General features: G+C 37.9%; 7 protein-coding genes and 3 long non-coding RNA genes across 22 annotated transcripts in view; 4 read left to right on the top strand and 6 right to left on the bottom strand.

Moving 5' to 3' along the window:
* The window catches only part of LOC127650363 (major histocompatibility complex class I-related gene protein-like), a 78,244-nt gene extending 30,968 nt beyond the window's left edge, over positions 1-47,276 (bottom strand). Inside the window, exons 1-8 of one of the 4 annotated variants that reach the window (XM_052135732.1) lie at positions 47,109-47,276; positions 34,263-34,523; positions 29,258-29,536; positions 28,169-28,450; positions 27,817-27,916; positions 27,656-27,675; positions 27,014-27,055; positions 26,287-26,931 (exon numbers count right to left, since the gene is read on the bottom strand). In XM_052135732.1, the coding sequence (XP_051991692.1) occupies positions 27,018-27,055; positions 27,656-27,675; positions 27,817-27,916; positions 28,169-28,450; positions 29,258-29,536; positions 34,263-34,523; positions 47,109-47,187 (1,059 nt within the window). In that variant the 5' untranslated portion in view covers positions 47,188-47,276 and the 3' untranslated portion in view covers positions 26,287-26,931; positions 27,014-27,017. Of the gene's footprint in view, positions 1-26,286; positions 26,932-27,013; positions 27,056-27,655; positions 27,676-27,811; positions 27,917-28,168; positions 28,451-29,257; positions 29,537-34,262; positions 34,524-47,108 lie in introns of those variants that run through there. The other 3 variants (XM_052135729.1, XM_052135733.1, XM_052135731.1) reach the window with 3 other exon arrangements.
* LOC127650366 (uncharacterized) lies at positions 15,457-16,174 on the bottom strand. Its single transcript, XR_007971435.1, has 3 exons — positions 16,151-16,174; positions 15,979-16,046; positions 15,457-15,823 (listed from the first exon to the last, which is right to left on the bottom strand). It is a non-coding gene; the product is annotated as an uncharacterized LOC127650366 (long non-coding RNA).
* LOC127650365 (uncharacterized) lies at positions 16,210-17,357 on the bottom strand. Its single transcript, XR_007971434.1, has 3 exons — positions 17,167-17,357; positions 16,412-16,583; positions 16,210-16,298 (listed from the first exon to the last, which is right to left on the bottom strand). It is a non-coding gene; the product is annotated as an uncharacterized LOC127650365 (long non-coding RNA).
* LOC127650367 (uncharacterized) lies at positions 21,627-24,469 on the top strand. Its single transcript, XR_007971436.1, has 3 exons — positions 21,627-22,225; positions 23,271-23,363; positions 23,946-24,469. It is a non-coding gene; the product is annotated as an uncharacterized LOC127650367 (long non-coding RNA).
* A 9,677-nt stretch (positions 47,277-56,953) lies between the features above and the next one.
* daxx (death-domain associated protein) lies at positions 56,954-76,491 on the top strand. Of its 4 annotated transcripts, none has more exons than XM_052135719.1 (12): positions 56,954-56,988; positions 59,355-59,450; positions 60,838-61,143; positions 61,494-61,856; positions 62,487-62,618; positions 62,889-63,005; positions 66,598-66,829; positions 67,130-67,299; positions 67,693-67,891; positions 68,251-68,749; positions 74,801-74,903; positions 75,372-76,491. In XM_052135719.1, exons 3-12 carry the CDS (start codon positions 60,916-60,918, stop codon positions 75,429-75,431), a joined length of 2,103 nt encoding a protein of 700 aa, XP_051991679.1. In that variant the 5' UTR covers positions 56,954-56,988; positions 59,355-59,450; positions 60,838-60,915; the 3' UTR covers positions 75,432-76,491. The 4 variants fall into 4 exon arrangements, with proteins under 4 accessions (XP_051991679.1, XP_051991680.1, XP_051991678.1 ...); XM_052135720.1 differs by having other exon boundaries at positions 56,971-56,988; positions 59,355-59,427; XM_052135718.1 differs by lacking the exon at positions 56,954-56,988 and having other exon boundaries at positions 59,355-59,427; positions 60,892-61,143.
* Positions 76,492-79,757: 3,266 nt separating this feature from the next.
* On the bottom strand, positions 79,758-90,939 carry zbtb22b (zinc finger and BTB domain containing 22b). Its single transcript, XM_052135722.1, has 4 exons — positions 90,790-90,939; positions 87,519-87,748; positions 85,016-85,891; positions 79,758-84,087 (listed from the first exon to the last, which is right to left on the bottom strand). The coding sequence occupies exons 2-4, from the start codon at positions 87,744-87,746 to the stop codon at positions 83,146-83,148; spliced, it is 2,046 nt and encodes a 681-aa protein (XP_051991682.1). The 5' UTR covers positions 87,747-87,748; positions 90,790-90,939; the 3' UTR covers positions 79,758-83,145.
* A 1,465-nt stretch (positions 90,940-92,404) lies between these two features.
* On the bottom strand, positions 92,405-100,309 carry kifc1 (kinesin family member C1). Of its 3 annotated transcripts, none has more exons than XM_052135723.1 (17): positions 100,185-100,309; positions 99,818-99,847; positions 99,394-99,477; positions 99,211-99,304; positions 99,026-99,091; positions 98,887-98,922; positions 98,557-98,761; positions 98,257-98,422; positions 97,918-98,085; positions 96,164-96,283; positions 95,797-96,081; positions 94,166-94,330; positions 93,870-94,008; positions 93,469-93,608; positions 93,280-93,353; positions 93,087-93,162; positions 92,405-92,988 (listed from the first exon to the last, which is right to left on the bottom strand). In XM_052135723.1, exons 2-17 carry the CDS (start codon positions 99,827-99,829, stop codon positions 92,944-92,946), a joined length of 1,875 nt encoding a protein of 624 aa, XP_051991683.1. In that variant the 5' UTR covers positions 99,830-99,847; positions 100,185-100,309; the 3' UTR covers positions 92,405-92,943. The 3 variants fall into 3 exon arrangements, with proteins under 3 accessions (XP_051991683.1, XP_051991685.1, XP_051991684.1); XM_052135725.1 differs by having other exon boundaries at positions 99,038-99,091; positions 100,185-100,307; XM_052135724.1 differs by having other exon boundaries at positions 100,139-100,254.
* A 358-nt stretch (positions 100,310-100,667) lies between these two features.
* Positions 100,668-119,693, top strand: znf384a (zinc finger protein 384 a). Of its 3 annotated transcripts, XM_052135726.1 has the most exons (12): positions 100,668-101,068; positions 102,367-102,434; positions 102,766-103,066; positions 103,675-103,797; positions 107,923-107,961; positions 108,316-108,482; positions 108,738-108,814; positions 109,197-109,421; positions 111,994-112,161; positions 112,413-112,491; positions 112,780-112,938; positions 113,245-119,693. In XM_052135726.1, exons 2-12 carry the CDS (start codon positions 102,372-102,374, stop codon positions 113,638-113,640), a joined length of 1,797 nt encoding a protein of 598 aa, XP_051991686.1. In that variant the 5' UTR covers positions 100,668-101,068; positions 102,367-102,371; the 3' UTR covers positions 113,641-119,693. The 3 variants fall into 3 exon arrangements, with proteins under 3 accessions (XP_051991686.1, XP_051991688.1, XP_051991687.1); XM_052135728.1 differs by lacking the exon at positions 102,367-102,434; XM_052135727.1 differs by lacking the exon at positions 107,923-107,961 and having other exon boundaries at positions 100,737-101,068.
* Positions 119,694-120,051: 358 nt separating this feature from the next.
* On the bottom strand, positions 120,052-130,894 carry flot1a (flotillin 1a). Its single transcript, XM_052136068.1, has 13 exons — positions 130,781-130,894; positions 128,732-128,781; positions 128,566-128,641; positions 128,388-128,478; positions 127,796-127,939; positions 124,506-124,625; positions 124,015-124,110; positions 123,732-123,884; positions 123,142-123,323; positions 122,954-122,999; positions 122,624-122,761; positions 122,362-122,526; positions 120,052-121,632 (listed from the first exon to the last, which is right to left on the bottom strand). The coding sequence occupies exons 2-13, from the start codon at positions 128,772-128,774 to the stop codon at positions 121,615-121,617; spliced, it is 1,272 nt and encodes a 423-aa protein (XP_051992028.1). The 5' UTR covers positions 128,775-128,781; positions 130,781-130,894; the 3' UTR covers positions 120,052-121,614.
* Positions 130,895-136,717: 5,823 nt separating this feature from the next.
* The window catches only part of LOC127650956 (uncharacterized), a 21,130-nt gene continuing 13,668 nt past the window's right edge, over positions 136,718-144,179 (top strand). For 2 of the 3 annotated variants that reach the window (XM_052136637.1, XM_052136635.1), the window contains exons 1-3: positions 136,718-136,862; positions 140,511-140,648; positions 142,716-142,774. In XM_052136637.1, the coding sequence (XP_051992597.1) occupies positions 142,729-142,774 (46 nt within the window). In that variant the 5' untranslated portion in view covers positions 136,718-136,862; positions 140,511-140,648; positions 142,716-142,728. The remainder of the gene's footprint in view (positions 136,863-140,510; positions 140,649-142,715; positions 142,775-144,179) is intronic. The other variant, XM_052136636.1, reaches the window with a different exon arrangement.

Genomic DNA, 144,179 nt, shown 5'->3' with positions numbered 1-144,179 from the left:
AACAAAACAAACACATTATTTGTATAGGGCACAGGGGAAGGCCTTACTTATCTGATTAGACATCATTCATTGCAAATAAAACATATTAATCATATTCCTCTCATTTCAGATTTTATTTCTTCCTTTTTTCTTGTTTGTCTCATTAAGATATTAAGTATTGAAGACCACACAATTAAAACAGTAACATTATTATTCAAATGTAGGACACTATAGCATTTTTGGCATGTTTACTAATAAAATAGGAAAAATGCAATCAGATTGATATTTTTGAATTCTGAAAGCAGACCATGTTTCGTTTAAGGCTAAATTAAATGTACTGTACATGCTAAATATTCAATGAGAAATTATGTAACTGTTTCCTGATGGGCGGTCTTTTCAAACTGCAGGTACTTCAGCCACTTATTGCAATAAAAATACGTTGTGTCAATTTGCACCCCTGTGTAAATAGCATCTGCCACACAGTGCAGCTATTTGCACCCCAATAATTTGGTGGAAGCACAGAAATATATAACAAACTAGACAGTAGGTTTCGCTGCAGTGGTGTGGGGTGTAAGGACGGTGTGGAGGTAGTCTTGTCATAGCAACCCCAGTTCGAATCCGCCTTTTGTCCCAGTCTTTCCCCCATCCGATTTCCTGTTTATGCTATTAATATTTCCTTCAAAACCACTTAAAATAATTGTTTAAAATTAATATAAAGGTTGATTCTGCATCGATTGGGTATAGATTGCATCACTGTATTACTAACATTTTAGTAACCATGTTTTTGGCAGAAGCCGTAGTTTTAATGCAATTAACTATGGTGTTAGTAGTATGGTAGTAACCATGGTTTATTATGTGGTTACTGCAAATTTACAACAAGATACCATAGTGAAACTAGGGTTACTGTAGTAAAAACAAGGTTATTTATTTTCTAAGGTTAGGTTTAGAGGTATATGTTGATGTAGTGTGTCTGTGGGACACTAAATAAACACAATATACACACTGCACTGATGCCTATTCTGCATGTTAGTATTTAAATAAGGATGCAAATAGTATCTGACACAATGTGCACCAGGGTGCAATTAGTATCACCATTATTTGCATCAGGGTTAGGGTGCACTTAATATCTGCCTCTATTTGCACTGGGGGTGCAAAAGGCATATGCCATAAAAATATTTTGACAGATACATTTGAAAAAGCAGGAAGTGGATTCAAGGCCATATTGTACTGCAATATTACAGTATTTTTTGTATTATGAGTTGCCCTTCAAAAAAAGTATGTAACAAACTTGATAATAACCTACGAAGGGTTGCGGGGAGAGCAGGAGCCTATCACAGCTGTCTCTGGCTGAAGGTAGGTACAAGCAAACAGAGTGCATTTAGGTGTAGAAATGAAAGAAATCAGCAAAAGTCAGATAAACTTGAGGCAATAAAAACATTAACGTGTTTTGACAGAAATTTCTACAACAGAAAAAATGCACGTCTATGTATGTGACACATTTAAAGCTTTGGTCTTGTCTAACGTTGAATAGAACAGAAATATTAGGAAATACCAAGTTAACAAGAAGATGTGAGTAACTAATTCACTACCAGTCACACCCAATGAAATTGCAGAAATAATTACCCAGGCTTCTTTAACAAACTCCTCATTGGTTTCTGCATCAGGCTGGGTGGGACACTAAAACAACCAGAGCAATGTTTTGATATCACAGTAGAGCCACAGTGTTTAAACTTGTCATGGAAATGTACAAATTACTTTAATTAGAGTTGACTCTGCACATTAAGATTTGATAGGTAAAAGTATTTTAACATAAATAAATACACACATAACTTTTAAAATCAGTTTGTAAATATAATACATCACTACTGCATTGTGAACAACTGATAATATAGACAATAACACAAGACACACAGTACTTCAATACAGAGCTCCAAAGTTTAAAGTGAATTATGCATTACAGACATTTCAGCATTAAAAATGGGTTGACTGTATTTATGCAGAATAAAAGTATTTTATTACAAATACTAAAATAGCCTAAAAAACCTTCATTTTATACTAGCCAGGATTTGTTAATTACTAAGAAACAGATCAGGTAAGTAAACACTTTTCAGTTTAACACCAGCTAATTTGCATTTTGTCTGACTTTTTTGGGCAAATCCTTCAGCTTTTGTTTTAAGCTCAGCTGTTCAAACTTCACTTGCATCCTAGAACGTAAAACAACAACAAGAAACACATCATGGACATTGAAAAGCATAATGCGGAAGCTACAATGGTCAAACAGTTTTGGGCATCTATTGTTACCACATTAGCAGAGCAAATATTTCCCTGTCCTTAGTTGCACTCTGTTCCGAGAAATCACGTGACATCGTGACAAGGATATAAGTTGAGGCGGGAACAGTCTGACCCCTTCTGGCAGCATTTCCATAGTTTAAAGAGTTTGGAATAATATAATTTAAACTCAGAGCGCCACCTAGTGGAGAGACTAATACTAAAGAAGCAAAAATACATTTATCACAGATATGCATTAGTCTAGTGCTATAGTGTGTATTCTGAGAGGTAACTGGACCTTACGATGTCATAGTAGTCATTTTCAACTGAGTATTACGTTTTCAAAAGGCACAAAGATGGTCCTGAACCATCTGAAATTTGTACACAATTAGCGTGTGCGCCGTAAACAATGAAAATGAAATGCTGCAGCTGCATTCATGTTTTGGGTATTGATGGGAAGTCCAATTATTTTCCGCAAATCGGTTCTTTTGGACGGTTCGTTTCAATGAACCATCTGATTCATCCGTTAATTTACGTCATCGCGTAATGACGTCACTGCTAATACGCCGGCGTTGTAGAAAACACGCACAAACACATTCAATAAAGCCATAGGTAAGGCTATATTGCTGATTATATTTAATTAGTTATAATAATAAGGGTGTTTATTATTATCATCAGTGTTTCATTCAGTGAACTTACAATACAATCCTACATTAAAGATTTGCACCTAAAGCACCCAATACTGACACTGATATACAAACGTACGTTCTACACATGTTTAAAGCATACAAAGTGATTAAACTATTCTTAATTAAATCACCCTTTATTTTACAGAAACCATGATCCAGCTCATCTCAATTCAGATATAATCTGCATGCACAATAGTAACATTTGTTTACATGTCTAGACCGAAACTGCTGTCCTCGGATCAGTGTACAGTGTGCACTTTAATTATTGTCACTTTATACCTGTCTGCTACCTCAATAACTGCTATGTGCATAGAACTATCTCATAGTATGTTGTGTTTACGTTTGGCATTTTTAGAAACTGTCATCTTTTGCACTACTGTGTACTGGTCAGTGCTGCACTGTCTCTCACTGTGTCTATTGTCCTGTTCATTGTTATTATACTGTCCCATACTTTTTGCACACGTTTGCACGTGCACTTTATATAGGTATAGTATATATAGGTATATATATATATATATATAGGTATTTTATTTAGTTGTGTAGTCTCATGTGGTTCTGTGTTTGTCCTATGTTGTTTTTATGTAGCACCATGGTCCTGGAGGAACGTTGTCTTGTTGTCCTCCTGTACTAACTGTATATGGTTGAAACGACAATAAATAAACCACTTGACATGACTACTGTAGGTAGATTTCAGTACATACAGTAATGTATTTAAGCACTTCATGGCCTAAAAATACTGTTCAAATTAGTTTAAAGGAATGGTTCATCCATAAAAATAAGAATACCTACATAATTTACTCTCATGACGTTTCAAACGCATATGCTGTTCATTTTTGTGTGGAACATAAAATAAGTCGCTGATTTTCATACAATGGCAGTTCATTATGACAACATCTTTTAATCTTGATAAAGGATATAGAAGCAGTCCATACGACTCATCTGAAACTGATCCAATTCTCGTGGTCAACTCACTGATTCAGTTTGATCTCAAGTGGTTCTCAAGTTAACAGCTCACTGAAGGGGAAGATTATCAGTGAATAACGATTTAAATGTAGGTCTGTTCCCCACACAAAGTTATCATGTTACTTCAGAAGACCTGGAAATATAGCACATAAGTCAAATTGACTACTTTTATGGTGCTTTGATGGTGCTGTATTTATGGAGATATATGACAATATTTCATATGAATTGTAATTTTTTTGAAGAGTGGTGTGAAGAAGAATCTTCCAAATTTGTATCTTCTTTTCCAAACATAACAGTATACAGGTTTGGAACAACATGAGGGTGTGTACATAATGACAACATTTTCATTTTGCGGCTAACTATACCTTTAAACCCTTGTCTACACCAACCATTTCCAACACTGCATCCACATGTTTCAATAGTGTTTTGCACACAGCAAGCTAATTGATGATAACTCAATTTTAATTTCAATTTTGTTAACCAGATCCAACTGGAACGTTCTGTAGTTCTTCCCTGAACCCATCTAAAGGCTGTGAACAAACCTAAATGTGTCCATGATCCCAGGACTGGACTGGGTGGAGAAATTGTCCCAGGATTTTACATGGCAACTGGCCCAACTGTTGAAAATGACGTTGGTACCGTTTTGTGGTCCGTTCTGCATCAGCGGCGGCTCATTGTTGCTTAACCAATGTGAGCTGCTCTCACTGACTCCGCCCAAAGTTCCATCTACCTGAAAGCTGATTGGTCCAAAGTGTCCGCACAAGGAATTCATGAAAACACTCGCGCGTAACTGTGAAACACTGGGCCTACGTAACATTATATTTTGTGAGTGTCAGATTCCAAAACGTATGATCACAGTAGTTTGCAGTTACAACATTTGCATTGTTTGTGAGAGTACGGATCAAATAATTACCAACCGGTAGGTCTGCAGACACGATTGTTTTTACAAATGTTCATTTACGAGCAAGAACTGTTCCATATGAGCACGAATCACCACATTTTCGACTGGTTTATTCAACAGACATGACGTCTATTTCTACAGCTGCTCAGTTACGAGCACAAATTCTTGCGTACAAGTACGAATCAAGACAGAGTTTTGCCTGAAGCCGACTCCCCTTAGCGTGCACGCGCACAGTACCGCCGAGCTTCCACTAGATGGCAGTAAAATGTGGGAAATTCGTCTTCATTCAAGCCATCCGAAATTTCAGATGATATGTTATACATTTTCCAGTAGATGTCAGCACAGACTCTCAAATGTAATTCATAGAATTTCAAACGTCATTGACCTACATCCTTATGGAAACAGTTATCTGTGTTTCTACACAGCTCGTGAAACAAGTCGATTCTAGTCTCTTTTGTCTGCTATTTGAACGTTAAATCACTAGCCTACTGTAGATTTAACACTAAGGATTTTGGGCATTGGATGCCCAAAAAGTCATAAAAATAGGTATGGTCCATTGACACAAGCAGCACTGTATGTCCCATAACACATTTTATTTTATTGACTTAAACACTTATATTATTCAGGGGGGTGTTATCTAGGTAGGACACGTTTTACACCTCTGCCTGGATTCTACCTCCCTCATTATTCTGCATGGTTGGCCAAAAAGTCACAAAAATAGGATTGTTGCACTGTCACAAGAAGCACTCTATGTCTCATAACACTTTTGGTTCTACTGACTTAAACACTTATATTATTCAGGGGGGTATTATCTAGGCAGGGCAATTTTTACACCTCTACATGGATTCTACCTCATTTTTCTGCAGGGATGCTCAAAAAGTCATAAAAATATGCAACATTTTCACAAGAAGCACTCTAACTAAGTCCTTTATTGTTTTTTCTTTTCATTTTCTTTGTTCTATAGTTATTCATTATCTTCAGCAATGTTCAACTGTTCAGTCTCTTCTGCTTTTGCCAAGTAAAAACCAGAACATTTATCAAAACAAAACAAACATTTATAAATGACTTATCAGTACATAAAATACAAATCTACTGTCAAAACAAAAGGTGTATAAAATACAAATCAGTAAAAAAAGCTTCAGTAACACTCCAGCCCACCATGTTAGGTGTAAAACATTATTAGTGGGGAGTGTCAGCTACATTTTAAATGAAGTCCCACTCAAAGTCCATCCGTCTTTTTAAAAGATTTGATACCTTTGGACTGACAGTTACAGTTTTCTTCTGCACAATTTTTCCAGTTTTTTTAGACACCACTTTTCCCCATGCAGCCTTGGTCCCCTTTTCCGGATTTATTTCAATAAAGCGTCTGAAAAATAAGAGGGGAAGATTTTCAGTGAACAATGATTTAAAACTTTTATGATTTTGATGTTCAAAAATGTCCTCACCAATATTGTATAATTTCTGAAGACTTGGAATACACCACACAGGTCAAACGGGACATTTATGGTGCCTTTTTGTTCTTTATGGAGCTTGTCAGTGAATGCCCCCTTGTGTAAATTATCTATAAAAAGTCTGATGTTGTGTTCATGGAAGAAAGCAGTACAGGGTCTGAGCAACATGAGGGTGAGTACATTTTAAAGTACGTTTTTTTTTGGGTGGAACACAACGATATTTTAATATGATGATGATGAATTGTGATGTCTGGTTGTCAATACAATGCAATGAATGAAAACCAAAATATTAATCTCCAAAAAGGATTTAAAAGCATCTTAAAGATAGTCCTTTTTCACCAATCTTGACATCAGCATTTTCCCTGATGATCATGGTTTCACTACCTAGCACTCTGAGCGTGTGTCATATACGTGTAATCAGGACTGAAATCATCATTGTGCCTAGAGACTGCAATGGCAAGTTGTACAGTGTGTTACATTTTGGTCTGTTCTCAACTTTTACCTTTGAAGGAATTCCAGTGTGGATGCTGCTTCCTCTTGGTACTCCAAATTAAATATGTAATACAATGAAAACAATGCAGCAAGTCCAGTTAAAAAAGTCGGCTGCACACCCTCGCAGATTATTCGGCCTTCCAGGCTGATCATCCATCGTTTCATCCATTGTCCCAGAATATCACCTGGACCTTAAAGGAATGGATAGATAGATGAATGTGTACACTATGTTCTCATGACAGCCGGGTGTATAAAAACAGTGAGAAAATTATGCCAGCCCTAACAATGTCACACAATGTCATGTCTTCCAAGATAACAGAACCCACAATATTTCTGCAAAGAAAATAACTGAACACACCCCCAGTGAAGGGCTAGCCCTTTGAGTGTCAGATCACATGGTGTTTTCACCCAAAATGAAAATTGTCATCATTTGCTCACCCTTGTGTTGCTCCAAATCTGCTTTACTTTATTTCTTCAGTGGACCAGAAATGGAAATGTAGGCAGAATATTAGGGACTGACAGCATCAGTTACCATTCACTTTCCTTGAATCTTTTTTCAAAATAATATTGAATGATAACTGACAGAGCCAGTCCCTAGAAAGAAGGTTATATGTGTTTGTAACAACATGCCTGTGAGTACATGATGACAATTGAACACAGACAATTCAAAAGACTGAGAGCTTTCTTATAGTGAAACTAAATGCAGACATATCTAATGTGATATACTTGCCAAGCAGGATAAAACGAGCAGTCACAGGCAGGTTACCCGTCTTCTCAAAGTCAGCAAGAGTGGCAGACATCTATTTGTAAAGATAACAATTTTTGAAAAAAGAAAAAAAATTGCTGCTGCTAATATTGTACCGAGGCAATAGGCCTGTTATATATAAATTATAATTGTCTCATCATTTACTCACCTTTATGTTCATTTAAACACATATACCACAAAATATGACATTTTGATGGAGATGTAATGTCTGTTTGTCCATACAGTGCACAAGAAGAGAATGAGGACCAAAATCTCAAACACCAAAATGGACATAAATTGAGGATAAAAGTAATTCATACGAGTCAAGTGGTTTAACCAGCCTTCTGAAGTGATTCAACTGGTTTTGGGTGAGAACAGACCAAACACTTTCGACTGTACATCTTGCCATTGCAGTCTCAAGGCACACTAATGAATTCAAGCTCAAGTACACTTCCTAGCACTTGCTGCATATGCAGAGCACTAGGAATTGTGAACAAGCTTGAATTCATGTTTGCCAAGGAGACTGACGATTTCTAGCTGTACAATGAAAATAAGTTACATTGGTCTGTTCTCACCCAAAACCATTTGGATTGCTTTAGAAGACATTAATTAAATTACTGGAGTCTTATGCATTACCTTAATGGTGCCTTTATGTCCTTTTTGCAGCTTGAATGTTGGTTCCCATTCACTTGCATTGTATGGACAAACAGACATAATTTCTAAATTAAAATATCATCTTTTGTGTTCCACAGAAGAAAGTCAAATGATTTTGAGAGCATAAGGGTGAGTAAATGATGAGAGAACTATCATTTTTAGGTGAACCATTTTATACAGATATTCATACTAAGAACAAACACAATGAATATGAAGACAAACTTACATTTTCTTGAAGAATTAGTCCTTCTTGCTTCTCTACGAAGTGAGCCATTAGGAGTTGAACTACGTGGTGTGATGAAATCAATAGCTTCATCTTTGGAAAGGATGGATTTAACTTCTGAGTTTAATTTCAACAGAGGCATCCGTCTCCTCTGAAGGAAGATCAGGCTGGAACCATGTGCAACCATACGTGTCAGTAGGTCCTCTTTTAACACCATTACCTGATGACTGGTGTTGTCGGAAGCTGGTGGTCCGACTAAGATTCTCTATTCTCGTCTTTATCTGGGCCAAAAGTGAGCTGTAACCCTCCCCTACAATTCGGCCAACATGAAGCTAATCCGCAAAGCTCTGGGGATACTGATGGACAATCACTTTACAATTGACAAGAATTGAGCACGTGTTGGGGCTGGCTGACCATTTGCCATGTTGCTGGTGGTGAAGGTCTCTTCCCAGAGGAGATAGCAGACTGAATTTCTGCAGGCATGTGCTGCCATGGTACCTGGAAAGCATCTGTCCATGATTTCTTACTTTGGGATATAGATGGCCGATTGTCTTCAAGACTGCTTGATTATCTGTCAGTAGAGACCGACAACATATTAGAAGAGCATGTCAGTGGTGAGGAGCTCCCTGGTAAGGAAGGAGTGTGCTGCTGCATGATGGTGAGATCCAAAGTAACAGTTTCTGTCTCTAAGTCACACAAAAATTATTGAAAAGGCAGCTAAAATCCACTTATGATAGATCTGTAGACACACAACTTGATATATACAGAATGTATACAATTCCATGCATTGCTACAATGGCCAGTTTTGCACAAATTCAGACATCAAAAATGTCACATAACAGTCCAATATTTAAAAAATATGTAAGTGAATTATATCTAAAACTATTCACACTGTTCATGTTACTACTTGAATGAGTGAGCATGCAAACAAACAAATTCTGTTGAATGAAATTGAGTGAAAAATACTAAGCCATGATGAATTGGAAATTATTAGGAATCATCTCGACATCCCAAACATGCACTTATACCTCTTTAGTCATTCAGAAATGTATGAAATGTATATTCTTGCTTTTGAGAGTAAAACTAGAGGAAATGTGAGATTATAATTACCCATTTTAAAAGCATTGAGAAGTTTCCAGAGTTTTATAGTTGCTAGTATGTCACTGATGTCGTGTTGTTGTCATCAGTATGTCACTGATGTCGTGTTGTTGTCGTGTTGTTGTCATCAGTATGTCACTGATGTCGTGTTGTTGTCGTGTTGTTGTCATCAGTATGTCACTGATGTCGTGTTGTTGTCATCAGTATGTCACTGATGTCGTGTTGTTGTCGTGTTGTTGTCATCAGTATGTCACTGATGTCGTGTTGTTGTCATCAGTATGTCACTGATGTCGTGTTGTTGTCGTGTTGTTGTCATCAGTATGTCACTGATGTCGTGTTGTTGTCGTGTTGTTGTCATCAGTATGTCACTGATGTCGTGTTGTTGTCGTGTTGTTGTCATCAGTATGTCACTGATGTCGTGTTGTTGTCATCAGTATGTCACTGATGTCGTGTTGTTGAACAAACTGAAGATCTTCTTTGGATTCCAATCCAGAGTTTATAAGTCTGTCAATCAAAAGCTGTGTTGTGTTTTCATCATTTGCCGGCAAAGCCCTGATGATGATTTCCCTCAATTCTCCAGCTAAGGAGGACATTGCTCTAAATTGAGACCAAAGAATGATGAAGAACTATTACAGATATATCAAACACTGTGTACTTTGACAAGGGATAATAAAGGTCATTCTGATTAACACAACAGTATCCATTAATGGTGTCAAGCAGTGAATACCCATGTCATGGATACTGCTAGTTTGGAAAAGTTGTGTGATGAAATACACTGCAGTATTGTGTATGACTGTCATCACAATCCTCCCCACAATGAGCCCCTCATCAGTTTTGCAAATGACAACAAACACATTTTTTTTGTATTTTGTGCCTTTTACAGTTGCCTCATGAGCAATCAAAGTATTTTCAGGTTGAAAATCATATCCTGATACAGATTCACTTATGGCATCATTGTAGTCACTCACCACAAACTCTGTTGCCTTTTCTGCTACAACAGCAGGAGCGAAAAGCTCACCAGCACGAAGAAATGCCTGCAGAAGCTGATGTCTTTCTGCGAGAGTTGAGCACAGATTTTTAAAGTTATGCAATTTTCTTACACTCTGTTTGAAAAACATGTGCTTGCTTTCTAATCTTAAAGTCCACAGACGGATGAGTGGTCCAAAACGAATAACGAGCTCTGGGTAGTGGCTAAGGTGTTTAGGCCTGAGACAGCGAGTAGGAAAAATGTGTTTCCTGAAATGTAGGTATTCATCAATCAAAATTCTCAAAAACCCTACCTGACCACTGGAAATGATTGATGTTCAAACAAGTTCAATAATTTCCCTTAATAGTAAAATTAGTTGCCAAACTTCATTCTCACCAGCCGATTCAATTTTGTCACCAATCAACATTGGTTAGCATACTCAAAAATCACCAGTTCTGGACAGCTTGCCCACTAGGGCTGTAACGATACACAAAATCCACGGTTCGGTTCACACCTTGATTTTTGAGCCACGGTTCGGTTCATACCTCGATATGTTTTTTATGTTTGGTGTTGAATAAGAAAAAACAAATATGAAAAAAACAAATATTTATTAAATCGCCTATAGGTTCAACAATTTGGAACACTGGAAAGAACAGATATGAATAACATAATTACCTAGATTGACTTGAACACTAAATAACAAGATTAACTGTTCACATAAACTAACAATGTAAGGAAAATAAATAAATAGTGATAAATAACAAATAACTAATAACTAATAAATTGTCTTCCACACTCTGAGGAAACAGGCTGTGCTGTAACCCATGAACTAAGTAAATAACTTTTCTCTTTGTGAACAGTATTCTTCAGAATTTAACTAAATTAAATAATAAAACATTTCTGTGTAAACATATTTCAAGTAAGTTTAAAGTTTTTCTTTAGGAACACCATCATGTCCACAATGTCTGGTGACAGGCTTGCTCTCTGTGCTGTGATGATGTCCCCTGCAGTGGAGAAAACCCTCTCACTTGGGACAGATGTGGCTGGGACTCCAAGGTAACGTTTAGCCAACTTGGCTAAATGGGGAAACTGACTCTCATTGTCCTTCCACCACATAAGTGGATTTGACTCCACTGGGAGGTTCTGCACTGTCTTGTAATGTTGCACCTCCTCCTCCACCACTTGAGACAAGGCTTGGATGGTGGTGGTGACTTTTCCGCTGGAAAGATGTTTCCAAACAGTTCAGTGATTGCTGCTCTTTTTGCCGGAGGACAGTCACTGCTGCTGGATGCCACCTCTGATTGCTCCTCTTTCTCTCCGGAGGCCTGGGCCTATCAAAGCAAACACAATTGCAATATGATGTCAGATATTATTACAGTGAATTATCCAAATATGGAAATCCAGAAAAAATACATAAATAAAACGACCTAAAATAGACAAACATTTCTGAAGGTTAAAACTTTTATAATCTGGCTATATTTAATTGCTGAAATGTAATTAAAATAAAACTGATTTACACTGTGCTTTTCACAGCGTTTTATTTAAATAAATTCTGTTCAGATTAAAACTATTTAACAAATACCTGTGGTGGACAGTCTTCCAGAATACTGTCAATCACGCTTATGAAGATCATGCCACAGGTGGCCTCATCCAGAAAAGGCAGAGATTTGAAAACGTGGGTCAAGTGCAGTGCTCACATAAAGAACATTTGTTAGTGTTGTGTAAGTATCAGGGGTAACTCTCTTTTAAGTCAGATGCAATGGCAGTTTTGACATCTTTCACAACTGTTGAATCTGAGTCATTGTGCCTGATGGATGGATGCCAAGATTGTGTGTTTCAGTGGCATTATCATTGAAACTGTTGGCAGCTGGTCTGTGCTCATGATAGTTGCCACTGTTTTGAGTGGTTTGAGAGCCCGAACCACATCCTCAGCTACTTTCAGGTCATCATCGGACAAAGTAACAATGTCCTTGATGTTCCTCTGAACACTCTGTTCTAGGTAGAGCTCAAGCATGTCGTGGCTTGAGTTCCACCTGGTCGGTATATCTTGTATTAGCTTATGTGAATGAAGCTGGAGCATTTCTTGTTTTGTCTTTAACACTGCTGCAGCTGTAGTGCTTCGATGGAAAAAGTGACCACTTTTCTCACTCTGCCTAAAAGCTGGGACAGTTGGTTAACACTCATTCCCTTCTGTGAAGCCAGATTTAGAGTATGCGCAAAGCATCGAATGTGGGGTGAAAATCTTTTTGTAGGATCTCTGACAATTGTTCACTAGTGTGACTTTCGTAGACAGCGCAAGTCTGGAGAACAGGGTTTGAAATTAGGCTACCCCATTATCCGTAATATAGTGCGCGGTAATGGTCATGTAGCTTTCTGTTGCACGGACGTCCACCCATCTGTAAATGCAATGAATTTGGGATTATCCAACTCCTCCTGTAGTTTAACCTTCACTTCCTCATAAAATGTAGGCAACACCTTTTGTGTGAAATGCGTTCGGCTTGGCACTACATATCTGGATTCCAGACGCGGAGCAAATTTTTGAATCCGGTGTTTTCAACCACTGAAAAGGGGGACATATTCAGGGCCATGAAAGCGCCGATTGCATTGGTAATATTTTGAGCACGGTCGGAGTTGGCTGGTAACTTCATTTGAAAGGCATCAGGAAGAGTAACCTGCTGATGTTGAGTGTGAAGTCATACTTGCCTTAACTTACTAACTAAATAGAATAAACATTTCAAGTGCATGTAATATTTACTGTAAAACGAGAAAATGAAATTTGTTGTACACTGTAAAAAATGATTTTATGGCAAAGTAAATAAAACAGGAAAAATCATGTATCTTTTGCTAAGAATCATTTTGTAAAAATGAAAACTTTAGAATATTAAGTAAATCCTAATTATATACTCAATTTTTACTTGTAAATATTAGACATCCAACAGACAAGTAAATTTGACTTCTGACTCTCTGCCATATTTACACGCATTAATCAAGTACTTGAAGCAAATATTATAAAAATCAAGTAAAATTTACGTCCTTGAAGAAAGGAATCTGCGCGTGCGCGGAAAGAAGAAAACCCGCGATCACTGAGGGATTTCCAATCTCCACTCCATCTGCTCTCGACGGGTAAGTAACAGTAAAAAACTGCATTATTTCGGATTTGTTTTTGTAATTTATTCAGTAAATGTCTTAATCACTTAATTCTATACATTTGAAAAGTTTAGTGTTCTTAATGACGAGTTAGCTTCGTAAGACGCGTTAACCATATTTTTTTCCTCAGTTTTAAACTTTACGTTTTACACACAAGTAAGTTACGCCTAAAAACCATGAATACTTAAATCATGATCTTTTTGTTTAAGTAAGGGTTAATGCCCGACGAGGTGTCCATTGTCAGGTAACGTTATTAAAGCCCATGGTGCAGGTTAAACACCACTGTCGATTAATGGGTAGATAAAGCAGTCAAGATATGTATATAAAGTTAGAAATGTCTCCAAAATGGTGTTAAAGTCCAGTTTTTGGTTTTAGTAAAGCGGTTATTTTTTACGCGATTCGGCGATGGCGTCACATGAGGTAGACGCGGTGGAATGTAGCCTCAGCCGTTCTCAGCTACTTGAACTAATTCTAGCAGACTAGCACTGACTACTATGGCGTCTAACTGGGATGAGGAAGAGGTGGCAAGACCCACAGTTAACATTTATGATGGCCCACAGCCATACCATTTCGAACCGTTTAGACGTGAGAGGGCGAATGAGGAAATACCGAGAGCAGATGGCCGTCAAAGACAAATAAATGCATGGTCAGAGGAGAATGAATGGAGAGTTGGTGTAGTGTCCTGGTGAGTTGCTATCATTTAGAAATGCAGCAATGACCGCTGGAGCTAGTAGTCTATGAACAGCAGTGCATACAATAACTTTTATGCTTTATTTCTAAGCTTTTACCTCTTTCTCCGGTGAAAATGTTGTTTCGCCGTAGCCACACTGTGATTATTGTTGATAGTGCCAACTAGTTTTCCTCGTGATTGATTGTCCTTGACACCGTCAGGCTTACCGGGAGAGGGAGTGAGTAGTTTGCGTCTGTGTCGCTGTGTTTGGCAGGTGTCTGTGTGGGCGGTGTCGTCCCATGGAAACTGTGGTGGAGAGCTTGTGTTGTAGGGAGGTGAGCGCGTTTTGGTCGAGGATCTCACCCCGCGGCCAGCAGATGTAACGTGCCTAACGCAGCATCCTGGATTTGAGGCATGCTGCCTGAATCCGTTTGTGCTACAAATAGCATATTCACACTTCAGACAGGATCATGGTCCCCTTCAAGCCAGCACGCACGAGTATGTTCATGGTTTATGTTTACTTTACCGATGTTTTTACACTGAGTCCTTTGAACAACAGCAATAGGTGACAGGAGATGTGTTGCATGCACAAACATGCATAAGAGACAGGCTTCAAATGACGTTTCCAACCTACTTACAGAGTTTAAAACTTAAGAATCTTTCCTACTTATTCCTAGGCAATACCGGTACACTGCGTACAGGCAGGCTATACAGCTGGGCTTATGGAGTTTTAGGGAGCAGTATAAGGAAGCCTCTACCCTCTTGTGTGGTTTCAACCATCAGACAAAACTTCCAAAGTGGTGACCAAACCTATCAGGGCTTTCAATGGCCTCGTTTGGATGAGAATGAATAAAAATAATTGTTTATTCTGTTGTGATCGCCTAATTGCCCTTAAAATGTTATAAAGTACACAGAACACATGAATTTTAATAAGAAAAAACAGTTTATTGGCATTGCTTGTAAGGGTTACTAAACATTTACTGAACAAGGACAAGGATTACTGAACAAAGACACAGGTTGCAAGTAAACAAATCTATATAAAAAAGCCCACTGATGAAGGGCTAGACCTGAAACCTTTGCACATTGTTTCTTTTGCCTGCAAAAGTGTGGTCTTACCTGAGGGTCAACTGATGGTTCTCGCACTCACTCACACTCACTTACTCACACACAGTCACTCACACACTCACACTCTTTCATGAATGCATATGCAGTGATACATGCAAAAGCATATCAAGCTGACACACAGTGAACCCAGACAACACCGCACACAGAGGTTGACAAGGCACAGGTAAAATGATTGGTAAATTATTTTGAATTACATAAAACAAATTTCATGCAAATAACAGACAGAGGAGCAGACATGCAGCATGCAGGACCCTTGAATGGGGTACAGCGACAATTAATGCCACTTACAAAGACAAAAAAAGTAATGATTTAGTGCAAAGTAAAACCAAAGCAACAACACACAAAACATGCAGAATACAGGAAACCACCACCAAATGAGATGACAGGGACAGAAGGAAAGAAGATAAATAACAACTAAAATAAATACTTACAACTAAATCATTGGACTTGTCTGTGGAAAAAAATAATAATAATAATAATGTGAATTTAGGTTCTCTTGTAAGCGTGACTGCCGGGCTAGGAAGAGGCTGGCGGCCTCCTCCTTAGGAACCTGTTCGAAGGATTTAGCGATGAGGGCGGGTGCATTGGAGGACAAATTAGGCTAACCTCTCGAAGAGCTGCAGGTGAATGGGTGTAGCTTTCCTGAAGGGCCTTCATCAATGATGTTGCATAACCTGCAGATATAATAATAATAATACTGAATAAAGATCATTGCCACTGATCACAGATGTCTCGTGAGCCATCTCAAAATATGATAGAACTGCATGACACTGCTTACCGTATGAGGCTGCCTCTTTGATGGGGCGCACCACATGGGCACCTTTTCTGAAGCCGGATACCGCACACAGTACTTCTCCGTCCCATCACTTTTCCGTGCTGTCTCGCGGTTGGCATTGTGATTGTAATGCAGCGCCGCTAAGAGAAGCCTACAAAATAACACATTTGAGATTTTTTTTACTACAATAGGCATGATAATAGGTACTATTATTACTATAAAAGGCATAATAATTGGCTGTATTATTCCTTGGATAGCACTGACCTGCTATACATCCCAACGTATGAAAACCCTGTGTGCTTGGGTGCGAAGTGCAAGATGAGGGAGTGGTAAGCCTCAAGGGAGAATGTCTGATGCTGTGGAGACAGCTGTCGAACATCTTTCAGTAAGGCAGTCCTCGTGATTATGTTCTCCAACTTTACTGCTGCCAATGAGCCTGCAAAGACCAAGACAGGGAGGCAGACAGACACACAGATGGAAAGCGTATAAATAGACAAGATAGATTCAGACAAAATTCTTTTTAATGGAAACACATGAAATGGTCCTGCATATGAATTATAGCAACATAAACAGTAAACAGAATGTTGAGATTGCCAGGAATGAAAAATAATTTAATCATCATAGGTCACATGTCAAGCACTCAGACAGCAAATACAACAAAACTGTAGGCGTACATAATACCACATGCTGTGTACTGTACCTGGGTCAGCCACTCTTTGTGCTGATCCCGTCTAGGGCCATGGGCACAACTGGAGAAAGCAGGGTGTCATGGTCATGGATGTCCTGGATGTGGTTGACTAAACTTTTCCATTTAGCCTCCATGACTGCTGGGTTGCCGTCTGGGGTTGAGGCTGCAGTCCAATAGAGGTGATTCACTATAGCAGGCCTCCACAGCTGTAGTTGGTCACACTCTTTTGAAGCTGCATCCAATGCCTTCCCCAGACCTGTTTTAGAACAAATGGTATTAATTGATATGCACTAACAAAAACTGCTTCAAGGTTCCAACAATGGATACATACTTTTGGCAATGTGCCACACATCAAAATAATGCCGTGTCCCTTCAGGGCTCAGCTCCTCTCTCACCCATTTGGCAACCTAAGGAGAAATAAACAAACTTTTGTGGATGATTGACCTGTGTGGCCCTCCGTGTATCAGCAAACCACAAACATCCAGCTTCAGTGCAATTCAGATGTTTACATTCTATACTGCATTTTTATTGTAAATACCTGGCGATGACGGTCCGTGATCAGCGTTGCTAAATGCAGGTCCTTTCCCTCAGCAGGCCAACACTGCGCTTGAGCCCTTCAAGCTCACACCATGAGCTGTTGGGGACCTCTGAGCTCTGCAACATGACATAACAGTGTAAGTGTAAAATGCTGGTGTTGTTGAAGGAGGCGTGAATGAACCGGCGCGTTGCTGGTCCAAGCATTACGATACACTGTACTCTAGTTAGGCAATACACAAAGCTCTAAGCATCGTTGTACTAGTGGAAAGATGTTATATTAATATACAATCAGTTTACTAAATTGCAGAGTTCATTTCTTTGTCTAATAACATCAGGTTTACCTGAACAAGCTGAACATCCACCACCTTGTTCACTCTGTCCTCGATCAGAGAGTAGGATCCATACTTCACGCAGTGCCCAGGAGAATCTGACCTGGAATTAATTACAAATTTGAATTAGGTTTCAAGTTTTTAATAACCAAGGTCTGTAAAGACAATCCACCATGTCATCTGCAAATGCCAACTAAAGCCACCCTACATGATAACAAATAAAAAAATCAAAATGTGCAACTGGTCTATGAGCTCTCACACTGGTTTACCTGCAGTCACCAGCAAGAACTAGCCCGCCATCCATTGCCCGTAGGTCACTAAAATTCTTAAGCTTGATCGTTTTGCCAGGCCTGAGCGATTACAGGGATGGTGTAGCGGCGCTGATGGCAAAGTAACTGCTCGCACTGATGCACTGCAGGCCAAACAGAGTCAACATTCTTAATGTCTGGGTGGCCAAACATCCAGTGAAATGAATGGCCCCGCTTAACAGGAGGTCGCAGGTCGGCATGTTCCTGTGGAGCATTGGCTGGTTTTGCCAGAAACGGTGGTAGCCACATGATGCACAGACCTAGATAATGTAAAAAAAAAAAAAAAAAAAGAAGTGTAATCAACAGTATATCAGGATTCAATATAGATTAGGTACTGTACATTACTGGTCAAAGGTTTCATGTTTTCAATGAAACACACATGACCAATACAGTATAACACTCAAATATGATGCCATCACAAACCAATAGACTAAAGCCAGCCTGGTACATACATTGTAAATTAAATTAACTGGCAAGACAGTCAGAGCTATCAGATTGTAATTAGATATTCTGATTTTCTAATCAGATGGCCTGCTGCGTAAACAAAACCGTACCTGCTTGATCTTAAGAAAAGTTCCTTCCTGCTGCACGATGCTACTATCTGACCTCTCACAACAGGCTGGACAGATGACAAAAGGCCCATCAGCTCCTCTTGGCAAACAATGAATTTGTCAATGCCACTACAAGAACAAAAAAAATTGTTGTTGGGGGGCATTCAAACTACCAAAGCTACAGTACACAAAAATGAGCATTCAAAATGGTCTATGTTGGTTTTAAACTATCTCACTTGTGATGGGGGTCACTGCGTGTAAGGTGGCTCCTCATCAAACAAGTCTTCCTCATGCATCGGCTCTTGGGCACCCACGATAAGTCACTGATGACAGAGGCATTATCATCATCTTCATCTGTCTGTTCAGGACTAGCAAGAGTGGAGGTTTGTGTGCGAATGATGTCTGTGTGCCCACGCTGACCATCTTGGGCTTCAGGTTAACCTGCACAGCTGTGGAGAGGCAGTAAACATACCCAAACATGAGACAATCATGGCAAATCTAAACTGGTATGTTTTTTGGTGTAGGCTATGTATTAATTTAATCAATGTGTATGGAAATGTTCTGATTGCATAGATACTGGCAATGTTTTAGAGACTATATCTAATAACTACCCCTTAAAATACCCAAGTTTTACCGTGAGACCATCGGGGCTTCAAAGAACACTGTGTCCCAGCGTCAGAAGTGGAGGAGGGCAAGGGCTGATCCCCAGTATCGACACTCTCCACAGTGTCTACACTGTCCACAGTCTCCTGCTGTGAGGCGTCTGTCAACATCTTGCGAAAACAAATATGAAAAAGGGTCAGCAAAATGCAAATGAGTGTAGTGGTGAAATAAGAGGTGGGTATACTATGAATACTTAGAACAGTGATTCACTAAGCACATTGGGTGTACAAGCACATTGCAGGAGTACATGGAAACATTTAATCATTTATTTTCAACTTGGAAGTACTGAGAATTATTTACTTATCATCTTTGAAATTCCAAGAAGATAAGTAAATATTCCCAGTCATTTCATAAGTCCATCAATAAAATGGGGCGTGTGTGCTACAACTAGCGTTAGTTTCCCAGTGGAAACAATAACCTATGGCACAGCCATAAAGCTTTCATGATGATATGGACTTTTACTTCAGGGCAATTTTGTTATTATTCTAATTTTTATTAGTGAATCACGAAATATGCTCTTCTAATGTCAGAGTGATCGGTGCTTGTAAGTTAGTGGAGGCTGTGTCAAAGGGAACACGGTATACAAAATACACACAGAGCTAGCTAACACGCAGCTTGTAAACATTAGCGTTAGCATGATGCTTACCGTGGCAATTTCTCAGCTTGCGACAGGCGGTGTCTCTCGACCTCGGGGCGGGGCAAGCAGAGAGGTTTGCGTTCACAGGCGACGGCGGTAGGAAGTAATTTAGCACTCCTCTCACTCTTTAATCCAAGTGAGACCATTTTAGCATCCCTGAGTGGTAATCCTCCTCTTTGAAATCGCGCTGCATATTCTCGAGTAGGCGGTGACAGAGCTAGCTGAAAAATCTGCCCGCCTAATCTTCACAAACTGCACCCAGCTCGGAAGATCCCTTTGTCCTTGGGGAAGGAATGGACCCTATGTCCAGTTTTGCTGGAGTTCTTGCACCACTACAAACACAGTAATAAACCATTTTGACTAGCGTTATTTATGATCTACTCTTTATCTATCTCTAAGCTATCTGTTATGCTATGCTATCTCTCACTATCTATGCTATTCTATCTATGCTATGCTATTCTATCTATCTATCTATCTACTTACTATAATCTGTCACTGTCACTCTTTCACTAGTTAGCTACTCCTCGTCTCACTCTCCCTCAATTGTAAGAGTGGGCAGCGGGCTTTCTTCTGTCGATCTAACAGTCAGCGAGTACCTCATGTGGCGTCATGGAATGCATTGTGGGAGAAATAAGAATAATCGCTAAGCTGTAGCTAAAAGCTAACATATCACCTACTTTTCCGTATTATATTTCTTTTTTGTAGTACCCTACAACATCAAATACAATGGATAACTGTTTAAATGTTTATTACCAACTAGAAAATTGCCAAAAAAAAAAAACCTGCACCATGGGCTTTAGCGTTAATGGACGGCTGGCGTCGTGCGGAGGACAGTTGCCTCCGCCGAAGTCCATCAAGTTAATACCTAACTTTAGACTATGGACACCTCGAAGGGCATTGACCCGCTTATACCATGGTCACTTGCCAAATAACACATTTTTAAAACATCAGTTTATATTTTAATTAGTTTTACAATCGAAATCTAAAGTTTTTACAAACAATAACTTGGATTCCTGGTTACGCTCTGACGGTTTATTTAGCAACCAAAGATATAGTCCGCTCAGCTCGTAGAACAGTTTTTTAAATTGTTAACGGATACTTTGACTGCCTGTTGCTATGGTTACTCACAGCTGATGTAGCCAGCGCATTTATTTATTAATTTCGAACGGTAAACAGTCAGTTTCACCAGAACTCCTTTACTAGGTGTAACATCATTTAGATAGACGCCCCGTGGGGCCGCCATTTTAGACCGTCACCCGCTCCACTCAGTGTAATCTGTTTAGCAGGTGCAATGAGCTGTCAGCGCATTTAATTAATCATACCGAACTGATTTTCACGCGGGGGTTTTTTTCTGCAAATGTCATACAGGTAGCTATGATAGAGGACACATGGTTCGGCGTATTTTATTATTCATAGTGGGCTTAACAGTAATAGAATATTCTGATATATGATATAAAGTGGCCATTATCCCATAAAAGGGGGAAACACTGGGACATTTTGACTATCAATCTGATTGAAAAACCTAATGTTGTGTCTTCAAAAACAAAACGGGGACAGAGGTAAGTTAGTTTTTTCTGTATTTAGACAGGGACAGGCAACCAAAAACAGGGACTGTTCCCTGAAACCGGGATGTCTGGTCACCCTGTGATATGTGATGTAGGCTATGATAACGTTATGTATTTTGCAAATCACACACTATACAACTATGATAGGAAAGGAGAAAGAGATAGTGGCAGTAAAGTCAAATATTTTAATAAGTTGAATAAACAATATAATTATGATTATATTATATTAGAGTCTACTTAAAGCTTTTTATATTTGTCTCTCTCTGTCACACACACACACACACACACACACACACACTGTACTACCGCGTTGTTCTGCATCCATCTCTTCCATCTCTTCCCAGCCCTTGACATTTAGCAGCCCGCCTCCCGAGTCCCAACACACACACACACACACACACACACACGAAATAGTGAAGCTACCACCATAATTCGTTGCCTTATTTAAATCAAGACGAGTAAAAAATTAGTACTCTCAAATTCCTAATTCGTTGCCATGATATATTTATCTGCATGCTGTGTGCATTAATGTGAGGAAATGGCTATGAGAGTAAGGTCATGCAGGATGTTTTAATGTTTTTGATATGATTTGGTATGTGTGAAATTAATAATGTGAATGCAAATTAATCAACTTTTAATTTAACAGTATTTGCTGTTTACTGATTGTTTGTTTTCTCTTTTCTTAATTTCAGAATATTTCTCAAATGCAAACTGCATACTCCTTTGTGGCCTCATTGCTGTAAACCGGACAAAGAGAGAGACCGAACACACTGAATTGTTCTCCTTAAGTCCACACAGGGGTACAATGTTTTTTTTTTATATTGATTCAAGCATTACAGAATGAACTTTCTTCAATCAAATCTTCATTAATTTTCACATGAGGTGGTTGTGCAAAACATGTAACTATACTACATTGAAAAGATCTGACCTTTTAAAACATTACAGACTGAAGCACGGGCACAGCACACAAAACCACTCAATTCCTTGCCCTTACTCAGATTGTCCTTGTTGCTTAAGGACCTGGAGTGCCCTTCACTCTCATTTGTCCAAAACCACAGAGAGTCATTGGACTTTACACAGGCCCTATCATTTAGGCATGAAGTTGTCAATCTCAGCCCACCAATTAAAGATTGCCAGGAGAGATGGCCTGCTTTATTCACAGAAGCACAGGTAAGTTACATTATTGTAGGTGTTATATTTTGATTGTTTGATGTCCATATAAGGATTTTTTGTGTATGAATTATTTAACTCTTTACAGATTAAGGAGGAATTCGAAGAATTACTGCTGTGCCCCTGAGCAAACCTTTATGTACAAACTAGATGGCTACACACCAAGAATCTTGGAGCTTTTGAAAGCTAAGGGAGGTGTTGCAGGAGTGAAGATACAGTCACGGCTCAGTGCATTGCTTCAGGTATGCAAAAAAGTAGCTGTATGAACAGAGGTTTAAAGTCCAGGTTCAGAAAGTAAAAGTCCTCCTCAGTATTTTGTTCCAATCACCTGGATTTGCTAATTAGCACAGTTTTCCAGCCATGGGTGGAATAAACATATGGCAGGGCTTTCCCTTTCTGACCCCTGGACTTTACACCTCTGTTGATATTCTGTTATGTTGATTTGTGTATTGGCTGCTAAAATGTGGTGGATCATCATTTACAAATGCCGCTCGATAACACCCATTCCGCCACACTCTTCTATCTGTCCCTCCATCTGTTTTTCTGACTATTTTACTTACTGAAACCCTTCAAAACTTTTTTAAAATGTTAACTTTTATAAATCTTAAAAATTGAAAAAAGTTTGTCAAATGACAATTATTTAGTATTGATTATTAGAAATAAATCTCTTCCCAGGGTCACACCATTGAGAAAAGACGAGATGCCGTGATCCGCAGTCTCATTGAATATCTTAGTGAGGTGGAGGAGAATCTTTTCAAAGACGGCAGTGTAAGTCCCAGACATGTCATGCTAATAATTTCTATCCAATCTGCCACATAAGATATTCAAAGTGTTAGAAATGAAAGATTCATATTTATAGAGATGGTACACCCAAAAATGAAAAGAGTAAATATTTACAGCTAAAATGTTAGTTCAGATTGTTAGCTCGGTTTTCATCAAAAATATGAGGTTGAGTAAATAATGAAAGAATTTTTTATTTTTGGGTGAACTAACCCTTTTAAACCATTCTCCTCAAGTGCGTGTTACATGGGGTCAGTGGATATTGGATGTTTATTTGATTGGATGTTGAAACAATACAAGGGTGGGTGAATAAGTTCCAAATTTCTATTTTTGGATGAAATTGGTGATGGCTTCTTAAGTAAAAATTACTAATTTCCCAATCACCGAAGCCCAGTCATTCTCATATTGGTAACACAAGACCGCAAAGCCTGGTAGGCTGCTCCAACTTGTCATGTGGAAAGATGTAAAATTGTCCTAAACCTTTTTTTTTATGTTTATACAACATTAAAGCTTATGAGGGTATTAACCTTTTAAATTTGTTTTTTCCCTCATCCTCCTGGATTGCATAAGGATGACGATCAAGAAAACTTCACGGAAGATGTCCTGATGATTCTTGTCCATGGAAACGGAGACGGAGAGCCAGTGGTGTCCATTGTGCTTGAAGGAAGCAAGGTCCTAACTAAATGCGGAAATACTGCAAAAGCTTGTGCTCTCCTGATGGGACTGGTATATGCCTTAAATCTTCAGTATCCCTCCAAGCTGAAGTACACTTTTGAGGTTTTCCAGAAACTGTTTCTGGATCTTGATGGTCTGAAGCTCTCTCCTAAAGTACGATCTTTGAAAAATAAGCTGCTTGCTTGAAATATTTCCATGGATGTTCATAGGCATTGATCTGCCTTGTTGACTCTTGCTCCAAAATGTTCATTGTGTGCAACCTTTACATTTATATTTTTATTTGTTGTTAACATAACAGATGTGCATTCAACTGAGTTGATAATGGTTGCCTCATTTGATAACTGTTTTGTACAAATGTTTTTATATTTACAATTTGCAGGATTTGTATTTCAGATTTTTTATTAGCTTAAAAAGGCTTTCTAAATGCACTTGGGCAAGGACTTTATGAGTTTCCTTTTTAAGGGTAGGGGGTGGGGGCTTGGTTAGCAAGTTTTATTTGTGACAGCAGTTTGTTAAAGGATTAGTTCACCTCAAAATGAAAATCTCCTAATAATTTACTCACCCCAATGCCATCCAAGATATCCATGTCTTTCTTTCCTCAGTGGAAGAGAAATTAAGTTTTTTGAGGAAAACATTTCTGGATTTTTCTTTGAATAATGGACTTCAATGGCAACCACGGTTTTGAAGTCCAAATCAATGCAGTATTCAATGGATATAAGACATGGATATCTTGGATGGCATTGGGGTGAGTAAATTATTAGGAAATTTTCATTTTGAGGTGAACTAATCCTTTAATGTCATGTTTTGATACTGAGATTTAGAATTAACTTGACTTAAGTTACATGTTTTTGTATCGTAGATCTTCATAGGGATTTATCTGCTTTGTTGACTCACTCATTTTGTGACTGCAGAACTGTACCCTTGAGGAAAAACCTGTTTGATGCAACTGCTAATTTTAGCGTTCTATATTATGCATTTAATGTATCATTGAAAGTAAAGGTTTAATCAGCTTGAGCGAAGATAAACTCCAGAGTGATCTTAAGCATTATAGGTTTCTGTAGATGATGCTTATTTCATAATAAATTACTCTTAACTGCACATTGTCACAGTATTATTGTCACATTATAAGAGTAACATTTAATTTAGAATAATTACCAGCACTGCATAAAACAAGTAAAATGCATTTAAAATAGCAAATGGTTTTACTTAATTATATTAATTACATCAGATTTGTAAGTAAAAATTACTCAATATAATTGAACAGGCCAAGTTATATGTACTTTTTCACTTTGTTAATTTTACTCGGCTTAGTTAAGTAGATAATTTACATAAATGTGAAATTTACTTGAAAAATATCAGTGCAAAAACTTGCCTTATTAAAATTGAGTAAATTCTACTTATTGTTTTTCTCAGTGTAGTGTGTGTAAAGAGCTCAAGGGGCTGCATTTGTAAGTGATGGCAGGCTGCTGGGGTTATAGAGGGGCGTGTGTTGCGGTTCAGTCTTTTCGAAACTTTCAATAATGTGCCGTTTATGACCCGAAAAACTCAGTAAAACTTACAAAGCACTAATAATATATATTTTATGTCCCACATCTGAGCAGCTGAACAGTGACTCTTCCATCATGTCACTTTATTATACTAATTGTCATATTTCATATAAACTGCACAACTTTCACAGTTACATTTCATAGTGCTGTAATGCTCAAACATTCAACTGCATGAGGAGCAACCGTTGATTAGTGGATTTAATTAAATGTAAATGATTTCATGTAACTCAAGAATTCATAGATTTATCCTGCATTATAGTATCGGCTAGTGAGGTGGTGATCTAGTGTGACAACATTAATTTATACATATAGACAGCAGGTTTAAACGTCCCGTATTCTTGTAATTCTGTATGAAGTTGCAGTTGTTTCTAAAATGCTCTGATCAGATGTTTAGTATACAGTGAAAATCCGTTGTAAAGTGAAAATGTATTTTGCACAATATAAAGTTAAAATATGCAATTCAAATATTTATGTTATGTGTCATATTTTCATAGTAGATTATAAAACCGGTTTCATGAACTCTAGATTTGTGTTTGGAAATAAAAACGACTTTATTACAGAAAGACATTCAACAATTTCTCCTTTCTGAGGTCGTTTATTTTCAAAGAATCAAAATTACATTTAAACTTTCAGACAATCAATAAAACATTCATGTTCACTGAATTTAGACTTTGTAACCTCAAATAAAGGAAATATTTATTTTACTGTTATTAATAGGAACAGATAGTCATGTAATGTTTTAACAGAGTAACATTGTTAAAATTAAAATTATTAATTATTATTCTGTAGAACAGTTTATCAACTAATTTATTTAAAACAAAAAGAAGGAAATTTACAGACAGAAAAAGACGATGAATCCCATAAAACATGAAGATTACATGATGGCACATAATCCATAAATAATTCAATCCAGATTAACTTGTATTAAATCAACAATTAAATCTTCTTAGATTAAAAAACAGAATATTTCAATGGGGTGTTTCTAATTTAATAAACTAGTTTCTAATTATTTATTTTTTCAGGGTCAGAACTGACCTGACATCTAATCAAACCTGCGGATTAATCATTTTTATTATTTTTAATGTGAATGAAGTCAAATATTTACAAGTCCAAGATCAATGTGCCATATTTCTACATCTCAAAAGTTCAGATGAATAATTTTTTTTATGAAATATTAACTTATGATAAATCATAAACAGATCAATCCCACCACAAACTAATAAAAACATTTAATTGTATTTAATTGATCCATAAATCTGATCCTGTGCGTGAGACATTTTATAGATAAGACTGACAGCAGGTTAACTTCATCCCTCTCACGCATCTGATGTCTCCTAAAATGACAGTAAAATATCAATTAAATTCAGTTAATTTCACATGACTGAGACATTTGCACTTATGAACAATTACACTTACATCTTTATGCAGGAGCTGAACTGTTTGAACCATCATCAGATCCTAGAACAGAAAATATACAAGAGACCGTTTAGATGATCACATCACATATTTATACATGCATAATTCATATATTCAAGTCATCAGATGAATAGGAGCAATCTGGAAAGTGTTTGACACATTATAAAAAGTATCAGTTTGGTTCATGAATATTAAGTAGGTGATGTAATATCCACTGTCATGTAAATATATATTGTCTTATTGAGTTCAATTAGTTCTTTTTGTCATATGCGTGAATGTCTGTTAAATGTTGTCCTGTAGCACTGCCTTATAGCGGCCGGTTATTAGAGGCTGCTGAGGCTTAAAGTCATTGTATTATGCAGCCGACTACAATATTATACAAAATAAACAACACAATATAATGTATATTTTACTAAAAAAGTGTGTGTCTGTGTGAGTGTGTGAGGTGAATGTTGTCGGGTTGATTTAGTGATATTAAATGTTTTAGACTGGAAACAAACCATTAAATCTACAAATATTACAACATTAATATTTAGTTTAAATGTTTCAGTGTAGATATATGAACATATTAATATCCTGTAAATCACATCAGTGCCATCTTTATATATTTACATCTAATAGAGGTTATGATGAGAAACTTACCGCTGACAGGTTTGAAGTCTGAAAACAAACAGAGGAGCTCATTAATTTCACACATCAACAAAATATGAACTATCAAAACTAAAACTGCCATCAGAACAACAAATATGTGAAACATACTGAAGTCAGTGAAATACAATCATACGTGTCTGTCCTCACCTTTCTTCTTCTTCTGATAGATCTTATAACCAATGCCAGCCATGCCAACCAACAGAACCACAGCAACAATAACGCCAACAATGATGCCAATGGGAAGAGAATTTCCTGTTTGTTCACAAGAAAACATCAAATTATTCAAAGATCTTGACATTGTTAGTAACTCTATGGAAATATCATTTCAACAGACACAAAAACAAGTTTGTGATTGTGATGTTTGTGTACGGTGTGTTCAGAAAGTGTATTTTATATGTGCAACCTCAATTATAATAAATCTAAACATATACAGTTTATATGAGCAAAGCAATAATGTTTATAATAATTCATAGTTTTATAGTCCACACATGTAATAACTCTTACCATTATTTGTCCTGATCTCATTCTCTTCCCTGTTGATGCCCTTGTGCTCCACCAAACAGCTGAACTTGTTGTTCTTCCACTCATCAGGTGTAACTGTGAGCGTGCTCGTCTTCTGGAAGGTTCCGTCCTCATTGGGAAGAAGTTCACCCAGTTCAACATCCTCATGATGCTCCTCTCCGTTTTTCATCCAGGTGATTGTTACTCCACTGGGGTAAAAACCTGTAGCATGACACGTGACTGAAGAAGAGGAATCCTTCTGCAACAGAGACACCTGAGGAGAGACTGAAGAGAGAGAGAGAGAGAGAGAGAGAGAGAGAGACATGGGGGAAAGAGGATTAATTTGAATATTGCCCAAACAGCAGCTCTGAAAATCACAATTACACTGATATCCGTCCTTCCTGAAGCTAGAAATGAGAGAAAAAAAGAGAATGAGAGGCAGAAATATATACACAGTATACATATATATGAGAGAGAGAGACATGAAGAATAATACAGACGAAGGGAAAGAGACTGTATGTAAACTGAAATACAGAGAAAGAAAGCAAAGATCGCAGAGTTTCTGTTTTCTAATAAAGGAAAACAAAAACGTCAAAAAAAATTATCTTAAAAAATATAAAGTACACTTCAGCACAGAATTGAATTTAAACACTTTTATTTGTTAAGCCGCTGCTGCTCAATTCAAGTCACACTTCAATGTCGTGCTCTTTAAGAGTCACTGATGCTTTATTTTCTTGGCTTCTTTTTGCTTAAATTGACAATTCAAATGAGAGATATCTTAATTTTACAGAATCAATCAGGAGGTTTAATCTATTCAACTGTATTTTCTGATTCAGTCTCAGTCATTAGTACATCCAAGGAGGAGGAATTATTGCATACATAAAACTCATCTAATATAACGTACATTTCTCCATAAACACACAAAACTGCAGAATTTCTGGGGCAAAAAGTCTGATTGAACTGTGTTCTGGATAAAAGAGTGATTTATTCTAGATACCGATATAAAATATTCTACAAGGTCATGTAGCTTATAAAATGTTTAGGTTTAAAGGAAATATGTACATGATCAATGAGGGATAAGAAATTATGCACCTGTTTTCTCCAGGCTGCTCTTCCCATACTGCAGATATTTCTTCAGCGACTCAATGCACACAGTGTTGAGGTACTGTTTCCGATAATCAAGATCGGCTTTGTTCTTGTTCCACTTCTGTGTGGTGATGACTCCTTGCGGCACTGGTGAAATCCATGTCTGATGCTTCAAATCCAGATTCAGAAAGTCTTCTCCATCATATCCATCCTGATTAAACCCATTTGTTGCTCCAGTCTCATCATCCCATTCACAGCCGTACATGTTCTGGAATGTGTGCACACCTGTGGAGAGTCACACAGAGAGATTAATGTACTGTGTCTGTATCAGTAATCCGTTTTTTATATTTGTCAAACATGATTTTGAACAAATGTTCATTTGAATCTTAATCTCTATCATTAAATTTACTCTCATCTGTGTCAGCACAGGTCACAGATCTTATATCAAACACACGATGAGCCAGAAAATGAAACACGCAGAATCTGATGTGCATGAACATATACAGAGTCTATACGTCCAGTTATCTACTGATTTATGAATGTATACGTCCAGTTATCTACTGATTTATGAATGTATACGTCCAGTTATCTACTGATTTATGAATGTATACGTCCAGTTATCTACTGATTTATGAATGTATACGTCCAGTTATGTACTGATGTATGAATGTATACGTCCAGTTATCTACTGATTTATGAATGTATACGTCCAGTTATCTACTGATGTATGAATGTATACGTCCAGTTATCTACTGATTTATGAATGTATACGTCCAGTTATCTACTGATGTATGAATGTATACGTCCAGTTATGTACTGATTTATGAATGTATACGTCCAGTTATGTACTGATGTATGAATGTATACGTCCAGTTATCTACTGATTTATGAATGTATACGTCCAGTTATCTACTGATGTATGAATGTATACGTCCAGTTATCTACTGATGTATGAATGTATACGTCCAGTTATCTACTGATGTATGAATGTATACGTCCAGTTATGTACTGATTTATGAATGTATACGTCCAGTTATGTACTGATGTATGAATGTATACGTCCAGTTATCTACTGATTTATGAATGTATACGTCCAGTTATCTACTGATGTATGAATGTATACGTCCAGTTATCTACTGATGTATGAATGTATACGTCCAGTTATGTACTGATGTATGAATGTATACGTCCAGTTATCTACTGATGTATGAATGTATACGTCCAGTTATCTACTGATTTATGAATGTATACGTCCAGTTATCTACTGATTTATGAATGTATACGTCCAGTTATCTACTGATGTATGAATGTATACGTCCAGTTATCTACTGATGTATGAATGTATACGTCCAGTTATCTACTGATGTATGAATGTATACGTCCAGTTATCTACTGATGTATGAATGTATACGTCCAGTTATCTACTGATTTATGAATGTATACGTCCAGTTATCTACTGATGTATGAATGTATACGTCCAGTTATCTACTGATTTATGAATGTATACGTCCAGTTATCTACTGATGTATGAATGTATACGTCCAGTTATCTACTGATGTATGAATGTATACGTCCAGTTATCTACTGATGTATGAATGTATACGTCCAGTTATCTACTGATTTATGAATGTATACGTCCAGTTATCTACTGATGTATGAATGTATACGTCCAGTTATCTACTGATGTATGAATGTATACGTCCAGTTATCTACTGATTTATGAATGTATACGTCCAGTTATCTACTGATGTATGAATGTATACGTCCAGTTATCTACTGATGTATGAATGTATACGTCCAGTTATCTACTGATGTATGAATGTATACGTCCAGTTATCTACTGATGTATGAATGTATACGTCCAGTTATCTACTGATGTATGAATGTATACGTCCAGTTATCTACTGATGTATGAATGTATACGTCCAGTTATCTACTGATTTATGAATGTATACGTCCAGTTATCTACTGATGTATGAATGTATACGTCCAGTTATCTACTGATGTATGAATGTATACGTCCAGTTATCTACTGATGTATGAATGTATACGTCCAGTTATCTACTGATTTATGAATGTATACGTCCAGTTATCTACTGATTTATGAATGTATACGTCCAGTTATCTACTGATGTATGAATGTATACGTCCAGTTATCTACTGATGTATGAATGTATACGTCCAGTTATCTACTGATGTATGAATGTATACGTCCAGTTATCTACTGATTTATGAATGTATACGTCCAGTTATCTACTGATGTATGAATGTATACGTCCAGTTATCTACTGATGTATGAATGTATACGTCCAGTTATCTACTGATGTATGAATGTATACGTCCAGTTATCTACTGATTTATGAATGTATACGTCCAGTTATCTACTGATGTATGAATGTATACGTCCAGTTATCTACTGATGTATGAATGTATACGTCCAGTTATCTACTGATTTATGAATGTATACGTCCAGTTATCTACTGATGTATGAATGTATACGTCCAGTTATCTACTGATGTATGAATGTATACGTCCAGTTATCTACTGATTTATGAATGTATACGTCCAGTTATCTACTGATTTATGAATGTATACGTCCAGTTATCTACTGATTTATGAATGTACACGTCCAGTTATCTACTGATTTATGAATGTACACGTCCAGTTATCTACTGATTTATGAATGTACACGTCCAGTTATCTACTGATGTATGAATGTACACGTCCAGTTATCTACTGATGTATGAATGTATACGTCCAGTTATCTACTGATTTATGAATGTACACGTCCAGTTATGTACTGATGTATGAATGTATACGTCCAGTTATGTACTGATGTATGAATGTATACGTCCAGTTATCTACTGATGTATGAATGTATACGTCCAGTTATCTACTGATTTATGAATGTATACGTCCAGTTATCTACTGATGTATGAATGTATACGTCCAGTTATCTACTGATTTATGAATGTATACGTCCAGTTATCTACTGATTTATGAATGTATACGTCCAGTTATCTACTGATGTATGAATGTATACGTCCAGTTATCTACTGATGTATGAATGTATACGTCCAGTTATCTACTGATTTATGAATGTATACGTCCAGTTATCTACTGATGTATGAATGTATACGTCCAGTTATCTACTGATGTATGAATGTACACGTCCAGTTATCTACTGATGTATGAATGTATACGTCCAGTTATCTACTGATGTATGAATGTATACGTCCAGTTATCTACTGATGTATGAATGTATACGTCCAGTTATCTACTGATGTATGAATGTATACGTCCAGTTATCTACTGATGTATGAATGTATACGTCCAGTTATCTACTGATGTATGAATGTATACGTCCAGTTATCTACTGATGTATGAATGTACACGTCCAGTTATCTACTGATTTATGAATGTACACGTCCAGTTATCTACTGATTTATGAATGTACACGTCCAGTTATCTACTGATTTATGAATGTACACGTCCAGTTATCTACTGATTTATGAATGTACACGTCCAGTTATCTACTGATTTAAGAATGTACACGTCCAGTTATCTACTGATTTATGAATGTACACGTCCAGTTATCTACTGATGTATGAATGTACACGTCCAGTTATCTACTGATGTATGAATGTACACGTCCAGTTATCTACTGATTTATGAACGTACACGTCCAGTTATCTACTGATTTATGAATGTATACGTCCAGTTATCTACTGATGTATGAATGTACACGTCCAGTTATCTACTGATGTATGAATGTACACGCCCAGTTATCTACTGATTTATGAATGTACACGCCCAGTTATCTACTGATTTATGAATGTACACGCCCAGTTATCTACTGATTTATGAACGTACACGCCCAGTTATCTACTGATGTATGAATGTACACGCCCAGTTATCTACTGATTTATGAATGTACACGCCCAGTTATCTACTGATTTATGAATGTATACGCCCAGTTATCTACTGATTTATGAAAGTACACGTCCAGTTATCTACTGATGTATGAATGTACACGCCCAGTTATCTACTGATTTATGAACGTATACGTCCAGTTATCTACTGATTTATGAATGTACACGCCCAGTTATCTACTGATTTATGAATGTACACGCCCAGTTATCTACTGATGTATGAATGTACACGTCCAGTTATCTACTGATTTATGAATGTACACGCCCAGTTATCTACTGATTTATGAATGTATACGCCCAGTTATCTACTGATTTATGAATGTACACGCCCAGTTATCTACTGATTTATGAATGTATACGCCCAGTTATCTACTGATTTATGAATGTACACGTCCAGTTATCTACTGATTTATGAATGTATACGCCCAGTTATCTACTGATGTATGAATGTATACGCCCAGTTATCTACTGATTTATGAAAGTACACGTCCAGTTATCTACTGATTTATGAATGTATACGTCCAGTTATCTACTGATGTATGAATGTATACGTCCAGTTATCTACTGATTTATGAAAGTACACGTCCAGTTATCTACTGATGTATGAATGTATACGTCCAGTTATCTACTGATGTATGAATGTATACGTCCAGTTATCTACTGATTTATGAATGTATACGTCCAGTTATCTACTGATGTATGAATGTATACGTCCAGTTATCTACTGATTTATGAAAGTACACGTCCAGTTATCTACTGATTTATGAATGTATACGTCCAGTTATCTACTGATTTATGAATGTACACGTCCAGTTATCTACTGATTTATGAAAGTACACGTCCAGTTATCTACTGATTTATGAATGTGTACGTCCAGTTATCTACTGATTTATGAATGTACACGTTCAGTTATCTACTGATTTATGAATGTATAAAGCTCAAGCACTTAAGAATAAATAAATAAAAGATTAATTGATGTTCTTGTTCAGGTTTATGTGTACATAACTCAATGAATAAACATAGATTTGTATAAAGGGAACTGTGTGTTGTTCTCAATGGCTGTAATGTTACCAACGTACCTGTTGACTGGTTGAACCTTTCTTTTGCAACTTGAATGTTGTTTTTGTAGACCTGGTGTGCGCCAATCAGGCCCTGAGTCTGCCTGTCCCAGTAATCTGCTCCCTCATTCTGTCCTATCCACTCTGTCTTTGGCACGGCTTTCATGGTGTTGCTGTCAAAGTACATGAACTGCCCATTATCAACCAGACCAACCGCAGTGAACTCTGGGAAGTTAATGTCTCTAGTCACAGCAGTGTAGAAATACTGCAGAGAGTGTGTTGCTGTGGAGAGAGATGGTACAAACATGAAGCATCAACTCATGATTTGCCTATATTGTGCACCGCATGTTTTAATAGGTAAAAAACACAAAGTCTAGATTTTCAAAAGTCAAATTTAATAGAAATAAAGTTAATTACAAAATGAAATATCCTGATGACATAAAAAAAACCACATACATGAGGAAGCTTTGTTAAATGCACCAGTCTTGTGTGTACCAGCATTTATGACAAAAGTGACACTCAGACTTTCATGTAGAAATCTTTTGCAATGGCTTTTGGTTTCACCTTCTGAAATGTATTTGTTTAGAGTTTCCTGAGTTGCAGACAACAACATTTAAATGGGACAATTGACATTGTTTGAATGATTTTTTGCAAGATTATCTGTGTTTTAAATGAGAAAGATCTTTATTCAAAAAGAGTTTCACTGACCATGAGCAAGTATGCGAACACAAATGATGAAATAAAATGTAAACAAATTTGATTTGATTTATTAGCTCTAAACAGAATTGACGATTTAAAAAAAGACAGATAGATATTATTATTATTATTATTATTATAGATGGTACTATTCCTATTAATATTCCTTTTATTATTATTAATAATATTTTAATTAGGGCAGTTGCAAGGATAAGGTTGGCGTCGTTATCTTGTGTTGCCACCTATTGGCCATAAAGACTGCAGACAAATATCCAAATTAGTTTTTTTGAATAGCTCTATTTCTTTCTAAACAGCTAGAATTAGTGAATGTTTTTCTATGCTGTTATGTTGCTTTTTTCCCCATACATTGAAATGGGTAGTTTTTGTATACATATTATTCTTAATTAATAGTACAGCCGTGGCCAAAAGTATTGGCGGTGACATAAATTTTGTGTTTCGCAAAGTTTTCTGGTTGAGTTGTTGTGGTGTTGATTCACATTGTTTCTAGATTATTGTGCAGAGTGATCAGATGCATTTAAAATAAGTGCAAAAAATTTGACTATCACAAAAATCCAAATTTCACTGTTTTGTTGGCCCTGGCACAAAATGACCAGCTAACATAATTTCACTAATCATATCAGCAACACTTGAGAAAGTGTAAACGATACTAGTCAGGTGAAATCACTCTAATCATTCTGATTGGATTATAAGAGCAAACTGTTTGCTATAAAAGGAGGGAAGAAGTGCTTCCAATCATTGTAATAATAATAATAATACATTTTATTTGTAGGGCTGGGGCGGTATGGATTTTTTCTAACCGCGGTTGAAAAGCAAGATATTACCGCGGTATAGCGGTAAACCGCATTAAATACATTACATTGGATCAGAGAAGTCCCCCGACAGACTTTGGCACACACATCAGAAGTCGCTTTTGATAGACAGACTTTAAATATTGTCACCTACATCCGAAGAAAAAAACGAGCACAATTTTAAATAGTCACATTTTCATCAAGCAGTAATTTGGCATGAACTAATCACTGTATAGATTTCCTTATTTAAGATTATTCTCAGATACATTCGCATTGAAGATGGGTCAGACATGATTTTGACCACTTTATTAAGTTTTGTTTTGTAGAAAGCCTTTCTTTAACTTAAAATTTCGTTTTGTATAAATTGTATCTTAATTTTAATCACTGTTTCATTAACTAATTGCCTGGAATTAATAAATAAGAAGCAAATATAGCAGACATATAATCAGCAGCAGGACGTGGAAGCGCCGATGCGATCTCTTGCGCGTGAGCTCTCTCATAAATGAACCGAAACTCGGCGGCTAGGCCTACTGCCTCACAGACATGAGAAATAAATAGAAATCTTAAAATGCATTTTAAACAAAATTAAAAACAAAATGATAACATTTTAGGCTACAGTAGCCTAGTAGTCAGGTTTGCCGATGTGCGTTACTATTTATTTATTTATTTTTATCCCTGTGCGCCAATCGGAAACGGACTTCACTGCTGATATTCTGGGGATACAACATAGCCAATAGGCTATAGCCTACTAGTAGGGTGACCACCTGTCCCGCTTTACGTTGTACTGTACCGCAATTTTACCCTTTGTCCCGCCTCACGCAAATTGAGCATCTGTCCCGCTTTTTCATTGGACCCTGCCTAAATACACGGGTGCGTCCATAGGCGTACTGTTAACTTATGTCCAATACTGCAGAGGAGAGCAATAAATGCGGCAGTCGATAGGCTATCGTCGTGTGTCAATCAAACTGTTGACTGGTGCACGAACGCCTCCTCAACATTGTCAACAATCTCAAATTGGAGGGCGCGCTGTTCGGTCGGTTAAGCAGCCATGGCCAGTGCTGCGGCCACGAAAAAGAGAAGATGCACTTTTAATAGCGAATGGACCACAAGATACTCTTGGTTAAGACCCGTAGATGGTGAAGCAGAGAGAGCTTTTTGTATTTTATGCAAAAGCAGTTTTTCTGTGGGACATGGTGCAAGTGAGTACCACAGAAAAAAAGCACATCATCAAGAAACATGCAAATCAGTGCAATCGTTTTTCAACAAACCAAATGACCCACAGGCTGACAAAGTTTCGGCAGCAGAAGTGACGAGCATTTATCATGCCGTACATCACACACATTCATATCGCTCTACTGACTGCAGCAATAAGTTAGCCCCAGTAATTTCAGTTGACATATGTGTCTGCTTGATGGAAGAATTTTTTCTTTTTTTTAATCCCATATAGCCATTCTTATCAAAAAAGATTTTGGTTTACCTTATTTGCACAGAAATAGTTAAACTTTATATAGGCAAGCCCTAAATATTTTGCACTGTATTGACTAGGCCTTATATTTTGTTGAACTTAAATAGGCTAGGCCTAATATTTTTTGTCTTGTATTTTAAGGTGAATTTTATTCACTGAGAGCATTTTTTTTAGTTCCGTAATGCCTGGTCCTTTTGAAACAGTTGATTAATTTGATAGTCCCAATAAAGAGAGATGGATGGAAATTAGTGTTTTGTCTTTTATAGGCCTATGCCTTAAGCTGTAGAAACTTTGGGTGATATTTTGGGTCAGGTAGTGTCTTAATCTTTTAGTTTAAAGTGGGTTTAAAAAAAATTTCTGGGTAAATTAGATAGACAATATATCTTAAGTTTAAAGTTATTACGTCTGTCCCACATTGTCCCACTTTACCATGCTACTTGTCCCACATTTTGTCTGACTGGAGGTGGTCACCCTACCTACTAGGGACTTTAGCCTTTAAAATATCTTTGCTGCATTGGATCAGTCTCCTTTCTAGAACAGCCAAGAGCTTTCTAGCCTCGCGGCAGCAGCGCCTTGCATCGCTCAGACCTTAAAACAGTCAGCGCCCATGGATGCGGTTTTGAAAATTTATCAAAAAGCGTTGGTGCGGACAGATGAGTTTTGTGATGCGGTTGCGGATTAAATAATAATAGCCCATCCGCGCATCTCTAATACAAATGGAATGTTATTATGTGTCATGGAACATTACGCTCCCCAACTTCATGAAAGGTCGGATTTGCTCCATATTTTGATAAGTTTTGTTTAGAAAACCTTGAATCCATGTAGGCTAATATCATTAGACATAATCCATATCATTAGAATCAATGAATCCATGTCATTAGACACAACGTGCACACATGTGCAGGCCAATGTTTTTTTGTTTTTGTTTTTTGCGGTGGCGGCGGTGACAAGCTCAGACCAGCGGTTGGAGTCACGTGACCGCGGTATTGCGGTAATGCGGTAACCGTCCCAGCCCTATTTATTTGTAATGCGCCTTTCTCAGACTCAAAGCGCTACAGCATTTACATAACAAAATAAACAAACATGTGAATAAAATATATATAGAAGCATCAAAAAATTAAAAAAAAAAAAAATACATAAAAAAATAATACAATTATAGATTGAAAACTTGACTAAAAAGATGTGTTTTAAGAAGTTTCTTAAAACAATCCACAGAAGCAGCATCCCTAATAGATGAGGGTAGTGTGTTCCATAACTTAGGCGCGTTATAGGAAAAGGCCTTTCCCCCCCATGGTTTTTAATTTACAACGAGGCTGACACAGAGAGAGAGAGCCAGCAGAGCGGAGAGAGCGAGCGGGAATGGATGGAGTAACCAAATCACAGATGTAATCTGGAGCCAACCCATGTACTGCTTTATAGGTTAAAATCAGAATTGTGTAATCAATACGTGGCTGAACTGGAAGCCAATGCAGTTGCTGGAGCACGGGTGTAATGTGATGGCGTGAGGATGTATGAGTCAAAACAAGTGCGGCAGAGTTCTGTATATATTGCAACGTCCTAATAGAATTTGCTGGTAAACCTGCAAAAAGAGAGTTACAATAATCAAGCCTTGATGTAATGAAGGCATGGATTAGCTTCTCTGCATCAGGCCTAGAGAGAAATGGTCTAATACGTGCAATGTTCCTCAGATGGAAAAAAGCAACCTTTGTTATGTTTTTAAAATGTGAATTAAAAGTTAGCTGGGCATCAAAAATCACGCCCAAATTACGCACCTGGCCAAATTTTAAAATCCTTACATTTACTGACATTAATTGGAGTACCAACTAATAAGATTTCAGTTTTGGAGCAGTTTAGTTTTAGAAAGTTGAGTTTCATCCACGCTTTAATTTCCAACAAACAGTCAGAAAGTTTTGAAGAGGAAGAATTAAGATCAGGCTGAGAACTGATATAAATTTGGGTGTCATCTGCGTAACAGTGAAAGCTCAGGCCATACTTCCGAATGATCTGCCCAAGAGGCAGCATATAAACACTAAATAAAACAGGTCCCAAAACTGACCCCTGAGGGACACCCTGACACAGAGGCACAGTTGGAGATCTGTTAGAACCCAGGTAGACAAATTGGGAACGATCTGATAGGTAAGATCTAAACCAATTTAACACAGTTCCAGACAGACCACATATGCAATCTATCCAATAATATGCTGTGACATATGGTATCGAATGCAGCCTTAAGGTCTAACAAAACCAAAATGCCACAAGCCCCAGAGTCAGCTATAACGAGGAGGTCATTCAGGATCCTGACCAGAGCAGTCTCTGTACTATGTCCAGATCTAAACCCGGATTGAAAATTTTCTAGTAGGCTATTCATACTGAGATGAGTATGAATTTGGCCAACAACCACACGCTCAAGCACTTTTGCCAGGAAAGGTAAATTAGAGATGGGTCGATAATTTGACACATCGGTGATATCACTCCCAGGCTTTTTAAGAACTGGGGTAACTGCAGCCATTTTTAGAACAGAAGAGACATTCCCTGAATTGAGTGAAGCATTTACAATAGCAGTGATGTGGGGCACAATGACAGACAGACAGTTTTTCAAAACAGTCGTAGGTAGTGGATCAAGTATGCAAGTAGTAGAATTCATTGACAAAACAAGTTTAGAAATAAAATCAAAATCAACAGTACTGAAACTTGAAAAAGCAAGACCAGAGAGATTAGGAGAATGCACCTCAACAAACTCAGAAGCATCCTCACAGGCAATGGCGTTATAAATATTCTCAATCTTAGATGAAAAATAATTGAGAAATGCATTACACTGCTCAATGGTAGGACAGTTCAAGTTACTGGGAGATTTAATTAGATTATTAACTGTTCTAAACAGAACTCTGGGATTTGAGATGTTACTACTAATAACAGTAGAATAATATGCCGCTTTTGCAGCTTTGAGAGCTTTATGATACTCAATCTGATGCTGATCAAACATTGATCTATGAACTGTTAGGCCAGATTTTTTATATTTCCGTTCCAACTGCCTGCCTATCGCCTTCAATTTGCGCAACTCAGATGTATACCAAGGAGATGATCTCTTAAAAGAAACAACACGTTTTTTCAAAGGGGCAAACTCATCCAGAATAGGTGTAAGAGCAGCATTATACTGGTCAATAGAGGCCGCAACTGGTAAATCACCCATAGTATGACTAAGAAGTTCAAGATCAATATCACTGATTTTCCTAAAACAGATAACACGTTCTTTCACTGTCTGCAAAGAAGGAGGAGTTAGATTGAACTGAGGAGCTTATGATCACTTCTACATACATCAGTACACTCAAGTTGTGCAATAAGTAGCCTACTCCTGAGGTGCAAACCAGATCTAATATATGTCCGTGTTTGTGTGTCGGAACATTAACATGCTGAGTGAAGTTAAAACATTCTAGTGTATCCATGAAACACACATCATTATTGCAAGCCATATTGTCAACATGAATATTAAAATCACCAGTTAAAAGAATAACTGGACAGAGTGCACTGGCAAGTGTCAAACACTCAGTAAATTCAGAAAAAAATGCAGAGTTAAGTTTGGGAGGACGATAAATATTTAACACAATAACTGATGAGAGACCGTTCAGCTTAAAGGCCAAACATTCAAATGATGAAAAGCACGGCAATGAAACCTCAGTTACTACAACATCAGATCTGTAAATGACAGCAAGACCGCCACCTCTACCGGTGGAGCGCGGCCGGTCAAGACAAGTGTAGCCATGCTCACATATTTAGATTGAAATAGTCATTTGGCTGATGCCACGTTTCACAAAGGCAGAAAAAGTCCAGTTTTTTGTCCAAGACAATGTCACAAAGAAAAGCCGCTTTGTTGTTTATAGAGCGAGTGTTCAAATGCGCAAACCTGATTGTGTGAAGACGGACAACCCAGCTAGATGGAGTAGACTTCTGAAGGTAGGAGAAGTTAGCAGGGCAGACACGACGCAAAGGTAAATGGCGGCGATCCAAACGCCTTTGCGACCAAACCGAGTTTGAATCTTATTTTGGCTCCACTTGAATGCAGACTCCGGCGGGAGCCACGTTGAACGTATTTTGGCCGGCGGAGAAGTTGTAGCGATCGCAGTTTTCCCCAAACACCAGTCGCAGGGGGCGCAAGATGACAAAGCTGTAAAAGTTCCATGGCAGAGTATTTCAGCATAGTGCAATCCGGGAGGTCGAAATAAATCTTGCCGTAAACTCCAAACAATGCCAGTATAAAAACAAATAAAATCCAGCAAGGGCGCATATTAGCAGCAGGTAACATCAGCCGACATAAAACCAGTCAACCGCACCATAAAATAAACAATTTAACGCGCTGATGGAGAAGCGGCAGCCACAATTGCGCCAGCGTCCTCTCCCCAAAACAATGTGTTCTTGTTCTTGTTCGCAATAGTTACCTCTAAAGAAGACGTAGAGCCATCGTCGCTTTGCATCAAAATGGCCTCACATGCAAGGAAATATTGCACCTGAAATGTCCAGCAAGCACCAGGACCATCTCCTAGGCGTCAACTACGGAATCGTGTCACCACCAATGCAGAGCTTGCTCAATATTGGCAGCGGATGGCTGTGAGTGCACGTCACTAGACCCCTTTTACTGGGGCATGTGCCCCAGTATAAATCTGAATTGCAAATCTGATGCATGCGCACAGAAATCTATGCCCGTGCGGCGCGCGCCTGTGTGCTTGCTATAATAGCCAGTTAGCCACTGCAGCGGGCACGCAGAAGTACAGGTGTGGGCACGCAGAAGTACAGGTGTGGGCACGCAAGTCAGAATTGAGGTAGGCTATGAAAACATGTCGAAACTAAAGTAAGTTTCTAAATAATACAGATGATCTTATTTTAACTCAAAAATGACTGGCTCCTGTAGATGGACATCAGAAAATTCTTTGGATGAAGCAGGGACAGGAAAGCAGAAAGGAGAGATGAGTTTGAGGGAGATAAGACTTGATAAACAAACTACATCCTCAGCCGTCAGTCAGGTCTCAGACATCATATGAAAAAGCCTCAGAAAAAAAAACCCACTATCAAGTCTATGGAATTGCAGAGAAAATAAACACATTTTTGTGTTCTGTAGTACTGTCTTTGATTGTGTATGATAACAATTATCAATCTTTCTGATATGAAATTAATTTAATTTGCTAGCGCTAGTCAAGAACACTACATAAATAATTGGCGGGAACTATGGCTGGTGTGTGCTAATTACCTAGTGACTAAAAATGACTATAGTTTGGCTTGTTTTGAGTTGTTGTTGCAAGTTAACTTAAGTGTGGTTAAGTTAGTTTTATATTTGACATTCGCGACAATACGCATTAAATTCTCCGTGCAAATCACATTTTCAAGCCAAACCAACTTGGAAATGCATGAATAGGTTTTCTTTGCCTAGCTGAATTTTTAAGAAGAGATTTATTTTTCATATCAAATATTTTACCCCTATAAATCAATTAAACAATTTAACCATTTGATAGTATGACATCACAGCAAATATGAAATGTTAAAAGTATGCCTTTCATGACACAAGGCTCTGTTTGTGGAATTTACATTCTTTATTTTTTCAAATAAATAGTGTGTAAATGTTTGTAATATTCTAATTCCATTAAACTCAAAGACCATTTGATCTAGAGACATGAAACCAACTGCAAAACACTCAGAATATTATTCTTCATTTAGCACAAGACTTGTTTTTGCGAGAAAATATTCAGTACTTTTTATCTTTAATTATCTCTATAAATCTATTAAACTCAATGACCGTCTGACCAAGATACATAAATCTGCACTGTAAACTTAATGAGATTCAAACATCAGTTTAAACTTAGACCAGTTATGTTAGCTAGCTAGTTATTAATTTATAGAAACCTCACTTCTGCATTTATAATATTAGAGCTCAGCCAGTTTAGCTAACGCTTACCTAGCAACCAACTCTCTGCTCATGCTGAGACCTTTTGTTGTAAAGCCGTTTCGTCTGAGGCCGTTTTGCCTGACGTTGGATAATGCAATTGCATAGACTTATTTGACAGAGGTTTTCCTGAGACCTGATGGCTTTTCATCTGATGTCTGAGACCCTACAGGTGGAAGAGGAGAGAAGGAGCTGGATGAACAGTCGGAGGCAGAGGGAAGCGAGAGAGAGTGGAGAAGGACAGGCGAGAGACAGGCGAAAGACAGAGAGCCATGGAGAGGAAACTGAGGTTGATATGAACACAGTAGCAGCAGAGAACATTAGACAGGGGGCAAGACCAAGGGCAAAAACCACTGGTCACAATGTAGAGGGAAACATTAGTGACCTGTGGGAAAAGCATTGTGGCCCAAAACAGGTTAAGTTGTCGGTGTCCTAATATCCCCAGCAAAACTTTGGGTTAAAAAAAGCGATCTTTTAATTCAAACTGGTTTGGGAGCTTTCCCTGGTTGGAATATTCTATAGCTAGAGATGCAGTATTTTGTTTTTCATGTAGGATGTTTGGTAAAAACATTAAACATAAAACCTGTGTTAGCATTGGCCTAACAAATTGGAAAAATTTCTGGATCTCTTTAGAGAGCATGAGAAAACACCTGCCCATAAAGCAAGCATGCTTTCCTGGCACAGCTTTAAAGCCAGTGCTGCTCATGGCAGTGTAATTGAACAATTGCACTAAGCAAATGAGGCTGAAATAAAAGGCAGACGGGAGTACCTCACCCGTATTGTGATTGTGACACAATTCCTGGCCAAGCAAAATATTCCTTTCCGTGGCCATGATGAGGGAATCTCCAGCCACAACATTTTCTGGAGTGTTTGAAACTCCTAAAACAGTTTGGCCCTTTTTTGCAATCCTATTCAGCCGCTTCACACAGCACTTATCACCTGCATCTCAAAATTAGATAATTGAGTGCTGTGCTGAAGAGGTTAAAGCAAATATTGTCTGGGAGGTAAAAGAGGCAGGGATGTTTTCAGTTATGGCAGATGAAGCCAGAGATGGCAATACTGAACAGCTGGCCATATGTGTCCGCTATGTTACGGAAGATACAGTGAAGGAGTGCTTGCTTGCAGTGACAACACTAAAATGCAGAATGCATTACTGCTGCAATAGAAGAGCAGCTAGTGCATCATGTCATCGATGAGCTTAAGTGTGTAGCCCAATCATATGATGGCACGGCAGTTAGGAGTGGGGGTGTAGGTGGTGTACAAGCCAGATTTAAAACAAACCATCCAGAGGCCATTTATGTGCTCTGCTATGCACATAAGCTCAACCTAGTCCTATGTCACACCTGTCAGGCCATACCAGAGGCCAGGGATCTCTTTCACCTGCTACAGAGCGTGTACTAATTTTTTAGTGTTTCACGTGTAAATCATCACAAATTCAGAGATGTTCAAAATCAGCTGGGGTTACAGCCATCCAAACTTGTGCAGCTTTCAAAGACCTGCTGGACAAGCCAGTTGCGGTCTGTAAATGCCATCTTAGAGAATCTCCATGTTATTCAGTGTCTCTCCAGCATAAACAACTCCATGGCAGTAGGACTCCATACTGATGATGTTTAAGACTTTTCTTTCTGTAACTGAGAACCTGCACAAATATCTGCAAAGTGAAACAGTAGACCTTGCTAAGGCTTCCGAGTACAAAGGAGCTGTGTGACAATCTACAACAGATATGCACAGATGAGAAGGCTACTATGCTGTATGATACTGTCAGGACCATTTGTGCAGCAAATCAGATCCCAGAGCCATGTGCTGCTACTAGACAAAGGCAGAAACAGAAACGCATTGAGTTTTATGTAGTGGTTGTGGAGCAGTGAGTGACCTCAGTGATGCAGAGAAGCTGAAAATAAACCTGTTTCCACCTTGCCTTGACAGAATGGTGGCTGAGACGAATCAACGTTTTTCATCTCTTAATGGCCACATTTTGAGAGGTGTTCAGGTATGTAATCCTGGATCAGATAGCTTTCTTTGTGAGGAGCACCTCCAAGGTCTGGCAGATCATTAAATTGTTGAGAGGTTAAAATTGGAGGAGGTTTTAGTGGCCAAAAACTGGCTCTGGCTCATAAAAAGGAAATCCTTCCAATTAAGGATATAATGTATTTTCAACTTGCTCAACTTGTTCCCAACCTTGACACAAGTTATGCAGATCTCTCTGACAATCCCAGTCAATAGCTGTAGTTGTGAGCAGTCATTCAGTGTGCTGAAACGGCTCCACACTTGGCTGAGGTGCACAATGGAACAAGACAGGCTTCACCATCTTGCTGTCTTATTGGTTGAGAGGGAAGAACTTTGTAAAGAATAGGAGAATAGGCAGTACAGTTTAATGCTCAAAAAATTAACCAACTCAGTTTGGACTTTGTGATGGACAAGACTTTTAAACTACTGGGGAATACTTTGTTTACTTGAGTTTAGTTTGTTGAACTGTTGTAATTGTAAAGAATCTGTAATTATTCATTATTATCATTGTGTCATTTAAAAGAATGCAAATGTGCAAGAAAGTTTTCTATCCGGGTTTGTTATTTGCATACACAGCTGTAAAACATGTTGAGAATTTTCATGTACAATATGTTGAAGATACTTAAAAATATTTTCCATAGAGCTTTATTTCTAGCAATGCCCCTGATCTGCATGCACATTGAAGCGAAATACTTTTGGACAATGGCCTGGGGTCAAGAAGGGCAGCAAAGAAGCCACTTCTCTCCAAGAAAAACATCAAGGACAGACTGAAATTCTGCAGGAAGTACAAGGATTGGACAGCAGAAGACAGGTGCAAAGATATTTTCTCTGATGAAGCCCCCCTTCCGACCATTTGGGACATCTGGAAAATTGATAGTCCGGAGATGAAAAGGTGAACGCTACCATGAGTCCAGTGTCGTTCCAAAAGTGAAGCATCCTGAGACCATCCATGAGTGGGCTCTCTCATAATTCTACCCAAAAACACGGCCATGAATAAAGAATGGTATCAAAACATCCTGCAAGAGCAAATTCCCAACGATCCAGGAGCAATTTGGTGATGATCCGTGCATTTTCCAGCACGATGGTGCACAATGTTTCAAGACAAGAGTAATAATGAAGTGGCTCAGAGATCATTACATAGAAATTTTGTATCCGTGGACAGGCAACTCCCCAGATCTTAATCCCATAGAGAACCTGTGGTCAATCCTCAAAAGGCGTGTGGACAAGCAGAAGCCCACAAATTGTGATCTGAGCACTAATAAGGCAAGAATGGATCACCATCAGTCAGGATTTGGCCCAGAAGCTGATATCCAGCATGCCAGAGCGAATTGCAGAAGTTATGAAGAACAAGGGTCAACACTGTAAATATTGACTCTTTGCATAAATTGAATGTTTTTGGCAATAAAAGCCTTTACAATTTATAAAATGCTTATCATTGTTTTCCAGTATACCATAGAAACGTGTGAAAAAATAATCTACAAATACTGAAGCAGAACACTTTGCAAAACACAAAATGTATGTCACTGCCAATACTTTTGGCCTCTGCTGTAAACTGTAGTGGGTTCATAAAGCACTTCGTCATCAGTCTCTATGTAGAAAAACTTTAAGCAGGACAGTAATTAAACTTATCTGGATAAAATACAGCACATAAGCTTGCTAGAGTATGTTTAAAATATATTTTGGAATAAAAAAAAGATCAAACCAACAACAATCTAAGAAGCAACACACATATAATAAATATATATATATATATATATCTAAATATATATTACGCAATTCCAAAACATTTGTAGGGCCTAATGATCCGCGAATGTGCTTTAAAGAAATAATTGTTATACGTTTTAATAAAACATTACATTTAATCACAATGGACACTTCATGTATTTCTGTTTCAGTGTAACAGAATACATTTCTAAGACTAACATAAAGACAAAACTGTCATATTAAAATAATCTACTCACCCGCGTAAGAAAGATGAATCCCACAGAGCAAAATTACAGCGGTCTGCATGTTTGCGTTTGTCTGGGAGTTATTCTTCATTAACAGGAACTTTAAGACAATTAGTTCTTGAGAAATTACTTCTTCACCCTAAACGGATCAATAGTCGCAAGTGTTCAGGTGAAATATTTCTGTGTGAACGCCTGTTCAACCAATAGAAAAAGGTTCTCACAATTCAAACCAATAGACAATCTGGACATGTTCATCATCACAAGTTACTAGGTGTAATTTCCTGTACTGGGTTGATAACAGAAAGTGAAGACAAAATAGCCAATAACCAATAGATTTCTGTCTGACAGATGCTGTCGAATACAATCTTGTCTTTTATTTAATTAAATTAAAATTCAAATAGTTTCACATCAACAAGTTCAAAAATCAACTTATACCTTGTTCCATTTGATTGAATGCAGCAATTTACATAAGAATGATATTATGTCTGATTTAAACAGAAATGTGTCTGTTCTAAGCCCCATTCAATGTTTGTGTTTCTGCAGTGAAAAAAGAAAAACTAAAATCACTTAACTTTTGAGTACCCAATAAAGGAACTAAATAAGGTTTAGAGGAAGGGTATATAAAATAGTGTTCGCTCTAGAGTAGAATAGCACAGCAGCCTTTGTATTTGCTCAGTTTACTGTAGAATAGCCTGAGATTAATATTACTATACTAATTATAATTATTAATCTCATTTCCTTATATGTCCTTCTACTTCTGTGGTCATTGGGATCAATGTCACATCTACCCCCTTAGCAGCGTCCAGCCTACATCATGGATCAGCAGCTGTAATATTACAGTATTTTTTGTATAATGAGTTGCCCTTCAAAAAAGTATGTAACAAACTCGAACAAATGACTGGTCCTATGTAGGGTTGCAGGGAGTGCTGGAGCCTATTTCAGCTGTCTCTGGCTGAAGGTACAAGCAGAAGGATTCATTTAGGCACATTGACACAGCTTTGCTTTTTTCACAGGTCAGTTTTAAAAATGAAAGAAATCAGTAAAATAAACTTGAGGCAATAAAAACATTAACATGTGTTTCGACAGAAAAGTGAGACTGATGTTTTATTTCTAAAGAAAATCTGATTTGACTGATACTGATAAGAAAGTGTTGTGTGATGTCTTTATTTCTTTCTGTTTGTTTATAAAATCATCAAAATCCCAGATTGACCAAAACATTTATCCAGCAGTTGTTCCAGTCCACAAAATAATGTAATTTCTTGCATACCTTTAAAAATGTAAACACATTTAAAGCTTTGGTCTTGCACATTGAATAGAACAGAAATATTAGGAAATACCAAGTTAACAAGAGTAACTAATTCACTACCAGTCACACCCAATAAAATTGCAGAAATAATTACTCAGGCTTCTTTAACAAACTCCTCATTGGTTTCTGCATCAGGTTGGGTGGGACACTAAAACAACCAGAGCAATGTTTTGATATCACAGTAGAGCCACAGTGTTTAAACTTGTCATGCAAATGTACAAATTACATAATTAGAGCTGACTCTGCACATTAAGATTTGATATGTAAAAGTATTTTAACATAAATAAATACACACCTAACTTTTAAAATCAGTTTGTAAATATAATACATCACTACTGCATTGTAAACAACTGATAATATAGACCATAACACCAGACATACAGTACTTCAACACAGAGCTCCAAAGTTTAAAGTGAATTATGCATTACAGACATTTGAGAGTTAAAGATGCCTGTATTTATGCAGAATAAAAGTATTTTATTAAATAGCCTAAAAAATACTAAATAGCCTAAAAAACCTTCATTTTATACTAGCCAGGATTTGTTAATTACTAAGAAACAGATCAGGTAAGTAAACACTTTTCAGTGTAACACCAGCTAATTTGCATTTTGTCTGACTTTTTCGGCTGTTCAAACTTCACTTTCATCCTAGAAGTAAAAAAAAACGAAACAAAAAACAAACACAATCATGGACATTGAAAAGCATAATGCGGAAGCTACAATGGTCAAACAGGTTTGGGCATCTATTGTTACCACATTAGCAGAGCAAAGATTTCCCTGTCCTTAGTTGCACTCTGTTCCGAGAAATCACGTGACATCGTGACAAGGATATAAGTTGTGGCGGGACCAGTCTGACCCCTTCTGGCAGCATTTCCATAGTTTAAAGAGTTTGGAATAATATAATTTAAACTCAGAGCGCCACCTAGTGGAGAGAATAATACTAAAGAAGCAAAAATACATTTATCACAGATATGCATTAGTCTAGTGCTATAGTGTGTATTCTGAGAGGTAACTGGACCTTATGCTGTCATAGTAGTCATTTTCAACTGAGTATTACATTTTCAAAAGGCACAAAATGAACCATCTGAAATTTGTACACAATTAGCGTGTGCGCCGTAAACAATGAAAATGAAATGCTGCAGCTGCGTTCATGTTTTGGGTATTGATGGGAAGTCCGATTATTTTCCGCAAACCAGTTCTTTTGGACAGTTCGTTTCAATGAACCATCTGATTCATCCGTTAATTTACGTCATCGCGTAATGACGTCACTACATATAATGCTAATACGCCGGCGTTGTAGAAAACACCCACAAACACATTCAATAAAGTCATAAGTAAGGCCATATTGCTGATTATATTTAATTAAGTTATAATAATAAGGGTGTTTATTGTCATCAGTGTTTCATTCAGTGATCTTACAATACAATCTACATTAAAGTTTTGCACCTAAAGCACCCAATACTGACACTGATATACAAACGTACGGTTTACACATGTTTAAAGCATACAAAGTGATTAAACTAGTCTTAATCAAATCCCTTTTTTTTTTTTTTTTTTTTACAGAAACCATGATCCAGCTCATCTCAATTCAGATATAATCTGCATGCACAATACTCAATAGTAAAATTAGTTTACATCTCTCAACCGAAACTGTTGTCCTCGGATCAGTGTACTGTTGACTCGAGAGCTGCTGTCCTTGGATCAGTGTACTGTTGACTCGAGAGCTGTTGTCCTCGGATCAGTGTACTGTTGTTGCAAGAACTGCTGTCCTCGAATCAGTGTACTGTGGACTCGAGAGCTGCTGTCCTCGGATCAATGTACAGTTGACTCGAGAACTGCTGTCCTCGGATCAGTGTACTGTTGACTCGAGAACTGCTGTCCTCGGATCAGTGTACTGTTGACTCAAGAGCTGCTGTCCTCGGATCAGTGTACTGTTGACTCAAGAGCTGCTGTCCTCGGATCAGTGTACTGTTGACTCAAGAGCTGCTGTCCTCGGATCAGTGTACAGTTGACTCGAGAACTGCTGTCCTCGGATCAGTGTACTGTTGACTCGAGAACTGCTGTCCTCGGATCAGTGTACTGTTGACTCGAGAGCTGCTGTCCTCGGATCAGTGTACTGTTGACTCGAGAGCTGCTGTCCTTGAATCAGTGTACTGTTGATTCGAGAGCTGCTGTCCTCTGATCAGTGTACTGTTGACTCGAGAGCTGCTGTCCTCGGATCAGTGTAATGTTGACTCGAGAGCTGCTGTCGTCGAATCAGTGTACTGTTGACTAGAGAGCTGCGGTCCTCGGATCAGTGTACTGTTGACTCGAGAGCTGCTGTCCTTGGATCAGTGTACTGTTGACTCGAGAGCTGCTGTCCTTGGATCAGTGTACTGTTTACTCGAGAGCTGCTATCCTCAAATCAGTGTACTGTTGACTCAAGAGCTGCTGTCCTCGGATCAGTGTACTGTTGACTCGAGAGCTGCTGTCGTCGAATCAGTGTACTGTTGACTCGAGAACTGCTGTCCTCGGATCAGTGTACTGTTGACTCAAGAGCTGCTGTCCTCGAATCAGTGTACTGTTGACTCGAGAACTGCTGTCCTCTGATCAGTGTACTGTTGACTCAAGAGCTGCTGTCCTCTGATCAGTGTACTGTTGACTCGAGAGCTGCTGTCGTCGAATCAGTGTACTGTTGACTCGAGAACTGCTGTCCTCGGATCAGTGTACTGTTGACTCAAGAGCTGCTGTCCTCGAATCAGTGTACTGTTGACTCGAGAACTGCTGTCCTCTGATCAGTGTACTGTTGACTCAAGAGCTGCTGTCCTCTGATCAGTGTACTGTTGACTCGAGAGCTGCTGTCGTCGAATCAGTGTACTGTTGACTAGAGAGCTGCGGTCCTCAGATCAGTGTACTGTTGACTCGAGAGCTGCTGTCCTCTGATCAGTGTACTGTTGACTCGAGAGCTGCTGTCGTCGAATCAGTGTACTGTTGACTAGAGAGCTGTGGTCCTCAGATCAGTGTACTGTTGACTCGAGAGCTGCTGTCCTCAAATCAGTGTACTGTTGACTCGAGAGCTGCTGTCCTGAAATCAGTGTACTGTTGACTCAAGAGCTGCTGTCCTCAGATCAGTGTACTGTTGACTCAAGAGCTGCTGTCCTCGGATCAGTGTACTGTTGACTCAAGAGCTGCTGTCCTCGGATCAGTGTACTGTTGACTCAAGAGCTGCTGTCCTCGGATCAGTGTACTGTTGACTCAAGAGCTGCAGAAGACTGACCCGTCATTTAATTCACTTTCACACATTCAACAAAAATTCTGAGGTACACATAAGAACCGATGTGCGCAATTTCTTTTCCTCTGCCGTTTCTCCTGCCTTGTTTAAACTTATGCCAGGCAGCTCTTGACAGCCCAAAGCATTGATGTCAGGTCAGGTAAACAAGGTCATTCTCCCGTTCGCGCCAGTTTCAAATGAGTGACGAAGTGAATTAACACTTAAATTTCGGTCTGTTCCTCACACAACACTATCAAATGCTTTAGAAGTCTTTAAATCTAAGGCACGAGTGTTATGGATGACTTTAATGGTGCTTATTTGGCACAAAAGTTTTTCTAGTTTCAAAAGGGGCATGACCCGAAACAAATTGAGAACCACTGGCCTAATGGAACCCCAGTGATTAGTCCACTAACCCAAGCTGTATCACCTACTTGTTTGCAACTTATACTCACTTGCTTACACACGCCCTTCATTTTCATCACTTTATTTTTCTGCTCCTCACTGTTACATAGCACAATCAATGCCCCATCTTGAAGTACTTTAGCACACCTGATCACACCTTCTTGTATCCTCAATTCATTTGTTAATGCAATTGAGTTTACACCTTTTAATCTGTATCCCTCTTTAAATCGCACTATGATTTTGAATTTCTCCCTTTCTCCATTTCCCCTCCACTATCATCTCTACCATCCTAACTTCATTTCAGCTTCTTCCTCTGACTCATACTATAATAGTGTAACGTAGTTCAATGGAATGGAGGAGGCGAGAGCCACCGACTTGGCAATGTAAATAATATTTTAATGATAAACTTAAACAAAAGACAAAACACACACATGACGGACATGTCCTTAAACGAACTCTCTCTCTCTCGCACCATCCTCCGAAGTCGGCCTTTATCCCTCTGGGAGGCTTGATTAGCCTAATAAGGGACCGGGTGTGTAGAATCATGACCCGGCCCGCCCTCCGCCCTGCCACATTTATATATGACTATTTTGTCCAGCTTCAGCAGCTTTTATTCAAGACTTCCTCATCAGGAGCTGAGCCAGGAGTTTTTCAAAGGCGCGGCCAGGCAGGGGCAAACAATCAGTCTGTGGTGGCACAGAAATATTCTGGCAGCATTTTTATATCATTGGACTGAGGGGGCAGGGGTTTAAGTGGATACAATGACACCAAGGACAGAGAGGTTTGGCGACCTAAGTGTGCGTTAAGTTTGTACATTTGTACAGAGATGATTTCACCTCTAAAGAACAAAATTGTGCCAATGGCCATCCCATAGCTCCGCCACTGTTCCTCTTCTCGATTCTTCCAGTTCACGCTCCTCAACGTAGGGTTCGCGTGATATGAGAGCGAAGCGATCGTCTGTGTTCCGCAACTGCTTTCGGGTCCTTGAATAACTTAAAACGTGCGAGTAAGGGCAGCCGGTGGAATTTCTGGTGCCCTCCTAGGGTAAGATGGTGCCCCCCTATGGAGTTGGTGCCCTGCGCAGACTGCGTAGTCTGCTTATAGGAAGTGGCGGTACTGGGCACAACAAACAGCCAAGCACCGACAACAACTCCAAAGCCCAGAGGCAGCATCCAATCATAAGCATGTGTTTGAACAGAAGTATATTCCTTCTCCAAAATAAAACTCCTCTAATATAATTAGAAGCTACATTCATGTAAACCTTAAATACATGCAAACCGATTTTGTGACATATGGTTCATTAAATAAATAGATGTAGATTTATGTCCAAATTAATATGCACGACAATAAAGGTGTCTGTTCCAGCTCAATATTTTAAAGTTTTAAATGTATTTTCTTTGCTTTGCACATCACATCAAAATGTTAATTGGTTCTTTCAATACACAGTAAGTTCATTTTGTTCATTCAGGCCAAATCCTTTTTAACTGGTGTTATATGTTGTATTTTGGAGTGATAGTGATAGAAGAATGTACTGATGGATAATTTATGCTTGATAAACAAAGTTATTAACATTTTAATTTAACTCTATGGTTTTACACAGGCTTTTATGACATGAAACGCACTTATTTAAAAAAAAAAAATATTACCATTAATACAAATTTAGTGCTAAAGTGAAAGTCAAAGTCTGATCAAATTTAGTTTTGAACTGTCTCATATAGGATAGTCAATACCTGTTTTTTTCAGTGGTTAAGTTATGCAAAATTACAAAATATTAATTTCTTTAGTCGTATATTTTCTTGCAGTTATACATTTTTAAATGTATTATTAACAGTATTTTTTATGTATTTGACAGTGATATATCGCCATAACAAAAGCAATTTTTTGTAAAATTTTAGAAAGTTATGCTACTTTAATACAAAATTCTTTATTTTTATGGTTAGTTTTGTTAAAATTGAACAACTTTAATTTTGGTTTGAGCTTGTATAGCTGTATTTCACCCCTAAAACCCAGTAGAATAAAATGCATGTTAGCATATTATGAACAACATGAAAGTGATGTGCAAACAGACAGTGCATAAAACCACACTGGTCTAACAGGTTTATAAGAGATAATAAGAGCTATTATTTCCCTGCGTGTGTCCTCTACTGTCGAACCGTGTTACCTGTAACCAAAATGAATTGAAAAATACAAGGGAAAAATAAATGTCATAAATAAAAATGTTCATTAAGTAGCAGTATGTGCCCCCTATAAAACAAACAGCATGCTATCCATTTATGTCCATCCTTCAATTGAGTCAAATAATAAAAAAAAAAAAAATCTTTTTTGAATATGAATATGGTTAATTATACAATTAAATCAACATGAAATACATTTTTTTATTATTTTATTACATTTGAGTATAGGTTAAATTGCATTTCCAAATGAGTATTTACTGTATATCACTGAGAATGTTCTGCAAGAGATTTTATATTTTGCTCATTTCAGGTGTCAGTGCTCCTCTGTCTTTGGCAATGGACACTGTTGTACTAAACAGTTTGGTTAAGGTTTTTTCCTCACTCAGCTCTGCTGGTAAGTTAGTTCAGTATGACTGATCACTATAATACCTGATTATTGAGCATCACTGCATCAAAATATTTATCTTTACAAGTGTGCTGACATTAGAATGATCTCTCTAAATAAATAAAAATAAAAAAGTAAAATCTTTAATCAATGTAGGAGTAGACCTATCCTTGCTGACAGTGTTGCAGTATATTTACACTACGAACCTTTCACACACACAGGTGCAGAGGACACAATTACTATACTGAAAAACAAAATAATTTATTAGATCAACGTTTCGATCAGAGAGCATGACCAATGACGTTTCAAATTGAAAATTAGTTGATTTTGCTGTTCACTTTCGAGATAACTCTGCATGAGTAAAAAACAACAACACATTTTTCCTGAACACACACATAACCCTATATAGTATATACTTACTTTATTACAAGAACAATATACATTCAACAATATACAATCCTATCTCATAATTTACTCACCCTCATGATATCCCAGGTGTGTAGGACTTTCTTTCTTCAGCAGAACACATTTGAAGGAAATTAGAAAAATATCTTTGCTCAGAAGGTCCTTAAAATGCAAGTGGATTGTGATCCAACTTTTGAAGGTCTAAAAATCACAGACAGTCAGGATAAATTCCATCAATACAACTCCAGAGGTCAAATTAATGGAGGGGAGCTATACAATAATAGTTGGCATTGTGTAATACAAGTCATGTATTAATTGGGTAAACTGAGTCAATATTTTGGTAGGCAATCTTTGTAAACTAAAGGATATTGATTTAATTGTGAGATGTTAATGATTACCTGTTTTTAAAGTCCATCCCGAATCGACTGCTGAGGTGCACGTTGATGCAGTGCCCTTTTCTGTTTTAGTGGTAAAGTCTTGGCAGCAATTTATTGTCTTTTTATTCCATTTTAAAGGTGCACTCAGTAACTTTTTGCTCATGTCATCTTACAGTGACACCTTGCAGCATAATTCAAAATCAATAGTTTTCAGTTACAGATGCAATTGTAGAAATTCACTATTCACAAAACGTGTCCAATAACAAGATGGTTACTGAGATTAAGAAAGTAGTATTCAGTTGGCCGTGTGATTCTAAAATGGCAGCCCCCATGAGGTTACCCCTGCCCCATGTAGTATAAAACAGCCTTTATATGAACTTTATATGACTAGAGTACTCATCTCATGTGAGTGATCATGATTTTATGCATATTTTTCAATATTAAAATTCAGTTCTTTAGGAGTAAAACTTTTTAATGTGGAAAAAAATAACTGAGAGTACCTTTATGGATGAAGTGATGTAAGCAGCAGTCAGTGAATTTTCTGTTCAAATGGGCAAATGCTGCAGTTGATAGCAGTTTATTATCTGTGGAGACCAAGATGATGGAGGCAGTGGTCAGTGAGGTGTGCTTAGCAGTCTAGCTGGACATGTTGTTTACTCAGTGGCATAATGTCGCTCAAACCAGCAACCTCTTACCTACCAGCCTTGAGCTTCAGCCATGCCACCCCACAACTGGCTGGAGCTAGCTAACTGTAGAAGAAGAGCATACTGCCACCATGTTAAACAGAGCAAACTTTTTTTTTTTTTTTTTTTTGTGGCACACAATATATATATATATACTGGTGGCCAAAAGTTTCATGAAGTATAGTCAGGACATTACTGATGTAAAAACACAACAGCACCATCACTTTATGAAAAAGGTCATTTTTGAAAAACATCTAGACAGGCCACATTTCTAGCAGACATCACTCGAACACCTTATCCTTGAGTAATCATGCTAAATTGCTAATTCGGTTCTAGAAAATCACTCGCCATAATATCAAACAGTTGAAAGCTATGAGTTTTCACCTGACTATGTCACCTGAGTATCTGGACAAACGGACAGCTAGAATGTCAAGGATCTGCAAAGCTGTCATTGCTGCACGTAGAGGATTGTTTTGATGAAAGTATTTTTATTTTTTTATTTAATAGTAATTTTTCACATTATAATGTCCTGACTATACATTGTGATCAGTTGAATTCCACTTTAGTGAAAAAAGTACCATTTCTTTTCATAAGAGCAAAATCTGTTCATTATTCCAAACTTTTGGCCACCAGTGTATATATGTAAAAATTGTGGTTCTACGTTTTTGTTTTCAATGTTCCATCACATTACTTATTATTTTTTGTTTTATTTTATTAGCTTGAGAAATGTATCATCCTGATCTCTGAGCGGCGCTGCTGATAAACGTCCAGATAAATTGCGTAATAACAGACCACAGAAGAAACACGACGAACTCAACCAATCAGCGATCAGATTACTGTCCACCAGCCAATCAGCGCGCATCATGTTGAGCTGTACAAACATCCAGCGCCGAGTTTCAGGATCCGAGCGCGTAAGTTCATGTCTTTTTTGTCTGAACATATTGATCAAGAACGAGTTTTTAAGACCAGCGTTATTATGAAGTGTTTATGAAGATTGTAAGGAGCTGGGCATATTATGTAGACACGTTTTTAAAAAGCATTTCAAAGATAAACGGAAGAACAGAACTGTATTACCGAATCACTGAGTTTCCAGGCCAACAGACAATCTAACCAATATGATTATATTTATATTCATATATAATATGAATATAATTCTAGTATCAGCCTCACTTTGTCTCTGTCTTTCAGTAAATGTAGTTGATTGGCTGCTAGAGTCACACAGTCCCCTTTAAAAAATGTACCATTGTAAAATATAGTGTCCGCCCAAAACACGGTCCCTACAGTTATTGTTACTAACGTTAAATGGTAAATCCGTGTAAGAATCTTTCAGAGTCCTTCTGTCATGTTGTTACATTTCTTTTTTGGTGGGTAAAACAGGTGGCTAATTCTGACTGTTTTAATGTGGTTATATTACTGGTAGTACCATGTTATTGTCCAGAAACTATGATTAATCGAGGGAAATAAAGAAAGATAAGTTAGCCTTCTAGTAAAGCAGTCTTTGGCTTGTTGACATGTCCTGTGGTGTGACTTACCATGTAAAATTATATTCTAATAGGTTTGGCATTTTACTCATTCTTTTTTTACTATAATTATGCATGTACTTTCATGACATCATTTTAATTGTGAGACTAGCTACATTGAATATTTACCCTTATTACATTGATGCCAGAGCTATTTAAAGGATCCAGTGAAGGCAGAAAGGTGATTTAAATGTTGAATCATGTAGATTTTCACTTGAAATCTTGATGTTAGTAATAAAAAAAGGCAATTGTCCTTGATATTTGTCAAAAATACCAATACAGTTTTCATCTTAGATATCCACAGAAAGATGGCAGAAGTCAAAATAGCAGCACTTCCCTGTAGTACTACTGTCTCAGACTTTTTTTCAGAATACAAATTTAAAATATATTGTTGGTCTGTTTATAATATCCATCTATCCACCCACCCACCCTGGCAGCCAAATGTTTGGAATAATATACAGATTTTGCTGTTTCGGAAGGAAATTGGTACTTTAAATCAACAAAATGGTATTCAGCTGATCACAAAGTATAGTCAGGACATTACTGATGTAAAAAACTGCAACATCACTATTTGAAAAAAGTCATTTTTGATCAAATCTAGACAGTCCCCATTACCAGCATTCATCACTCCAACACTTATCCTTGAGTAATCGTGCTAAATTGCTAATTCGGTACTAGAAAATCTCTTGCCATTATATCAAACATAGTTGAAAGCTAAAAAAATAAACAGTTTTATCTAGAAACTCGTCAGTCAATCATTGTTTTGAGGAATGAAGGTTATACAGAAATTGCCAAAAAACTGAAGATTTCACACAAAGGTGTACACTACAGTCTTCAAAGACAAAGGTCAACTGGCTCTAACAAGGACAGAAAGAGATGTGGAAGACCAGAGTACAACTAAACAAGAGGATAAGTGCATCAGGGTCTCTAGTTTGAGAAATAGATGCCTCACATGTCCTCAGCTGACAGCTTCATTGAATTCTACCTGCTCAACACCAGTTTCATGTACAACAGTAAAGAGAAGACTCAGGGGTGCAGGACTTATGGGAAGAAAAAGCCACTTTTGAAACCGAAAACATAAAGAAAAGGTTCGAGTAGGTAAAGAAACAGACATTGAACAACAGATAATTGGAAAAGAGTGTTATGGATCTTAACCCCATTGAGCATTTGTGGGATCAGTTAGACTGTAAGGTGTGTGAGAAGTGCCCGACAAGACAGTCACATCTATGACAAGTGCAACAGGAAGTGTGGGGTGAAAGGTCACCTGAGCATCTGGACAAACTGACAGCTAGAATAACAAGAATCTGCAAAGCTGTCATTGCTGCACATGGAGGATTTTTTTTGAGAAATCTTTGAAGTAGTTTAAGAAGTTCTGAACATTTTTATCAAATTGTAATAGTAATTTTTCACATTATTAATGTCCTGACTATACATTGTGATCTGTTGAATGCCATTTTGATGAAAAAAGTACCAATTACTTTCCATAAGAGCAAACTCTGTACATTATTCCAAACTTTTGGCTGCCGGTGTATGTATGTATATGTGTGTGTGTGTATATATATATATATATTTAGTATATTTAAGTTTGATAAGTCCTGTGCCCACTGCCCAGAATTTATTCTTTGTGTTCACATGTCCATAAATTAACTAATTTTGGTTAAGACATCACATTTATTTACACTCTGTACCAAAAACAGTGCTTGGATTTTGTCTCATACACTCAGAAACATTAACATGATAATTATGTTGTTCTCTAGGTGGTCAGAGACAGATTTCAGCTTCACAATTTGGATTTTGACAGTCTTGGAGGATTAAATGCTGAATGGTCAAGTATGTGCAGTAAAGTTGAACAAGTAAATATGAAATTCCATTGTTGTTTAATGTGCACATGTTAATTTGATCATATCTGACATAAAATCACATTTTATTTAGAAACTTGCATAGAAATAGTGTTTACTACATTACATATTGTTCCAAATCTGTAAAGAAAATGTCAAATTTAACCCCAAAACATTATATTTTTATACTATTACCATTGTTTTCCATTATGATTTTCATTACATTAACACAGTTATTTAATCTATTACATTATACAATTCATTTTTAAAGGGATATTTCACCCCTAATTGAAATTCTCTCATCATTTACTCACTTTGATGCCATCCCAGATGTGAATGACTTTCTTTCTTCTGCAGAACACAAATTAAGATTTTTAGAAGAATATCTACACTCTTTAGGTCCATACAATGCAAGTAAATAGTGACCAAAACCATAAAGCTCAAAATTCACATAAAGGAAGCATAAAAGTAATCCATACGACTTTAGTCATTAAATTTATGTTGTCTACAATAGTGGTTCTAAACCAGGGGGTCGGGACCCACTAGGGGGCCTCAAAATCTCTTAATATTATTTAAAATATGATAGGTTAATATAATGGTTATATAATTATTATAATTAAACTTACTGAAATTGCTAAAAAAAATTAATAACTCCCTTCAACCGCTTGCTTTTTATGATGAATATTCAGTTCTAGACATCTCTGGAATCACAAGTTTTAAGGAAATATTTTATGATATAAATATGTAATCGCCTACGTGGGGGGCCTTGGAGTCAAAAAGTTTGAGAACCATTGGTCTAAAGTGCAAACAGATCAATATTGCACCATTTATTTGCATTGTATGGACCTACAAAGCTGAGATATTCTTCTAAAAATCACCATTTGTGTTCAGCAGAAGAAATAAAGTAATATACATCAGGGATGGCATCAAAGTGAGAGAATTTCCATTTTTGGTCGAACTATCCCTTTAAATAAAGTAATCAAACTGAAAGTCAGTACCAAAAGAGTACTGTTATGGTGTACAAACACTTGACAATTTAAATAATATATAATATTTATATATAAACCAATAAACCACATTGTAGTAATGAGAATATCATAATCACCAGCTTTTCTCGCATTGTGGCAATGAGAATTGGGAGTTAAAATATGAAAATGTGTGTTACAATAATCTCTAAATGTAAAACAAATCTTTATTGTCCTAATAGAGGGTTTATTTTCTATATGCAATACAATAAATGACTAAAATATCAAAAATGCATTTGGCAGTTAATGGGAATGTTAAGCACAGACTTGCCTAGCCAGTTGCCATAACACTAGAATAATAATAACTGGTCTGTTTACTTGTGACATCAGCATTGCATAATAAGTGAAATTATAAGGAGTAACTGGTGTGTTCACAGGTATTGGTGTAGTTGAAATGTTGGCCTGACACCTCCACATTCATTACTCCTCAGCAAATCCCTCCTTCTCCCTTCCGGATGGCCACAGCAGTGATGGACAGTATTGTGATTCTCGATGATGATGATGAAGAAGAAGCAGCTTCCTCATCTACATCTACGTCTTGTTCTAAACCAATGACCTGCCAGTCAAGAACGGCTCTGAAGAAACAACAACCACAGCCAACACACATCACACAATCTCCATTTGCCACGGCAAAGAAAGACGCTCATGTCCTACAAGCGGAGAACGAGAAACTGTTTGCCGAGGTGCGTTTGTTAATACATTTGTTTGCCTTTTTTACTTTTAAATACTGCTGCCGCACAGTACATGTATACGGTTTCAAACAGCATTCACTGGGTTATCTAAAAATAGGCTGAAATGACTGTTTGTCAAACAGATTTTTTTCATACCATGTAATTTTATGTAAGAAAGGGTTTATAAATATCCTGTGAGTCACAGTCTTCTTTTTTTGGAACAAGGGTTCAGAAATCTTCAGATGCAAGTAAAGAATTAGAATGTCCTTGTAATAAATGTTTTTTCTTTTTCCTTTTTGGACATCCTATCCCCAATGCCATCCCTTCACCGATTGGTCATTGCTAAACTCAACCTGGCCCAGTTTGTGGAACATTGCTCCAAACACTCACAAGATCATCCAGAGGTCATGACCTATCTTCAGTCCAGACACTCCAAGGCTCTGCCGACCTTCCTGTCTTCGGTGGAGTTCCGCAACACTCTGGGCCGCTGCCTCACACGAGCTCAGGCAAACGCTGGCAAAACCTTCGTCTACATTAACGAACTATGCACAGTTCTTAAACAGCACACAGCCAGGAAGAGAAGCTCCATTCAGTCCATCCCTCCCAAAGGAATAACTGAGCACAAGAGCAATGGAAATGATTTAAAGGAGGAGGAACAGGATAAAAAAGAGGAACAGCAAGAGGTGGCAGAATCACAGAAAACTAAAAGGGCTTCCAGGAGACAGGTATTAAAGGCGATCAATCTTAACTTGAAAGGTATAGCTCACCCAAAATTGAAAGTTCTGTCATAATTTCCTCACCCTCAGGTTGTTTCAAAACTTTATGACTTTTAAAGGGATAGTTCACCTACAAATGAAAAATCACTCATCATTAACTCACCCTCATGCCATGTTAGATGTATGACTTTTTCTTCTGCAGATCACAAACAAAGATTTTTAGAAGAAAATCTCAACTCTGTTGGTCCATACAATGCAAGTGAATGGTGACCAGAAATTGGAATCTCCAAAACTCACATAAAGGCATCATAAAAGTAATCCATAAGACTCCAGTGGTTAAATCCATATCTTCAGAAGTGATATGATAGGTGTGGGCAGGGCTGCAGTTAGAAATTCTTGGGCCCGGTACAAAATGTTTTAAGTTAGTTTTATGGATTACTTTTATTCTGCCTATTTGTACTTTTTGATTATTCCAAGTTCTGTCATTAACATCAGGGATGACATGGGAGTGAGTAAATGTTGAGAACATTTTCAATTTTGGGTGAACTATTCCTTTAAGTTCAGTTCTCTTACTTTTGTGGAAATAAGTTGAAAGAAAATAAACAATTTACCGTCATACTTTCCTTCACTCTCTTTCAGATCGCATACCTGGAAAACCTGTTGAGGGTATATAATGAGGAGATCAAGCGGCTTCAAGAGCGAGAGTTGAGCGTTGAAGAGCTAGAGAAGGAAGACTCCAGTTATATTCAAGAACACAAACTCAAACGCAAAGTGAGTCTGTCAGTTCCTGCTTTATATTCCTTTCCCCGTCTCCCACTTTTCTACATGATCTGGTTCAATGAAATCCATTGTCCTTTATCTGTGTTGTCTTTCACTCGATTACAGGCATCCAATTAGATTAATTTAGGATTATAATATTCCATCCAAAGGTTTTATTTAGTCCTTAATTCATTTAAGTTTCATTCAATTAATGATTTCTGAGTGCTTAATAAAGATTTTTTGGATTTGATTGTGATCTTCTTTTTTTCCTTTTGATCTCAGATGATGAAGATTTATGAAAAACTGTGTGAGTTGAAGTGCTGCAACACACTGACGGGTCGAGTGATCGAGCAGAAGATCACCTTCTCTGGGACACGCTACCCAGAGATCAACAAAAAGGTTTTATTTTGTTTGTGAAGTTACTTCCCTCAAGATCTGTTCTGCAAACAATGATTCAGTCTTGGGTTTAAAGGAATAGTTCACCTTTCTTTATTCCTTTATTTATTTAGTTATTATATTTTAATGGAGATTTTTCTGTTCGTCCATTCAGTGCAAGTGAATGGTGATACAATTTTCAAGATCCAAAAAACACAAAGGCTGCATAAAAGTAGTCCACATGACTCCAATATTTTAATCCATGTCTTCTGAAGCGGTGCAGTAGGTTTTGGGTGAAAACAGACTAAAATGTCAGACCTTTTTCACTGTACTTCTTGCCATTGCAGTTTCTAGACACAACCATGACTTCCTAGCGCTCTGTGAATGCATCAAGCTCTAGGAAACTGTTGATGTAAAGATTTGAGTTAAAAAAAATATTTTGAGTTATTTTGGTCTGTTTTCACCAAATATCGATATGATTAATTCAGAAGACATGGATTAAACCACTGGAGTCTTATGAATTACTTTTATGCTGCCTTTATGTTCTTTTTGGAGCTTGTAGATTTGGTCACCATTCACTTGCATTGTATGGCCAAACAAACATATCTCCATTAAAATATCTTCTTTTTTTATCCTTTGAGTTTGTGTTACATCATTAGTGTTCAGTGATCACATTGAAACACACAGATTACAAATGTTTTGGAACCAATCTGTGCAGCATTGTTCTGAATTGTATTGATACATTTGTGGAATGAGAATCAGGGGCCAGTTGTTCAAAAGTAATCTGATTGGATCACGGCTGTCGGATTGGATCAAATCTTGAAAATGGGTTGTTCAAAATAAAAAAGTATTCTGAAATCTTATTCGATCCCAAAATCCAATCTTGGTTTTGATCTGGATCAAATCGTCAGTTTGTGTTGTTCAAAACTTTTTAGGAAGATTGGGATACTTTTGATCCAAAAAAATCAGGATTGTACTGATCCTAGTAGAATTTCCTAGGGTGGATTTCAACAACAAAAATGTAATAAAACTTTAAAATTGGTCGAAAATACACAATTTGTGTCATGTAATATATACTACCGTTTGTTTAAACGTTATAGTGATAAAGTATACAAGTAAAGTATAAACTACACACTGGACTACCAATTAAGCCTTTCAGTAAAGTGAAAAATAAAAATAATCCCCCAAACAGATGTCAATAGCAAAGAAACATATATTTAATTTTAACTGACATTTGTCACAATATATTATTAACAATCAATCATTAGAGATGAACCAGTCAAAAGTAGTTTTGCATCCATTATTGCATGTCCAGTCAGTTCCTCACTCTGAGAGAATGCTGGAGGTTGTTCTGGGTATTTTGGGATAGTGTCCTGGCCTTCTAGCAATGTTGTGCAGGACAATACAAGCAACTATTATGTTGCATTCTCCCTGTGGTGCCACTCGCAAGTAGTTAAGGCATGCAAAGTACCTCTTGAGGACTCCATTTAAGCACTCAATTGTACATCTTGCAATGAGCAGAGTTGAAGCATGCCTGCTCAGTTGTGTTTGCTGCAAGAAAAGGGGTCATCAGCCATGGTAGGAGTGGATAGGCACTGTCTCCTAATATTATGCCATCCGGTCTGCTGTTTTGGAGCTCTCTGTATAGAACACTCTCCCTAGAGTTTCTCCCCATCATGGACAGACCCAGGCCACCTCAAGACGCAGTTTGTGATGATGAGGTCAGCATTGCCCACAAGTTGTATGTTGATGCTGTGCCTTCCCTTTCGATTGACATACTTTCTCTCATGATTAACATACTTTCTCGTGCTTGTATATGCTCATGAGTGCAGTCAATAACCCCTATTGGGCATGTTTCCTAAAAGAAAAAGCTTGTGCAATAAGGTCCTGTTCATCCACAGACAGAGTGTGTCTCCTTTGGGTTCTGCGTTGAAGTTTTGGCCTGATATGGTGTACAATGTACTTAATATCAGCATTCCCAAAGTGAAACTGAGCATACAGTTACTCAGTGGTATACTGGTCCAGTGGATTTGTATGCTCAACATACACCCTTTGATGAAATTCTCTCCTTACAAACTGGTGGTGGCGATGGAGCATGCCTGCCATGTCAATGCCTCTCTGTAAATCCTCTAGAAAGGATGAATAAGACAACTGTGATTGGTCTTTTCAAACACACACCCAATAAACATAAATTAGCTGATGTGCTTTGGCTTGTGTTCACTTAACTCAATCAAGACCAAGGCCTATCAACTCTACATTCTCTACACCAAAGAGGTGGTACCATGGACTCAAAAGGACCTAATTTCACAGTTGCAGAAACCCACACATTGCTGGAGGGTGTTAGGCACAATTATGCCTCAATAGTAGGACATTTCAATTCTACTAAGGGTGGAGAAGTGTCTAACAAAAATAAAAATGCTATTTGGGATGAAATCACCCAAAATGTGAATGCCATGGGGTGTGGCCACAAGAGGACTACAGAGCAAGTGTAAATTTAGATGGAAAAATCTGAAGACCAGGGCAACAAAGGACCATGCTGAAGCAAAATGCACTCAAACAGGCAACAGGCCCTTTAGGAGAGGTGATTATACAGATGTGGTTCTTGACATTATTGGAGGTAGAAACTCTTAATCTCTGCATGGGATTCAAGGTGTTGTTGTGGACGGTGAGTCCACGACTGAAAAGGAAAGCGACACAGATTCTTCTAATGTAGAAGGAGTGTTTATTCTGGATCTCAGCCCTGTTATTGAGGAAGCAGGTGGATCCTCACTAGTAGAGCCTGTAGTTATGGTCACAAGAGCTCCGAAAAGAGGCCAGAAGTGCTCTTTCCCAAACACAGATGATGATGCCTGATAAATCACTTGTTAAATGTGAAACCAAAAGAGCAGAATTACAGATTCATCTGGCAGAGGAACAAATCACTCTTACTCTAGACTTGAGATCTGACTCCTAAAAGCAGAGCTTCAAAAATATCCACCATGTATTTGTGAATAATGTATATTTTAATTTGTTGTGGCTTAGATGAGGGGTCTGACTGTTTAAAAGAAATTGAAAAAGGAAAGGGATGTTTCTATTGTTTTATTGTGATGTTTTCTGTCTCTTCAAATAAAAACACTTAAAGTGACCCCATGCTGGCTCTTCTACAAGTTGTTCTTTACATAGCTAGTAGCCTACATTGTGATATGTAGTCCCGTTAATCTTGGTAATCTTGAAAAGTTTTTATCTGGATCAGGGTGATCCAATCCAGTGTAGCTTTGAAAAACCGACACAAAAGTAAGATGGATTACCTGATCCTGGATAGCAAAACATGGGATTTCCAAATCTGGATCATTCTGAATTTTTTGAATGGTATTTGACATGAAAGGTGATGCAGAGTTTGGTTTTATATGACTAGAAAATAAATATACCCTCATAAATGTAAAAATGCTCCTGAAAACCAACTCCAATGGGGAAATATTGCCCTAATAAAAAAAGGTTCATTTCTGACTCTTGGAAAGCTGTTACAGTCAGTTTAATAACAATCTAACATTAAGCCATTACTCAAAATTGCAAGTCCCATCTTTTCCCTGTGCTTTTAGTTTTGTCTTTACCAACTTTTGTTCTCTTTGGTCTTTAGATCGAGCGCTACATTAACAGTCAAGAAGTTCTTCATAATCCTCCGGATTACTCTGATATCCTGAAGGTGGTGCAGCGTGCCAGCGACCGCTACAGTCTCCTGCTCTCCCGCAAACAGATCACACAAATCGCTCAAGAAGCTTTCCGAGAGACGGGCAACAAACTGCAGGAAAGACGCCACCTGGACATGGTCTACAACTTCGGCTCCCACCTCACAGATTCCTACAAACCTAGTAATTCAATTCATTTACTATCTTTTTCAGAAGATATGGCCTCTCAGGCTGTTCTGTTTAATGAATCAGTTGAACAGATTCACAAATCTTACGTCTCGAACTTTGATTTGAATCGTATTTAAAAATGGTAATTTACTCACCCTCATGTCATTCCCAACCTTAATGAATTTCTACTAAAATACCAAGAAAACAACAAAACAAAATATCAGTTATATTGCTTTATTTTGCTTTAAATTGGAGACATTTTATTGTTTGGATGTTCTGCTGTACTTGAGTTCATTGGCAGTATGTTATTTTCAGCGTTAGACCCTGCACTAATTGACCCAGCACTGCATCGCAAGCTTCGCTCCAACAGAGACATGGCCATCAGCAGCCTGGAGAACATCATTAGCAAATTTGCAATAAAACAGGAAGACATAGAAGTAGAGGAAATGAGGAAGAAACAAGAGAGAGACAAACAGAAAAAAGAGGTAATAGAACTGACTCGTTTTGCTCATGTCACAATTTTATGAAAATGCTCAGAGTTTCAGTTATTTCACTTATCAAAACTGTATACTTAATGTAGAATAAGAAAATACATGTCTAACTCTTAGAACTGCTGTTAGGGTTAGGTAACCCGAACCCTAAATATGATACAGTAATTTTAAAGGATGTTCAAAAATCTTTTTAACAGTCAATTTAATAACAGTCAAATATTACAACATTTCTCAACATAAATACAAACATAAATAAAATTAGAAGTGTATACAGACTTCTGTGAATAACTGGGAAGATCATTCAGCATAATGTTTCCCTTGTTCCTGTTTCTGCATTGTCTAATCAAAGTCTTATCTGTTTTATCTCTGCATCATTCACATTTTCAGGAACTTAATGGACAGCAGAGTGACGGCAAAGAAAAAGAGAGTGAGAAAAATAAAGAGGAGCAGGAGGAAGAAGAGGAGACAAATAAAGAGGAGCAGGAGGAAGAAGAGGAGCAGGAGGAAGATGAAGATGAGGAGGACAATTCCTCCGATCCTGACATTGAAGAGGAGATCCAAGCCAGTGAAGCACAAGTTGGGGCTGGTAAGATGTGGAAAAACATTAACTTTCAGCTACTCTACGGCCATTTACACCTGGTATTAACATCCATCTTGGGTAATCCAATCTCAAATGGTTGGCGAGACAAATCGCTGTTTACACCTGGTTGTAACTTTTGCTGCTGTCCGAGATGCATCAAGTCGGATTAGCATTTGCGCTACAAATGCAATGTGATCACATTCATTTCTGACTGCCTATATCTAGCAGTTGTGAATGGATCCATGAAAAACCAGGTGTAAACTTTACATTCGGTGTTGTGTTGTGTTGGTTGGAAAACCTCATTGCTTGTATTTAACGTGCCCATTTTATGATGAGAAAACAAGTCTTCTTTGCTTATGTTTCAGATGATGAAGAAGAAGACATTGAAGAGGAGCCGACAAACATCAGTGACCATGAACAGCAAATCAATGATAACTCCCCCGCATCAATCAAATCATCTCTCCAGGACACAGAGGAAGACCAGGGTGAGGGGGTGGGTGATGATGACCAGCAGTCTCCAGTCAACCGCACACATGAGTCGGTGTCTGTTGAAACAACCACAGATAGCAGACATGCTAAAGAAAGCCCCCAGTCCCTAGCGGACATCAGTCAGTCAGAGGCAGTGGGCTTTTATCCCATCAAAACAAATTCCTCTAATCACTGTTCACAGAAAAGCACCAGTAACTGCACTGAGACTATTTCCACCAATAAGGACTCAACCCTCACGAGATCAGCCAATTGTAGTCCACTACCTCCAAGCCCTATGTTCATAGACGAGATGGGCCAATATAAGAAGAGGAAACGTACCTCACAAGAAAAACAAACTACCGTCTACAATGGGAATGGCACACAGGACAGTGGCAGGTAATAGGATTTTACTGACTTTTATAAAATTACAAGGGGAAAATGAAGCATTTCAACCAAATACTATTTGAAGGAATTAAAGAAAATTGCAACGTGCAAGTGGCAATTAGGTTCTGGCCGATATTTCAAAACAATTTAGCATTTTGAGTGTATTAAGGCTAGGGTATACTTATTTTCCATACAGGGTAAAGCGTTCTAGCCTTTACATTTACATTTATGCATTTGGCAGACGCTTTTATCCAAAGCGACTTACAGTGCCCTTATTACAGGGACAATCCCCCCGGAGCAACCTGGAGTTAAGTGCCTTGCTCAAGGACACAATGGTGGTGGCTGTGGGGCTCGAACCAGCAACCTTCTGATTACCAGTTATGGTGCTTAGACCACTACACCACCACCACTCCACCTTTCAAAGTATACATTGATATATGTGCATTTCGACTGCTTTGTGACACTCTTTAGTGTAATTATTTTACTATTGCATCATTTAATATAATATAACTGCTATTCAGGCTAGTAAAAAGTAGGGATGTACACTGTTGCCATTTAAATGGTTTAAAATCAAATTACACTGAACTTGTCTTATTATTGTACTAAATATGCACACCAGAGCAAAAGGGAAAAGCACTATCTTACCGTTTATCATGCGCTGAAAAATTGCTCTGTGGAAAACAAACTGGAATCATATTTAATGGTGTAACAGTCACTTAAAGAAGGCCACTCTTCTTCAAAAAGCAGCACAATGAATGAAAAACAGTGCAGGTGTTTTGAGATGAGTTAATAAAAATGAAAGTCTTTTTAACTTTACTCTGTCTAAAGATGCTGCGTTCCCGCTAGAGACGCTGAAAGGAAAAAAAAGTGAGATTCAGCGCAACAGTCAAAGACGTCTGTCCAGCGCATGTCAGTATCACTGATCTATAATAGAAAAACAGTGCAGTTGCACACAAAAGCATGTTTGAACAGCCCCTAACTCCTGACGGTTTGTCTGAACTCGTCAAGCTCATCAGGTTGCAGACCTGTATTGCATGTGTAGAATAACTGAATAGTGATTTTGATAATCGAATAGTGGCGCGTTGAACGGCTAACCGAATGTTGACTTGGCGTGAACATCCCTTGTAAAAACTGTTTTTTTTTTTTTAAATGGGCCAAGACTAAAGTTGACCAAAAAGAGAGACATATTTTAAGTATTTGGAAATATTTTGATGTTTAAAATATTTTACATGTCATTCATACGTTTTAAAGCCTAAAGGAAATCACTTATCCCTATTTTATTATATATAATTCCAGTTTAAATATGAATAAATGACTTCTTAAGGTTTATTAAGCACACATACCGTTGAAGTCAGAAGTTTACATACACCTTTGCCAAATATATTTTAACATTTTAAAGTTTTTCACAATTCATGACATTTAATCTAGAAAACATTCCCTGTCTTAGGTCAGTTAGGATCACTAATTTATTTTAAGAATGTGAAATGTCAGAATAATAGTAGAGAATAATTTATTTAAACTTTTTTTACTTTCATCACATTCCCAGTGGGTCAGAAGTTTATGTACACTTTGTTAGTATTTGGTGGCATTGCCTTTATATTGTTTAACTTGGGTCAAATGTTTTGAGTAGCCATCCACAAGCTTCTCACAATAATTTGCTGGAATTTTGGTCCATTCCTCCAGACTGAACTGGTGTAAATCATGTTTGTAGGCCTCCTTGCTCGCACACGCTTTACAATTCTGCCCACAGACTTTCTATCAGATTGAGGTCAGGGCTTTTTGATGGCCACTCCAACACCATGACTTTGTTGTCCTTAAGCCATTTTGCCACAACTTTGGAGGTATTCCTGGAGTCATTGTCCATTTGGAAGACCCATTTGCGACCAAGCTTTAACTTCCTGGCTGATGTCTTGAGAAGTTGCTTAAATATCCACATAATTTTCCTTCCTCATGATGCCATCTATTTTGTGAAGTGCACCAGTTCCTCCTGCAGCAAAGCAACCCCACAACATGATGCTGCCACCCCCATGCATCATGGTTGGGATAGTGTTCTTCGGCTTGCAAGCCTTTTTCCTCCAATTATGGCCAAACAGTCCAATTTTTGTTTCATCAGACCAGGGCACACATCTCCAAAAAGTAATATCTTTGTCCCCATGTGCACGTGCAAACTGTAGTCTGGGTTTTTATGGCAGTTTTGGAGAAGTGGCTTCTTCCTTGCTGAGCAGCCTTTCAGGTTATGTTGATATAGGAATAGTTTTACTGTGGATATAGATACTTGTCCAGCCATTTCCTCCAGCATCTTCACAAGTTGCTGTTGTTCTGTGATTTAATTTGCACTTTTTGCACCAAAATATGTTCATCTTTAGGAGACAGAATGCGCCTCCTTCCTGAGTGGTATGATGGCTGCGTGGTCCCATGGTGTTTATACTTGCATACTGTTGTTTGCACAGATGAATGTGGTACCTTCAGGCATTTGGAAATTTCTCCCAAGGATGAACCAGACTTGTTTGAACCAGACAATTTTTTCTGAGGTCTTGGCTGATTTCTTTTGATTTTCTCATAATGTCAAGCAAAGAGGCACTGAGTTTGATGGTAGGCCTTAAAATACACCCACAGGTACACATCCAATAGACTCCAATTAGCCTATCTGAAGCTTATTGCCTAAAGGAATTGAAGTCATTTTCTGGAATTGTCCAAGCTGTTTAAAGGCACAGTTAACTTGTTGTATGTAAACTTCTGACCCACTAGAATTGTGATATGGTCAATTAAAAGTGAAATAATATGTCTGTAAACAATTGTTGGAAAAATTACTTGCCATGCACAAATTAGATGTCCTTAATGACTTGCCAAAGCTATAGTTTGCTAATATGAAATCTGTGGAGTGGATAAAAAATATGAAATACACTTCAAGTGTATGTAAACTTCTGACTCAAACGGTACACCTTAACTAGTGTGACAATTTGTATGACAATTAATCTTCATAATCTTGAAAGCCCTAAAACAGACAATTAATTGTCATAATTGCAATTATTTGTAAGAGAATTAATCAGCAATGTAACAAACATTGCTGTGGCAAACACCAGTCCGACTTTCAAAAAAGTATTATCCAATTGTCCAGGTGCATAGACCCAAAAATATGCAAGAGGGAAAAAGTTCACACTCAAAATAGGAAAAAACTCACAAACTGGATCAAAAGTCAAAGGCGTAGTTTTATACATCCAAAGAGACATTTGCTTGTACATATATACAACACGTTACACTTTTGGACCATTCTTATACATTATTTCATTAGAATTTAATTCATTTTTTATTAATTTTGGAGAAAATATTGCCAAATCAATTGATAAATTTAACCATAGTTAAAATGCCACCTGTAGAATAATGCAGTCTATATTCCTGGGTGAGGTTCAGGAAAAGGAAGTTTTGTCCATTGTTAGCAAATGTGAAAATAAAACATCTATTGATAGTGATGGACTTGACGTGACCATTGTAAAAAGGACTATTGACTGTATTATTAAACCAATGACTTTCATTTGTAATTTGTCTATACAGTCGGGTGTCTTTCCTGAGAAGATGAAGGTTGCTAAAGTCGTTCCACTTTTTAAAAATGGAGATGTACACCACTTTAACAATTATAGACCTGTGTCATTGCTTTCTCAGTTTTCTAAAATCCTTGAAAAATGGTTTGCTCAAAAATTAAATACTTTTTAAAAAAAATATAAATTAATTACTGAAAAACAATATGGCTTTAGAGAAAAAAGATCAACAGCATTGGCATTAATTGAACTCATAGAAAAAATTACATCTGCAACTGAGAATAAGCAATACACAGTGGGGGTCTTCATCGACTTAAGCAAAGCATTCGATACCATAAATCATAGTTTGCTATTGTCAAAATCATTCAATTGTGGCATTAGGGGTCCAGCTCATCAATGGCTCAAAAGTTATCTTAGTAATCGACAGCAGTTTGTTCAAATTAATGGTCAAAAATCTGAGTTAAGAGACATAATATGTGGAGTTCCACAATGGTCCGTTTTAGGTCCATTACTTTTTATTTTGTTTATTAATGACCTCTGTGAAGTGTCTAAGGTATTACAGTTTTCGATGTTTGCTGATGATACTAATATTTTTTACTCTGGAAATAATCTGTCAGAAATTACAGAAAATATAAGTTCAGAAATGGTAAAAATTAAGGAATGGTTTGACAAAAACAAATTATGTTTAAATTGGGAGAAAACAAAATACATGATCTTTGGTAATCGTAAAAAGAATGAAAATGTAAGAATAGTAATTGAAGGAACTGATATTGAAAGAGTTAATGAGATAAAATTCTTAGGTGTTATTTTGGATGATAAATTGAATTGGAAAGCTCACATAGTTTATATTAAGAGTAAAGTTTGTAAAAGTATTGGGGTCTTGTATAAAGTTAAGCATCCTTGCATATGCTGTACAATTCCCTACTACTTCCATACTTTGGTTACTACACAGAGGTCTGGGGTAATACACACCCTAGTAACACAAAACCTCTGTTTTTGTTACAGAAAAAAGCATTAAGGATAATCAACAAGACAGGCTACAGAGAACACACAAACAGTTTATTTGTAAATTCTGGACTTCTAAAATTCAAAGATTTGGTTGATTTGAAGATTTTGATTTGTATGTGGAAAGCAAAGCAGAGAGTTCTGCCTAGGGATTTACAAAATGTATTCGCTTTTGTATCAGAGGAAGATAGCCATAGAAGGCAATATCATTTTAAAACTCCTTTTGCACGTACTACACAAAAACAGATGTGTTTGTCTATTTACGGAGTTAAACTGTGGAACACCTTGGACTATGAACTGAAGTGTTGCAAAAGTGTGTGTAAATTTAAGAATTTGTACAAGAAAAAAATACAGGAATGTTACAAGGAAAATGATGATAATTAAGTGTATAGATGGGTATTACTGAAAACGTTTGGTGATTGAGGTGAGGATTGGGGTGATCCATTCATAAAGCAGCTGTTTTTTTTTTTTTTTTTTTTCTTTGTGTTTCTTTTACTGTGCACAAATAGGGACAGGTATTACAAGATTTTTTCTTCCTCCTGTTCCTTTTTTTTTTTTTTTTTTCGTTCATGGAAATAAAAACAATATGTTGTAAAATGGCATGAACGAATAAATAAATAAATAAATAAATAAATTATTTCCCATAACACAAGAAAAGGAATTTTCTAACAATCCAATTCTTTTCTTTTTTCCATTCAAAATGTATTCGATTTAATATATATATATATATATTAAAACAGACAATCAGTCATCATAATCGCAATTTTTTGTCATAATCGTAATTATATGTAAGACAATTAATCGCCATAATCACTATTATTTGTTTGACAATTAATCGTGACAGCCCTACGTACACTGTGAGTGAGACGTAGCGGCATATGGAAATACAAAGTATGCTTTTGCATTTATATTTGTCTAAATTTATATTTGTCTAACTTGCTTTGAAATGAATTAAAAAAGCTATTTACATAATTTCGGCCTCACAGCCACTGTTGTCAAGTACACTCAAAATGTTCAATGAAAAAAAATTAAGTAATTGAATGAAGAATCATATTTAATCACTTTCCTATAAATGCACTAATATAACAATGCTAGTAATAAACAACATTTATTATACAAATTTTATTTTGAAAAAAAATAAAAGTCTTTTAGCAATCAGGGAACTTGATTGCCAAATAAAAAGTGCAATAAAATCAACACAATATTCAGTGTTGGTACATTTTATATCCCCAAGAAAATAATATTGAATTTATGGAAAATATTCAACATATAACGCAAAGCTTTAAAGTCAATGGTTATATTTCCCATGCTTATAAATAACATACTAAATTACTGGCATGTTGATGGATGAGAATATTTTCACATTAGCGCTTTTACAAGAAGTCAGCACTTCAATGTTGAATGTGTTTGAATGTAGCTGTAGAGGTTTTGGCAAGGTTAACATAGTGTTGGGATGTGAATGTAACACAACCAGTTCAGGTTTAATCATGCTGTGCTGGTTTTCTCATTTTGCTTTCATCAGTGACTGTGACATTCCTCTCGATATGGGTGTGAGCTGCAGCCCGGAGCGGGTGCATCTAACCAGGGCGAGGAGTCAGAGGACACCACCACCTAAGAAAAATAAGGTATGCCTTTCTTTAGTAGTTTCTTATATTCATTCTGCTCTCTTCTGCACTGATGTAGATTAACTACACTTGTCATCAGAATTAAGTTATGATCAGTCAGATATTGTAGGCTATGATCTGTACTGTGACAGATGGGTTTGCTTCTAGGCCCATGTTTCTTAAAAAAAAGGTGTGTAACTATTTTATGATCCACATTTAGCTGGACTGTTATCTCAATTTGAGTATTGTCATAGTAACCATGTTTTGGCTTTGTAGGGCAGAATTGTTCCGCCAAGTTAATTGTCCTAAATGTAGGCTGTTTGCGGTTGCTAGGCAACATAGCAGCTTGGTGGATTAAAATAGAATGCGCACTCACATGTGCAATTGAAGTCACAGCGGCATCCAAACTGTCTTAACCATCCAATTCATGAACTGCATTAAAGACCCATAATGCAGAGAGATAACTATTGTTGTTTATGTTTGTCGCAGGTGAACGTGGCGACTCAGTGCGACCCAGAGGAAGTGATCGAGCTCTCTGATTCAGATTGATCTCTGCCATATTGTACTGAACGGGCATTTCAGTCTGAATCCGTTAGCTGTTCCTACTCCAACAGTGCCTGCCAATGTGAACAACTTTTTAGGACTCAGTCGGCTTTTGAACAACAATTACTGCAATGCCACTGTTTACTTTTATATACAAGGAATAAATTGCATAATATTATTCATTCAGGCTCTTTAGAGGTATTTTTGTAAATTGTACAAGGGTATTGCCTCTAAATACTCTTATTCTGAGGATTTATTATGTATATTTATGGTTTTAGTTGAGAGTTTTGTAGCGATCCTCTGTTGTGCCAAGAGTCGAAAGGGCAAGTCGGCTTTCTATTCTCAAGTCAATAAAATTTTCTAATTTTGTGGAAAGTGTTTGTTTTACATGTTGATAATAGGAGGTGCTGTCTTTGTATTGTGGATTGTTAAATGATCTCTAAATGTTTTTCTTTAGCGCATAAATTTGTGAGCTACTTAACATGCTCCAATTCAGAAACATTCCTAGATTACTGTCTTCATAATGAACTCACCCTCATTTTGTTACTAACCTGGATGATGTTATTTGTTCTGTGAAACAAACAAGGGAAATTTTATATAATCTTTGCACAGCTCATAGTAGTCCATACAACTCATGTGATATTTCAAGTCTTCTTTAGCCATATGTAGTACTTTAATGTGTATTATTTTAATGTCCAGGATTCCTTTTTGTTTTTTAGCTTGACAGACTTGATCACTATAAACATTTGTTGTGTTCATGCAGGTTTCGAACAATGTGAGGGTGAGTAAACAATAGCAGAATTGTCATTTTTGGGTGAATTGTTCCTTTTAACTGTTTTATGGAAAATAATCATCCTCAGGTGATAAAGCACAAGGGTTTAGTGTCCTCATATGCTTGACTTTTGATATTGAAATGATTTCTGTTAACTACTGCAGATTATTAAAGTTGTGATCAACATGGTCTAAAATGTGTATGTAGTTACAATTCATCTGCTTAACTAATTTAAGATTGAATTAGTATGACACAAGGTAACTTGACATCATTTATAGGAAGTCATTCATAAATAACAGAATTTGATCATGTACAAATCTTGTTTGAGTTTTTTCATTCTTTTCATTCTTTATCCAATTTTATAGCTTTAAAACAGGAAAAAAAATAATGTTCCTTTTTAAATGTCCATAAAAATAAATAAGGCTCAAGGTCTGGTCAAAAAACTACCTCAAAATGGAAATAATAACTTAAGATCCATGTTTTGCGTATTCAATCCTTGATCATATTGCTAATGAAAATTGTCATTTACATGCACAAAAATAACTTCCATAAATCAACTTATTAAAAAAAAAAAAAAATCAAACAATTCAAGACATTTTTGTTTACATACGATTTCAATTATATTCCAAATTAACTTTTTTTTTCTGTGTGTTTTTTGTCATTTAAAAAATAAAAGTTTTATTTTATGGTAGTCATTGTATAATGCAAACTACTCACATTTCAGCTAAAGTTACCCTTTTAAAGCTAACGTGCCCAAATGATTTGTTCAAGTTTTCTACATTTTACTTATTCAAAAAGAAAAAAGAAAGTGGTACTTTAAGCTTAAGTACGTAAATATATATTTAAATACAACAAACATATCAAATGAAAATATACTGGTGGAACACCTGCTTTTTTTACCTTCTTCACCTCATGAGTTTGGTTCCCTGTATGTAAAATATAGTGTAGACTGAGTAGTTGTAACACTGTGAATATTTCCCTTCTCATACTAGTTCAAACTGTCATTTTCAGTGTGCACATTCACATTTGAAGGATGTAGTCCACATTATTGGGAAATTATTTGAGAAAATCTGTTTAGGGGGCGTACAATTTAATTTTCTTGAATTGTGAAGAAATCATCATTCCTGTCTGACTGTGAAAGCAAACTTGTGGAGGACAAATTTAACACAGTTTCAACTGTACCCGCTACATAAGAAACATGGTTTCTAATGCTCCTTCTTGAGTTTGTTAGCTTTATTTCTATCATTAAGCTTAGGTAAGCAAGACAAAAAGATGGGTGTACGCATCACAGGATGCCTCATATCAGGGTTAGGAAAACCAAGAGAGGCGTTCCAGCCGGCGTGTTAGAAATGGCACATATGCAAGCATTAGAAATATTTCAAAACATAGTATAAAATGTGTCAATATATGAGTTTTTAAAATGTAACCCTAATGCCTTATTTTGCACATTACAAATGTGTTACACCTGTCCCAGGGTAGTGTTATAACAGCATCCATAATGACAGCTGTAACAAATGCTCGTCTTCACACACTTACTGTAAAAGACATGTTTTGTCGTGGTCAGTATTTGAGCGGTATAAAGGGAAAAAAGTGATACAATTACTCAGTCTAGCTACGTTAAATATAGTATTGGAATTTTCATATTAATTTGATTATAACAGCAAATACAGTGCATTCAGAAAGTATTCAGACCCCTTCATTTATGTCACATTTTGTCATGTTGCAGCCATATTCTAAAATGCATATATATATATATATATACACACACACACACACACATCAATCTGCACTCCATACCCCATAATGACCAGATTTTGATAACTTTGGAAATTTATTAAAAAGAAAAAAATGAAATATCACATGGATATAAATATTCAGACCCTTAACTCAGTATTTAGTTGAAGCACCTTTGGCAGCGATTACAGCCTGAAGTCTTTTTAGGTATGATGCGACAAGCTTTGCACACCTGGATTTGGGGATTTTCTGCCATTCTTCTCTGCAGATCCTCTCAAGCTCCGTCAGGTTGGATGGGGACCATCGGTAGACAGCTATTTTCAGGTGTCTCTAGAGATGTTCGATTGGGTTCAAGTCCGGGATCTGGCTGGATATTCACAGAGTTGTCCTTAAGCCACTCTTGCGTTGTCTTGGCTTTGTGCTTAGGGTCATTGTCCTGTCAGCCCAGTCTGAGGTCCTGAGTGCTCTGGACAAGGTTTTCATTAAGGATATCTCTGTATAATACTGTGTTCGGATTTCCTTCAACCCTGACCAGTCCCCAAGTCCCTGCCGCTGAAAAACACCCCCACAGCATGACGCTACCGCCACCATGCTTCACCGTTGGGATGGTATCGTGAAGTTGACGAACGGTGCCTGGTTTCCTCCAGACTTGATGCTTGGAATTGAGGCCAAACAGTTTAATCTTCATTTCATCAGACCAGAGAATCTGGTTCTCACAGTCTGAGAGTCCTTTAGCTGCTTTCATGTTTCTTGCACTGAGGAGAGGCTTCCGTCGGGCCACTCTGCCATAAAGCCCAGATCGGTGGAGTGTTGCAGTGATGGTTGTCTTTCTGCAGGTTTCTCCACACATGATCTCTTGAGCACAAACAGAGTGACCTTCGGGTTCTTGGTCACCTCTCTTACCAAGGCCCTTCTCCCCCGATTGCTCAGTTTGGCTGGGAGGCCAGCTCTAGGAAGTGTCCTAGTTGTTCCAAACTTCTTCCATTTACAAATTATGGAGGCTAGCGTGCTCTTGGGAACCTTCAATGCAGCCGAAATTCTTTTGTAGCCTTCCCCAGATCTGTGCCTCGACACAATCCTGTCTCTGAGCTCTGCAGGCAGATCCTTTCACTTGCATGGCTTGGTTTTTGCTCTGATATGCATTTTCAGCTGTAAGACGTTATATAGACAGTTGTGTGCCTTTCTAATTCATATCCATTCAATTGAATTTGCCACAGGTGGACATCTCAAAGATGATCCAGAGAAATGGGATGCACCTGAGCTAAATTTCAAGTGTCATAGAATACATATGTCAATGTGATATCAGTATTTATTTTTAATAAATTCACAATGTTATCAAAAATCTGTTTTTTGCTTTGTCATTATTGGGATATGGAGTGTAGATTGATGTGAATATATATATATATATATATTAAAGCATTTTAGCATAAGGCTCAAGGGGTCTGAAAACTTTCTGACATGCACTGTATATCAATATCAGTAGTTCTTATGTAACATTTCTTAAGTGTTCATGAATTTAACTTTACTACTTGAAATATATTATAAATTATCTAACATTTTCATCATTATAAATGCTTGTGTCTGAGGGTTTATGACCTCGATACAGGAAAACCATTTTTGTTGGCTCATTAAGCATAAATGGGTTAAAATCGTACTTCAAAACGCTCATTTTTAAAACATCCTAACCCTTTTTATTAAACAAACAAACAAAACTGTCACTGAAAACAATCCCTTCTCAATATGGGACAAGTGTGGGAGTGGGAGTGGATTGGAAAAACTGATTAATATAACCAATAATAAGACACGAATGAGTAAAAATGTGTTCACGAGTCACTTTATTTCTTATTTGAAATGAAGAATCTTATGAAATCATTGATGTACTCCACTGATATCAGACAACAGGAAATCTGCTTATTTTGTTACTGCCTGTCACATATTTACACAATAGTTTGTGTACTTCAGTTAACATGTTCTCTAGAAGATCAGATTCATCACAACAGTTGTAATTTCTAGCAGTACAAAATACAGATATGTCTAACCAGATTACTCCATAAGCAAGCATTGATGCTTTTACCAGCTGGTCATGAAAATATTAAATAATATTTTACATGTTCTTAACAGCACTTTGCTCACTTCAGCTTTTCTCAATAAACTAAAATACGTTTGATATTGAAGTCCAAGGAATGTGCGCGATTCATTCTGGTCCACACTCTTCAGATGCCCGTTTATTTCTGCTAAGATACTGAATATTTGCGTTAAAGTTTGAGGTATCTGGTTTTTATAGTCAACATATTCATCCATAATACAATTCAGCAATGCATCACTGCATTTATGCATCAGTACATCTACAGATCACTTAAAGGTGCACTCAAGAGATATTTTTGCTAATTGCGAAACTTTTAAAGAAAAACGAAAAGATATGTTTAAAGTTTTAGAGAAAAAAAAAATGGCTCAGGTCGAAAATGTATGAGATCATGACCAGTCGATTAATACTTGCTTTTTCTCAATAATTCCCTAATTTAACACTATCGCTTAAATTAAAATAAATTAACCATGACTGACTGTAAATAGCCTATTTTTACAATAACACTGGTAACCGAGAACTTCTGTTCTTGCGTGATGCTGCATCTACCCAAAAATGAAACAAATACATTGTTTCTATGAATTATCCCTTTAACTGGCAGCTAACTCAGTTCCACACATTCACTCCAATTTCACTTGCCATTTGTATACTTTATTCAAGCTTTCGATCTATTCGTTACCTTTATAAAAACATGGCAAATGATTTCTCGGCAGCCTTCATGGAAGGAAAACTTCTGTAAACTATCGCGACTGGTAAGCTGTAGGCTACATTGGATGAGTTGGATGCTAGGGGCTTGTGTTGAGGATCTAAACTCGTCTTGACCGGGTCTGTTTTCATTAATCTTGTGTCTATTGTGTGAAGATCCTACAACTCACATGTCCTTCCATGGCTCCAAGCAACTCTCCTGATAGTTATGTAAAAGTACATACAGAGAAATGTTAAAACGGACCATTAGTTGATTAACTCCGCAATCCAACCACCAACAAAACCCTGCACTGCTCTGCATCCAAGCAATGGAGACTCAAATGTGCAGAGGAAGCTACATACCTGTTATTTAAAAGGATAGTTCACACAAATATAAAAATTTAGTCACTGTTAATTTACAATCATGCTGTTCTAAACCTGACTATGACTTTCTGTCTTCTGTGGAACTCAAAAGCACATGGGGTTAAAAGCATTTACAAGTTTTAGGGGGTTTTAAACATGACAGTAATTCATTGATGACATTATTGTCATTTTTGGTTGAACTATCCCTTTATAAAATCAATACATTAACTTTCAAGGGGGAATATACTGTGTATATATAGTCATGTGATTGCTATAAAACTCCACATCAAGGGCGGACTAGATGAGTTAGTGTAATGTACACTGTACATCAAAATCGTACATTAACGGTATGGCACTTTAGAGCGACAGTGAACAAATGTCCTGTGCTAGTGAGGCAGCTTGTATGTGACATTGATTGACCTTATTCCTGGCAAGAATGAGGTTTCACTGATTTTAAAGATCTTTAAGAATAACAAACAGAGGTGAGCTAGCAATGGGCACTTGGTAATTGTTATTATTTCCAAACACACCACATGAGACGAGGTAAAGGATCAAACAAATGGGCATGTGGTCCCTTTGAAACTGATAAAAGTCACAAGAGTGTCCTTGTTTTGAAGAGGTGGTGGTCTTAGACTGAAACGCTGTAGCTTTAAGGAATATTCCAGGTTCAATAAAAGTTAGGCTCAATGGATAGCATTTGTGGCATAATGTTAACTAGTGTTGTCACAATACCAACATTTCAGTAGTTGGTACAGATACCAGTGAAATTTCACGGTTTCGATACCGCCGCAAATATATGCTAATATGGTAATGTGCTATTGAACACATTACTTTAGCCTATTTAAAGTGAAATTTCAATTTAAATAAAAAAGTAAATTTCACTCATGTTTTTATTTTGACGTGTGGTTTGATGGAAGCTTCACTTCCTTCTTATGATGGATAAACGGTTCGCTACATGGCACAGTTCGATCGTTAAAGCGCAAATGCTGTAATTTAATGAAACAAATATATAGTATACATGTGCTTCACAGAGGATGCGTGCTCTTTTTTTTATTCTCATTCACTGCAATGGTTCTCAATGTCAGTGATGTTCCCAGTGTATGAGCAGTCTGCTTCACGTACTTAAAGCTCATGCAGCTCGAATGCAGACCAAGATTGCAGCATTTTGCGGTTTAATAATAACACTAGGACATATCACAATTTTAAATTGATTAATTGTGCATTTCAGTGTAAAAGGTGTAACAGAGCACACGCTCAAATTTAATGAGCATTTAAAAGCGGATGTGTTTTTAAGTTGGTGCTCTGTACTTTTATTTACATTTATGTATTCGGCAGACGCTTTTTATCCAAAGCGACTTACAGAGACCTTATTACAGGGACAATCCTCCCGGAGCAACCCGGAGTTAAGTGCCTTGCTCAAGGACACAGTGGTGGTGGCTGTTGGGATCGAACCGACAACCTTTGGCTTAACAGTTAAGGGCTTTAGCCCACTACGCCACCACCTCTCCACCTGTACTACCGCTACTGCACAAACACTGGTATCGCAACATCTTTTTTATTTTAGTACTTTTGACAACACTAATGTTTCCTACCACAAAAATAACTCCAACTAGTCCCTCATGCAGTTAAAGTGAGGCACATACAATGGAAGTGAATGGGGCCAGTCGATAAATGTTATAATGTTCACTGTTTCCAAGGTATGGCCAAAAGAAACTAACATTATTTGTGTTAACATGGTTTTAGTGCAATAAAATCGATTACAAACCTTCTCTGTGTAAAGTTATATACAATATCATTTATATAACAATACAACTCATTGCCATGACAACATATTAACAAACCTTGTGATCTGGTAAACACTGCAACGTTGGTAATCCCTGATTTATCACACTAAAATGATTTGTACGCGTATAATATCTTGTGCCCATACCATTTTTCATTTCTCCTTTCCATTGAAAGTGCCTTACTATAACCTTTTGCTTCTTTTTTGTTGCCTCTGAATTATTTTTGTGGTAACCAACATTATGCCACAAATGCTGTCCATTGAGCTTAACTTGTACCTAGGCATACATCCCTTTAACAGCCTATGTGACACTGCTTTCATCAACATTATCTTCACAGACTTCCTCCACACAGCCGCTATGGCTGCCACTCATCCCCAAAATTCCAGAACTACGGCCGTGCACCCCAGTCTGAGAGCTGATTCCAAGAAGAGGACCAGGTGCTCCCATATTGAGACAAGAAACCCCACTGTTGCTAATCGAATGCTGTGGAGAAATAACAGGGATCCCACTTTGTGTGCCAACACTACCTTGACTGGACTCACTGCCTGAGGGATGGAGCTTCATGTGATGTGGTGGAGAAATGATGGACCCTTCTGACCCCACTCTCCTGTTGGAACTACCAGCGCCCCTGTTGCGTCTCTCACAGTGCGAGCGATGCCTCATGAAGCTGTCGCGCCACATGAACTTCTTCCCGCAGCCATGGCAGTCGTAGGGTTTCAGACCAGTGTGGGTCTTCATGTGTTCCGTTAGGTGATGCTTCATCTTGAACTTCTTGGCACAGATGGGGCAGTTGAAGGGCCGAAGGTCCAGGTGCATGTTGATGTGGCGGTCCCGCATGCTCTTGTGCGAAAACGTTTTCCCACAATGACACATGAAGGCCTTACCGGAACCACCAGCCCCACCATCTAATCCATCTATCCCACTACTCAGAGCCCCTTGGGCAGGGAAATGGACAGCTCCGTGCTCCAGGCTTCCTTTTAAGGAAACACCAGACATACCACCTGCAAGCCCTATTGGTGATGTAGATTCTAGGGCAGCCTGATTGTACAAAATCTGGTTTCCTTGCATATCCAGAGGGTAAATCTGAGCTCTCGAAGCCATGGACTGGACTGAACCAAGTAAGGTGGAAACGGCCCTGCTGGTATACTGAACAGGATTCTCTGGAGGGTGTTGAGAGGACGTCTGGTCTGTCAAACCCCTCTCAAACTTGAGGTAGTCTTCCGAGGACTGGCAATAGTCAACCTACAATAGGAAATAAAAAAACTTCAATTAAAAAGTTTAAGTTAAAACTCTCATATTGTTTCAAACCTGTATGACAATTTCTGAATGATTAACAAATAATTCAGAAATTGATGCTTAGAAATTATCACAAGATCATGGTGGTGGTGTAGTGGTCTAAACCACATAACTGGTAATCAGAAGGTCGCTGGTTCGATCCCCACAGCCACCACCATTGTGTCCTTGAGTAAGGCACTTAACTCCAGGTTGCCCTGGGAGGATTGTCCCTGTAATAAGGGCACTGTAAGTCGCTTTGGATAAAAGTGTCTGCCAAATGCATAAATGTAAATCAATTGGCCAATTAATGAGATATCAGCCTTTCCACTACCTCAGTTATCGGTTTTGGCAAAATCCACTATTAGTCAAACTCTATAAAAACACATCGATATTCTGTAAAAATGGTTGTCTTTGTGATGTATAAATGTTAACATTCATTTATGTCTATTGTGAACATAAACAGTGAGGAAAAAAATGGAGCGCAAAGAGTAGTGTGACCGGGACTTAAATCTATCAATCAATGGTAACAAGAAAACCACCCACTGCTCTAGGCTGATTAACACGAATTTAATCATTTGTATAGATACCCAGACCTACATATCATTTTCTTATTTAGAAGAAAGAAAGGCCAGGTCATCGTGTTAAACTTGAGGACCGACTCAGTTTGATTCTTTAAAAAAAGCAGTGTTATGAACTAGATCAATGGGATTATTGGAGAAGATCTGACTAAAAAGAATGATTCGTTCACGATTCGGACATTGCTGCTATTCTACTTTTCTACAACTACTATATATAAAGTTTGACAGCCCCAATTCTCTTTCTCTTTCACTTTCACTATAGTGAAAAGAGTGGACAGGGTTAAGGATATCAAATTTTTGGAAACCTAGTGACTCACCTGTGCCTCCGATTCAGTCTCTTCTCGAAGTCCAGAGAGGGTCCTAACATTGGAGATGTTGAATGTCTTGCCTCTCTCCCTTACCTTCTCCATCTCTCTTTCCTCTTCATCTTCTCCTCCTTCCTCCCCGGACACCACAATCAGATCGTCATCTCTCGAGTGCTCCGTTTTAACGACGACCCACTGTTTCCTTGGCATAATGCTCGGCTGACTATATGAGGGACGCTTTTGGGGTGGTGAGGAATCTCCATCTTGATAAGATGAAACTCCAAAACTGTCGCTCACCCCAACCTCTTGATCAGAGACGGAGGTTGTGTTCTTCCGCTTACTGCCTCCTCCTCTTTCTCTTTTCCTGGGAAACAAAAGCTCATCGTCATCTTCATCCTCTTCCATCATAAAACCCTCCTCCCCACCAGAAGGGGTACAGTAGGTTGGAGTGGAGTGTACGGCATCCTCTCCTACTGCTCCTGTTGTCGCCATGCCCCCTCCAAAGTTTGCTTCTCTAGGACTGAAGTAATTGGTGCTGCTGGGAGACTGGCTCTCACCCAAGGAAGGCCGGCTTGGAGGTTGAGGTGTAGAAGGGGTGTCTACTCTGTCTGCTTGGGCAATCTTGTTGGGACAACCGCTGTGCCTCTCATTCTCCTTTGCTCCTACTCCCTGAGGTCCGCTCGGACCTCCTCTGCCTTCTTTGAGAAGCTCAGTGCATTTGTCCACAATGTGCCACATCTGAAGCACACTGCCAACGGTGAGGTAGTTCACAATGTCTTCACGAAGCATTCGCAGCTGGCCAGTGTAAGCACAACTGAGGACACTCTCAAAGGCCAGGGGGTCCATGACGGCCGGGATGGTGACAGTGGACATGTTCTTCAGCAGCACCTTGCGTGCAGAAACAAAGACTGTGATATGGCTAAAAATAATGTTATGACCAATTTAAATGTACTTTTAATACAACTTGTGAAGAAGATTTTGATTTGTGTTTTATACATCGTTTTGCCAATCTTAAAATAAACCCAGAGAAGTGCATGTTATTGATTAAACAATGTGTCAGCCCCATTCCCAAAAGAAAATCATTGGGAACACCTACATTTGCTCCAAGGTAAATAAATGTCATAACCTAATGTTTTGTAGAGTACATACTTATTCAGTCAAAGTTGTTCATGGTAACTTAGTGAGTATGTTGTAGAAATATTAAGAACAGTTCAGTTTGTTGGGAGCCTGGGTAACGCAGCAAGTATTGATGCTGACTACCACCCCTGGAGTCGTGAGTTCGAATTCAGGGTGTGCGTGAGTGACTCCAGCCAGGTCTCCAAAGCAACCAAATTGGCCCGGTTGCTAGGGAGGGTAGAGTCACATGGGGTAACCTCCTCTTGGTCGCAATTAGTTGTTTTCGCTCTCAATGGGGTGCATGGAAAGTTGTGCATGGATCACGGAGAGTAGAGTCATGCACAATGTGAACAAGAACATGATAAGATGCGCGGATTGCGGGTTCAGCAGCGGAGGCAACAGAGACTTGTCCTCCACAACCCGGATTGAGGCGAGTACCTACTAAGTTGTGGGAATTGGGCATTCAAAATTGGGAGAAAAGGGATTAAAAAAAAAAACTGTTCTGTTTACATTATTGTTAACAATCTTAAAGGAATTTTCTGGTTTGATTTAGTAAAGCTAAATCGATAGGATTTGTAGCATAATGTTGATTACCACAAACATAATTTTGACTTATCCCTCTTTTTTTCCCTTTTCCTTTTTTGTTACTTACAGTGACACCTAGTGGTGTGGAGTCAACAGTTTTCAGTTACATTGTAGTAGATTAATTTAATCCAGAAGTGAAAGTGTCCAATAACAAGACAGTTACTGAGATTTAGTGAGTAGTATTCAGCTGGTTATGTGATTCTAAAATGGCAGCCGCCATGAAGGCGCCCCTGCCCCACAGGCTGTTGTGGCAGTTGTAAAATTAGATCCAACTTTACACAGAAAAGGTTTGTGAGTGATTTTATCACACTAAAATCATGTAAAAAATGCATATTGTTTACGTTTTCTGCAGGGCTGGACTGGTAATCCAGAAGGGCTGGCGCACTTTGGGGCCGATCAGTGGTGGACTGGGCATCGGGAGAACCAAGCGGGCTGGTGGGTAGGCCACGAAACGGGCCGTGATAAGCTCAAATGAGCCGCCACATTATGCAGAACAGACCACAAAACGGCGCCTCGATATGCAGAAAAGGCCAGCGAACCCCCGCCCGACAACATTTGGCTCAACTTTTGGGCCAGTTGCCATGTAAAATCCCGGGCCGATTTCTCTTCCCAGTCCAGCCCTGGTCTTGTGGCTATACTTTTATTACAGTGAGTATTTTAATATTTATAGATTGGCCCCATTCAGTTCCATTGTAAGTGCCTCACTGGAACCAAACTTTTTGCTTTTATTTGAAGAAAAATAGGGACACGTCTAAATAATTTTTGTGGTCAACATTGAGTAAACTTGGAATATTCTTTTGAAGGAAGGACATACCTGGTCATGAAAGTAAGGTGATGAAGCAGCCAGCACACATCGGTGGGCCTTAAACACCTGGCCCTGAACATGGATGGAGAGGTCACAGAGATGGCCTTCCTCCCGCTGTTGATTCAGGCTGTCCAGCACTGAGGTCTGCACGCTGGGGAAGCACACCTGCACCACTGAACCACTGGTGGGAGAACCCGCCGAGTCACCATAACCTTGGTCTGCTGTGGCCGACTGCATTCCTGCAAAAGATAAGTTACAAATTAGCTTGTTTTGTTTATTTTGATGCATCACAGAGTATTTGGGGTGATCATGTTCATATTGTTTGCTATTAGGCATTTTTACTAACTATATCAGATTGTGGATATAAAGGTGTGCTAGCTACTGCACATTTACTTTAATGGATCAACTATTTGCGCTTGGGTGTAAATGGCACCTAACAAATAGTGCGGCTATTTGCATCCCAATAGCCCAGAGGAAGCACATACGTTGACGACAAACTGCCACAATAGCATTGCACACCATAAGTCAGAAAGTTGGCCTTTAATAAAATGCTTTGTCACTGTTCAGAGTTTCTCGAACTGCTTAGCATTTTTTCCCACCATAAAAGCAGAGCCTCATCTGTTGGTTTGCATGACTCCAAAAAAAGACACATCATTCACAGCCATTGCTCAATACTTTGTTGAAGTACCTTTTACATCCTCAAGTCTTTTTGTGTATGATGCTACCAGCTTGGCACACCTATTTTTGGGCAGTTTCTCCCATTCTTCTTGCAAGACCTCTCAAGCTCCATCAGGTTGGATGGGGCGCATCAGTGCACAGCCATTTTCAGATCTCTCCAGAGATGTTCAATCAGGTTCAAGTCTGGGCTCTGGCTGGGCCACTCAAGGACATTCACAGAGTTGTCCCATAGCCACTCCTTTGTTATCTTGGCTGTGTGCTTAGGGTCATTGTCCTTCGCCCCAGTCCGAGGTCCAGAGCACTCTGGAGCAGGTTTTCATCAAGGATGTCTCTGTACATTGCTGCATTCATCTTTCCCTCGATCCTGACTAGTCTCCCAGTTCCTGCCACTGAAAACATCCCCACAGCATGATGCTGCCACCACCATGCTTCACTGTAGAGATGGTATTGGCCAGGTGATGAGCGGTGCCTGGTTTCCTCCAGACACGACACTTGCTATTCAGGCCAAAGAGTTCAATATTTGTTTCGTCAGACCAGATAATTTTGTTTCTCATGGTCTGAGAGTCCTTCAGGTGCCTTTTAGCAAACTCCAGGTGAGCTGGAGGAGTGGCTTCCGTCTGCCCACTCTACCATACAGGCCTGATTGGTGGAGTGCTGCAGAGATGGTTGTTCTTCTGGAAGTTTCTCCTCTCTCCACAGAGAAACGTGGAGCTCTGTCAGAGTGACCATCGGGTTCTTGGTCACCTCCCTGACTAAGGCCCTTCTCCCCCAATCGCTCAGTTTGGCCGGGTGGTCAGCTCTAGTAAGAGACCCGGTGGTTCCAAACTACTTCCATTTACGGATGATGGAGGCCACTGTGCTCATTGGGACCTTCAATGCGGCAGAAATTTTTCTGTACCCTTCCCCAGATCTGTGCCTCGATACAATCCTGTCTTGGAGGTCCACAGACAATTCCTTGGACTTCATGGCTTGGTTTGTGCTCTGACATGCACTGTTAACTGTGGGACCTTATATAGACAGGGGTGTGCCTTTCCAAATCATATCCAATCAACTGAATTTACCATAAAATACCACAATCAACTGACTCAAATCAAGTTGTAGAAACATCTCAAGGATGATCAGTGGAAACAGGATGCACCTGAGCTCAATTTAGAGTGTAATGACAAAGGCTGTGAATACTTGTGTATATGTGATTTGAATAAATTTGCAAAGATTTCAAACAAGCTTCTTTCACATTGTCATTATGGGGTATTGTTTGTAGAATGTTGTGGAAAATAATGAATTTAATCAATATTGGAATAAGGCTGTAACATAACAAAATGTGGAAAAAGTGAAGCGCTGTGAATACTTTCCAGATGCACTGTATATTCGATTAACATTCGACTTGCTGGTTCAGAACGAGTACTCGATTACTCATGCACATCCCTTTGGAAACAAATATTTATCATAAACTGCCACAATAGTATCGCTGCAGTTGTGTGGTGTGGATATGTTTTTGCATCGGACCCAAATTCTCAACTCTTCTGCCCAATCTGTTTAGCATCTTTTGCAAAAGTCTCAGGAAACTAACCCTTTCGAAAGTTAACCATGGTTTTACTATAGTAATCGAGTCTTTTGGCGGAATCTAGTTTTGATGCAATTAACCATGTTGTTACTACAGTGATATGGTGTTATTTTAGTAAGCATGGTTTTACTATAGTTCTGTTGTAGTAACTATGACCACGGTTCATTTTATGGTTGCTATGATTTCACTACAAAATACAACGGTAATACTATGGTTATTGTAGTAAAACCACTGTTCATTTTTGTAAGGGAAGGTTAGTACTAGGATTAGGGCGAGAGGAGCAGGGTGTCTGTGGGACTCTAAATAACATGCTGCAGTGATGCCCATATACTGCAAGTTAGCATTTAAACAGAGGTGCAAAAAGTGCCACTTTATGCCCTGTGTCCCACATAGCATCTACCTACCATTTACTCTTTGTGTAAATAGCACCTAACACTATTTGCACTGAGCACAAAGAAGATGCTTTTTTTGCTATTTACATCTAGTTTAAATAGCATCTGCACTTAGTGCAAAGAGCATGTATGGTTAACACACATTGGTTTTCCAATGCGAGGATGATAATATTACAATAATTTACAATCAAATTGCCTGGTCCAAAGAACAAGAGGGCATTGACCAGCCAATGCACAGTGAAAGCCACTTTATTGACTTAAGTAGGGTTAGTTGTCTAATAATGGCAATTATCTTGACTATATAACACAGTTAAACGTGTTATTCGTTCAAACCTGAAGCGTACACCAGTGAAAATGTCATAAATATGTGATTATCCGGGAAAGTCGCATTGGTGTTTGATAAATAAACAACCCGTGGCGTTCAGAAGCGCAACATTAGCGTCAATTAAGAATAAATTTGCCGCTAAACAAATTCATTCGGGATGATTTCGAACGCTATGCGTCACGCGTCGCCGCGAATTTATATTTCAATAAAGAGGTTCCGGATTATTTACTTTAGCCAGCCGCTGCGAAACGGATCCACACAATGTATGGCCTTTAAAACATGGAAGCGGATTGCCCCTTTTTATCGAGGAAAATATCTTACCTATTGAAGTATTTCCGTCAGGCACTAATAGAGGATTTTCATAATGATCATTCGATCTTTCCCACTGTTCGGGAATGCCGAGACTAATGGTGGACTGTCATCAGAGCAGGGTTCGAGTCTGCAGAAGAACCGATGGTTTTACCTTTAAGAAATCCCAGACAGCCGCACTAGACTTGGCCGACCAAAAAAACCCGGAAGCGAACACTGGGGCGAGTTGATTCACTGTTGTCATGACAACACGTTCCGTTTTAGAATCCCAGAACTATAAAATTGGTTTGTGACGCCTATAGACATTTACAATGGAAGCATAATTTCCGCCAAAATGTGCATTTTAAACTCTTTTATTACTTTCATGTATGCCGTTATGTCTTCGCATTTATAGAATATTTGTACTTCTAAAAATGATTTGTCAAACTTTAGGAATATTTAACTCTTGTGCGACCTTCGGGACAGTTTTGTCTTTAGTCTCGATCATTGTGGCTGTGTTAAAGCCAGCGGCATACATTTTGTCAAAGGTGTTTGTTTTGGGGAGAATTTTGATCTTTCAACCTCAGTTCTTAAAATACATCTATAATACACTGTACACGCAAAATAGTTACACTCAGGACCGTAAGGACAAAAATGTCCCCATTCAAACCGCAATATTTGATCCCAGTGCTATTAAAGCATTACATCAAGAACTCTATATTGTGCTTTCATTCCCGAGCCTTGGCTTTAAAGTTTTTATTCGTATTTTCCACCAGATGACCGGATGTCAGAGTGTGTTTTATTATGTAAACAAACTGGTATTTAAAGGGTCAAAAATGCTGTAAATTAATATTTGGTAGCAGGGATCAGGACTGATGTTGGTAAAAAAGCAAATCTAAGTCAGTGAAGGTGGAAAATAATATTAGTATTCAATATTTTTATGGCAGTTTTTTTTTTTTTTACAGGGACATTTGTCCTCAGGTCTGGAATTAATTTATTTTTACATCAGACACTGCACAAAACAAAACTAGCATCAAAATGAGTGTTGTTGCTAATCATTGACATATCCCAGACTGTGATAATCTTTTTTTCTTTCAATGACGCACAAGGTTTAACAGCAAAAAACGTTACAGTGATGCACCTACAATGAAAGAATGGGGCCAACCCATAAACTTTAAAATACTCACTTTTATTCAAAACTAATAATTGCTTGCTAATCTTTGTCAAATTATCCAGTTTACAACTTTGTTACCCTGATGACAGAATGCCATAAACCCTGAAATGACCATAAAAGTGATACATTTTTTAAAATGAAGAATTATAAGTTCTTTTAAAAAATCTTAATCTTCAAATGTTTGCCTTAAAACCCTCCAGAAATTGGCCCCATTTACTTCCATTGTAAGTGCCTCAATGTAACAGATTTTTGCTTTTTTTTGAGGGACAAGTCAAAATGGATGTGTGGTTATCAACATTATGCAACAGATTAAAATTAACTTTAACCCAGAATATTCCTTTAAATTGAATCGTGACCAATCACAGCAACTAAAAAAAAACAATAAAAAAAAAAAAAAATTCACTCTTACCAGCTTTGTCAAGAGAAATAATGAATGAAAGTCTGAGGCCCCCCCAAGCATATTCTGTCATTTTATTCCTTTTGATAACAGTGGCTAATACCAATGTACCTATTTTATAGTAACTTTTGCATTTTGACAAAATGTGGTTTCCATTTAAAAAATTTGTAATAGAAAAACACATTTCCATAGCTAAAACTTTTACAGCCTAAATTAATTTTACTAACGTGTAAAAAAAAACAAAACAAAAAAAAACATCCTTAGCAAAGAAAAAAAAAAATTATGATTAAACTTTGTCAACTTGGCATCATAATCATGCTCACTTCTGCATTACACGCCGAAATGGAGAATTTATTAACGTTTTCTTACAAGTTTAAGTACAATATGCATTTGATGGCAGATGAACATTGATAAATTGTCTGCAAATCAGAAATCTAAAAAGATTGCCAGACTGCACATTAAAATGTATCAAAGAAATGTAAAAGTACACCGAAAGACAGACAGGGGGGATGTCGTTAAATATAGAATAAATGAGGGGGATAAAAACAACAAACAAAAAGAACACACACAGACATTTAAAAATCACAACAGGGTAATATGGAAATGTATGGCCAAGCTACTTCCGATTAGCGGAGGCTGTTCCGATGACACAGTCGTTCACCTACAACAGTAACACCATGAGTTATAAACAGTGTTAAAGATCAAAGACAAACTCAATCTACATTCTACTGAAATACAAACTTGTACATGATCACGGACCTTGCTTGCAAAGCGAAGAGAATTCAGGGACTCACTGAAGCTCTCTTCCTCAGGGGAAATATTTACAAACATCAAACTACAAAAAAGGAAAAAGAATGTCATAAATTCCTTAAACAGAACACTACAAAGAAATAAATCTATTCAACACAAATCCCAAATGAAATGTAATTGTAACGGCCATATCAAAGCTTACGTTTTGCTGTTGCCTCCAAGGCAGTTCTGGAGGAGGTAGGTGAGCTTGGAGTTACGGTAGGGAACAAAGCTGTCCTATAAAAGGTTGAGAGAATGTGAGCGGGTAAAATCCAACAATCCTTGCAGCTGAAGGCAACTTTTACTTAATGATCAATTTAATATCACAACTATATTTATTACTTTAGTGTACCTTGTTGGCCAGAGCAGCAATCACAATTCCCAGGTTGGTGAGGGAAGAATTAATGGCAGTCATTTCCTTGAAGCGTTCTCCTTGTGACTGACTCTTTTGCACTCTTTCACTGCCAGCCAAGTCCACTAGACTCAGTATAGCTGGAAAGCAATCGGGCATAAGATGACAGAAACCAGGTCATTATATTGGCCCCATTTGGATTTTGTTCTACTTTCTTGATTTTACAAATCAAACGCTTTTCTTCCTGAAAGGTTCTAGACAAATATATACACAATATACAATTCTCACTTACAGTATCTGTGTTAAAAGTAATGACAATTACTTCTTCGCAAATAAATATCTGGCTTTGAAAGCATGGACAAACTCACAACTCAATGCAGTTAGCATTACTTGATACTTACACTTGCATTTGGTGTCTCTATCAGAGTTCTCTCCTTCTATGTCTAGCTGGAACACAGAGTGAGAACGTGAGGAGTGATCATTCATGCAGGTGCGGGCAGTGGACCGGTTTTGGTTTGCCAACCTGATCAAGTTGTGTACCTAAAACATGGGGAATCAAATCAGAGACAAGTTAAAAAACCGGAAGAACATTTCATTTTGTATAACAGACTACAAAACTATGTCTCATTTCGAATTGAAGATTTAGCAGCCCACAAACATAATTATGTTTGGTGGATCAGTACTTTAAATAAACAACCTCATCCTCATTGTTGACTTTTTGGTAGGTCAGGTTGGTGACTGTGATCTCGGTGTTGGAGACCTTCCTGATTTCATGCTCAAGTCTCTTGTTCGGTTTTCCCGTATACAGAAGATCTTGAAGGGTCTCGTTGTAGATCTCCACGAAGCTGGCAGTGAAGGTGTACTATAAAATTTCAAAACAGGTCTATTAGCAAACCATAAAGAGGCCACAAGGATTTTTTTTAGCCAATCTTACCAAGTAGATGTATATTTAAAAAACAACATTAAAAAAATGCAATAATCACTTAGGTGCTAACATCAATCAACTAATATCACCTGTTTTCAGCAGGGTGTAGTAAGCAAAACTCCAACTGTATAGGCAAAGATTTGTATTAAAGTGTTAGTTCACCCAAAAATGAGAGTTCTCTCATCATTTACTCACACATCAACCATCAGAATGGGGAAAAATCATTGTAGGCACAGGCTTACCAAAACTGGAAAGATGAAGACTGGAAAAACAAAGCCTGGTCTGATGAATTTCGATTTCTAATGGAGGTACACAGATGGAAGGGCCCACTGCAGCCTCAGCTTTCTCTTCTTGGCTGACAGAAGTGGAACCCAACATGGTCTTCTGCTTTTGAAGCCCATTCGCCTCAAGGTTCGACATGTGAATTTTGAGATGCTATTCTATTTACTACAATCGTACAGAGGGGTCATTGGAGTTACCGTAGCCTTTGTCAGCTCGAACCAGTCTGGCCATTCTCCATTGACCTCTTTCATCAACAAGGCGTTTCCTTCTAAAGAACTGCTGCTCACTGGATGTTTTGTTTTTCCTCACCATTCTCTTTACACTCTAGAGACTGTTGTGCATGAAAACCCCAGAAGATCAGCAATTACAGAAATACTCAAACCAGCTCGTCTGGCACCAACAATCATGATCATGGTAGAAATCACATTTTCCCCAATCTGATGGTTGACGTGAAGATTAACTGAAGCTACTGACCCGTATCTGAATGATTTTATACATTGCACTAGATACAATCGCATGTACAAGTGGTCGGTGAGAGTATAATTCCTTTTACACTGTACATCTTGCCATTGTGAACTCTAGGCGATCATGATTTCAAACTAGTTTACACTTCCAAGTGCTTAAGGCATGCGCAGAGCACTAGATGGTGATATAGGAAGTGCAATCGAACTTGAAAATCACAAATCGCCAATGAGACTGCAGTCAAGATTTATAGTGAATAATTTGTAATCATTTTGGTCTGTTCTCACCCAAAATCGAATGGATTGCTTCAGATGACATTGATTGACCCACTGGAGTCTTATGGATTACTTTATTGGGGCCTTTATTTGCCTTTGAGCTTCAAAGTTCTGGCCACAGCTCACTTTCTTTATATAGACCTACAGAGCCAAGATATTCTTCTAAAAATCTTAATTTGTGTTATGCAAAAGAATGAATGACATACACATCTGAGATGGCATGAGTGTGAGCAAATGCTGAAAGAATTTTCCTTTTTTGGTGAACTAAACCTTTAATATATGCAATTAATCTGATTGATTAATTAAATCAACATATCATGTAATACATTTTTATCGATTGACAGCCCTAGTCACAACACATTTGCATTTCCTTTTAGTCATTACCTCCCACCCTTGCTCACAGAGTGCTTTGGCAGACTTAAAGATTTGCTGGACGGCACGTGGGATGACACCCCACAAGTCCTCCATTTCGCCCCCTTCCATGGTGAATGTCTTCCCACTGCCCGTTTGACCATATGCAAAGCAACAAACGTTGTAGCCATCCAGAGCTGATTGGACTAGCAGGGAAATCTCTTCAAAAACCTCGCTCTGAGTGGTCCGTGGACCAAAAACGCGGTCAAAGCTGAAGTTATAACTTTTCTGTGTGTCGGCTGTGCGCCCTGTGTGTGACTAGAAAAGAGAGGGTGATATTGCAGAGACTGAACCATGACCACATGCCAATAAAATCACGAACATGAATGGATGCATTTACCTCTTCCATTTTGGCCAGCGTGAGAGCCTTGTTGTCATGGACAGGCAACTGGATATGCAGAATATCAGACTGATTGCCAGTCAGCAGTGGGCGGACTCTACAAAAGACTCTGATGTTGCCCTATAAAAGGAGTAAATTTTTTTAATGATTCCAACCACCATGAAAGCAAAAATAAACCGTGCAAAGTAATAAGATCATAGTCAATCAGAATGTGTATGACATCCATTTATGTTGTTTAATATACAGCCATGTTGAGGGGGATTTTTGACAAATGAGATTTCATAGTGGGTGGAGCTACTCAAGTGTGATGTAACAAATAGAAACCAAGTGACTGTCAAAATATCTTTTGCTCATTGTGGACACAGTGGTTTAGGACAAAAACTTCCATATAGACCTTATACATGCTAGCAACATCTTTGATTTTAATGGGAATGACAACGAGGTTGTGAGGGATAGACTCACCATCTCTTCAATGGCACGAATGGTATAATGCTGCTAGATCACATCTGATTTCCACAACTCATGTTGTCGTGTATATGTTCTTGGACAGATCATTTATCAATGTTTTGTCCGAGGAACGATCCAGAAAACACTTTAAACTGCAGTACAGCCCATTGCAGAGGCCGCAAGTCTATCCCTCACAGCCCCATTGTCATTACCATTAAAGATCAAAGATGGCACTATCATGACTAAGGTCTATAGCCACAAGACCCAAACATTATTTTAGTAATTAAATAAAAAAAAATAAAAAAAACACTCTAACTTATAGTATAAAGTTGTTTCCAATTTTAGAAAATGTTTAAATAATGTCACAACACTGGAACACCCAATAAGCGATTTTATTAAACTAAAATGTTAATATGTATTATGTTTCCATCTTGTGGCTATACTATACTGGACTTCTGTATTTTAACATTTATCAACTGGTCCCATTGACTTTCACTGTAAATGCCTTACTGTAACAGTGATATTTTCTTTGGTAATAAACATTATGCCACAAATGTTTTCGATTAAGCTTAACTTGTCTTGAACCTCAAACATGGAAGAGATGCGATTTAATCACTTGTTGCTTTGCAATCATGTCACACATGGATAATACGGTTACGGTCTGTTCCAAAACTTAGTCAGCTGCCTTCTGCCTACACAGGCAGCGGTCTTCTATGGCAGCATCCTTACTAAAATGATGCCTCAAGAGAGTGATTTGGAACAATTTACATAAGTGGCAGCTCCGCGTATCTTTCAAATGGCGCTCTTCACACACACACAGCGCACGAGAGACTCTGCTTGCAACCGATTTCAACACAGGTGAGGAAAGACACGACCCTCTAATGAACAAATACGCATAGCATACACACATTTTGGGTGAAATAGTCAGTTTTCTATGATATTAAACTTTATCAACACTTTTCCAAATTGAATGGATTAGGAGTATATTTATAATCCAAATTTCTCTCTCCTAGTCCACCATTTTGGATTTATTTTTCCACTGAGCTCACAGTGCATTCTGGGATCACCGCCCATACCTGGATAAGGATACATACGATGCTACGATATAATTTGGCCAAAACAAGATAACTTATGGGGCAGCAAAATTAATATACCTAACTTTTAGAGCAGACTTCACATTAGGAGGTGCACACCTAAATGCCTCAAAATGCTCAATAGGTTTTGGAACAGATCCTTCATAAACAAATGTACAATATAGTCTCATATTGTCCTCCAAAATATCCACATAGACCTTCACTACAGCTTACTTTGAGCTCCTGAATGGTGTTGTGGAGTTTCCTTCGCTCCATTTCTCCAAAGTGGAGCTCTTCCCGTTGACGGACCACTGTCTCTTCGAGGTTCCGGACCATTTCCTGACACTCCTTCAGACTGTCTTGACACCGACCCAATGCAGATGTCTGAATGGAGAGTTGAGTCTAAGAAAGACAGAACATTACAGTTTGAAAAAATACAAAATGTATTTAGTGCTGTACACTTTAGATCAGATCCCCCGAGACAGATGTTAATACTAGAGTAGGTGTAAACACATCTAGACTTCACCTGATTGCCTTTTCTGATCTTGCATTTTTCAACATTGGCATAGATACCTGTACATTGCGGAGCTCAGACTCCAAATGATCCCGGAGACCTTCCAAAACCTTGTGTTCCTCAGTAAGCTTATTGAGGTTTTTCTTAAGACCATCCCTCTCTTTAGATGTTTGCTCCAGGTCATCTCTCACAGTAGCCAGCTTTACCAGCTCCTCTTCACAGTCCCTAAAACAGAATTAGTAATATTAAATTAATATTTGTCCATTACACAGTCTCTCTAAGAAAATTTAACATACACTTTGCCAACCATACAGAATAAGCTGGCATGATTTAATTCGGACAATTTTTTTCTCATTTACCCGAGACGCTTTTTGACACGATTACATTCCTCTCTTATTTCAGCTTCTCTCTTTTGGGCGTTGGAAATTGAGTCTTTTAGACTGTCGTTTTCCTGAGTTACAGATTTCACTTTGCTCTGGTAAGTTTGGACTTTGGCCTCCATGTCACTGACTTTACCCTTCAGGTCCCATCCTGGCCTTCGGGACACACCTGAACCTGCAGTTGCTGAAAGTTGACACACTTAAGCACAATCAACAAACTAAAAAACCTAAAATGTCTTATGTTCAAATCGTGCATATAAAGGAAGTCTTGTGATTGTACAAATTAAGTAAGTTTAATTTTCCACTTACCTTTAGCAACCGCTGCAATGGGTCTTTTATTGTCACCTAAACACAAAGACAAATTTCATAGTAAGTTTCTAGATTCAGAAAACTCTGATGGCAGAATCAGATTTAGTGCAGCTATAATATTGATGAAGTTAATTGACACCTTTGGAAATACCTCTTGAGGGGGCAACAGCGACTGTTGCAGCTCCAGTTGGACGAAGAGGTTTGACTGATTAGAGAGAGAGAAACAACATGAATACTCTATGCTCTACTTCCTGATACATATTCTATGGAGGTCAAATAGCCTTTAAAAGCCATATTAAGATATCAAATTTCAGTACAACTCACCAGGAGCATTGATTGCAACCGGTCGTCTTGGGGGCGCAACGCTGGCAGCAGGTTTAAACCTCGGCAGCTCTGCATTCACCTTGCGCATCTTCTTCTGTAAAAACAAATGAAGATATTTTATACTATATACCCAAACATGTGTTATATTAACACAGCTGGTACAAAAACTACTAAAAACAACACCTGTGCAGGCTGTTGTTGCTCCCCATCCATGCTAGAGGTGAGCACCCGTTTCCCAGACATAACTGGGAGGCGAGATGATGTATTCTGAAAAATAACAAATATGCTTGAAGGTAAGACAATACACTTTCTAAAACACACATGCATTGCAGATATGCATGATGGCAGACATAAATTAACCATTTGGGTACTTGGAGATATGAAATCAAAACCAATTACATTTTTAGCTAAACATCAGTGATCAAATATAGCAATAAAGTCCAAATCAAAGCATTCAAAACTAACATTTCATTGCTCATATGGCAATGAAATTAATATACTAGTAAGTGTACAGCAATAACAAATAGATTGGGCTGATTTTGACAGAACTTCAATCTGTAGCTTGCTATACAGAACCAAAAGGCTTATATTTATTACAAAATCTTACCTCTTTGTTCATGGATCCAATACACTTTTTCTGGAGGTCAAGCCCAAAATAAACAAAACATGGTCACTTTGACATAACACAACACATATTGTAAGATTAATGAACGTTAGCTAGCCAGGTAAATGTGCCTATTTAGAGCGAAACCAAATCAACTATTTCCAAGTTGCTGATTAGCAGATTTATTAATATATTAAAAAACAAAACAGTCGCAATATAAAAACATTCAAGTGTTCCATCGTAGCTGACGTCAGTATCGTGGACATCTGCACAAAACACTTTATCTTGACATCAATGTGATAAACATACGTAGCAAATACTTACATTAACGTCATTGTTGATGTAAAGAGGAAAATAGGGGGAAACTAACCTTTAAATACGGAAATGAAAAATAGACAGCAAATGAACACTCCCCCACGCAATGATCTCTCGTAGCCGTTTGGATTTCAAATTGAAAACTGTTTAGTCGCTATTTCCGCTAACCTCTCATTGGTCGGATATGAACCAATCAAAACACAGCACTGAACAATCCCGCCTAAATGGGCGGAGAAAAAACAATTGGTCCCGCCCACCGCCCGTGTCCAGTGAGAGCCGATTCTTGGTCAGATAAAAGTGGACACGTGAATTTCAGAGCTTTGTAGGTTAAATAAATATACAATATATAAAATATAGAGGAGCATAGACACTTAATTTGTTTGTTTTTTTCGTTGCATAGGTTGTCTTTCTTTATTGGGGTGGATTATTTGACCATTCCTGTCACACTAATGCATCATGCACAGGACAAATATAAAAATAAATATGTTTCATATTTATATTTCCCATAAATGTTGAGATATGTACATTAAAAAATTATGGAGAGCATAGAAAGTGTTGGTAAATTCCATTTATTTCACAATAATATTAATTTCGACACTGAATACACACTATGCACATAGATCATGATTTTATAAATGTCAAATTACAAGATACAAACATCCTAATCCATAAACGTTTTGACGATTGAAATATTACAAACGACCTCACATGGCGGAAGTGATTTTGGCGGTGTGCTTTTAATCATTTTGACCTCATTAACCGGAAGTGTAGTCGAGAGGAGTCGGACAGCCCTTCGAGAGAGAGAAAAAAAAAGTGAAAAAAAAAAATTGAGGTGAAAAAAATCGGTAAATCCAAGGGGTTCGGGCGGATTTGGACGAAGTTTCCGAACTGTCCCGGCTCGGAGGAGCCCTGGGGGTTGAAAGGGAATCGCCAGCACCGGTAATTAACAGAGTTATAAATCAATTGTTAATTATTTCTCTAAATTTGAGCAACTCGCGCGCGCGCTTCTCCCCAGTTCTCGCCAGCCGGAAGTCTGCATGAAACTGCGTCTTTCTCGCACTGGCGTCGACGTTTTTTTTCTCTTCGTTTTTTTTTATCCTCGATTTTTTTTTTTCTTCGTTTTTTTTTTCTCAGCGAGACTAACGGAGAGAGGGATGGAGGCATAGGAGGATTATTGTTTGCAAGCGGAAGTTTACATGTTGCATAGCTTTTGGACAGCGCTTGTGCGCATAACAAAAGCTGACATTTTAATGGAGGGTGGTTAGAGAAGCCCTAATGATTTTTTGTCTTTCCAGCTACCTTTCCTTAATACTATCCATGCATAGTTAATTAGTAGTTCACTAAATAGCAACGTGAAGAATGAGCTGGTATTGCATTAGTTAGTGGATTTAAACACATCAGCAACCCTAGATGCCATGCGAAACGAATAAAAAGTTGTTCGCTTGGTGCCCATCCCTTGTTTTTATTTTGGCATGCATACGAAATAAAGTCTATGCAAATATCCATAATAGTTGTCTGTACGTGAGCGGTCCGTGTGCAGTTTTTGCTTGTGACCAGCAATTGCAGTAATTTAGTTCTGACAGTTTTGGTGCAATATCGCGCGACGATGCCTTCTGTTTTGATGCCTATTTACAGCACGCGCTTTAGTGTTGCACATCCATGCCAGTAATGCAGCTGTGGCTGCTCCCATCTGCCATGAAATTAGACCCTATGTGCAATTGCACCAGACAACAGCATATATGTATTTGTAAAGAAAAACAAAATGAAGGTGCGTGTTATCTGTTTTAAAAAAATATTTTTTTTACATAATGGCATTCAGTAAAGTTCAAGATTGAGTTGGCACTTATATATTTTCATTACTTAGTACTTTACGCATGCCATTTACGTTTCGCAGGTTGGGTTGTGCAAGCATCATGATGCCTAACCCAACGCACCTCTTTGCCTGTCCTATGACAAGCATAGGGATGTCCACCAGAAAGATGCACCTATGCCCTTTGCCTCAAGTGAATAAAGATGCATGACATTTGTATGATATTTCAAAGACAGTATCCTATATTAATTGGACTAAGCAAGATGTCATGTGTATTGTGTTGGGTACTTGGGTGTCGAAGTTACATTCATTCTTGCCAAAGTGAATAAACCTTTATACAGCCACACTGGAAACCTATAAAAGGCGAGATGTCGTTTCACAAAGGCAGAGTGGGTGTTTTACAAGTTATGTTGCTTTTCAATTGCAGAAATAATGGAAGATTCCCATTTCAACTCATCATACTTTTGGTCTCCCGTTCCAACAATGCAAGGACAGGTAGACACCTTATTATTGGACTCTCTTGAACAGTACATCGTTGTGTCTTTAAAGGGGACACTATGCTTATAGGGTATAATCTAGTAATCAAAACAACCATAACAGTCGGGATGGCTAAACACCAGCCTCACACTTATTCATGTGACAGTTACACACTAGAAGCCTTGCACAACCATCCAATTAACCCTGCCCTCGCTGCTCTCTCCTTCTCCCCCTTCATCCATCTTTTCATCATATGCACTTATTTCTCAATTCCATCCTCCTTGCTTTTTCTTCCTTCCCTTCTATCCCTTGTTTTTTGTTTTTTCATTCCTTCCTCCTGCGAGTGTAGATTGAGAACGCCATGTTTCTGAATAAGATGAAAGAACAGCTGGGTCCGGAGAAGAGTGGCTCTTTTCCACACTCGTCCACGGCACACTACCCTACGGCGGTGCTTTCGGTGCCAGGCACGGTCACCATGGATGCAGGAGCTGTCGGGAGGGTGTCTAAACAAGAGGGTGGAGGAGGGGGCGGTGCAGGAGGTGGGGGAGTAGGAGTCCAAATGGGAGGCGTCAGTGCACACCTGCACCCGCCTCACACGTCCCAAAACATCACGGTGGTGCCCGTCCCATCTACTGGCATAATGACTGCAGGTGAGTGCTTAGGTTTGCAGTGTAAATTATTGGCTACAATAACTATGGACCCTTTTCACATACTTTGATGATAGGATTCTTTCTTATTAAAGGAACAGATTACCCAAAAACCTTGGTGATCATAAATTCAAGTTACTTTACACTTCCTAGCACCATCTAGTGCTCTGTGCATGTGTCAAGCTTTAGGAAGTGTAATCTAGCTTAAAATCACAAGTTTAATATTGCCTTTATGTACTTTTTGGAGCTTGAAAATGTAGTCACTATTCACTTGCATTGTATGGATGAACAGAAATCATATCTCCATTAAAATAACTTGGTTTGCGTTCTGCGGAAGAAAGTCATTCGAGATTGACATTAAGGTGAGGTAATGGCAAGAGAATTATAATTTTTGGGTGAAATATTCCTTCAAGCAGGTTAAATCAAACTAAACTTTTTTTATAATAATATTTTACTTTGTGTTATGTTACCCTGGCATAATAAAAAAAAAATAGTCACCACTGCCGCAATGGGGTTTCAAATACAGCTGCCAAGTGAATGAAGTTGATCTCTCTGGCTTTTTTTTTTTTAGTTAGTTTTTTTGATGGTCATGTATTTTCTCTCTTTTTCAGCGGGGTTGGTGATCACGACTCCTCAGGGCACACTGGTCACTCCTCCTGCCTCCTCTCAGTCTTTTGTATCTGGACCGCCCACAACGACCATGATTGTGTCCGCACTGCACTCATCCAACACAGGTAAATACCTATATACAATGATCAGCCACAACATTAAAACAACCTGCCTAATATTATGTAGGTCCCCCTCGTGCTGCCACAGCACCATCCTGCATCTCAGAATATTATATTCTTCTCACCACAATTGTAAAGAGTGTTTATTTCAGGTACCATAGACTCTGGCCATTCTCTGTTGACCTCTCATCAACAAGGTGTTTCCATCCACAGAACTCACTGGATGTTTTTTGTTTTTGGTACCATTCAGAGTAAATTATAGAGACTGTTGTGTGTGAAAATCCCAGGAGATCAACAGTTACTCAAACCAGCCCATCTGGCTCCAGCAATCATCCATGCGATTATCTAATCAGCCAATTGTGTGGCTGCAGTGCATAAAATCATGCAGATACAGGTCAGGAGCTTCGGTTAATGTTCACATAATGGACAGGCAGCAGCTATTGAGACAGGGGAAATTCACTTCCAGCATGTACAATCAGCCCTGGTGCCCCCCAGGGATGTGTGCTCTCCCCACTACTCTTCTCCCTCTACACCAATGACTGCATCACCAGGGACCCCTCTGTCAAGCTCCTGAAGTTTGCAGATGACACCCTAACACTGACCCCCCTCACTATTCTAAAGAGCACTGTGGCAGCAGTGGAGTCATTCAGGGTTCCTGAGCACTACCATCTCACAGGATCTGAAGTGGGAGACCCACATTGACGCCATTGTGAAAAAGGCCCAGCAGAGGTTGTACTTCCTTCGCCAGTTGAGGAAGTTCAACCTGCCACAGGCGCTGTTGATACAGTTCTACTCAGCCGTCATTGAGTCTGTCCTGTGCACTTCAATATCTGTCTGATTTGATTCAGCTACGAAATCAGACATCAGAAGACTACAAAGGACCGTTCGGACTGCTGAGTGGATTATTGGTTGCCCCTGCCACCCTTTCAAGAACTGAACACTTCCAGATTGCTGTAAAAATCACTTTGGACCCCACTCACCGTGCCATTACCTTTTTGAACTGTTGCCTTCTGGCCAACTCTTCAGAGCTCTGAGCACCAGAACCGCAAGGCAGAGGAACTGTTTTTTTCCCCTCAGGCTATCCATCTCATAAACAGTTAAAACTGCCCCATTGAGCAATAATTATGTGCAATACACAGTTTAGTCTATTTATATTATCTAACATATCCTCTTCTGCCATTACATACAAATGAAAAAAAAAAAACAACACTTTTTGCACTGTACATAACATACTGTATTTTTGTACTTTATATAACGGATTTGTTTTAGATTTGCACAATGTATGTGTATGTATGTGTGTGTGTGTATATGTATGAAGGTGTGTGTCTGTGTGCATGTACATATATGAATAATTAATTATATATATATATATATATATATATATATATATATATATATATATATATTATTATTTTATTATTATCTATCTCTTGCTGCTGTTTTTGTATTGTTGTGCACTTGAAGCTCCTGTCACCAAGACAAATTCCTTGTATGTGTCAGCATACTTGGCAATAAAGCTGATTTTGACATAAACAATCAGAATGGGGAAAAAATGTGGTCTCAGTGATTTGGATGATGGCATGTTTGTTGGTGCCAGATGGGCTGGTTTGAGTATTTCTGTAACTGCTGATCTTCTGGGATTTTCACGCACAACAGTCTCTAGAATAACTCAGAATGGTGCCAAAAACAAAAAACATCCAGAGAGTGGCAGTTCTGTGGACAGAAATGCCTCGTTGATGAGAGAGGTCAACAGAGAATGGCCAGACTGGTTCAAACTGACAAAGTCTACAATAACTCAGATAACCGCTCTGTACAATTGTGTGAGAAGAATATAATCTCAGAATGCTATTCTGAAATGCAGGTTGGCGACGTTTTGGCAGCACTGGGGGACCTACACAATATTAGGAAGGCGGTTTTAATGTTGTTGCTGATCGGTGTACAGTCAAGTAGCTTGTGTAAACCGCATATTTTCTTTTTTACTTTTAAAACATTCTATGATTGTTAATAGGGGTGTAACGGTTCACTCATCTCACAATTCTGTTCGGTTCAATATACTGAGCTCACGGTTCAGTTCAGTTTATGATTCTTTAAATTAAGCCTGAATCAAGAAAAGTTAAGATTTTAAAGTTTTATTATTATTACTTTAAAGATAAGTGCAAACATTTCAAGTTTAGCACTGTTATTATAAGTGCCGTGTGTCCCATCAGAGATGTACTGGGATTAAAAATCAGTGATTCAGCCACCAGAACAGGACAACGGTGACACCAAATGGAAATATTAGCTCATAATTCGCTTTGAAGAAAATATGGAAAAATGTGTTGTCTTTGACTCTCATACATATACTGTCACTGATTACTTACAGTTAAAATATTTTAAATTAAAGTAATATTATTACTAATCTAAAATAATATTGTCTCTGATTACATCTAAATATTATTTTAAAAACATATTTCATGGAAGTGCACGCTTATCCATTTAAATAATTTCTCTATTTAAAATCGCTATTTAGAATTCGATCTGTTTGGTAACCATGGCAATTTCAGTTAGGATCTCATTCAGGACTAAAGATATTACAGAGTAACACTTCCTAAATGCATTATCCTATCTTAACTACAGTTAGGATTTTGTCTTCTGTAAAATGGATTTGTGAAAATCCTTACTTAACTGATCAGATCTTGACTTAAAAGAGGAAGTTTTCTGTAATACGCCCCCAGATCCCTCCATGCTAAAAAGCACTTCTGTCTCCCGCTCTCTATGTTACATTCGCTTTTACATGGTTGCACTTTCAGTTCTCACAGATTCAGCTAGTAATTGCATTTTTGAGCTCCTTGTGTGCATTGAAGCGATGTATGCCCACGCTGCTTAGGACGTCGCTCATATTGGATACAGAAGCTTGTAAAAATAATAAAACAAACGTAAACTGTCCAATCATAAAGCAGTTGTTGCATGGTGATTTTACACAAGTGTAACTGATAAATTGGCCTGGTTGTTTTTTGAACCAAGCTGTCCAGGAGCTGGTCAACTAAATAAAGTGAAACTTTCAAGCAGAATATAGAGTTAACGTAACAAAACATACCATCCTCCATCGTGGACTCCAGCCGTGGTCGAGTCCAGGGCACTCTCCCCACCTATTGGTCACTGGTCTAGATAGCGTTCATTTGGACGAACCACTTCCACTTTTCCTTGATGGTTCTGTAGTCAATTTAAAGTTTTTTTTAACTTTTTCCTTCACTGTTGGTAGGTCCGGTGGTAGCCGTGTGCTGAGACAATTCCTGAAGTACTTTTTAGTTTCGCTTGTTGCTAACGTGAGGACCGTATGCACCTCGTTTATTGACCATGGCTGGTTTTACGCACAGCCATTTCTTTTTACAATTCGAAATTCACGTGAACAAATGATACTGCTATCACTGTAGTTAACTTTAAAACTAGCGGGCTGATATCCTGTGTCGAAAATACATTGACGCTGGTAGTGATGATTCTCTCTGACCAATCAGTTATCTGCGGGGTTTTGACGTCACATTTAGGCTTGGAACCTTGACCGAGGTGGTACTAAAAAAAATTACCAGGTACTACCCACAGTGGAAAACCCCCAAAAAGCGAGCAGAATCGAGTCGAGTTGTACCGTACAGTGGAAAAGTCCCATTCTTAGCTAGGTCCTCATGGTGCCGCGGTTACTCAACTCAGTCCGGATGGTGGAGGACAAGTCTCAGTTACCTGATGGGATTGACCTAAAAGAGACAATAGGACAAATCCCATTTGATGGCTTCTGTTGAAAACCTCCTTAGATAGTAGTTGATGATTAGCTTAGTGCTAATATTTATAGCATGTGCTTAATTCTGAACTTTAAACATTTACATTTACATTTATGCATTTGACAGACGCTTTTATCCAAAGCGACTTCTTTAAAACACAAATAGTTTCCCTTTCACTGTCTTAAAACACCAGACACACTTGTGCATGATTTTTCCTACTCCGCCAATCTCATAGCTAAAAATTTCCTGAGAAGTGAAAGCAAGAGTGATTTTGGGAGGGATGGAGGAAGGATGAAAGAAGGGATAGATAATGGAAGGAGAAAGGGAGGTAGGGACAGCGAGCTCTATATGTTGAGTGTGTTCTGCTCTTTTCTATCAGAAGATGGCTGGCCCTCCTCCCTCTATTTCCACAGTCACAGTAAGTATAATAGCACATGTACATTGTTACCAAATACTGGAAGGGAATGTCACCCACTTCCTACTTTAAAGAGACATGGCATTAGATGTAATTAGATTTGTTTTTTAAAGTCATCCATAAGTTAATAAATTGATATAGATTAACTGATTTCATAGAAGACTTCTTTAATTGCTTTCAAAAACACCAAAACAGAGTAAACCATTCAATATTGTTTCAGATATTATCCTCTACTTGCAAAAATTCAGGAAGAAATGTACAGCTATACTGTGCATTATGCATTGTCCTAGCAGCTGGGAGAATGCCATATCTTTACATTTGTGTTTAATGTATTTGCCTTTTTGGTGACATTAACAGACAAGAAAGAGGATGGCAGTATTCCACAAGCTGTAGTCATGCCAGCACCCTCGAAGCGTGGCAGAAAGAAGAAGTCTATGATGCCACGGGTCGGTCCTGTTGCAGCCCACACACTTGCCACAGGAAATGATCCGCTGATTCTTGCGCACCTGGCTGCTGGGGGACAGGTGAGACGTTGCAGAGGTGTCCTTAATTAAAAGTCTTCAAATAACAAGAAGTTCAGTTGTTAATGGATGATTAAAAACCATCATGCATTTTTGGTCTATCTAGTTTATTTATTTAGCTTTATTACAAAATTATACATTTCCTAATCTATCGTACCCATTGTTATGAGTTTGGCCTCTGAAGGACAATAGATGCTGACTGGTGAATAAGTCAGGTTTACCAGTTTTAAGCTGCTAAATGAAGTTCCCTTCTCACAGCATAACACAAGTGACCCCTACGACCTCTCCAACGATGAGGATGATCATACAGGCAAAGATGGGAATAAGACCTACAGGTACATCAGATTAAGCAACACCTATATTCATACGGACAGGGTACCTTAACACTTGATCTGCCAGCTCGGTTCATCTTAGTTCTTGGTGTGCATATAGCACTGCAACACTGTTTTGCAGCTGTATTAATGGTCTTCTTTGAATCAGAGTGGTGGCTTCTTAGCTGCTTTCTTAGTAAAATATACCAAATTTTATTCTCAATCAGTTTGGTAAGATAGCATCTGCCAAGAACATAAATATAATGCATTGTAAAGTAGTTTATATAACATTTTTGGCAATATAATATTTTTTACATTGAATCAGTGTTTAAAATAAAGACATTAACAATCATTTAAAGAGTCTCTCAAAACTCATATTTGTTTCCTCTTCTGATTTTCATCATAGATGCCGGATGTGTGCAGTGACTTTCTTCAGTAAATCAGACATGCAGATTCATGCCAAGTCTCACACAGAGGCGAAACCGCATAAATGTCCTCACTGCTCTAAATCCTTCGCCAACTCCAGCTATCTGGCGCAGCACATCCGCATCCACAGCGGGGCCAAACCCTACACCTGCTCCTACTGCCAGAAAACCTTCAGACAGCTCAGCCACTTACAGCAGCATACACGGTACTGAACTGATCGAGCATGTTTACATGTTACTTCCAATGGGAGGTACTAGGGCTGTTTTACTGAAATATTTCCAAAGTTCAAATACTAATTTGTATTCAAATTTTAAAGACATTATTTCAGGTTGGGGGAAAATCGGCAAGATATAAAGTTTTTATATCAACGTTGTCTCCTACGTCCACAAGAGGGTGCAACAAATGAAAACAAATAGTGTTGTGAAGTTGTAGCGATTGTTTTTTTGCAAAGAATATACCGTAATTTCCGGACTATTGAGCGCACCTGAATATAAGCCGCACCCACTGATTTTTAAATAAAATATTATTTTAAACATAAATAAGCCGCACCTGTCTATAAGCCGCAGGTGCCTACTGGTACATTGAAACAAATGAACTTTACTCAGGCTTTAACAAAACACGGTGTGGCAGCGGTGGCGTGGTCAAGCGCCCGTCCGGGAGAGAAAAGCAGTAAGGGCGCTTACACCTGAGCTAAATTATGTCTAACACCGGTGTCTAATTTCAGTAAGCATGGGGAGAGCGGCATAAAAAGGCAGCAGCCACAGAGCTGAGAGAGTGACACACGTCAGTCTAGTGTTGGCGCATAGAAGAATTGAGAAACTTTATAAAATTGATTGTAAACATTGCTGTGGCCATTAAAAGCCTTACCTGGAACGTCAAGTGCCCTGCTGAAAACTGTCACACTGGTGCCCGTGTGACAGTTTTCCCAAGAAGGACACGTGAAGCAGGGCACTTGAAATTAGACACCGGTGTTAGACATAATTTAGCGCAGGTGTAAGCGCCCTTACAGCTTTTCTCTCCGGACGGCGCTTGACCACGCCCGCTGCCACACACGGCTTGTAATAAAACATTTGCAGTAAACAGTAGCCTACCAAGAAAGTCATTGGTCACTATCTTCCTCGTCCTGTGCACTGAAACCACTGAAGTCATCTCCTTCGGTGTCGGAGTTGAATAGCCTCAGATTTAGTTGTCTTTTTGCACTCAGTCAATTCCTCACGCTGCTGTTTCCAACGTCTTATCATCGACTCATTAAGACCAAGCTCCCGTGCAGCAGCTCTATTTCCTTTTCCAACAGCCAGATCAATCGCCTTCAACTTGAAAGCAGCATCATATGCGTTTCTCCATGTCTTTGCCATGATGAGGGTGACAAAATGACTACCGTAATCAGAATGATGGGAAGTTTGAGCGCGCTCGATTTAATCTAAAGAGTAAACAAAAAAAGTTGTTTTGACCTTAACCCGTTCGGCAATTTCATTGGTCTAATGAAAGTTTCACGCCGCCAAAAAACTGAGCATGTCACAGAATGTTTTTTTTTTTTTTTTTTTTTGAAAGCGGGAAAAATCCATATATTAGCCACGTCATTGTATAAGCCGCGAGGTTCAAAGCGTGGGAAAAAAGTTGCGGCTTATAGTCCGGAAATTACGGTATCTGGCTGTTATCGAGTGTGCTTAATGATAAAGCTAAAAGTTTTAATCAGTTCATTTTTTCAAATATTAAGAAAGTAAAATGAGAAAATAAACACTTGAATAGATGGATCTATATTTACATAGTGATGTACAGTAGCCTATACCAGTGCCTGATACTACCACAGACTCAAGTTTCATAATACTGTTGACACAACATTGTTTTTCTCTAAATACAGTTGTATTTACGCACCTAATCTTTGTGCCGCAAGATGCTGATAAGAGAGCAAGGCATTATCAAGACACAACCGCCAAAGATTTCCACATCTGGTGGCCGTTCTCTCTGAATATGTCTGTCTTTTTCTATCTAGCATGCGCTAGACAGTTGTGGTTGCGCCGTGCCTTGCTGTTTTTTCAGCATCCCGTGTAGCAAAGATGCATTTTTTTTAGATGCTGTCTCGATGTAAAAGGAGTTGCACTTCGTCTGTTTTAGCCAAAGAATGGAAGTCTTTGTGAGTGCTTGGCACACATCCAAAATTCGAATGCTCATTTTAGCACTTGAGAGGGGACCTATTATGCAAAATTCACTTTTACATGGTATTTGAACATAAATGTGTGTTGGCAGTGTGTGTAGACAACCACCCTATAATGATAAAAACCCACACTTTCTTCCCCCAACAACTAATGTTCTATTTGTTTCATTTAATTCTTGGCACCTTTTAGGTCTCTCAGTGTCATCTTTGTTTGTACATTGTACTACCTTTTCTACATTGTGTACTACAAATAAAATAAAAATTAAAAATTATTTTAATTTTTTTGCTCTGCTACTTGACCTCAAATGTTGTTCAACTTTTATCCTCATCCTCCATATTTTTTTCCTTTAAGTATTTGTTTAAGAGTGACTTCTTTCAATGCTGGTTGATAAGACATTGCAAAGGTTGTAGGTAGGGAAGGGGGGGGTGAATAAGAGAGAGGATAAGTTGATTGTGCATTGTGTTTTTGTGTGCTGTGTTTCAAAACTTAGACACAAGAAAGAGCACACAGCTATAAGCATGAAACTTATGACACATGAGTATAATTTGATAATTTATTGTTTTTTAATACATCTCTCTGTTTTTTTTCTCTTTTCATACCCTTCCCTTCATCCCTTGTTAGAAACCACACAGAGGGAAAACCGCACAAGTGTCCTCACTGCTCCAAATCGTTTGCCAACTCCAGCTACCTGTCCCAGCACATCCGCATTCACAGCGGGGCCAAACCCTACACCTGCTCCTACTGCCAGAAAACCTTCAGGCAGCTCAGTCACTTACAGCAGCATAACAGGTAACAGACAATGACAGATAGAATCAGTATTCTAACATATATATTCCAGGTGCTCTTCTCCTTGCATTCCTCTTCCTTTCCTACTCCGTCATGTGTCATAGTGTAGTTAGGTGAGGTTAGGTTATGTGGATGTGGTAGGCATCCTGGAAATGAAAGTGGTGGTTTAGATTTTGTAGAATGACAGTTGATGTGATCTATAAATCCCCATGTTCTGTAGTTAATTGCCTTAATTTGTATTTTATTTTTTGAAGGATCCATACTGGTGATAGGCCATATAAGTGTGTCCATCCCGGCTGTGAGAAAGCTTTCACCCAACTTTCCAACCTCCAGGTAACCATATTTTCATCTGATCAATAAGGCTTGGCACATACAACGCTTTTGTGAGTATAGAGTAATTTTCCGACTATGAAATAATGTGTATCTGAAACATCACCTTGTACTGTTAAAGATATGCTCATAATGGAAGGTTTTAAACTAACACCATCTACAAAATGTTGTACAGTTACTAATATTTTTCTCTTTGAAATATTCCCACAGTTTTGTGTGTGCGCTAGACAATGTTGGTTTCATTCACTTCACAACTACCCTAACGGATGTCACATTTTTTCTTCCCCACAGTCTCATCGGAGACAGCACAACAAGGACAAGCCATACAAATGTCACAACTGTAATCGCGGTTACACAGATGCAACTAGCTTGGAGGTTCACTTGTCTACACATACTGTGAAACATGCCAAACTCTACTCCTGTGGCCTCTGCAACCGCGCATACACATCTGTAAGACCCCACCCGGATCACCCAAATGCTTTCTCTAGTCTATTGCTACATTTTCTGATTTTTATTTTCCAAATTATGAATGGGAAAGATTTTTAGAGATATCAGACATTTATTTGGAGAAAGCAAGGACATAGGAATGGTAGTTTACATGTTTGCTAACTTGATTTTGTTTTACAAGAATTACTGAATGAACTTATCTTTATACTGATATATTCTTGGCAATATTGCTGTACATTGATATATTTTCCCCTTTTGTGTCAAAACTTTTTATCTAAATCCTTTTGTTTTGATATTTGTCTTCAATAGGAGACGTACCTGATGAAACACATGCGAAAACACAACCCAGACCCTCTGGCGGTAGCAGCTGCGGTGGCTGCACAGCAAGCCCAGCAGGGACAGAACCCGGCTCAGCCCTTGGGTGGAGGAACTGGCAGGGGTCGTGGGCGAGGTAGGGGTGCTGGAGCTGCGCCTACAGGTGCCGGAACAGTGTCTCAAGCACAGAACCAGCCCAATCCCTCCACACCAACAAGTTATCCTGTTACAGTGGGAATGTCCTGTCCTTTTGACCTGCATCAGTACAAGACCGTTTCAGCTGGAGAGATCCAGTACAAGCCAGTCAGCGTGGCCGACTTGGTGGCCCACAAAGACCTCTGCCTCACCGTTTCCACCTCGGCCATCCAGGTGGAGCACATGAACTCGTAGAGGAATTAACTCCCAAGAGAATGAGAGAGAGAAGGGTGAGAAGACATGGACCAGAATTGGGAATGAAAATAAAAACACTGCCTTAGGACAAAAGAGGAATTCGAAATACAGACTGGCAAGTTTGCTGACGGAAAGAAAAGGAAAGATGAAGGTGGGCTTGCGGGAGCAGCAGCAGCACATGAACTATACAAATTGTCTTTCTTAAGACTTGCTCTGCAGTGTCACAGAAAAGGCTTTAAGCTGCCATGACAGCACAACAAGCCCATATTATGCTAATTTACAGGTTCATGATTTTATTTTCGGGGTAACTAGAATAGTAGCCATATCACCCTGTAGGCAAGACTGGTTGCCTACTGAAGCTAAGCAGGGCTGAACCTGGTCAGTACCTGGATGGGAGACCTCCTGGGAAAACTAAGGTTGCCGCTGGAAGAGGTATTTGGGAGGTCAGCAAGGGGTGCTCACCCTGTGGACTCTTAAGTCCTAATGCCCCAGTATAGTGACGGGTACACTATACTGTAAAAAGGCACCGTCCTTCAGATGAGACGTTAAACCGAGGTCTTGACTCTCTGTGGTCATTAAAAAGCCCAGGACACTTCTTGAAAATACTAGGGGTGTAACCCCAGTGTCCTGGACAAATTTCCCTCATTGACCCTTATCAATCATGGCTTCCTTATAATCCCCATCCATTAATTGGCTGTATCATTCCACTCTCTCCTCTCCACCAAAAGCTGTTGTGTGGTGAGCATACTTGTTGAGGAGAGTCCCCTGTAAAGTGTAAAGTGCTTTGAGTGTAGTGTCAGAAAAGCGCTATATAAATGTAAATTTAATTTGTTCATTCAAAAGGTTTACATGCTTTATGTTCAAAAAACACATTATTTTTCTCATACTCTACATTGCTGTAACATCTATTTTCATCCTCTGCTCAAACGCTCTGATTCTCTTTATAGCCCCCCTTTCAGAATAGCCCAGTGTGCTCTGATTGGTCAGCTGGCCTAGTCTGTTGTGATTGGTCAACCACGTGTCGGAAATGTAATGTCCCTTACCATAACTGAGTTTCAGGCTTCCTTAACAGCTGTAAACACTACGGTAACAATGGCATTGGTTTTTGCCGTACCAGTTTGAGTCCGATAATGAAGGTTTGGAAGAACAAGCTGATCGACCCGAACCACCTTCGCAAGCACGACTTGAGCAGGACTTTTCACTGTGGTAAGCTTCAGTTTTGTTGCTGTCTTACAAGTACACTGATGATTATTGTGAACCTAACAAAGCTTCAAGTAAAAGACACATAGTGCATCTAAGTTAGTCGCATTTTGCTGGAATGGGTGTAGCCAAAGTTTTTTCACCTGAGCTATGAACGGAGAACAGAGGCGAACTCACGGTTAGTGAGCAATTTAGTCGTGGACTACCGTGGATAGCGGTAAGATTACAGCTTGTAATTATATAAGACTCTTGAGATCAACCATTTTGTTTCACAGTTTTAGGTAAATGCAGGCCCACAGCTGAATAGTAAACCCTTACCAAAACAATACAATTACATAGCAAGTTAGACTTCTGTGGATTGCAGATGTAAAATAACTTTTGTAAAAATAAATCCATCTCCACACTTGATTACTATTCATGATAGTAAGAACTACAAACAATCTTCATAATTCTACACAGCTGTAGGTAAAAGTGGGGCCACAGCTGATAAGCAAATCTATTTCAACACAATAACATTAGCTAGCACGATAGCAGAGGCCTACAGCTGTGCACTGAGTGTACACTGTACACACAAAACTCTGCATTTGCACTCTCGGTAGCAGATAAATCCACAATTAATCAAGTATACTTACAGGGTTGTGATCCTGGAGCGCCAGATTGTCCTAACAAATTGGGAACCTCACCATCTTTGAGGAGTAACCGTATTGAAAATCCGGCATTGGTTGTGATTGTACTGGTGCGGAATATTTAAAATAAGTTTTAACCACAGATATTTCAATTCGTCTGCCTTTGGAAGTCCAAACAAAGACGTTTTGTTTTCGCAATGATGAAAACCGCATCATCTTGACATGTTGACAACACTAACCCAACTCATCCTGGCGGGCGGGCCAAAGTAGCCTTTAGGCGGGCATTATGCAAATGCGTTACAAAGTGGTGTAGATACTTTACAGAAAAAATGGCTGGACTACGAACCAGCCGTTTCATGTAGTTCTTGAGCAGTGTTGTCTGTGGGAGAGAATAACTTCGTGCTTTTTAACGTTGCAGACCTTTTGCATGCACAAACAGCTACATTACGCTCTAAAAGGACAGGTAAAATCCCAAAAAGCATAATAGGGCCTCTTTAATACATTTATTGATCATTTATACACTATCAATGTCCAGCCCAGATTTTTTATTTTGCCCTTTTGCCACTATTGAGGAATGTACGCAAGAACCGTGGATTAACAGTGTAAATATTTTTAATTTATGGTTCCCATTTACTCCTTTTCCTCCAAAAGGGTGCTGGTGTTAGAGCCAGTGCTCTGCCAGGTAATCTGCAAAGCTCTTTCGGAAACAGATTGCATTTCCACCGAGAGCAGAACAATGACGTAACTGACAATGTTTCTACATAACCTGCCAACAAACAAACATTGCTTGTCAAGGCCCGTTTATGAGTCTTACTCCTAGTTTTGAGAAAAAAATGTAACATCCAAATTCATTTAATTCAGCATCTTTATGCTAGTTCAGGCTGGTTTGAAGTCATATGTCAAATGTATAATGAATAGAATATAATATAATAGATGAATATTTGTGTAGTCATATAATGTGCAACATTTTAGTATTGAAGAAGCAGGTCGTCTAAATAAGTGCAAACTCTGAGATGCGGCATTTCTCCATGTGTCGATAGTTGCTTTTTGGAACTATCGTTATCGGCAAAAATCGATGCTGATAGTTTTTTCATAATTTCTTCATTTCAAAATAAGAGTTCCTGGTGTATTTCGGGCTTGTTTATTCTTAAAAGTCCCCCGTTCCCCAAATCTTTTTTCTTTTTTTTTTTTCTGGATATTTTTGTTGAACAATAAACTGCATCTGAGATTTTATTCATTTAAGACTCTTTTTTTTTTTTTTTTTCTGTGCCCGTCATAGTAAGGATATCTAAATATGTATTTTTTTTTACATTTCTAAAAATCGATTTTAAAAACTATCGGCCGATTAATCGGTTATCAGCCTTTCCCACACCTTAGTTATCATTTTTGGCAAAGTCCACTATATGATGACCACTAATAATTATGCTCTTCTGTTATATTACTACATAATGAATCGTGAGATATGTGTTGTGAGGTGGTTGGTGACAATCAGCCCCTTTTGTTTTTTGCGTCTTTATTCATTTTCATTAGCCTAGCCACAACCCTATGAAGCACCTTTTCTTCGGTGGAAATGCATGGAAAGGCACCAGATTGGGCACAGGCTCCAGCACCATGTTGGTGGAAAAGGAGGTTAAGCTATAGACTAAGCTATTAACTTTGAGTTAATTTTGTTGCAGGAACTGTGCCAGAATTAATGACAGAGGACACATTTTTAAACAGGTAATTAAGGTTACATTTAAGGTTACTTTCCAGTTCTTTTTTCAAGTTGTGCAAACGTATTCCACTTATTTATTTCGCATACAGAGGCACATTTAGACTGCAGATTTCCCTCTTTCATCCTGTTTACAAAATTACTACTAGTTTACGTTTACTGGAGTATTCCAGAGCCTCAAATGGCACATGCATACCTGCATTGCATTGTAACATTTTGCCAGTATGAGTCATGATTTAAAATTTGTATAGTTATAGGGACAAACGTAAAAGCTTTCTAGTTACCGTACCGCACTTACAATCTGTTATGAAGTTTTAATGCCTTGATGACACTGCATTGCTAGCCTTCTGATTGACATTTTAAGTCAAAGTGCAACTGGTTTGTCACTACCGGCTGAGACCTGTTGGAAAGTAGAAAGAGGTGTTTAAGTTAAAGACTGCACTAAAGGGGATGATAAAACAATGCTAAAGGTTATATGGGATATGGCACTTAAATGAACTTTTTTTATTCATTGTTTCTGTCTTTCATAATTATATTTTAGCCTTTTATCACACGTATGTATTTTCTATTGTCCTTGTGTTTGAATGGTGTGTGTGTGTGTGTGTGAGAGAGAGAGAGAGAGAAGGGTTGATTAAAAGAGCATTTAAGAGAACATTTAAAGAAAGAGATGAATGTGTGGAAACATCTATAAAGTTGTCTTTTTTTTTTTACCTAAAAGATTTGAATCAATTTATATTCTCTTGACCCTCCCTACAAAGAGTGTTTCTTTTGTTTCCAGAAAGGGAGGGAGATAAAAATTATTGTGCACACAACAATTTGGTTACCAGGTACTATTTAGTAGTATTATTATTATTTTTTTTTACTTTATTACCAACTATTAACTATTATTTTTTTATGCAATTATAACCATTATCATCCATTATCCATTGGGAGTTACTGTGTATATATTGAGAATGTGTTCAAAAAAAAAAGGGAAGGATTGTCTTTCTGGTGCAGTTGAAATATGATTTTAAAAATGAATTAAAAAGGCAACATTAGAGATCAGAATAGAGGATGTTATCATTGCTAAAACATCCAATCACTGACCTCCATGATGCCATCTGTGTCCTGTAATCAGCCAGGTGAATGGCTGGTCCTCCATGTATAATCCTTGTTGTAGCCCATTATATGTCTTTGAAAATTTCACAGTTCTCAATATATATGAATTAGTGTTACTTTTGTTGCTCCTAATACTTATTAACTACTCTTAAGGATGACTTTATTGTATAGATCAACACTCATTCATCCAACTGTAACTGTTTCTCCTTATTTGAACAATAAAAAAAACATTTTACTGGAACAACTGTGATATCAGATGCAATCTGGATTATACAGTACATGTAAAGACGTATATATTAGGAGACTCTCTGGAGTATAAAAGCAGTGTCTTTTGATATTCAAATATTTTTGTCCTACTTAGTGAGTAAAATCTATTGTTTTCATACTAGGGTTAGACCGATATATTGGTTTTACAGATTAATTGGAGTCAACAGTTGCTTTTTTTGAGTTATCTGCAAAACTCTATGCCGATAGATGACGAAGGTTTTTATTTTATTTTATTAATGTGATTTACAATCATGTGGGGATTTGCTGTATCTAAATCTTTCACCATTGACAATATTCATCCATATTTTATCCTCACTTCAATGCATATTTTCTTATTTGATATCAAGTGTTCTAAACTGAAGCGAGGGCATACAAAGAAAAATGTCTCTTAACTTCATATTTTAGTAAAAAAAACCTGATTCATTAAACATCATCTGGTGAAAAATCTACATATACAAAACTCTTCATCTGGTGAATAGAGTCTATAAAAATCTTAATTTGTAACAGAGCAAAGTCTCTGTAATTTCAAAATACGAGTCCCTTGTGTGTTTGGGGTTTGTTAACAGATAAAAGTCCCATGTTCTGCATTAAAATGTTTCGTTTATTATTGGGATTTTGGTTGAACATAAACTGCATCTGGGTTTTATTCATTTTTGACTCTTGTAGCCTTGATTTTCTTAAATTTCCATTATCGGTTTTGGCAAAATCCAAAAAAACCCTCTATTTTATACTTTCAATAATTTGATCACTCTGATAATGAGTTTGAATTGCCTGCTCAAATTAATTTTTTTAAATGGCATTGGTTATATGTAGTATCTCTTTGACTTTTTTCATATTTTCTAAGCCATGAAACTTAAATATCTCTTTCCAAAAACATTGTGTTTTAAACATTTATTGTCTCTAAACTTACTGATTAAGTTTGGTACAGGTGTACTATTATCACTTTTTCAATGAGGGACTTTTTAAGTAGTTTTAATTGTTAACAAACAAAGACAAGTCAGTTCTGTTCTTTGCTGTCGGTAGATAAGAGTTAAGGCATTTATATGTATTAGTGCAGCAGATTCACTGCCTGTTCACTGTCGGACATCTTTGACAGTGCAGAAAATCTCAATAACGGTTGGTCAAGATTACAATCAAGAAACATATTTCAAATCAGCAATAAAATGTCATAATATTGAATCATAAATTGTGCTTCACCTCATTTTACGCTAAAACACGCGCTTCTCTCGGATTATCTAATGCGCATGCGTGTAGGTTGTCTGTATCTAAATGTGATTTGCTCTTTTACCTGTAAGGCGGGAATTCCTTTCTACATCCGGTGTGCGCTAGAGCTCCTTGGGTGGGCGTTCCAATATCTCCCATTCATTTGAGCGGAAGAGGCCTATGTTAGCTAAATTAGCTCACTACATCTTTCTACATTCAACATCACAGGTGCCTGCACATTTTCTAGTCAGAAAGTATGGTGTACTTTAAATTGTGAAAGCAAGCACACTTTCACAGTTACACAGGTTCAAATCTCCTGCTAGTCACATTTTTATTAAATTCAGACAGAATTTTGAAAATATTGAAATAAATGTTTGTTGCAGTGAGGTTAGTTTAAGGCATCATACGCACAAATAGTTTATTCAGAGTAAAGTGTTTTAGTTTGTTAGTCTTTGCATGCATTGAAGCAGATACAATCATAACATTTAAAACTGGTGATTTGGATACATCACTGTATAAATAGTACAGAATATATATATATGTGTGTGTGTGTGTGTGTTTAAATAACTAATGTGTTTAAGTAATTCTAACACACTAACACAGCAGCACTAGCCTACACAGCATAACAGTAGGTTTAACTAATAAATATGTTTGGGTTTTTTCTGCCCACCAAAAATAAATGGACACCTTCATCCTTAGAGGGATGCATTTCACTTCAATTATAAAATATTAGTCACAAAACATTACATTTCAAAACTGTGGGTGGGAAAAAGGGGTAATAAATGTGTTGGAAAATAAAAGTTTTCTTTGCTACAACGTCTGTAAAGTGCCATAACATAATATTAGTGCTAGTTTTATGATTGCATTTGGAGCTTATGAAATGAAAAATAAATCAAAAATAATAAAAGCCTTCCAGTAGCTTCAACATACTGTAATGAGTCTGACATTTGAACATTTGAGGAAAAAGGAATCACATTCATCACAATCACTTATGTATACAATTTGATGTACTGACAGAACTAGGTAGAATTTATAGCATATTCAATATATCATTACAACCAAAGAATACTGACCTTTAACTTTTCTCACTTTACATATAAAGACAATTGATTGTTCAGTTTCCTCGTACACTGGAAAGATTCAAGATGATCTGACATAATAGGCAGTATCATCAGAGTTCAACTGAACATAGTACCATTTGAAGCAGATAACTGCAATAATTCCTATGAGGTTATGTCAAACTGTTAAACTAATAGCAACACCATTTAAACACATCCTTAAAGGAAAGTGAAAGTATATCCCATTTAAACCCCAGAAAGAGTTACAACAGTACCAGTTATTGATTGCCATCAACACATGATGTGACAAAAGCTTATAAATGACTGCTTTCCTGTGTGGATCCCTTCATGTTACTTTACAACTACTAATGGAAATGGTCAAGTCTAACTAAATGGTGTTAGTACACTACTAGCATTTTAAAAGTCTTCTATAATAATAATAATAATAATAATAAAAAACAGCTTTTGGCAAATTCAACATATCCTAGATTTCACTGTGAATGGCACAAAGACATTAGAAATAAAAAGCATTATGAACAGCATTCTTCTTCCCTGGACTTTTAGATTAAAATGCACTTTGGTTTTTGGCAAAAAGGACAGGCAGTGTTAGAGAGAGAGACAGGGAAAGAAAGAAACAAAAAAAATGCATGTGGAAGATAGACAGAAATGGAGAAAGGGGGGCATAAATAGGCTACAAAGAGAATGTCTTCAATAAAAAAAAGAGAAAAAGTCAAGCAAAATATTTTGAGGGAATTATAGTGAGGCATGCGTACAACATTAAAATCATAGCTCTGTTCAAGAAGAGGTGGGTTCAACAAGTGCGGGCCACCTAAAAAGGAAGAGAAATTCTGTCACTCATGCCTGCAAGTATATACACACACTACATACTTAGTCAGATTAAGCCATGAGCTGCGTCCCAAATCGCACTTCTGCACTATTCTGCGCCATTTTGTAGTTAAAGTAGTGTGTTCACACAGAAATGTGTTTAAGAGTACTGCGAGTACCCATAATGTACTTCAACCAAAATAACAGTGTAGCATTTAGGACATCTCATACACTCAGCTTTTGGGGCTTGTCATATGTAGTGGTAGGGACGGGGTTTAACTGGCCAATGCTGGCCTTTCTAAACAATTGTAATTAAAGGCGATTGTGGCAACTAGCAAACCTTATGTGAAGACAACACCTTACAAATGTGAGTTGAATGCTTTGTCATCATCCTACGTTGTGGGAATATGGATATTATTTGAGATATACAGCAAGTGTTTAACTGAGGTTGGCAAACACGCGTTTAAACCGTGTACACTACATAATGTACACTACCATGTGGTAACAGTTTGTGCTCCATTTGAGATTATAATACCCTATGACAATTCATACACCAGATGGCATATTGTGCATTGTAGTGTAAGTCCACTATGTACAGTGTGTCATTTGGAACAAAGCTATGCTCGTTTGTATGGAAAGACAAACGAGCTTTTCTTTTCTTTTACAATACAAACCTTACATCTCTACATATTGTTGAGAATGCAAGTACACACGGAAATAGGTTTGTTTTCACCTGGGAAATGCGGACACCAGTCAGTTTCTCGATGGTTTCAGGCAGTCTGGTCATGATATCCAGCACTTCGCCTGTCAACTTGGCTGCGCCAATCTCTGAATCTCCACTGGACACCATGGTGACCTTATTGGTGGCTGTCAGAGGCTTACTTATCTCCTCAGCCATCTAGTGTAACACAAGTAAAACTCAATGTACCATCAAAACAGAACATCTAACTTTGTTGCATTCAAACAAGAGCAGGCGCTTTATGTGGATTTCTCACCAGTGGCAGTTTCTCTAGCAACATGTCCACCATTGCTCCTTCCTTGTAATACTGGAATGCTTCAGCCTTCTTTGCCATTTGCTCTGCATCTGCACGACCTTTAGCCTCCACAGCATACGCTTCGGCCTCTCCTCTTACCTGATTTGCACAAATGAATTTCACTAGACTGAACTCAAATGCATCTGCAAATACTGAAACTATCAAACATATTTTCATTTATGAAGACATTAAATGTCTGAGCTGTGCGCAGTTCAGAAATACCAAACAGTATTCAGAACGTTACAATTTTAAAAAGGCAGTTGGCCTAAACAAGGATGACCAATGACTTGCTCTAATGGATTCGGCCTCAGCCTCTGCCTCCATAATGAGTTGAAGACTGTTGGAGAGAACAAAATGAGCAGAAGTTGTCAGATATAGAACACTCCATGGGGTATTAGTTTGATTACATCAAAATTTGCCACAATTTCTGAAGCAAAACCTTTAAGTTATGTGGCACAATTATGGTTAAAACCACTCACCGCTCAGCTTCTGCCAGTTTCTCCAGTCGGTATCGCTCAGCATCAGCTGGTTTCTTGACTTTGGCCTCCAGTTCCATCTCTTTGCGTGTGATCTCCTGTTCCTGCAGTGTGATTTGCTGTGATCGCTCCACCACCATAACCTGCATCTTCTCCTCCTCAATCCGCTGCTTTGTCTTCGCCACCTAATGTAAAAGTTGTGGGTGAAGATTAACTGAAAAAGAATATTCTGGCAATAACACTTCTAATTTACCGTAGGTCATCTTAGTTAATAACTCCACTAACAAGAACACCATTAATGTTTTTGTGCTTTTGCAGAGATCACAAATAACTTGTATTGTGTTAGAAATGTTTTTCTTACTTCTCATAAGCACATCTATTTTCCTGGAAAAGGTGACTCTACTTCTTTTCTCATACAATCTGGTTTCTTTATGAGTGAATACAATCTGGCAATAGCTGTGGATCTTCTGGCTTTGTTTCACCATGAATTGTCTTGTAATTTATTCTCAAAAAGTTAACTCCAGGGAAACGCTGGAAGACAGAAGAAAATTTCACATCGGTGATGGTTCCCAAAGGCTTGGTTGTAGTTTTACCTGTAGCTGGTAGGCCATCTCAGACTCAGCTTTTTTGGTGTTGACCTCAATGTCATAAGCAGCCTTCTTTAGCTCATAGTTCCTTTGAGCCTTTGCCATTTCAATCTCATTCACGTACTGAGCAGATACCTTCTCCTGCATAGCATGGGCTTCCTACAATGATTACATTGAAACACGAGGATGAGAAAGGCATAATGTGTGAACATAACATAAATACTACGCAGTATCCGCAAGAGTGTGGAAGAGAAAAAATTATTTGCAATAGAGTAGAGAACACTCTTACCCTGATCACTGCATCTCTTTTGTTCAAGGCTTCCCCGATACGTGCATCCCTCTGCACCTGTGCCGTACGGGCTTTTCCCAAAGAGTGCAAGTAATCCTGAAAGAAAGAGTGACACAATCAGGAAAAACGAGAGAAAGAGATTGATACCAAGATCACATGGATCCTACACTTTAAAAGCATTTGTTAAACAACCTAATCTTAACAAGCTGAATAAACATCCCTAGGGCAGTTCAGACCGAATGCACTCTTGCACTACAAAAGCAAGATGCAGCGCCACGAATAGAACAGATCCCAGGTGTTTCAAGATGCGTTCTTAACAGTTGATGTTCTTTTAACTTGACACTGTATCTAAAAAATATAGTGCCCCTGCACAAGACTCTGGAAAAGCTAGTGCATGTTTACATAGGAATAGTAGGAAAAACAGTGTGAACGAACACAAAAACACAGTCTAAAAATGACTGAATTAGATAAACACAATTACACAAACAGACCTGGTCATCATGAACATCTTTGAGTGTGTAGCTGACCACACTAATGCCCATGTTGACAAGGTCAGATGAAGCCACCTTGAACACCTGCTCCGAGAACTTCTTACGGTCTTTGTAGATCTCCTGAAGAATAAACACACAACACAATTGATATGCAACTAGAGGTAGACCTATATATCGATTTTATTGATTAATCAGTGCCGATAGTTGCTTTTTGGAACTATTGTTATCAGCCAGGGCGTAGATTCCTGGGGATGGGGGGGACTTTAATCAAAACAAGCAAGCACAACCCCCCAATTATTTAGACCATGATCAATGAAAACATGCAAATGCTTCATGCTGCAACCCCCCAATGTTTAAGCCAAATCTACGCCCTTGTTATTGGCGAAAATTGGTATAGATAATTACGATCGATAATCTGGTGTATTTTGGACTTGTTTATACTTAAAAGCCCCGCGTTATGCACCAAATCTTAATTCTTTAGTGGTTATTTTGGGGATTTTGGTTGAACAATAAATTGCATCTGAGATTTTATTCATTTAGGACTCTTTGTCTGTGCCCAGCATAGTGAGAAAAGAATAACGATTTTGTTTTTTGACATTCTAAAAATCGATTTTAAAACATATTGGCAGATTAATCGGTTATCGGCCTTTTCCACCACCTTAGTTCTTGGTCTTGGCAAAATCAGTCAGCCTCTATGTGCAACTAGGTTTCTTATTAGTAGAATTGCATTACAGAAAACGTCCTATCTCAAGTCTTGATCAGTTAAGATTGGATTTTTCATAAATTCATATTACAGAAGCAAAGATAGGATAATGCATTTAGGAAATGTTATTCTGTAATAGATTTTGTCCAAAATGAGATCCTATCTGATATTGCCATGGTTACTAAACAGACAAGATAGGATTCTAATGTTAGAATCTTTCTGTAATATGCCCATTGAACGTTGTTAGATAACAAGATAGGCTAAAAATGTTGAGAATGCACATTGTTCTCTAAATCTTCATTTCCATTTAATCATATACCAGACTTTGTATACTATCGGGTGGTTTCCTGGACAGAGATTAAGCTTAGTCCTAGACTAAAGCGGCCTTTTAAACAAGATTAACAGAAATCTGCTTTCTCAGTCATGGTTTGAAATATGTCCTAGACTTAGCCTAGCCCTGAATTTATTAGGCTGATTTCCTGAAGGAATATTAAAATTACTCCAGGACTAAAGGGAGGCTTAAATTAAACCTCCCAGGAGGCAGGTTTAACTTCAGATTAATGTTGTTTGTCAAAGAAGATACATGGATTTCTTGGACTATATAAATAAAGATCAACAAGTACCACCAGCTAGACAATTTCTTGCAAATAGAAGTGAACCATTGCAACATTGCATTTGATGAAATTATTTTTCGACATTGTTTTCAAATGCATAAAGTAAATGCAGTGGAGATTATTTCACTTTTAGATCCCAGGCTTTCATCTGTGACCCAAAAAGGATGGCCTGTACCAGTTTGTCTCCAGGTGCTCATAATTCTACAGTTGTAGGCATGTGGCACCTTTCGCCGAGAAACTGGTGATTTATGTGATGTCAGTGAACCAACAGTATGTAAAGTCATTCACAGAGTATGCAGGGCCATTTGTGAATTAAGAGGGCATTACATAAACTTCCCTGATGCTACAACCCAGGCTAAATTCAAGGTACAATTCCATGAATATGGGAACTTCAAAGGAGTCATAGGCTGCATAGCCACAACCCATATTCCCATAAAGCAAGAACTGGTTTTCCATAAATGTCCAAGGAGTGTGTACTCTCCCAGTTACAGTTTTCAAACATTGCTGCACGTTGGAAAGGTGCGACTCATGATTCCTGGATTTTCCTTAACTCATTATTTTTATATTCTTCCACAACACCTATCCACAACAGTATTGAATAACAACTGTAATGTCAACCCAGTGATTTCATAAAACAGTAAGGTAATAAAGCTAACAATTCTTACCTTAAGTTGATGTATTGCTCTTGTAGATGTGGGTTAATTTGCATTGAATTCCTTAAAAATAGGTTTCCAGGCATTCCTTTTCTTTGATTCCACAGCTGATGTGTGCAGTTTATCTTCAATGATGGGGTGTCTTGAAACGATTTGCTTTAAAACTGTTTTCCCGTGCTCAGTAAATTTTTTCTGCTGCCATTGTTTTTCTTGGATTTGCTTCTCCAGATCCACACAATTTTAGGCTTTTATCGGTACATTCCATGTTTTATAGGCAACCACAGGTGGTTTTAAATTAATCTTGTTTACTTTAGTTCAGGGGCATGTTCAATCTCAAAACGGTGTGCACCGTTTTACTACGGTTTCCGGGTTGAACGACATGTTTCTTCGAAACGGTGTGTGCAACGGGCTTTGAGGTACGTTTTCTGTCGTTTGGTGGGTGTGTCAGAGATGTTACCCAATCACCAGTGACGTGTATATAAATCCTGCAGTATTAAAAATGCAGTGCGCACAATGGATCCAACTGAAGTCATTTACAAATGTGTCCACTGCAGCTTGGTGTATGCAACAATTGAAGACATTAGAAGAAATGTTTGGTTTGTCATCCTGAATGGCAAATGTTGGATCACCATAATTAGGAACCACAGTTTCCACATATCCCTTTGCTTGATTAGGATGTTCCTTGCTATTCTGGATGACAAGGACAATGACTGTAACATCGAGTGTATTTTGTAGTATTAAATACGTATTTAAACCGATTTCATTAGGCTCTGAAAATTCTTCGAAATTAATGCAAAGAATGGCCTTCTCAGCTGCCATAGTTGCAACGCTTGCGTAACACAACAGGGAGTTCAAAGCATTTACTTTTACATTTGCATTTATGCATTTGGCAGACGCGTTTATCCAAAGCGACTTACAGTGCACTTATTACAGGGACAATCCCCCCGGAGCAACCTGGAGTTAAGTGCCTTGCTCAAGGACACAATGGTGGTGGCTGTGGGGGTCGAACCAACGACCTTCTGATTACCAGTTTACCAGTACTGTGGTTTAGACCACCACCACCACCACTCCACCTTGGGGTCAAGTTGGGGCTGAACATGACCCCTGGACTCCATAGTCCAGGTGTTAGTAATCGGTACTTAATCTGTGTTTCAGAAAGCCATTTTTTAAGACATGATTAACTATTATAGATGAAGGCCTACTTCTGTATTAATTTTAACCCTGTCCGGCAAACAGCCCATATTTCTAGTTGTAACAAATATGTTGCAGAGTTTGGTAAATTTACAAGAAGAGCAGTATTTATGCATGCGTGTTTCATACCTCCACAGTCAAATGAGCAATGATGGCTCTCTGGTGGCCCTCCAGTGTTTCCAAGGCGATATAGGCAATCTCACCCTCGGACTTTCCCATAAACATCTGACATGCTGCAGCCAACATTTGCTTATTCTGCCCTTGAATCTTCATCTTTAGGAAAGAGAATTTGCAGTTTAGCCAGGCAACAAACAACAACATGTACATTTCACAGAGCCCTCAGTACATATTTGATTTCTTATATCTTCAAATGAGTGATTTGGACCTTGACTGGGCCACTCAACCAGCTGAACATTCCTGGATTCTTCTTTTGTGTGTGTGCTTTAAGCAGTAAACAAGTTTCACTGGCGTTACATGCTTTAGTTCTTTATCTTTATAGATGTATAAAATGTTATTAGAAGGGATGCACTGATTGCTTACACTCAGCAATGTTTGGCTGATACATCTGTGCATCTCTAGTTATTAGAGACGGGATAAAAAGTAATGTATGTAGTGAAACCCAAAACATCAGAATAATCTGGGCGCAAGTTCTTGGTTTTGCATACTACACTCTGATCTGCATTTTTCATCTTATTAGAAAGTGTGAGTGAAAGTAGAAAACCTGTGCAATTCCAGTGACAGAGATGGGCACTCCATGACGTGTGTAGACTTTATCACTCTTAACATTCAGCGTCAGAGTATTCAGAGAGATTCTGTGATGGAAGAGAGAGTAAGAGCTGAGATTTGTTTACGCAAATGGAACCGCACAAATATACAAACGCACACAGAGAAAATATTACCTTTGAATCTGCTGGATGCATGGGAAAACAAACACTCTTCCACCAGAGATCATGACCGGTGGAGAGCGGCAGAAACCTGGTATAGGAATGACATCACACAATACATTCATTTTTCATGATTTCTACAGAAAATGTAAACAAATTTATATGATATGATTTTTCTTACCTGACACCACCATTGCCTCATTGGGTCCACAGGTGTAAAACATCTCCACACTATGGAGAAAACACAAAATCACATGTGGGGTGAAATTAACTCTTTAAAATTAAAGGTCAGAAATTAAGGTGGGCTAAATGCCACTGAAAGTGACAAAAATGCCCCTGAAATCCAGAATATAGGGGCAAAAAATGCCCCCTTAATTAATTCCCCATATTTAGGCCTAAGTATGCGTTGATTTTTATTGAATTTTATGGTTAAATGGTAATAATTTCTCAATCTAGTCATTCATATTGGGAATTTTGGGTTATTTTGGTTGAACAATAAACTGCATCTGAGATTTTATTCATTTAGGACTCTTTGTCCGTGCTCGTCCCAGTGAGGAAAGAATACGATTTTGTTTTTACTCCCCTTTTCTACCCAATTTTGAATGGCAAATTCTCAATGTGCTCTAGGTCCTCGTGATGGCATAGTTACTCGCCTCAATCCGGGTGGCGGAGGACGAATCTCAGTTGCCTCCGTGTCTGAGACATCAATCCGCGCATCTTATCAATCGGCTTGTTGAGCGCGATACCGCGGAGACGTAGCCCATGTGAAGGCCCACGCTATTCTCCACAGCATCCACACACAACTCACCACGCACCCCACCGAGAGTGAGAACCACATTATAGTGACCATGAGGAGGTTAACCCAACCTGACTCTACCCACCCTAGCAACCGGGCCTATTGGTTGCTAAGGAAGCCTGCCTGGAGTCACTCAGCGCAATATTTTGTTTTTTGACCTTCAAAAAATACATTTTAAAACTATCGGCACATTAATCAGTTATCATCCTTTCCCACCACCTTAGTTCTTGGTCTCGTCAAAATCCACTATCATTCAGCCTCTATGTGCAACTGTGTTTCTTTCTTGTACAATTGGGGCGTATTACAGGAAACTTAAGATCTGATCAGTTAAGTTAGGATTTTTCACAAACTCATATTACAGAAGCAAATCCCAACTGTAGTTAAGATAGGATAATGCATTTAGGAAGTGTTATTCTGTAATAGATTTTGTCCAAAATGAGATCCTATCTGATATTGCCATGGTTACTAAACAGATAAGATATCAATAGTTATTTCATATTGGGAATTTATGTTACTTTATTGGTTCTATTTAACTATTTTATATAAAAGGGATGACACCTTATGTATTTTATTTGGTTTGGGGGAAAAAAGGCATAAAACGCCCCTGAAAATTAAATCCAGGGGGCAAATATTGCCCTTTAATGAAAAAGCTAATTTCTGATCCTGATGCATGAGAATAAGAAAAGAGTATAGAAAAATAAAAAATCAAATGAAAGAGGAAAGAAGACTATCAGAGGAAACTGTATAAGGAATGACTAACAGGTAAACTTATAAGGACTTTTTTAAAGAAAAGCACAATATCTGTCTGTCTGTCTGTCTGTCTTGTAATCTGACTTATGTGTTGTTCCTGCTTCTCAGAAATGGAGGACTTGGCAGTTTACTAACTCAACCCAGCATTTCTGGAGAGAAAGCCAAGTGTATCCCAGGTCCATCAAATTATGAATTGGTCCTGCGCTTGACAAATCGTAAAATACGAGCCTCTCTCCAGGAAAAAAAAAACGAACCCTGAAATATTGTAACTAGATACGTTTCACGACTACTAGTTTTTTATTTGTATTTTTTTCTAATAGCATATTTTCGTTCTGTAAAAGGTGTTTAAGTCTAAGCCTTAATAGTGAGGAGGATTAGGTGTTGTTCGCGCAGCGCACTAGGACGTCTGTAATAATAACATGCTAATAATTTATTTATCCAAATAAAACGTAATTTTGCCGAGTATCTCAGCCTGACGCCACAGCAAAGCAATTTTCCCCTAGTACACATAAAAACAAAAATACAAGCAATATAACCTCCAATAGAGCAATAACTGCTATGATAAATTTGCCATTTTCTATCGTGCAATGACGGGAATGAACCCAGTGTTTACATACGTCACGTCACGTCACGTCAGCGTAACAGCGCGCAACAAACACTAATGATTCCCAAAACAACGCTTACCGTGGGCTGAGTTAATAGTGAGTAGTATGAATTAATCAAACTGGTGATGGCACAAGGTAGAGACGCAATAATCGAGCAGGCTGTAACTACAGAGCTGTATATAAGAAATAGCGCCCCGCCCGGATCACTGAGTCTTACTGGCGCCATCATATGGTAGACATGGATAGAAAAGGCAGTACGAAATAATGATGCTATCATCAGTGTTGGGTGTAATGCATTGCTAAGTAATTAATTACTGTAATTAAATACATTTTTCAATTGGGTAAAATAGTAAAGTAAAGGGTTACTCTTGATTTTTAAGTAATTTAATTACAGTAACTTGTAATTGTGTTAAATACTGTATAGACTATAAAACAAATCTATATAAAACAATAGTGAGTTTAAATATGTAAGGTCTAATGTTAAAATGTATGTTTTCTAATTCAACGCTGCCTCATTAAATTCTTTGGCCAGTTCATGAATAATTTATTAGATTTTATATGTTTTATTTGAAAGAACGAAAAGAACAGTTTCATGTCTATCCTTGTATTTTTCATCTGGTCGAGGTTGATAAGGGTTTTAGAAAGTAATTAGTAATAAGTAATGCAATACTTTTCAGACAGAGTAATTAGTGCAGTGATCTAATTACACAGAAGATTCAATTAGTAGTTAGTAAATAATTACTTTTTTAGAGTAACTTACCCAACACTGGTAATTATAGACCTTTTTCACACTCCGGGTTTTGGAACGTAAGTAAACGTTTGCAGGGTAAACTGAATGGGAGTGAATGGGAGATCACAGTAATAGATTATTTACACTTACCCTTTTGCTCCAGTCAGGGCCGTAGCCAGGTATTTTGCATGGGCCCCCTGACTGTGTATTGCTCAGGGCCCCTTTCCTATTTATAAAATAGTTTAGAATTTGTTGTGGGACCCCCCCTGGATCTGTGGACCACTAGAATCGTTTCCACCTTTCACCCCACTAGCTACGGCCCTGGCTCCAGTACCGAAATAAAAAATCCACTATTACATTTTAATTACTTTCCCGAAGAGGAGAAAAATAGAGAGCATTGGATTAAGACAGTCAGATGGGAGAAGATGCCAAATTTACTGTCGCTCTCTCAGCAGCTGTAATGGAAACCCCCTCACAGCTGTGAGAAAACTAATTCCAGGTTAGGTTAACACAAAGCATAAAGTTACACTCAATACTTAAAAGTGTATAATATAAAAGAGTTTTCTACATTTAAGCTGCTTAATAAGGTGGAAACGCATCATCACAATCTGTGAAAAAGTTATATTATGACGAGTTTCGTAATTAACCTCCTGCATGACCGATTGGTTCTTTTACAAGATCATCTTTACCTTTTGCTTAGTTTTTTGTATTTATTTATTTTAAAAAATCGCTTATTAGTTACTCAAACTTTATATCAACGCTTATCAATGTTGGGTAAGTTACTCTAAAAAGTAATTAATTACTAACTACTAATTACATCTTCTACATTGTAATTAGATTACTGTGCCAATTACTCTGTCTGAAAAGTAATTGCATTAATAATTACTAATTAATTTCTAAAACCCTGATCAACCTCAACCAGAATGAAAACTGTTATTTTCATTCTTTCAAATAAATCATATAAAAATCTAATAAATTATTCATGAACTGGCCACATAATTTAACATGCAGTATTAATTAGAAAACACATTTTTGTACATTATTTCATTTTATTTATAGAGCACTTTTTACCCAACACACTATTCCCAAAGTGCTGAACAAGATACAACATACACAATATACAAAAATAAAAATAATAAAGATAATCAAACAAGCAAGCCCATGTTAAAATAACTGACAAACATAAGCCACAGAAAGCAGAAAAGACTTTTTCGACCTTTGGATGAAGTAATGGATGAAGTGGCTCTAATTTCCCCAGGTAAACTAATCCATTACCTCGGACCAGCAACGGGAATACACAATCACCTTTTTGCAATTTATTGGTCCACCTGAATTATGTGGTTTAATCAGTTACATAATCTGGTGCCATGCCATGAACAGCCATTGGGCTGTCAATCGATTACAATTTTTAATCGAATTAATTACATGGTAATTAATCGCGATTAATCGCATATACAAATATTTCATTGATAAGACAATACAAAAAGCGGCTTTATAATACAATGTATTGTTTATTACCATATTATTGATCATAAGTCAATCATTGGCACACAGTTCATCAATCCATCTCACAAGTGAATTTGTCAATCAGTTGGAGATTTATTATGAGGGCTTGTTTAAGGACCCATTGTAGCTGTCGCAGATAGTGTATTTTCTTGCTGAATATTCATCATCTTTTGAAAGTTTTTTTGTTTTTGTTTGTTTTATAAATGTTGTGTAATACTTATTTGGGAATTGTATTTGATTTGCATGATAGTTTGGCAATAGTGACACCTACTGGAGAAAATGAGTGACATAAGACGTACTGGTCATGTGATTTGATTTTTTGCGTGAACTCAGAGAAGAAGCTGAGAAACATGAGGTGTTGCACACGAATTAAGAGGTGTAAAATTGAGAAGAGTGTTTGATCAGAAAATGTCAATAGTATCCAGCTGCAGACCCGCAGCACCACCAGTTTCAGAACCCCAGCGCCAGAACCCCAGCGCCAGAACCGGAAGTGAGGGGCGGAGATTACGTTCTAAACCGAGTAGCGCCACCTAACGTTTTGGAGAGTAGGCTACACCACCAGTTTCAGAACCCCAGCGCCAGAACCTGAAGTGAGGGGCGGAGCTTACGTTCGAAACCGAGTTGCGCCACCTAACGTTTTGGAGAGTACTTTGCTTTTATTACAAATGAAACATCATACTTTATACGTATGTTATAATGATTCTTTAAGGTACAGTACAATAAGCATTTTAAAACATTGATCTTGTGTAATATAATTGTATATAGTTATCCGTTTCATTGTATTATGAGAGTTACTTCCTGATCATGATGGTGAAAAAGAATGCTTGAAACTTATGGGCATTTTATATAAAATTTACTTTATTTCACAAGAACATGTGCAGCATGCATTTTTCTTTATGTAAAATAAAACATGTCAAAAAACTAAAAAGAGAGAAAATTAAGCATCATTTTAAAAGAAACAATAAAAATATATACAACAAATGACCAATTCACCCCTAGGCCCATTTTATCATGACAATCCTGTATAAATTAAACTTAAAATGTATCAAATGAGGAATTCACTCTCAGGCCCATTTTGTCCTTACATTCTTGTAAAAATAACTCCATGTCATCCCTGAACACAAAATGAAATAGAAAGGGCTCTCTGGAAGCTTCTGACTGTTCCAGGAGATTGTTATGGGCCTTTTCCTTGTGGTCTTCATTCATTCGAATGAAAAGAGGCTCTTCCACTGGACCCCTGAGCAGATGGCTGTTGGAATGGAGCCATTTCACAGCTTCTTTCATGTGCCGGATTATTGGGAGCTCCTTCATTACAGAATATTAAAGGAAAATGTGACATATAAATTTATTATATGTTAAGAGATTTATATATATATATATATATATATATATATACACACACCGCCTCACTGCTGCTAAGCGTAGCTTGTTCTTCACATGGAAGGGACTCTTGTAGGGTTTCTGCACTGGAATATATATATCTTGGTTAATTTAAAATTAATCAGAAGAGGGTGCAAAAGTAACGGTGGGCTGGAGTAAATGTCCAGTATCTACCTTTCAGAGAAAACCCCAAAGTTCTCCAGAAGAATAAGAGTCCACCATCTCCGTATGTTTGGAAAGTCGCACTGGAAGACAAAAATAGAGAAATCTTGATATTTCAACTGCTACAACATCATAAAGGTCAATTACTTGAACTGGTAATTACTTACAGATGTAAAATCAAAGGGTGCTCCCAAGACAAGATGTAGAGCATACTGGAAAACAGCAAAAATTAAGGAACATTATCTCTGTAAACGTCAAATTAAAAAAAATCTTCCTTGTTCCGTATTTAACAACTTAAAAAAATTAAAATAAAAACACCACCACACCAATCATTGGTTTAATTATATCAAAACAATGTCTCACCATCAACATGAAGACTCCACAGTCTACACCACTAATCTGTTGGGGGATATCCTAAAAAAAAAAAAAAAAAGCACGAGTTTATTAAGGGTTTGACACTTCAGCACTCCCAACTTTAGCAGACTTCTTTATAACCAACCTTGTTTTTCAGTAGCATCCATGTGCCAGGTGCAATTTTGGCTGTCATCTTACTGCAACAAAAATAATAAAACAGATTTGTTAATATGAAGTTACATTGTGCAGCACACAGTTTGAAGCTCTGAATCCATGCAAAAACACAGTCAACAGTATTTGGGTCTTTCTTGTAAAAACTGTAACAGCATGCAAAATCAGAACATCATGCAAGTAACCATTAAGCAAGTTTATTAAACTCTTGAACGGCAAAACTTGAACACACACATTGAATTTTTCACCACATGATGTCAAAAACTTTAGACAACGTTACACAACTCACCATGCTCTCCGCCATGCTTGTCTCATTGTCAATAACTCCGCCCCTCACTTCAGGTTCTGGCGCTGGTGTTCTGAAACTGGGGTTCTGAAACTGGTGGTGCTGCGGGTCTGCAGCTGGATATGTCTCGAAAATGTCACCTAATGTCTCCTGAATCCTGATTGGAAGGCACACGGTATGTTTGTATATATTGGTTATCATTTATTTATAATTTAAGGTACTGTGTGTATTGATTTCAATTTAATAAGCTTTATATCGAACAACGTCATGGCAAAATCACTTCATCACGACTTTGATTGTAATTTTGGTTTATTTTCAGTATTTTCACGGTGTCCATTTGATGTTTGTGATGTTGATTGTCCTGATTCTTGAGAGAAAGACATTAAATAAAGAAGACATCGAAGGCATCAGTTGAAGAGTGATTTTGTCTGGTCTGGAGAAAACATTCAGGAGCCGTTATACCCATCAATGAACACCTATGTCAGATGTCTCGGGTGTGTTGTATCATAAACCTAAAATGTTTAGGTCACTGTGTCAAGTTAAATATAGTTTAATACTCAATCTTTAAACACATCTTGAGATCCCTTAGATCACATTTGCGCTCCTTCGAGTGTATTGAAAGCAAGAACGTACCGCATGTCTGTGTTTTGGGTTATTAACTTCACTGTATAAACTGTGTGTTGCTTCATACAGCTGAAATGTCACTTACTGCCCTCTGGAGTAAACAGGTGGTACTACAAGTTTGCGTGGGCATGCGATTAATTGCGTAAATTTTTTTAACGCGTTAGTTTTTGTAAAATTAATCGCACTGAATTAACGCGTTAAATCGACAGCCCTATTAATTATACATTACATTTGGATTTTAAATGATTAAACTATTGTTTTATATAGAATTGTTCTATAGTCTATACAGTAGGCCTATTTAATGCAATTACATCAGAAGTAACTGTAATTAAATTACTTACAATTTAAGAGTAATCCATTACTTTACTTTTTTCAGTGACTAAAAAAGTTATTTCATTACAGTAATTAATTACTTAGTAATGCATTACACCCAGCACTGCTGATTATTAATATAAAGTATTTTATATTTATATAGCATTTGTGAATCCGGTAACTCAAGTTATTTTTCACTGGTAAAATATTTCTGGAGTAGTATACATTTTGAGGACACAAAAAGTCATTAAAAAAATAGGTAGTTCTACAGTTGATAAATATTTTTAATAATGTCGACAAAGCCTCTGTTACTGTGCAATGTTAAGTGCAACAACTATTTAATATTTGAGACATTATCTCAGGCTAGTGTGAAATGAACCTCAATTGTTCGTATCAAGTTTCCGAAAATTACCGACACAATCCGAGCGATGCCGATCTCAAATGGTCTTTGAAACGAAAGCAGCCGAAGCCTTCCAGATATCGTCGATATAGTAAAACCACATAAGTGTCTTACTTTGTCAGATTGTGGGCGAGGAAGAAGGGTTGGAAGACAGAAGGAAGAGCAAAATCATCATTGAAAAGGATATCTCTTCTTTAACCTGCTCTTTGCTCTTGCTGATTTTGATATATATTAAGGTAATTTCAGCACTTCTGAATATGGATTCAAGGATGGGTTTTCAAATTGGTCGGTTTCACTTGAACCAAGAGAAATAATGCATAAATGGTGCTTTTTTTTAAACTTGCGTTTGTCCCGCTTAGATACAGATAGATGGATTTTAACAGATGATTTAGGGTGTGTTTCGATTGATAATGTGAGGCAAGAAACAGTTCGTGTCAGGACGACTTACGCCATAAAACTAGAGTGATGGAGGCTATAACAATGTAATAACATAATTACAATAAAGGCAGAACTTATGGGAACTTAAAGCCTTTAGCAATTAAGAGTGTAAGTAAATGATGTTTCACATGGTTATTGCTGATATGAATTGCACATTTAATAATAATAAAAATAATTAAAAAAAAACGTTTAGAGAAATATTTTGCGTCTTGGTTGTAAATGGCCTTTCTATCAGTCCCGTAGAAGTGCACGTATTGGTAACAAAATAAAATATTAATTAATAGTCAATTGATGGATTTTCGCTTCTGAATGGGACATGCAATACTGTACACCCATGACATAATCTTCTCAAAGGCTGGGCACTCATGGTTTTATTAATGCTTCGCCGCTGAGCGTGTATAGCTACATTAGGCTATATAACTCGTTAATATATTTGTATATCTCGCTAAATAAAGTGTGGATGGTCGAGCACTGGTGGTCGGGGTTTGTCGGGTTTCTATAAATAGCTTGCTTTGTTCAAGCTTGTGTGCATAAGAGAAAGAAACATGAAGACACTGTAATAGGCTAGGTGTGTTTAGCAGGTAAAGATGGATTATTTGTTGGGTTAAATTCCGATTCTGTGAGTCGGGTCCTCCTCTAACCCTTGTTAATGGGGATTCTTTCATCCTTACCCCTTTGATGGGACAGCTCCAGCAGAAGAGCGCGACACACCCTTGTCGCATCAGCGGGCCGCATGATTATGGAACGAAACAAAACGACGGCAAATCAAAACCCGATTTGCCGGGAAACGATATATAGGCTACGATCAACGCTGCAGGGACTTTCGTGATCATTCAGTTGAAAACACGTGAGAGATCTGTATTCATTGGGCTAGTCACAAATCTGAAATATCTGAGTCAGTGATACATTAAAGACATACCAAACGCTGATCATTTGCCCTGGCCAGTTGTGTTTACACTTTCGTTTGGTATCTAGCCTATAGGCGGTTTAAAAATGTTCCTGGTTCAGTACATGTTCATCTTAATCGACAGCCTTTGTGCCATAGGCCTAATGTTGATCACAAAAAATAACTCAGACTTGCCTGAAGTAAGGCACTTATAATGGAAGTGAATGGGGCCAGTCAATAAACTTTCAAATATACATTGTTTCAAAAGTATAGCCTCTAGATGTAAATACATTAGTAGTAGGACTGTTGACATGATTTTAGTGTTTTAACATCTGGGATTTCCCATCATTACAGTATTGCCAGATTACAGGGTTTACTGGCATTAGGTCATGATGACAAAAGAGTTATAATGGATACAACTACACAGGCAATTTTAACGTTTAACAAAAACGATTTTAACAAATATAATGTGAATTTCTTGTGGCTATCCTTTTGAAACAGTGTCTATTTGTTTTCTCCCCTTTTCCGACACAATTTGGAACGGCCAATTCCCAATGTGCCCTAAAGCTGCGTTCACACTGCCAGCTGCTTTGTCGCTGCATGTTGCCAGTGGCTGGCGGTTAGTTCGCTAGTGGTGTGTATGGAGAGTCTAAACAGCACTGTTTCTTTAAAATTAATATTATTATTAAAATCTTAGGATCACGTGAGCTCTACCATCTTCTCTCGTATTGGGCGTCACTCCCGAAAGTCGCTCTTCATTTGCGTAAATTAAAACATTTCTCAACTTTGTTGCATCGCCGGACATGCCCACATCTGGTCGCCGTCGCTTGTGTTGCCGGAAGTCGCCAGCTCTCATTGAAAATGAATGATATGAGGTCGTTTCGTCGCTGCGTGTAGCTGGCAGTGTGAACGCTGCTTAAGTCCTCGTGGTGGACTCGTGGTGGATCTCAGTTATCTCCGCGTCTGAGACCGTCAATCCAAACATTTTATCACGTGGCTTGTTGAGCCACATGAGGTAACCTTCTCGTGGTCTCTATAATGTGGTTCTCGCTCTCTGTGGAGACCTAGCCGTGTGGAGGCTTCACGCTATTCTCAGCGGCATCCACGCACAACTCGCCACGTGCCCCACAGAGAGCGAGAACCACATTATAGAGACCATGAGGAGGTTACCCCATGTGACTCTACCCACCCTAGCAACCGGGCCAATATGGTTACTTAGGAGACCTGGCTGGAGTCACTCAGCACATAAAATTAATTTAATAACAAATTTTAATCGATTGAGAGACTTGAAAATATATCTTATATATTTATGTTCGTCTTGCACTAATCGTTCTCTCCCCATCACTTCTCTCTCTCTCTCTCTCTCTCTCTCTCTCTCTCTGGTTATGAATTAAAGCTGTCTGTGATTATTGATTCAGTAGAATCCATTATATACAGTATACACATGGGCGTAGAATACGCGGGGGATAAAAACCAAAGTTCATCCCCTGCACTTTTTCACAGAGCAAATCTGTTTACGCCATGTCTTTCATGTCTGTTCAAATTCACTGGTCAATCATGTAATTAATTTAATAACAAATTTGAATCGATTGAGAGCCTTAAAAATATATCTTATATATTAATGTTCATCTTGCACTAATCGTTCTGTCCCCCTCACTTTTGAAATGATTGCTACGCCCCTGCGTATATGGAAAGAGAAGCACAGGTTTGTGCTCTGAATATTTTGGGATTCTGGCAGAAAGAATGTCAGCAGCTTTCAGTCTGGGCAAGCAGTCCTGCCAGCCACAGGATGTCATGGCATCATGTTAGTGTCCATCACAAAGCTTCTGGCTGACCAATCAACTCACTTAATCAGATCTACAGTGTCTTAAAGAGTGCAGGGCTCTATCAGGCTGTCCAGTTTGACCTAAAAGCCACGTTTTGTCTCACATGACTAGATTAAGTTTACATTAATGATTCATGATTATCTGAGGCACTCAGTTAAATAACTAGCTCTAATGCATGACAACAAGAATCTGTTTTAAGGTTTACTGTCACCTTGTATCTAGTTGTAACAAAATGAAATCATTTTGTTTATATGAATAGTTTTCTCATTCTGAATACACAGCTGTTATAGAGAACTGTTCTAGAAATTCTGATGTTTTAGTTGTTGTGAGAAATATGAAATTGTACATGCTGTTCTGCTCTGTGTGTGTGTTTCTGGCCTTCCATGTGTGTTCGGTTGACCCCAGATGCAGGCTGCAGTGCACGCGTATTGAGTCAATATATTTAGAGGTTTTCTGCCGCATACTTATTTCTGTGAGTTGATTAGGTACTTGTCCTCTTGAGGTGAACAGGGTCAACCATATGGCATAACGACTGGGGCATCTGTATATGGCCTTGATCCAGTATTACTCCAGAGTACCCAGTTTCTCCCCCTTGATCATAAGCCTTGTTGTCGCTTTACTATTGGCTGTTTATTGTCTCATGAAGAATATAAATGACATGCTTGCTGTAATAAACATTGAGTAGATTGAATACAGACCGACTGTGTGTTGTACTTTCTACTTCCTTCACAAAGTCTCCAGAGACTCAGACTCACGACAGCACCTCACTGGTGCCGAACATAGAAAGACGGGACCGGGGAATTGGAGATCGCGACTAGATCCAAAATATTCCTAACAGTTTGGGGGCGTCATCCGGGATACCTCACAAACAGGTAAGGTCAATCTTTGACAAACTTATGTTGACCTGTTTGTTGGGGTATCTCTGAACCGTATAGTGTGGTGTGCATTTGGTGGACTCACCTTAAGGGGAACGCTGGAGAATTGTATGTTGTTTGTTACTGTTTGACATTTTTTGATGTACATGTGAGAGTATCTATATCTGTAAGTGTGAGAATTATGACTGAAGCATGATTGCATATGGGAATGCATGATGAGTCCTTATAAACAAAAGGAACAGAGTGTATGTTATAGGAGTCCTGTAAATAAGGGGACAAGTGTGAATATATGGTATATGATGAATGAAAGTGACTGTTGTCTTATAAAGAAAAGATTGTCTTCTATGTATTGAATGAATGTTGGGAATGAAAGCTGTCTGGTGAAACTTTGAAAAGGAATTTAATTGGTGAAAAGTGCAAAAACGTTCAGAAATATTAGTTTTGTGAATTGATCCTGTAAGCGTTAGAACTGAGTGTTTAAAGGCGTTTTAAGACTTGTTGAAAACATATAAACAAAACATTTCTAGAACAGGAATGGGGGACAAACTAAGTCGTCCCCTGCGAGGGAAATCACCAAAGGTTTTCATGTTCAGAAATAATTAGGGATATAATACAGAACCATACCTTAGAAGGTTATACCTTATTTTATCCGCGTTTGCAAATCTGATTAAGTTATGACATTTTTAGATTACAATATATATATTTAAGCTCTGATACATACATGGGATATGTGTATGGTTACAGTCACACCTCGATGGTTCAAATTGATAAAATGCAAGTACAACTTGGCACTCAAGTAAGAACATTTCCATTAGATAAATAGAATAAAAAAAAATGCTATTGGCATGGTTGCAGATCAGAGGGCCCCTGGTTTTCAACACAATGCCAATACGCAATGAAGAACATGATAAAAGGATAGACGGTCTGAAAGGAATAAACACCTACTGCAACTACAGGCACTAGCAAAAAAAAAAAAAGAAGAAGAAATTACCCGACACAGTCAAGTATCTCTTACAATACATGAATGTTTTAAAGAAACTTACGACACAGTCAGTTGACTGGACGTGATTATAGATTCATACCTCCAGAAATAACTGAATTGATATTAATTGATAAAGTGCCTTTGTTGGATATAAAATTTGATCAGCCACAAATAGAGGAAGGAACCCAGATGCAGGCTGCAGTGCACGCATATTGAGTCAATATATTTAGCAATTGCTGACCGTTTCTCTCTTCCTCTTTATGATGTTTCCGCATTTTATGCCGCATACTTATTCTTATAGGTCATACTTGTCCTCTTGAGGTGAACAGGGTCAACCATATGGCATAACGACTGGGGCATCTGTATATGGCCTTGTTCCAGTATTACTCCAGAGTACCCAGTTTCTCCCCCTTGATCATAAGCCTTGTTGTCGCTTTACTATTGGCTGTTTATTGTCTCATGAAGAATATGAATGACATGCTTGCTGTAATAAACATTGAGTAGATTGAATACAGACCGACTGTGTGTTGTTCTTTCTACTTCCTTCGCGAAGTCTCCAGAGACTCAGACTCACGACCGCACCTCACTGGGCACGAACGTAGAAAGACGGGACCGGGGAATTGGAGATCGCGACTAGATCCAAAATATTCCTAACAGTTGTTATTTGTTATATTACATCAGTATGAAATATTTTAAAGTATTTAGTCACAGACTGTTTTGTCCCTGATACAAATTTGGATTAGAGGTTGAACGGTTTATTGCATTTGCAGATTAATTACCGCTGCTAGTTGCTTTTAAGACCTATTAGTTATCAGCTAAAACAATGATGACAGTTCACACATAGTTAAGGTTAAATATAAGAGCAGTAGGAAAGACTAGTAATTCAGTATATCAATACAAATAAATCTGCCAATGAATTGGTTAACAGCTTTCTTCCAACACATTCATTATTAGTATTGACAAAATTCAATATCTGTTGACCTCTAGTTTGGATTGCTCAGAAGGATAACTTAATGCATTTTGTCAGTTGTGTTTGATGAACATGTTGTGTTACACTGTACACAGTTGCACTATTTTCACAGAAATCCAGCCAAAATGAGCATCTTTGGTGTGGCGATGATTAGCACCCTCCTGTGCTCTGGTAAGTGTTTGACAAAACCTTTTCTGTGACCACATTTCTTTCATAAAATGAAATGCTGGTAAAATAAATTTTAGACTTTTATTCTAGCCTTGATCTTGGAGATAAATTGCTTATATATAGATAGCTTATCATTTGCATGCAGATTTTAAAATAGCACATGCTTTGTTTCAGAAGAGCAACATTTGGCAATATAATTAATTGTAGGATGTTTGAGTGAAACCGCACAGTTGGCAATCTGACATGGCCGTATTCCTAATAGTCATTTTGTGCTGCAGTGAAGGGAAGCATGCATAGACGTTTCCCCTGATAAAACATCTCATTCAATATTAACTCAATGTATTTTTATTGTTAGCAGAAAGGCTGTAAATGTATCGCCTTTAAATTCAGGCCAATGGAACTATAAAAGCTTGAGATGTTGACGTTCTCTTTTGTTTGTTTGTTTGTTTGTTTTTATGCAAGAGTGAATTATTTATATGTGAATTTCTCAGTCTCGGTTCTACATTTTGTTCATGGTTGAAATTATGATTAACAGCAAAACATTAAATGCTGTATTAAAGAGAGAGACCTTGTTTCCTGCATTTCTCCTTCATAACTGCTCATTTAAATAGACTCAAAAAGAGCTAAAAGGGGAATGTGTTTTAATTTTGCAGCCGTTATATAGCAAGTTAAATTTGATATTATTGAAATATATTATTTCACTTCAGTGAAAATAAATGCTCACATTGCCAGTAAGATAATGATCCGTTTTAAGCCAATTAATTTAACAGCACATCAGAATACAAGGCATTTTGAACTTGTCAGAGATTTTCAGAGAAGTCATTACAAAACACTCAAATGATTTTACATGAAACTTAATGCACATTTTGTCAATCTGAGTAAAGCCAACAGGGTAAATCATTTAGATGCAAAATGTCAGCCATTGTTTTCTGTTATTAATTATTTTGTTACAGCTACACTGTAAAAAGTGAAAATGTGCAGTTTGTTACCTTAAAGAGATAATTCACCTAAAAATTCTTCAAAAAATTCAAAAACTCTTCTGCAGAACATAAATTAGGTTTTTTAGAGGAATATTACTGCTTTGTAGGTCCATACAATGCAAGTGAATGGGTGCCAACATTTTGATGCTCCGAAAAGCACATAAAGGCATCATAACAATAATCCATACAACTCCAGTGTTTTAATCCATGTCTTCAGAAGTGACATGATAGGTGTGGGTGAGAAACAGATCAATATTTAAGTCATTTTTTGCTAGAAATTCTTCTCCCTGTCCAGTAGTGGGCGATATGCATAACGAATGTGAATCGCCAAAAGCACAAGAAGAAGAAAGTGAACGTTAAAGTGGATGTTGATTGAGCAGGGAGAAGAATTTATAGTCTTACTGGAGTCTTATGGATTACTTTTATGC

This window comes from Xyrauchen texanus, chromosome 10 (genome assembly GCF_025860055.1).
Source record: "Xyrauchen texanus isolate HMW12.3.18 chromosome 10, RBS_HiC_50CHRs, whole genome shotgun sequence".
In the NCBI taxonomy this organism is placed as follows: Eukaryota; Metazoa; Chordata; class Actinopteri; order Cypriniformes; family Catostomidae; genus Xyrauchen; species Xyrauchen texanus.
This window is presented reverse-complemented; position numbering and strand designations above follow the sequence as displayed.

Excerpts from the sequence above, each read along its gene's own strand:
- kifc1 (XM_052135723.1), bottom strand. Across the intron at positions 98,423-98,556 it reads CGTGTCAAAAAGCGTCTCGG|GGACTGTGAAGAGGAGCTGG; the intron begins GTAAATGAGAAA and ends ATTCTGTTTTAG. Across the intron at positions 98,086-98,256 it reads CTGAGCTCCGCAATGTACAG|ACTCAACTCTCCATTCAGAC; the intron begins GTATCTATGCCA and ends TGTCTTTCTTAG.
- flot1a (XM_052136068.1), bottom strand. The coding sequence starts at position 128,774 with ATGTTTTACACCTGTGGACCCAATGAGGCAATGGTGGTGTCAG. Across the intron at positions 128,479-128,565 it reads TGCATCCAGCAGATTCAAAG|AATCTCTCTGAATACTCTGA; the intron begins GTAATATTTTCT and ends CTTCCATCACAG. Across the intron at positions 124,111-124,505 it reads AAGATGTTCATGATGACCAG|GATTACTTGCACTCTTTGGG; the intron begins GTCTGTTTGTGT and ends TCTTTCTTTCAG.
- daxx (XM_052135717.1), top strand. The coding sequence starts at position 59,430 with ATGTGCAGTAAAGTTGAACAA. Across the intron at positions 59,451-60,891 it reads TGTGCAGTAAAGTTGAACAA|CAAATCCCTCCTTCTCCCTT; the intron begins GTAAATATGAAA and ends ATTACTCCTCAG. Across the intron at positions 66,830-67,129 it reads CACAGATTCCTACAAACCTA|CGTTAGACCCTGCACTAATT; the intron begins GTAATTCAATTC and ends TGTTATTTTCAG.
- znf384a (XM_052135726.1), top strand. The coding sequence starts at position 102,372 with ATGGAAGATTCCCATTTCAACTCATCATACTTTTGGTCTCCCGTTCCA. Across the intron at positions 103,067-103,674 it reads TACTGGCATAATGACTGCAG|CGGGGTTGGTGATCACGACT; the intron begins GTGAGTGCTTAG and ends TCTCTTTTTCAG. Across the intron at positions 112,162-112,412 it reads CACTTACAGCAGCATAACAG|GATCCATACTGGTGATAGGC; the intron begins GTAACAGACAAT and ends TATTTTTTGAAG.
- zbtb22b (XM_052135722.1), bottom strand. The coding sequence starts at position 87,746 with ATGCAGTCGGCCACAGCAGACCAAGGTTATGGTGACTCGGCGGGTTCT. Across the intron at positions 85,892-87,518 it reads CACCTTACTTTCATGACCAG|GTGCTGCTGAAGAACATGTC; the intron begins GTATGTCCTTCC and ends TCTGCACGCAAG. Across the intron at positions 84,088-85,015 it reads AGACTGAATCGGAGGCACAG|GTTGACTATTGCCAGTCCTC; the intron begins GTGAGTCACTAG and ends TTCCTATTGTAG.